Source organism: Trichosurus vulpecula, chromosome 6, assembly GCF_011100635.1.
Source record: "Trichosurus vulpecula isolate mTriVul1 chromosome 6, mTriVul1.pri, whole genome shotgun sequence".
Lineage (NCBI taxonomy): Eukaryota > Metazoa > Chordata > Mammalia > Diprotodontia > Phalangeridae > Trichosurus > Trichosurus vulpecula.
In genome coordinates, this window is record NC_050578.1 from 255,949,833 (window position 1) to 256,094,011 (window position 144,179).

At 45.1% G+C, this 144,179-nt stretch overlaps 1 protein-coding gene across 2 annotated transcripts; it reads left to right on the forward strand.

Annotated features, from left to right (window-relative positions):
* The first annotated feature begins 11,560 nt into the window (after window positions 1–11,560).
* CD82 (CD82 molecule) lies at window positions 11,561–93,730 on the forward strand. Of its 2 annotated transcripts, XM_036764315.1 has the most exons (10): window positions 11,592–11,799; window positions 55,897–56,041; window positions 57,723–57,804; window positions 67,064–67,136; window positions 76,698–76,819; window positions 77,266–77,340; window positions 86,395–86,502; window positions 90,085–90,288; window positions 90,465–90,548; window positions 92,342–93,730. In XM_036764315.1, exons 3-10 carry the CDS (start codon window positions 57,742–57,744, stop codon window positions 92,417–92,419), a joined length of 807 nt encoding a protein of 268 aa, XP_036620210.1. In that variant the 5' UTR covers window positions 11,592–11,799; window positions 55,897–56,041; window positions 57,723–57,741; the 3' UTR covers window positions 92,420–93,730. The 2 variants fall into 2 exon arrangements, with proteins under 2 accessions (XP_036620209.1, XP_036620210.1); XM_036764314.1 differs by lacking the exon at window positions 55,897–56,041 and having other exon boundaries at window positions 11,561–11,799.
* Window positions 93,731–144,179: the final 50,449 nt, after the last annotated feature.

Sequence of the window (144,179 nt, forward strand, 5' to 3'; positions counted from 1 at the left end):
AGTTTTTAATTGATGTGAGAAATACTGTGATCATTAAATGAACTCAGAAAACCTCACAAGAAATGTATTGGAATTGGTTGAAAGAATCTGATGCACCTCTGAGTTTATGTATATTAGTAAGCCTTCCCATCATTGGAGGTAGCAGTGTTCTCAGAGCAGTACTGGTGGATGGCCATTGCTGTATTGGGAGCACCAAGGACAAATTAGATATACTCAGTAAAGAAAGTTCCAGGGCTCTACAAGAGAATCAGCCCTCTGGTTCCACCTAAAAGCTAACCTAAGGGGAACTTCAAGAAGTCTCCAAAGAGAGAAAAGGACAAGTTGTCACTTTAGCACATTTGTGTTTTAAGTTTGATTCTACTTTTCCCATGGACCCTTTATGTAACTGTGGGAGAGTATATCCCAGAGGATTGTTTTTGCACTAACTATTCCTTTTATACCTGCTTAGAAAATACCCCTTTCTAAAGACCAAAATCATCCACTCCATCCTGGACCATCTCCAGGTGTTTTGATTTTTGTCTTGCCACTAGACTCCAATGACTCTGGAGGAGACAGTGAGGCTAACAACTCTGGGCAATTCTACTTTACTTAAATCCAGTTCACACACAAGTCAAGACATCAACCATGATATCATCGGTCCTCTTTGAAAAGGAAGGATGAACAACAACAACAGCCCCTTTCTAAAAGCTAATTAAATCTGACTGACAGATAATCAACAGGAAGCACATCCAATGGGGGCTTGTGAGTCACAGTATAAGAAACACCCCCACCCCACCCCAACTCTTCTGAACTACCCCTAAAACCCTGAGGGGAAAAGTAGTCAGCTGCCTTCAAGGGCTTCAACCTGACAGAGTTAGTGGGAGCTGGGGAAGAAGCTGTGGATAGATGCTACTCAACATCATTGACTCATACTCTGCCTATCAAAAAGGAGGACGTTTTGAATCATAACTGGGAGCAAAAACACCTGTGGAGTGAGAGGATGTAAATGCAGAAGGCAGTTTGCATGAGAGAAGAATAGTCCAAGCACAGCGGGAGAAGAGAGTTCAACCTTTGCTTCCAGAGGGATTGGGGGCAGAAGCGATCCCAAGAGAGAAATACACAGCCAGGGCATGCTGGGTGTGTCCTCCGGAGCCAATAACATCACAGGTAGTGAAAGTGTACAGAGGATTCTGAGCTAGGGTTAGCCACCATAGGAGGACCATAGTTTGGGGTTAAGCTTAATTCACCAGGAGGAAGAAGAGTATTCATTGGAAGAGTCATTTTCTTTCCCCAACCTGTATGACAATGCCCAAAGGAAAAGCCCCATTTTCCTCCAGCAAAAGCTCTGACAAAACATACAAAAGCCGGGGTAACATAAACAAGAAAATGAATTGATTTGTGAGGAAGATCTGGGAACAAAGGTTGTGGGGAGAGGGAAGCTGGAGTCGTGGTCTGCTTCATGGTGAGGATCCCAGATGAGACAAGGGATATCAAAACATAGTCTTGCATTTCCCTTGAACCACTTCCTACACTTCTCTATTTCACCACAAGAGGGCATAGAGTTCATTTTGGCTCGATTGCTTGGGAGAGAAGGCTAGATCCCATAGAATGGATTTAGCAACAGGAGAAGACACACCTTCCCTGCCTTTTGGACTTTTGGAAAGCGTTCTTGTACATTGTCCTTTGTTTCCTCCTCCTCCTACTTCTAGTAATGTACCAATGCTGGGGCAAGTTCTTTGAAGGACTCCAGTTTGGGGTTAGGATTCATCTACATTTAGAATGAGTTCAGAGATTAAAAATTAGGAGGAACCTGGGAGGTCATCTAATCCAACTCCCCCATTTTACAGATGGGGAAATTGAGGCACAAAGAGGTGATGTGACAGTCACACAGGTTAAAGAGTAGAAGAGGTGAGATTTTCCCCAGGTCCTTGGATGTAGGTTCAGTGCTCTCCCACTATATTACGCTGCCCAAAGGAGGGAAATACTCATGTAGTAAGTAGATAACTGAATTGAGATGGGAACCCAGGTATCTATCCCAGCTGGGGAAGATAACATGGAAAGAGCCCTGGCCCTGAAGTTAGAGGACCTAGATTCAAATCTCACCTCCAGACCACCCTTGAGGTGCCAGCTCCAAATCTAGGATTCTATGATGTAACGACTTAAAAATGCAGGATACTTTGTACCTGGCCTTGAGGACAACAGACACTGTGAGAGGTTCCTGGGAAGAAAGTAAAGGCTGTATGTCCTGCTGAGCCCCCTTCATCTGCAGGAATTCCTGTGCTTGAAAAAAAAGTTAATCAGGAAGACAGATGCCTGGATGCCTGGGGAGAGTTTAACGAACTAGCTCTTTGCCATATTGTAATGACAGGCCAAGAAAGTGACACACAGCCCCAGAGGATTGTAGATTGAGAGCTGGGTGGTCGTCTAGAGCAATCCTTTTATTGTATAGATAAAAAAAAAAAAAAACAAAGCAAAACAAAACTGAGTCTCAGAAAGAAAAGTGATTTGACCAGTGTCAGTAGCTGAGCTGGAATTTGAACCCAGCTCCTTTGACTCCAAAGTTCACTCTATCCACTGTCCTTTCTACACTGACTCTAAGGATTACCATCCAACATTTTTCTGGGCAGGGTTCAGAGCCTTGATTCTAGATGGGGGAGCTCTTAGGATGGAAACTCCTTTCACTGATCTCCATTAACAACCTGTCTGTAACAACTAACCTTAATGGGCAATGTGTCCGTGGGCAATGAGATTGTACCTTCTTAATAATAATAATTTAATTTTCATTTTACAGATGAGAAAATTGAAGCCCAGTTGAACAGCAGGTAATATCTGAACCCAGGTCCCCTCTCTACAGAGCAGACTTTTTTTTTCCTTTTACCATAATGCCACTCTTTCATTCATTCAATCCACTTTTTATTGGGCACCTACTTTGTAGAAGACCCTATGCTAGAGGCTGTGAGGCATAGAAAAAGAGAAAAGATACAGTCCTGCCCTGAAGTCATTCAAAAAGGGGAGATCAGATCAGACTTCAGGCAGAATAAAGGAAGGATGGGATATGGAGAGAGAGGCCTCTTTTTATTTTTTATATTTGTATTTCCAGTACCTGGCCTAGTGCCTGGCACAGGGTAGATGCTTAATAAATGTTTGTCAATAAACTTACTGATTAAAAAATTCCCACGGGAGAGTCAAATAAAGTTTTTGATTGGGTTGGGTTTGGTTTTTTTTGTTTGTTTGTTTGTTTTTTTGGCTGGAGGAGGGAGAGTTCATGCCCAAACTAGAGAGGGAGAAGAGAATGGGAGAAGATGAGGAGAAATTTCAAATGTGGCATCTGAGCTGGGGCTTGAATGGTAGATAGGATTTCATTAGGCAGAGAGGATTGGGGTGGGGGTGGGGAAGGGTCTAGGCAGAGACAATAGCCTCAGCAGAGGCTTTCAAGGCAGGAACAATGACAGGGTGCATATACAGGGAGGTAGCGTTAGATCAGGGTGAAAAAGTAGTTTGAGGCTAGACTGTTAAAGGTCTTGAAACCCAGGCTAAGAATTTCAGGTTTTAGCCTCTAGAAAATGGGAAGTCATTTTTCCTTTAAAGGGCACAAGGAAGAGAGCACTGGAAATCCTACCTCAGACACTAGCTATATGACCCTAGGTAAATCACCTAACTTAATCTGTAAAATGGGCATGATAATAACACTCCCCTTATAATGTTGTTCTGAGATAACGTATGCAAAGTGCTTTGTAAACCTTAAAGTGCTATATAATTGTGAGCTGTTTTTAGAAATGACAAGGTTTACCATGAGACATTGGGAGTGTAGCACGTATGGAGGAAAGAACACTGGTATGGAATTCTGGGGTTCAAATCCTGCCCTTTATGCTTAATATGGAAATGGTCTCAGGTTAAGTTACTCTCTGATACTCATTTTCAACCATAAAATGAAGGGGTTGGACTGGAATCCTGCCTCGGAGGTCCTTTCCAACTCTAGTTCTGTGATTAATTTCTACATCTGAAAAACAGGGACATTCTGAACTCCCCCTTCTCTTTCTGGTCTCGACGAAAAGAAACTAATTACCCCTTTTTGTTTACCAGGTATCTGAAAGGCAACAGTGTTTCTTGTATCTTTCCCTTTCCTTCCCTGCCCACTCCAAGACCTTGTTCAGGTCCGCATCATTCTGCCAGGTTAATGTAACAGACTTCGAGATGGTCTTGCTTCCAGTCTTCCTTTTATAACTTTTCCCAAACTAGCCTTTAGTCATGTGACCCCTCTGCTCAAAACCAAACCAAACCTTCAATGAATCCCCACTGCCTGCTGAACACAGTAGAAGTATTTAATCCTAGCTTTCAGGACCATTGCATTGACAAAGAACGCTTTTTAGAATAAAATTCAATGCTAGCTAGGCTGAGAAGAAACAGGCAAAGGCAGTGGGGTTGTGAATTGGTGTACTCTTTTAGGAAAGCAATATGTTGTTGTGGAAGAAGAGCTATGAAACTGTCTATACCCTTTGACTCAGTGACTCCACCACCAAGAATATACCCGAAGGATGCTGTTAAAAATGTACAAAAATGTTCATAACAATATTCATTAAAAAAAGCCAAAATATTCATAACCCCAAACTGGACTTTTTCACATGTCTAATCCACATGTCTAAGGATTGGGCAACAGCTGAACAAATTATGATATGCACATGTAACAGAATATTATTGCACCATAAGAAATGCGAAATGTGAAGAATCCAAATTCTTCAAACTGGGCTGCTTTCCATGCCCCCTTCTCGTCTTTCCCTCTTCCATCTCTGTGTCTCCTGTCCCATCCTTTGTTCTCTAATCTGCTTAGGTTGACATCCTTCAAGGTCCAATTCGGGAGCTCCCTTTTCCATAAAGTGTTCCCTGAAATCCATCCCCACTCCAACCACTCCCCACCTCCAAGTTAAAAACGAGCTCTTCTTCAATCGTCTCCTTTCTCCTCCTCCTTTAGCCTGGGTCTCCTCTTTGCACTCATTTTGACTATCGTGTTGTTGATAGAGCCCTGGGCTCAGAGTCAAGAAGACCAGAGTTAAAATCCTTCCTCAAACATGAACCATGTGATCTTGGAGAAGTCATCTAACTGCTCGACGCCTCAGTTTCCTCAACAGTAAAACGGAGGTGGTAATAATAGCACCCATCTCTTAGTGTTTCTGTGAAGATAAAATGATGTAATATTTGTAAAGTGCTTAGAATTGTACTCAGCACATAGTGACTAGTAAGCACTTTAATAAAAGCTAGTTTCCTTCCTTCCTTGGTTGTGACAGCTTGTCCAAGTGGATTGAACGCTGAGACTGGACTGAGAGTTAGAACGACATGGGTTCAAATCCAGCTTAAGATACCACTTACTAGCTGTGTGACTTCTGGTAAAACATTTATCCTTTCTGAATGTTAGTTCTTTTGCTGTAACACAGGGATGATAACAGCCCCTACCTAATCTGGTTACTACTGTGAAAATCAAATTAGCTAAGCACATGTGAAGTGCTTGGAAAACCCTAAAAAGCATTACAGAAACGTGAGTCATTATTGTGCCATCAGTGCGGAAGCTGCTCTGGTCTAATAGATAGAGAACTGCCCTCCATTTCTGGAAGATCTGGGTTCAAATCCTGTTTTTGTTGCCTGAGAACAAGTCCCTTAATCTCTTAGTGCCCCAGGAAACTTCCTAAGACTAAGAATGGCATAGCCGGGGCTGAGCTGTATTGATAATGAGCTATTTCCCTAACAGGGCGTTCCTTAGCCAATGAAACCACAGATGCAGCCTCTCTCCACTCCTCTCCCCCACTCTCTCCACCCAGCTATTTGTCTCTTAGTAAATTACTTGATAGCAAGAGTAGGCCATGGTTATCTTTTACTGCAGGACCTAAGTAAGGCAATTGGGATTAAATGACTTGCCCGGGGTCACACAGTTGTTATCTGGATTCAAACTCCTGACTCCATGTCCAGTGCTCTATCCACTGAACCACCAAGACCTTAGTTTAAAAAGGCCAAGGTCTCCCACCGCATCCCGGACCATTTCCAGTCATCCTGATCTATGTCTTGCCACTAGACCCAAATAGCTCCGGAGGAGAAAGTAAGGCTGGTGACTTTGCACAGCCCTGCCTCACTTAAATCCGGTTCACTCGCATGTCATGGCATTACCTTCCTGATGTCATGGTCCTCTTCAAGAACAAAGGTCAAACAGCAACAACAGTAATAATAGCCTAGCCCTGGACTAGCACACAGTAGGTGTCTTTGCTGAATAAGAGACTGAAAAAAAATGATTAGACTTTGGAAGGTGATTTCACTCATCCTGGTCCCCCTAGGGGAGAGTACATTGCTAACCAAATAATATGACAGGGGAGGCAGTCCAGAAAATAACCGCTCTGAGGTGGCCAAACCATCCCTAAAATGGACCTACCCAGGAAAGCTGACTTGTAACAAGAACAGTTAACACTCGAGTGATACTTGAAGGTTTAAACATTGGTTTACAAGTATCTCATTTGATCCTCACAACAACCTGGGAGGTGGGTGTTATGATTATCCCCATATTATAAATGAAGAAACTGAGGCAGATAACATTTAAGTGACTTGCCCAGTGCCACACAAAGTATCTGAGGCTGGATTTGAACTCATGTCTCTCTGACTTCAGATCTGCAGCTTTATCCAGTATGTCTAACTAACTGTGAGTTACTAGCTCACAACGGACTGAGGGAATGAATGCCCTTTCCCTTAGGAGTAGGATGGTGTTGGACAGAAGCCTGGCCAGCCGATGGGTCACATAACAAACACCTCCACCCCAGCTACGGGCAGAATGGAGAGGAGTGGGAAGTGAGGAATGTCTGGAGGCCTCTGTCTGCTGGAGAAGATTTCTATCCAATTCCACAAATTTCCATTTAAACACCTACTGTCTTCTGGGCACTGGGCCTGATTTCTAAAGCCCTACCTTCCAGATCTGGGGAAGTCCTGGGTCCTAGAGTGAGAAGCAATCCTTATAGACTACAGACCACATGGTCATAGGATCTTCTGGCCCTTTGTCTGACAGGAGAAGAAACTGAGAAGGCCCAGAAGAGGAAGATGATTTTGCCAAGGTGACAGAGCTAGTGAGCAGCAAAATGACATTTGGAGCTCAGGTCTTCTGACTCCAGAGTCACTGTTCATTCAATTCAATTCGATTTAGTTCAGTTTGATGTATTCGACATTTGTTGTTAGTCCTTCAATTCTGAAGAGAACCAGTGATACCACAGGGGATCTCTTGATTTGCCTTTGACTTGGATTTAAGTGAGGGGGAGTTGCACAAAGTCATCAGTCTCACTCTCTTTTACGGAGTCATTGAAGTCCAGTGGCAAGACAAAGTCAGCACAACAGGCAATGGCCCAAGATTCAGTGGATGACTTTGGTGCCTTCGATGTCTGATCAAACTCTAAGTGCTCCACACCACCTACTTCAGCTGCCTTCGTGGGCATTAGAACAAATTGCTTTCATCCACCCATTCTGCTAGATGAAGTCTTCACGTGCTTGGGGTAGACATCCCCCTTAATTCACCAATGGGTTTGTGGTCTGTCAGTTCTGCTCACCCCGGTTTAGCTCATCTGCTGAGATGGTTTCATGGGATATAGCCAATGATCATGCTATAGTCTTTTGGAGCTATGGGTGAGAGTTGGGTGACAGGTGGTCACCAATGAGCAGCCCTGTAAATGGCTCGGGCCAGCCCTCACACCAGAGGTGCAAATCCTCCCTGAACACCCCACACACTTCTATTAGACATTTATTAAGACCTTGGAGGAGGATATCATACAATCACAGATATGTAGAGTGAGACAAGTTGGACAAAGAACACTTTCATTTGGGGGAATCAGGAAGGTTTTTCAAAGAGGTGGCACGGGATTGGAGAGACTTGAGGGAAGAGAAGGATTCTGAGACCTGGGTTCTGGGCTTGGCCCTGGCTGTCTAACTGTGCCCAAATGGTCCAAAGTCCCCAGGGCCTTGGATTCCATGTTCTATGACAATATCTTGGTGCCTTGTGCCAGGAAGGTCCCTTCAAATAAACCATCTTTACATACCAAACGGTGACCCGGCCTATTCTCTAACAAAGGATTTTCAGAGAAGTTCAGTCCAATGAACTCAACTACTATGTGCAAGGTGGTGAGGAGCAGTGCCTTAACTATTCAGAGTCCTGGTAGCTGTCTAAGGCCAGCCTTCAATCAATTGGCAATCATTTATTAAGCACTTACAATGTACCAGGCATTGATACCAAAGGTGCTGGTCAGTGATTCTCTTCAATTAAATTAAATAAGAGGCTTTGCCCCACATCTTAGCCAAGTAAAAACATAACTCAGTCAATTGAAATTTTATACTAAGTGTGAAAAGTCCTAGGATGCCACTGGATAAGATAGAGTGAGACGAAGTTTGTTCCAAATGGTCATGTTCTGGATGGGGCTTGTACAAAACTAGGGAGAACCCAGGAGATTTGGAATAAGTGGTAAGCCAAGAGAACATTCCAGTCAAATGTCCTGATAAGGAATAGTTTAGTGAGAGAGGAGAATGACTTAGCTTCAACCTAGTGTTTCTCTCCCAACTTGGTTGGAAAATGTGGACATTTTCACTGGTGTCCTAGCAATATCGTAAGGACAGAAGTGCCTTGTGGTAAGTACTGTCTACATTGAGAGGTGATAACAAGGAAAAGTAGGTTCAAGGCTTTGCAAAGAGCCCAGGAGAAGAGCTACACCATACCTAAGAGGAAGATCTTGAGGATTCTAGGAAAAGGACTTCCAGGAGCTGTGTAAGCCCTTTGCTGTGTGTTCCCTTTCAGTTGGAGTCCACTTTCCCCTAGACTCTGTACATATTACTAAGAGAATGTGCCAAAGATTTAGGGGAACCTGTTTTGTACCAACTATGCCCCTATAGTAAATAGCCATTTCTTTTTTTTTTTTAAAGGTGTTTTATTTATTTTTAGTTTACCACACACGGTTCTACATAGTTTTGAGTTCCAGTTTTTCTCCCCTCCCTCCCCCCTCCCTCCCCAAGACGGCATGAAGTCTCATATAACTGTCATGTATAACTTCGCATTGAATTAATTTATGCTCTAGTCAAGTCGTGGAGAAGAATTTTGACCAATGGAGTGAATCACGAGAAAGAAGAAACAGAACCAAAAAAAAAAAAAAACAAAACAAACAAGAAAAAAAAAACCCCAAAAACAAAAACAAAAGAGAAGCAGAAAAGGCGAGCATGTAGTGTGCCTCAGTCTGTATTCAAACTTCTCAGTTCTTTCTCTGAATGAAGATAGCATTCTCCATCGTGAGTCCCCTGGAATTGTCCTTGCCCCTTTAGGTTGCTGAAAGAAATGCAGTATGTCAGGGTTGGTCCTCACGGAATCCACATATCTGTGGCTGTGCACAACGTTCTCCTGGCTCTGCTCCGCTCACTCAGCATTATGTCGTGTAGGTTTTTCCAGGTTGTTATGAAGTCTGCATCATCCCCATTTCTTATGGCACAATAGTATTCCATCACCTTCATATACCACAGCTTGTTCAGCCATTCCCCAATTGATGGGCATCCCTTTGCTTTCCAATTCTTGGCTACCACAAAGAGAGCTGCTATAAATATTCTTGTACATATGGGTCCTTTTCCCGCTTGCATGATTTCTTTGGGATACAACCCTAGAAGTGGTATTACTGGGTCAAAGGGTATGGCCAATGCAACAAGAATTAGGAGGGAAGCAGAAAATTGGGAGAAAATCTTTGCAACTAGTATCTCTGATAAAGGCCTCATCTCTAAAATATACAGGGAGATAAGCCAAATATATAGGAATACAAGCCATTCCCCAATTGAGAAATGGTCAAAGGATATGAACAGGCAGTTTACAGAGGAAGAAATTAAAGCTATCTACAGGCATATGAAAAAATGCTCTGGATCGCTGCTGATTAGAGAAATGCAAATCAAAACAACTCTTAGATACCACATCTCTCCTGTCAGATTGGCTAAAATAACAAATCAGGAGAATGATAAATGCTGGAAAGGATGTGGGGAAATTGGAACATTGTTGCATTGCTGGTGGAGTTGTGAGCTGATCCAGCCATTTTGGAGGGCGGTGTGGAACTATGCCCAAAGGGCTATAGAAATGTAAATAGCCATTTCTAAAGTCTATGTCTGTCTGACTAACTGATATCAACTGATAATCATGGGGAGAAGCACGCTGGTGGGGGCTCATGAGCTAAAACATTAGAAAGACATCCCTCCTCCCCCTTCAACCTCTTAGGAATAACCTTCTGAGGGAAGATGTAGCCATCAGATGTAGCCATCTAGAGACCTTACCTGCCAATGAGTACGGAGATTTGGGAAGTGACCCCAGAGCCTACATGCGCTAAATGCAGACAAAAGTGAAAAAAAGGGGAGGAGAAAGAAGGAGAAGAATTAATGAAAAACAATGAGGCTTAGTGGATATAGGTCTTCTTGACTTTTGAAGAATCCTCAGATGAATTGTCTTGGCTGAGGAAACTTAGCCACGGGGGTTTGAGCTTTCACTGACTGTTCCCCATGTTTGGAATCCCCCCCCCCCCACTCAGCCCCCTGGCTTCCCTGACTTCTTTCAAGACTCAGCTCAAGAGATCTGCTTCCTGCCCCCCTCCCCCATGAGTACCTTTCCTTGGCGATTACCGTATTTACACTACATCCCTCCATACTCATACATATGTATGCTTATCTTGTACGCACACGGTCGTTTTCACGTTGCCTCCCCCATCAAAATGTGAGCTCCTCTAAGGCACCAGGGACAGTGGTTTTTCATTTCTTTAATGCTCCCAGTACTTGGCAGCACCTGGCACATTAACAGCACTTAATAAAAGTTTGTTGATTGACTGACAGCCCCCCCAGGCAGACACAGTGGCCAGTGGTTCCAGGGATGATACCAGGAACCAATGGGAAGGAACATCGGAAGCTCCCCAACCTACCCAAGCTGCTGGACTCTGAATCCCTGGATGCTGCAATAACTTGGGTCCTGAACTGGTCTTCTATTTTAGAGAAGACCCGCAGGGCCTGGCTTAAAGTTCCTTCAGGCAATCCCAGCTTGCCCAAGGATTTTTCACATTTAATCATTATAAAGTCTCTGATTGGTTGAACGAACCTCGTTCTCACTCCATTAGGGTATCGGAGGACATCTTCATCACAATTTTAAGGTGGTGAGCTGAGGTGACTACATTGATTTATTTAACCAACTCCACCCTTACAAGTTCAAGGAGTTCACAAGCACCCTTTGAGGTAGCTAATACGGATATCATTATCCCCAGTTTACAGATGAGGAAACTGAGGCTCAAGGCGGCCAAAGCGATTTACTTGTTCGTCATCACGCAGTTAGAGCCAGAGTAGTGATTGTTGAACCCCTGTTTTCCTGACTCCAAAGCCAGCACGTCAAATCCACGTCGCTCCCCCTCCCCGCCCCCGAAATGGGGCTGAGGGTGGACCCAAAGATCTTTTACCACCCTGCCGGCTCTCTGACTGTCACCCCCTCCCCTCCGGACCTAGATTGAGAGGTTGGGCCTCTTCCTCCCAGCAGCCGAAGGGGGCGTGGCGTGGCTGCTGCAGTTGGAAGGCTGCTGGACAGCTTCTTCCCAGGGCGGCCGCAGGAGGGGGCTCTGGCCGATCGCAGCGCAGGGCACGGCAAAGCCAGGCAGAGGCGAGCAGAACCGAGCTGGGCAGAGGTTAGCAGAGGCAGACAGGGCAGGAGAAGGCTAGAACGGTGTCAGAAGGGACCGGACCGGACCATACCGGGCTCAGAGCGCAGGGAGCAGGGCGCACAGCCAGCAGCAGCAGCGGCCAGAGCCAAGCCCACAGGTAAGCGGCGGGGTACCTACGCAGCTGCCACTTCTGGAGCCCCGCTCCCAGCTGGGAGACCGCTGCGTTGGCACGGATCGACGGCGCCGGGGTGGCGGGGGTCGCCGAGGCAGGGAGTGAGGCAAGAAGGACGAAAAGTTGGCTCGACCACCAGGGGTGTTTGGGGCCAACTTGCCGGGGGAGCCAGAGCTGGTGGGCGCTGTGCCGGGGGTCGCAGGCGTCCGGGGCTGGCAGTCCTCCCAGCGCCCCTTCTCCTCATTGCCTCCTTCCGAGGGCGGAGTAAGGGGGCTGAGCTCGTGGGGGGGGGCGTATTGGGGGGAACCATGGCTTACCTAACCTCAGTTTCCCTCCCCCTCATGCCTCTGGACACTGTGCCAGCTGTACCAATGAGTGTGATGAGCTTTCCTGGCCCCGTGGGTTCACTTGTTTTGAGCATCCCCCCTTATTCCATGTGCAGTTTCACCCTCTGGTGTCCCCTCCGTGGAAGACCCTCTCTCCCAGTGCCTCTACATGCTCAGCCTCATACCCTCCCTATTCCACCAAAACCAAACGAATTTCCAAGGCTTAATAGATTTCCTTGTGAAGGGTTTTACTGTACAAGTGAGTCATTCTGGTGCAATGGGAAAAACCAAACCAAACCAAAAACAGTGGCTCTGGAGTCACAAGACCTGGGTTCAAATGCTGACTCTGTCATTAACCGTGTGACCTTGGACAGATCGTTGAACCTCTCTGGGACTAAGTTTCCAAAACTGTAAAAAAAAAGGGCGGGGGGGGGGGGGAGTTGGACTAGATAATATCTTAAGGTCTCTTCAAACTCTAGATCTATGATCCAGTTTCAATGGAAAGAAAGGTGGATTTGGAGTCTCTGGACCCAGGTTCAAACGTGTATAGTACCTTGGTTCTTTATTCTCTCATTTGGAAAATAAGGGGATGGGGGATGGGTCTCTTAAGGACTTTTCTTGAGTTTCAGGTGCCTGTTATACATTTGTATGTACATATTTATGTATGAATGTAGATGCATCTATAGAATAGAGAATACATTGAGGACTTCTGGGAGTACAATATACCTCTGTTAGGTATATTATCTTGGGAATTCCTTTGGCATGTAGGTCCCTTTCAACTCTTAAACTCTATGATGAGTTGAGAGATCTGAGTTTGAATCATGACCAAGTTGGAATGACCTTGGACCTCCCCTAGGCAAGCGCTTTACAAATACTCTTCCCATTTGAACCTCCCCTTCACTCTTGGAGGTAGGGGCTACTATTATCTCCATTCAACAGGTGAGGAAACTGAGGCAAGCAGAGTGACTTGCCCAGGGTCACATAGCTGAGAAGTGTTAGAGGTAGAATTTGAATCAGATCTTCTTGACTCCAGGCCCAGGACTCTATCCACTGGGCTACTTAGCTATCTTGGCTTCCTTTTCTTGTTCTACTGAGTAAACCTGAGTAAAGTACATTCTTAGCTTTCTCCCTTTGCCTGAGGCATGTTAAGTTTACAGCTCAGAAGCCCCAACTTATTTATTTCCTCCTCTTGGCAATGATGCCTTATAAATATATTCTTCCCAGCTTTCCACTCTGGGGAGCCTGGGAACAACAAAGATTCAGACATTGGTGTCTGGGCAGTATCCACTACCCAGGTTCCTTCTTCTCCTTTTGGCTGCTCTGGTAAGCTAAGGTTGGTCCCCATAGGTTTCTCCCTGGAAACTCTCCCCAGTGTTTCCTGACAACCCTCCCAGGCCCCAGGGACTTTTCTGGGGGAGCACAACCTGGAGGCCCCGGGCTAGAAAGCTAATGACTGCTTCTTATCAGATAGAAATGTGGATATACCAGTTCAGCATGGGACAAATGGAGAAAGCCTATGAAACTGTCTCAGCATGGGCTTTGGATTCAAAGTGAGGGCCATCTGGGGGCCTGCCCCATGGTGCTTGTACTCTGGGAAAGTTTCTGGGCATTGCACTGTGATAAGCCACCCTTGGATGTCTTTTTTCAAATTTGAAAAGTGGTGCTTTTTGTGTATTCTGGAACCTGCTTACAGAGTAGGGTCTAAAGAGCACTGACTAGTTTCTGTTTGGCCTGGCAGTTGGGGACTGTTGACAACTGACATTTGGAAGGAAGACTGGGAAGCAGGTCTCCTTCCTTGTCATCTGGAGAGGTTAGCTGGTGGCTGGTGGCAGAGCCCATGTTCAGAAGCCCTCCTTTGGTATATTCCCCCATGTGTAGAGTGGGTGGGTATTTCTGACTGTAAGAGATAGACCTCTATGTGCTCTGGGTTTCTTCAACCTTTTGTATTTCCCTTCCCCTTCTACATTTACAGAAGTGGGTGGGATTGTGGGTCATGTATAATGGAAAAGCTAGAGTCTTTGGAATAAAGTTTTCGGGGCTTTGGAGAGAAATAAGAGAAATGTAGAGTAGAGAAAAGAATATTCAATTCAGAATCATGGGACTTGGGTTAGAATCCTGCCTCAGCTACTTACTACTTGTGTGACCTTGGACAAGTCTCTTCCCCTTTGATGGGCTGGTTGCTTTAGATGTCAAATAAGATTAATTGCCTCAGTTGGACTAGATGAGCCCCAAGTCCCGATTCAGATCTAAAATCCCATCAACTTTTCACATCCCATTTTGTACTGGCTGCTGAAATCTAGCTGCAGTTACCAGAAATTAGGATAAAAACCAGGATCAGAAAAGATACTGTTTATAAAGTGCGTAGTGCAGGGCCCTGTCACACAGAAGGCATTATACAAATGCTTGCTATTATTAATTACATGAGTGTTCTTCCTTGTGGTGGATCTCTTGAAGGAGGAATAGCATAAGATGTGAATTCCTACCCTCAAAGCCTGTTCCTTCTTACGGAAGAAAACAATTATTAGCACAGTCTCTGGAAATAAATAGAAAAATTCACAGGACAGGTGGGATGGAATGCCACTGATATTTCTGGTGATTGGGAAGAAAGTTTTGGAGAAAGGAGAAATCATTTATTTTTAAATTAACTTATTTATTTTTAGTTTTCGTTTACAACATTCAGTTCCTCAAGTATTTGAGTTTCAAATTTTCTCCTCCTCCCCCCTCCCCACCCAAGATGGCATGCAATTTGATACAGGTTCTAAATATACCTTCACACTAAACATATTTTCACAATAGCCAGGTTGTAAAGAAGAACTATAGCCAATGGAATGAACCACGAGAAAGAAGAAACAAAACAGAAACAAAAACAAACAAAAAAAGAGAGCAAATGGTTTGCTTCAATCTGCACTCAGACTCCATAATTATTTCTCTGGATGTGAATTGCTTTTTCCATCATGAGTCTTTTGGAGTTGTCTTAGAACCTTGCATTGTTGAGAAGAGCCAAGTCTATCAAAGTTAGTCATCAGAGATACCATATGTCTGTGATTTTGTATAATGTTCTCCTGGTTCAGCTCCCCTCACTCAGCATCAGATCATATAAGTCTTTCCAGGTATTATGAAGTTCACCTGTTCTTCATTTCTTAGAGCATTACATTCATATATTACAGCTTGTTTAGCTGTACCTCAATTGATGGGCATCCCCTTGATTTTCAATTGTTTGCCACCACAAAAAGAGCTGCTATAAATATTTTCAAACATATGGGTCCTTTTCCCACTGGTATGATTTCTTTGGGATACAGCCCTAGAAGTGGTACTGCTGTGTCAAAGGGTATACACATTTTTATAGTCCTTTGGTCAAAGTTCCAAATTGTTCTCCATAAAGGTTAGATCAGTTCACAACTCTACCAATAATGCATTAGTTTTCCAACTTTCCCACATCCGCTCTACCATTTATGGTTTTCCTACTTTGTCATGTTAGCCAATCTGACAGGTGACATGTGATACCTAAGAGTGGTTTTGATTCGCATTTCTCTAATCAATAGTAATTTAGAGCATTTTCCATGACTATAGATACTTTGATTTCTTCCTCTGAAAACTACCTGTTCATATCCTTTGACCATTTATCAATTAGGGAATGACTTGTATTCTAATAAATTTGACTCAGTTCTCTGTATATTTTAGAAATGAGGCCTTTGTCAGAGACACTGATTGTAAAAATTCTTTCCCAGTTTTCTGCTTCCCTCCTCATCCTGGTTGCATTGACTTTGTTTGTATAAAAACTTTTCAATTTAATGTAATCAAAATTATCCATTTTGCACTTCATAATGTTATCTATCTCTTGTTTGGTCATAAATTCTTCCAAAAGGAGAAATCATTTAGCAGTGAAAGGGATGGCAGAGACCCAGAGAGTTAAGGTAACTTGCCCAGCTTTCCTGGGTGTAGCAATGTTCTGAGTCCTGGTTAAGCCTGGAGCTCCGTAAGAAGATGGGATTCCCTTCTACTACTGGGCCCTAGAAAGGTCCGGGGGAGGGCTTAGTAGGCATTATGAGTGAGCCTGGGGTGGGGAATAATAATGGTAAGTCACCTTTATAGCCATGATTTTGTTAAATCCTCAAAGCTATCCTGTGAGGTGGGTCTCAATGGCATTGGCATCCCTGTTTTACAGACCAGGAGAGAGGGGAAGGTGTTTGCCCATGGCCGTGTAGCTGATAAGTGTGATAGGACTTCCAGATCATCTCCCAACTCCAAGTCTCTGGCCTTCACCCCAAAGCCCTTCAGAAGCCTGTGCCAGCCAGCACATCCCTCCATGCCAGGAAGATCACCAACTTGGGCATTGGTATCCATTGGAAGGGGTCATTTTCTTCTTGATATTCCCCATTCTTGCCATGCTGCTAAACCTTGAAGAGGGATCCACTTCCATGCAGGAAAGGGACGAAGGTTTTTTTTTTTTTAAAGGATATGGTCTTAGAGAGCCAGCCCATGGCATTCCTCTGGCAAAGATACCCATGCCACCTGTCCTGACAGTGGCTTCAGCCTAGAGGGTGGGGCCAGCTCAAAAAGCTCTGTTCCTTCTGACTGCCAACAAAATCTAGTGTCTATTGGTCAACTTGCTAGGAGGATTTGAAGCTGGCAGGAACATCAGCCAGCCACTTGGCAGCAAGACCTTAAAAAAATTCCCTTTAAAAAATTATTCTGAACTCAACAAAAAATTAGTTATTTCCATATACAGGTAACAGAACAGAAAAGGAGGATTGCTACCAGAAATGACAGATGTCTATTAATTTCCTTCTTGGCTTCCAGCAGCTGGACCAAACAGGGCCTTGCCCATGTTTAGTAAATACTTGTTGAACCAAAAGCACATTCTAGATCCCAACTCCCTTTATTTTTACAGATGTAGAAATCGAGGCCCAGAAAAGAAAGGTGACTTCCCAAGCTCACACAGCCAGTTAAGCAGCAGAGCTAGGATCGGAACCCAGATCCCTCTGACTCAAATCCAATGTTCTTTGTTAGGTAACCAGGTTCTCTTTCTGCTGTTGGGACCTGGGTAGCTTGTAGAACTGCAGGAAGAATTCTCTATTCCCATCTTCCCATTCTACCTCCCAACCCTCCCCTGCCAGGTGGAAGGGGAAGTTTCATCAGTTTCCTCCCTTCCATAGGAAGTGGCTCCAAGGGAGGGTGGGTGGTTCTGATTTAATCTGGGAGGATCAAATGTCCTGAATTTGTTTCTGAGTTGGTCACTTTGGGACAAGAAAGGTCTCTGCCCACCTGCCTCTCCACAAGGCCAAGGAGATGTTTGTATGAGGTGGCCTGGGTTTAATCTTAATGACAGCAGCTTGGCCCTAGCTTCCCCTCCTGGCTGGTCTGGAGGGTCTGAGGAAGGAGAGACTGGAAATGAAATCATAAACACAGGAGAGAAGCTTCTTGTTTCTCTGCCTTCTCCCCTCAACACCCCCACCCTCCTGACACTGTTTAAAACAAAAAGTTCAGCTGACTGTCTTAGCTAATATCTTATGCTGGAAGTAGCTGGGTTATTGACTCAGTCCTCAGGCATATGACCTTTGGGTTATGTTTTTTTTTCTTCCTACTGTGGTCTCCCCACTGATCACTGACTCACTACCTATGCAATGGAGTGACCTGGTCTTGTGGAGTAAAAGGCAGGGCAATGTTGGGGGTGGGGTGGGAAGAAGCTTAAAATAATTGTCTGACAACTGATTCTGAGTCAAAGGATCAAAGGTTCCCTCCAGCTTTAAATCTATGATTCCAATGAAAGATATCTGGAGAAGAATCTGGAGAAACAAGCAGATGTCTCCCTGCTCTTCTCATTTCTGGGGACCAGCTCCAGCAAGGGATGTGGTGGTAGTGGTGGTGGTGATGATGATGGTGATAATAATGGTGGTGGTGGTGATGGTGATGATGATGGTGATGATAATGGTGGTAGTGATGATGATAATTGTGGTGGTGGTGATGGTAATGATTATGATGATGGTGGTGGTGATGGTGGTGATGGTGGTGGTGACAATGATGGTGGTGATGATGATGGTGGTGGTAATGTAGTTTGGGGTTGCTGGGAATCCCAAAATGCCAGGGTACAAGGCTGAGGCCATCTCGAGTGAATTCATGCACTCAAACCTTCTTCCTGTCAAGGAGCAGTTTATTGTAAGGCCAATGGAAGAGATTCCTAGAGAATCCTAACTTAATGGGAGTGAGACTGATTATATACAAAAAGCACAGTGAAAGAATATGGATGGGATTAAGGAGTATTAAGTAGTCTGGGGTGGGCCAAGAGGACCAAGTAAGGACTGTCAAATAAGCTAATTAGGTGATCTAGGTAGGCTGGAGTGGGCCAGTTGCCTTGGGCAGAGGTGCCAGTGATCTGGACTGCTGAAGTGTATGGGAAAATTCAGGGACTGGGTTGCTTTCAAAGATATGGCCTTTCCCTTTTAGGGGTCCAAGTCCCATCCCCCCACCAGTGGTGGTGGTGATAGTGTTAGATTCAACATGAGCCTTTTGATTTTGCTCATTCCTCATCTCTCCAGCTCCCCATCCCCATTCCAGTCTATCCTAATCCTGTTCCTCCCTCAAGATCCACCTTTTACACAAAGCATTCTCTGCTTTCTGCAGCCCCATGGAGATTTCTTCCTCCACTGAATGACTAAACAGAACACTTATCTATAACCCACAGTCTTGCAAGGTAGACTGTTTTCTCTAATTAACTGTTAGACAGCCAGTCCTGGGGAATGTAAGCCAACCCATCTCTGCCTGACCAGACTGTAAGGGCCTTGAGAGCAGGGACTGTGTTTTCTGTTTCTTCCACATCCGCACATTTTTTTGGTGGGTAAGCCAGAGGCTGTCATGCATGTGAGGCAATTCAACTTAACAGGCAATTGATTATTCACTACTAGGTCTAAGATCTTAGTCTTAGAACTAGAAGGAAGCTCAGAGTAGGAATTCTTTTTTTTAATAAGTTTATTTATTTTTGGTTTTCGACATTCACTTCCATAAGTTTTAAATTTTCTCCCCTTCCCTTCTTTCCCTTCTCTTCCCCAAGATGGCATGCAATCCTATATAGGCTCTACATTTACATTCCTATTAAACACATTTTCACATTAGTTGTGTTGTATAGAAGGATTGGAATGAATGGGAGGAACCATGAGAAAGAAAAACATGAAACAAAGCAAAACAAAAAAAGAAAATAGTCTGCTTCAATCTGCATTCAGACTTCATGCTTTTTTTTCTGGATATGGGTAGCATTTTCCATCATGAGTCTTTTGGAATTGTTTTAGGTCCTTGCATTGCTGAGAAGAGCTAAGTCTATCAAAGGCAGTCATCGCACACTGCGACTGTTACTGTATACAATGTTGTCCTGGTTCTGCTCACTTTATTCAAAATCAGTTCATATAAGTCTTTCTAGGTTTTTCTGAAATCCACTTGTTCATCATTTTTTATAGCACAATAGTCTTCCATTACACTTACATACCACAACTTGTTCAGCCATTGCATTAGTGATGGGCGTCCCCTCAATTTCCAGTTCTTGGCCACCACAAAAAGAGCTGCTATAAATATTTTTGTCCACGTGGGTCCTTTTCTCATTTTTATGATCTCTTTGAGATATAGCCCTAGAAGTGGTATTGCTGGGTCAAGGGGTATGCTCATTTTTATAGTCCATTGGGTATAGTTCCAGATTGCTCTCCAGAATGGTTGGATCAGTTCACAACTCCACCAACAATGAATTAGTGTTCCAATTTTCCTACATCTTCTCCAATATTTATCATTTTACTGTTTTGTTATGTTACCCAATCTGATAGTTGTGATGTGGTACCATGGAGATATTTTGGTTTGTATTTCTCTAATCAATAGTGATTTAGAGAATTTTTTAGCATGACTATAGATAGCTTTAATTTCTTCCTCTGAAAACTGCCTTTTCATATCCTTTGACATTTATCAATTGGGGAATGACTTGTATTTAGAATAGGGATTCTTGACCTTTCTTTGTGTCCTGGACCCTTTGGACAGTCTGGTGAAACCTATGGACCTTTACTCAGAATCATGTTTTTAAAGGCATAAAATAAAATGCCTAGGATTACAATGGAAACAAATTATTTTAAAATATAGTGTCTGTGTGTGTGTGTGTGTGTGTGTGTGTGTGTGTGTATGTGTGTTTGAAAATAAAGCCAAGCTCATGGATCTTAGGTTAAAAACCTCTCTGTCTTAGGTCTCTGCTAATCCTCTTACTTTATAGATGAGGAAACTGAGACCCAGAGAGATAATTTTTCCAAGATCATGGAGCTGTTAAGTGGCAGAACTGGGATGTGAACAAATCAGGTCCTCTGACTCCAAGTCCATTGATTTTCCACTGAACTAAACTCCCCTTACATTTTCTCCACCTCTTCTGTGCCAGGCACCTGCATCATGCTGGGAGTACATGGTTATAAGGTGAAATGGTCTCTTGTCTCAAGGAGCTTACATTCTACTGGAGATAAGGGGTGAAAACTAGTCAAGTCAAAAAGCATTTATTAAATGCCTACTCTGTTTGTTCCAGGCACTGTGCTAAGCACTGGGGACAAAAAGAAAGACAAAACTCACCCTGCCCTCAAGGAGCTGATATTCTAATGGGGGAAGCACTGTGTAACCAACTATGTACAAACAAAATACAGACAGGATAAACTGGAGATGATATCTGAAGGAAGGCAGTAGCATTCAGGGGAATCTGGAATAGCTTCTTACAGAGAAAAATATAGTATCTACATGTGAATATAAAATCTATGTATGTAGAACATGTGTATAAAATTTTCTGGGGGGAGGTATTCTACTCTGTGTTCTTGAGTGAGATGGATCTTGTGATCATTGTCCTTTATCCTCCTGAGGAGAGAACATTGGTACTTCCTCCAAACTAGAGGCCAGCAAAAGGCATTTTGGCTTTTGGTCAAAAAGATGACTCATATTCTGGAGGTCTAAGGAGCTAGGATTCAAACCAAGAATCACATACCCAGCAAAACTGAGTATAATACTTCAGGGCAAAATATGGATTTTCAATGAAATAGAGGACTTTCAAGCATTCTTGATGAAAAAACTGGAGTTGAATAGAAAATTTGACTTTCAAATACAAGAATCAAGAGAAACATGAAAAGGTAAACAGGAAAGAGAAATCATAAGGGACTTACTAAAGTTGAACTGTTTTGTTTACATTCCTACATGAGAAGATATTTGTAACTCATGAGACCTTTCTCAGTATTAAAGTAGTTGAAGGGAATATACATACATACATATGCACATACACATATATGTATACACATATATGTAGGTATATATACATACACACATACACACATATACACATATACATACATATACATAGACACACACACACACACACACACACACACATATATAGACAGAGGGCACAGGGTGAGTTAAATATGAAGGAACGATATGTAAAAAAATAAAATTAATGGGTGAGAGAGGAATATATTGGGAGGAGAAAGGGAGAGTAGAATGGGGTAAATTAGTTCACATAAAAGTGGAAAGAATAAGCTGTTATAATGGAGGGGAAGAGGGGGTAGGTGAAAGTGAATGAGTGAATCTTGCTCTCATCGGATTTGGCTTAAGTAGGGAATAACATACACAGTCAATTGGGTATCTTATCCTACAGGAAAGTAGGGGGGAAGGGGATAAGAGGGGGGGATGACAGAAGGGAGGGCAGATTGGGGAGGAAATAGTTAAAAGCAAACACTTTTGAAAAGGGACATGGTCAAAGGATAAACTTGAATAAAGGGGGACAGGATAGGATGGAGGGAAATATAGTTAGTCTTTCACAACATGACTATTATGGAAGTGTTTTGCATAACAATACATGTATAACCTATATTGAATCGCTTACCTTCTCAAAGAGCATGGTTGGGGAGGGAAAAAGGCAAAAAATTTGGAACTCAAAGTTCTAAAAACAAATGTTAAAAAATTATTTTCATATGCAACTGGGAAATCAAATATTCAGGCATATTCAGGTATAGAAATCTATCTTGCCCTACAAGAAAGTAAGGGGTAAAGGGATGGGCAGGGGGGAGGGAATGTAGTGATTTAAGGGAGGGCAGACTGGGGAAAGGGGCAATCAAAATACATGACATCTTGGGGTGGTGGGAGGGTAGAGATAGGGAGAAAGTTTGTAACCGAAAATCTTGTGGAAACAAATGTTGAAAACTAAAAATAAATTAACAAAATAACTAAAAAAAAACAACAAAAAATAAAAAATTCCTTGATGACAAAACAAAAAAGATGACCCAGCAGCCCAGCCCTGCCCAGATAGTGCCTCTTCCTGGGGGCTTCTGGCCTTTGCCTCATTGATCACTTTGGCTCATAGAGCTTTCTTTCCCAAACCATGCCCTCCCTACCTCCCAAGAGTTTGACTTTCTCAAGGTCACACAAAGCTGAGATTCTCATCCAGGACCTTGAACTCCTGATCCTTTGCTTTTTCCATTGTGCCAAGCAGACCTTTTATAAGATTTCTTGACTCCATTTGGGTTTTGCAGTCTAGTTTTGTACATTTTTAAGAGCCGGCCTTGGGGAGACCACTATCTCTGCTAGTCCCATTCTGTGCTGTCCCCTCACCTGAGGACTGGTCTGTCTGTAGTCTGAGGGATGGGTTGGCTTACATCCCCAGGCCTCATATGGCTCCTGTCCTTGTCAGGAACTATGGTCAAGAGACTCTAGAGCAAGTCCAAGTGGATTCCCACTTGTCCATTTGCAAGGACTCCTTGGGTTGGCAGCCAACTCAAATCCTCTCTTACTTGGAACTTAGAAGCACCTTGGTACTATGGGGCAGAGTGGTCAGATTTTGGGGTTACTTGGTCTATTTATATTCCCTTAATCTCATACATATTATTTTTGTCACAAACCACCCTCCTATCCCACTCCTATAGAGAGTGGAAGATTTGAGGAGTTGAAACCTAGGATTGTTGGGGGGGGATGGGTTATTTTTGTATTCTTAGTGTCAACTAAGTAATTAATTAACAATGCTACTGTGTGTAGCACTGTCCCAAGTGCTGGAGACACAAATACAAATAATTTAATGATAGACTCTTAATCAATGCTTGTTGAATGAATGGATAAATTATAGGATGTGGATCTGAATTCTGACTGCCACTTGCTACTGGTGTGATCACAGGCTAGCCAATCAATTAGTTTTCAAGAACCTACTATGCCTAGAACTGTGCTGGGCAATAACTACAGAGCAGACAGATATGAAAGAAATCCCTGCCCTCCAGGAGCTTACCTTCTTTCACATATATCAGTAGGTACAAAATATTTTGAAAAATAAACACCTAGGGAGGAGGAGGCACTGGCAGGGGGAGATGGTATCAGTTAAGGCTTCAGGATGTGGTGTCTGAGCTGAGCTTCAAAGACATTTAATCTCTCTGGGCCTCAGTTTTCTTATCTGTCAAATGGGAGGGGGGAGTCACCTCTGAAAATGTGTTCTTAGGAACTATTTTCTGTACTTGATTCTTTTGAAGAGGTGGCTGAAAATTGGCAGCAGGACTCGGACTGCAGCGAATGATTCCACAAAAAAATTTCCCAAAATCTGTCCTGGTGTCAGGATGTGCTCTGCATTCTCCCATGTCTACAGTCCTGGGTAATGAGAATTAATGATCAGAGAAGTGACCCTGAGGTCTAGAGAAGATACTCATTCATCAAAGACACTCTGTTGTGTTCTCTAGACCTGACTTGGAAAGTGAATGGATGTGTTTTTATGGCAGGATGTATCGGTCGAAAAGTCATAACACTGGATGCCCAGCACCATGTTAGGCACTGAGGGGGGATGACAAGAGACAAAAGAGACATTTAGCTAGCCTGCCATGGACCAGGGAATTTATATACAAAGTACTTAAGAGAATGGTGCAAGACAGTATATACTTAAGTGGAGAGAGGCATTGTGGGTTTATGACAAAAGAGTGGAGTCTTTCTGGAGTGAGGGAAGTGTTGAGTTCAAATAGCACCTTTGGCAAATCACTTCCATCATCATCACCATCATCATCATCGTCATCATCATTTTTGCTATCATTATTATCATCACCACCATCACCATCATCATTATTCTTGTTTTTGCTGTTATGGTCATCGACATCATCATCCAAAGATTTCCGCCCATGGAGTTCTTTGGAATTCTCCTTTGAGTCTGTCTGTAGGCACTGAATCAACACATATCTTGGCTTTAAACATCTCCAAGGGGCCTGATAGCTGTCCAAATTTCTTTTTTTTTTTGAACTTAGCAAACATCAAAGAAAATGCACGTTTCCATTTACATAGTAGAACAGGAAAAGAAGATTGTACATGAAACTGCAGGTCTGTTCTGTACCTGTTGCTTTTCTTTCTAAGCATACACTAAGTTTCCCATGTATCTTTTAAAGCTGTCCTGAGGAGCTGATACTTGAAAGCAGGTCTTTCCCAGAAACTTGTTGGGATCTGCCAGAAAGTTTAGCTTCTGTTTCAAGGTCCCAGTGTTCCACAGTATCAATTAGCAAAGAATGCAAGGATGGAAACAGACTCTGGCAGTACGGTGTATCTCCCTGTCTTGTCTTTCAATTATAGCCGACCTTTCACCCGTCTCTTCCCTACTTCCCCGTGGAAGCGACGGCACCATTAAAATTGCCGGCACCATTAAAATTGCCGCGGCTCCTGAGAGTTTAATAACACTCCTGGCCCCCCTCCCCAGTGCCTGCCAGGAAGACAGGTGAGTGGGAATAATACTTTCCCAAGGGTGAAGGAAGATAGGGCAGGGAGCAGTGGAGTTGAGAGGAAAGGGCAGGAGGTGATGGGCTTCAGTTCCATTCACTATCTGAACCATAGGAACACTAACCCGTACAATAAGTCTCAGGTAGGGCTTTAAGGGCCTGGGAGAAGAAATACTAGGAGCCCTGGTAGCTAAAGGTCATAAGCCCTGAGGGTAAAAGGTCCTGGAGAAGAGAAGACACAGGGAAGTAGGGGAAAGGGGGAGGATATAGCCGTCTTCATTCATTCAAAGAGCTGTCACACAGAACAGAATTCAACTCAATAAGCATTTAATGAGCTCCTACCATGGGGCAAGCACCTGCCACAAAGATGAGGGAGCCTACTTCTGCTTGGTTCTAGAACTAAGAATTATGGGTAGTAGTTAGGGAGGGCCAGATTTTGGCTTGATGTCAGAAAATGCTTCCTGTAACAATCGGAGCTGTCCCCTGATGGGGATGATGGGCTGCCTTGTGAGGGAGTGCGTCACCTATCACTTGAGATCTTCCATCAAACGTAGGATGACCCATGAAGCATTGGATATGTGCAGAGGGGAGTCTGCCTCAGACAAAAGCTGGACTCGATGGCCTCGGAGGGGTGATCCCATGAGTCTTGTCCCAGTGGCTAGAGAGCAAATAAAGAGCTCCAGGAGAGGATCACTGCTTGCCGGTGCTTGTGGAGTGTGTTGGTGATGGGAAATCTCCTCCTCTTCAAGTCTTCCTGCAACTGCTGTTTTTTTCCACTAACACAATTCAGGAACTGGAACGTCAAGGTTGAGATGTACACCAGCCAAGCCAATTATACAGATCTAGCTGTTGCCATAGGCAAATTAATGTCACGGTGGCCAGACCAGGGAGGAGAGTGTTTGGAAACGCCATATGCCAAAGGCTGAAGTAGTGTGAGACAAGAAATAATGCTCATGATCTAAATAATATAAAAATGATAATAACTCCTATTTCTGTAGCATTTTAAGGTTTTACGACCTCAAAGGAGCACAGAGATCACCTAGTCTAGTTCTTTACCACTAACTGCCCTGTCGGATAGGCAGTATCGTGTCATTAGCTCCATTTTATAGATGAGAAAATTGAAGGTAAGGTGTCTTGTACACCTCATAACTTTATTTACTACAGCCAGGATTTGAAGCTAAGCTCCCTGGCCTCAAGATTAGTAATTTCTTTATTATGTAGTGGATAGAGAGTGCTGGTCCCAGAGCCAGGAAGATCTGAGTTCAAATCCTTCTTCTTACACTTCTTAACTAGCTATGTGACCCTAGGCAAGTGATTTGACCGCTATCAGACTCAGTTTCTTCACTTATATAATGGGGATCATAAAAGCACCTGCCTCACAGGGTCATTGTAAGGATTAGATGCAACAATATAGGCAAAGCACTTTGAAAACCATAAAGTTCTATACAAATGTTACCTATTATTATTATTATTGTTGTGGTTGTTGTTGTTATCCTTGCCAGGCTTCTTCTCAGGCACCACCAAAGAGGGGGCCTGCACATTAAGATCATCGGATCATGGATTGAGAGCTTAGAGGTCATATAGTTCAACCTCCTCTCTCATTTTACAAAATTGGGAAACTGAGACCCCATAAAGTGACCTATCCAAGGTCACGCAGGTACCAAGTATTGAAGCTAGGATTCAAACCTATGTTCTCTGACTCCAAATCCAGCACTCTCTCCTCTGTGCCACTGGAGTTCTGGGGGATCCTTTAGGGTATTTTAGAAAGGGGCTCACAGGATTAGTGAATATCACTCCCCCCCATCATATTAGCTAACTCTCCTTAGATTAGTGAATATCACCCCCTGCTATGATACTAGCTAACTCCCCTTAGATTTGGGGAAGATACTTGTTTCTGCTCTTGGTCCTCACAACAAGCTGAGAGTATATTTTAACAGACAGTGGCCTCTGGTCGCCATATGAAAGGGTACAGTTAACACTAGACGGTGAACCAAGATACCTAGGCGCTAGGCTCAGTTTTGCAATTGAATTGTGTGATGTCAGGTAAATCCCTTCCCCCTCTTGGCTTTTGTCTCTTCATTTGCAGAGTTTTAGGGTTGACCTAAATCTTCCTTTATGGTTTTAATATTCCTATAACTAAATTGATATTAATGCCACTAAGTGCTGGAGCAGTGGTACCCAGTGGTGTGTTCCGACATTGACCCAGAAGGCATCTGAGTGTGGGGGGAGACCTGGCTCCCCAGCTGTGAGTCTGGCCCTATGCGAGTATCAGGTGGGGAGCTGGGCATGGCAGTTTGACCAGTTTTAGGCTGGCACTCTTCACTCTTTGACTTGGCAGACAAGGCTGCTGACACTGGGGAGCTGGGGTGGAGACTGCCTTCCTGTGAAATGCTTTGGGGAGTTAGAGCCATCCCAGGGAAATTTTACCTACTAGTATTAACTGTCTCTCATCTAGCACCATGCTGATTTTTCCCAGTGGGGTAGAGAAGGCAGGTTTGCTCAGGATTTAATAATAGAATAGGAAGCACAAGCTGGTGGGGATTTTAGAATTGTAGAATGTTAGAGCTGGACATCACCTTCAACATCAGCTAGGCCAGCCCCCATAGAGTGTCCTATATGGAGTTGGAAGATGATCTGGGTTCAAACGCCAGTTCAGTTATTTACTAGATGTGTGATCTTAAGTAAGTCATTTAACCACCATATTCCACATATGAAAAATGAGAGACTTGGACCAAATAATCTTTGAGATCACTTCTAGCTCTAAATCTGTGATCCTGGGAGCTCTCTTAGACTCAAGCTTTCCCACGGGTAAAATGAAGTCCTTCTCTCTAAGATCTTATACAACTCTAAAATTTATAATCTTGTGAAGCCAGTTTACCTCTCTGAGACTTGGTTTCTTCATCTGTAAAATGAGAAGGTTGAACTAGGTGACCTCCAAGGTACCTTTTGGTTCTAAGGAAACTGAGTCATAGAGAAAAAAACTGGCTTCATAGACTCATCTATTTTTAAAATTAATTTTCATTTTAAAATGAATAATCATTTATTTTTTTTTCTTTTCCCTCCTCTTACCCACTGGAAAAAAAAGGAAAAGAGAAAAACAAAACCCTTGAAGTCAGGCAAAACCAATTCCCACATTGGTCACGTCCATAAATGTCTGCCTCATTCTGCATCTTGAATCTATCATATCTTTGTCAGGAGGTGGGGAGCAGAAGGCTTTATCGTCTGTGTTCTGAAACAGTCACTGGTCATTATATTGATGAGAGTTTTAAAGATTTTATTCAAAGTTACTTGTCATTACAATGTTTTGTTAGCATGTAAATTGTTCTCTTGGTTCTGCTCACTTTGCTCTGCATCAATTCATACAAATATTTCCAGGCTTCTCTGACTCTTCCCTTCATCGCTTCTCAGAGCGCAATAGTATCCTTCACTCTCATATATCATGATGAGTTTAGCCTCAGTTGATGAGCACCACCCTTTTAGTTTTCATTTTTGCTCCCACAAAAGGAGCTGCTACAAATATTTTAGAACATGTGGGTCTTGTACAATTTCCTCTTTTCTTAAAAAAAAAAAATCTCCTTGGGGTATCATTGGGTCAAAGGGTATGCACAGTTTAGTGACTTTTTGGAGCATAGTTCCACATTGCTTTCCTGAACAGCTGGACCAATTCACACTTCCACCAACAGGGCATCAATGTGCCCGGTTTCCCAACAGCCCTTCCAACACTGGTCATTATCCCTTAATTCTCAACTTTGCCAACCAGATGAATATGAGGTGAAATCTCAGAGCTGGGGTTTGGTTTTGTTCTGTTTTTAGTAAAAGGCAAAAGATTTGTTCTGTATGAAGAAAAACTAGAGCATTCTCAGGGTTCTTTAAATTTACATTTCTCTAATAGTGACTTGGAGCATTTTTTATGAGGCTATTGATAGCAGGAATTTCTTCCTTTGAGAATGCCAAAAGCTCATATAGGATCTTAGAGGTCATGGAGTCCAACCCTTGCATTTTGCTGAGAAGGGAACTGAGGTTCAGAATGGAGGGAGTGAGTGGCCAGAGGTTGCAGTGGTTGTAAGCGGATGGGCTGTGATGCAAACCCAGGTCCCAGACTCCAAATCTAGTAGTCTTTCCATTAGACTAGGAGATGATATTGCACAAAGTGACCAAGCCTAGGCTAGATTCCAGCTCTCCAGTCCGGTGTGCCTCCATTTACCTCCATAACTCAGTAAGCATTTATTCAGCATTGTGTGCCCAACACTGTGCTGTGTGGGAATATGAAGATGCCTTCAAAGAGCTTATGTTCTAATTAGAATCATCACCAGGCCATGTTCAGGGAAATCTCCTTCCCTGTAAGTCTGCCTTGGTTCTGGCTCACTTGGGTCCAGTCCCTGGAACTTTTGAATAGGACATTCCTTTGATTTAAGACTAAGGAATCTCTCCTCTAGGGTAGGGGCAGGGGTCTCTCAGCTGTGTCCAGAGCAGAGTCAAGGAAACTTGATTCCCCTGGGCAAGAGATGACAGAGGATAAAGGCTAATCCTAGGCCAAGATGGGCTGTTTCAGGGCCCAGGAAGCCACGTGAAGTGCTCTCCCTTTGCTTGGTAATTTGAGCTCAGGTGAGTGGGTGGGAGAATCCGTGGGATTTCATCTGTCACCTCCAGGCAGTGCCTTGGAAGCCTTGGGTTGGGCCCTGATCAAGCTGGCTGCTTACATAACTGTTTTCCTCTCCAAAGAACAAACTACCCAGATACTCTACTCAGGTTGCTTCTCAGTGCTTATCCATTTCCCCGATGGTTCACTGGTTGAGGCAATACAGAAGACAGCTGGGATTCTAATTTAAATAAACTCCTCAGCTTACTGTGTGACGCTGAGGAAATCACTTCCCTTCTCTGTGTCCCATTTTTCTTGTGGGAAAAGAAGTAAAAACAAATCCAAGAAAGTAAGCCCAGTGTGTGGAATCTAGCCTTGAGTGGGAAGAGCCACTGGACTAGGTAGGAGTCAAAAGGCCTGACAACAAATGTCAACCATTACTATTATTACTGTAACTCTCTGTGGCCCAGAAAAGTCACTTAATCTCTGTCAGCCTCAGTTTCCTCAGCTGAAGAATGAAGATAATAATGGCCTCTGCCTCTCAGAGTTATTTCAAGTATCAGATGAAATCATATTTGTGAAGTGCTTACTTAGCGCAGTGGCTGGTACATAGTCGGAACTTAATAAATGCTTGTTTCCTTCTTTCCTATGAAGTTAGGTCTTTGGACTAGATGATCTCTTACATTATGTGTTCTAAGGTGCCTTCCAGATGTGATACTCTATGTTCCAAGCTCCTTCCCAGCTCTGACATTCTAGGTTCTTGGTGCTAAGGCCCCTTCTAACTCTTACATTCTATGTTCTCAGGGCCTTTCTGGTCTGACATTAAATGTTCTAAGTTCCCTCCCAACTCTGACATTCTAGGTTTTCAGTTCTAAGGTCCCTTCTAACTCTGACATTCTATGTTATAAGCTGCCTTCCAAGTCTGACATTCATTGTTCTAAGATCTCTTCTAACTCTGACATTCTAAGTTCTAAGAAAATTTTATGTTCTAAGGTGCCTCCCAGCTCTGACATTCTAGGTTCTGTGATCATTTCCAGCTCTACCATTTTATGTTCCAAGGTACCTCCCATGTCTGACATTCTAAGTTCTAAGAACCTTTGATATTGTTAGGTCATTTCCATCTCTGACAGTCTGTGTTCTGTAATCATTTCCAGCTCTAGTATTTTATGTTATAAGGTCCCTCTCAGCTCTGACATCTTCCATTCTAGGGTCCCTCCCTGCACTGACATTCTGTATCCTGTGAATACGTGAATGCTTAGTGGTACAATTATATCCAGGATTGGTGAAATTTGTTATTTATGAATCATTTCCCTTACTGGACTACCTTTCCTCACCTAATTCTCAGATTGATTTATTCAGTTATCCAACAAACTTCTCTTAAGTGCCAAGAGTGTTCACAAAGTTTATGTTAAATGCTGTATTTGAGTAAAGGCTGGGGGCAGCGGGAGGGGACAGAGAAGCAAGGTTTAGGTCATTTTCCCTCACCTTATGGAACTTAACTGCCAAGTCAGAAGATAAAGCACAGACACAGCTCAGGGTGAGGTGCAGATTCTTCTGGATAAGCAATGACTTTGATATGTTTTCATTTTGTGACAGCCGTGGTCATGCATGTGCGCTCCCACTGACATTCAGCTGACTCAGAACATCCGATTTTGATCAGAGGCAACTGGGTTGAGCTGGTTTCCTTACCTTTGGTTACTCTTTCATTCTGTGTGTGTGCTGGATTTCATGCCACGCACTTCTGTTTCATCACTCTGTTTTATTGTGTATTTAAGGATGGATATAACTCCAAAAAAACGTGGGAAAGTTCTAGCTTTTAAAGAGCACATCTCAAATATCACTAGAGACACTGAAGCAGCTGTTGGTGTGGGGAACTTTGAGGATCATTCAAGTCCACAATGAAAATGGATCAGTCACAGCAAAGCACAAAGGAAGGTACAGTTGAAAACACACAAACAAAACCCAGCAAGAATCGACAAACTATTGTTTGAAACAGCCGGATCTTTCAAAACCAGAAGACCTTCAGAGACACATGGCATCTGGAGAGCTTATTATTGGTTCCTCTACAGTGTGGATGGGGTAGGCTTCTTGGAATCAGAAAAAGAGTGAGGAAACCAATAATATAAACAGCTGCTAACCATAGCTATGAAGAAAAAATACTTCTCATGGGCAAGACAATACAAAGACCCAAATACTGCAGATTGGGAAAAGGTAAATTTGCTGATGAAAGTCACTCTTCCATTCAAGGCTATATCAAAACTATTAGCCAGATGAAGTCTAAATGAAGTTGAAAGATCTGGGCATCTTCATCTGACTGTAATATATCTATCCCCCAAGATACTTTGAATATTCTTAACTTCCAATGACCCTAGATATCTGGTTGCCATGGAGGGAATGATGAATTCTGAAATATCTCTCTTTCTACCTCTGTTTCTGTCTATCTCTATCTCCATTTCTATCTTTATCTATATCACATATACTGTCTGTCAATAGATAGATGATAGATGGAAAGATAGATGATGACAGAGAGACAGATAGATGATGGATAGATGGATAGATAGGTGGATGGCTATATAGACAGACAAACAGAAGATAGGCAAATAGATGGACAGATGAAAGATGGGTAGATAGGTAGTAGGTAGGTAGATGAATGGACTAAGAAGTAGAAGTATTTGGGATTATAGAAATTCTCAGAAATGGAAATAGAATACTACAATGCAACTTTACACTGTGCCATATGCCACATATAGGTAAGAAATATATCCAAGAGATGAAGGTAAACATGCTTCAGTGGCCTGGGAACTCATCTTAGTTAAAGACCATTAGAATACCCATAGCCTATAATTAAAGCTAGACTTGGAGAAATGGACTGTTCACCAAAGGTATCCTTCATTCCTAATGGGATAAAAAGGTGTTTTCATAGGATCATAAATCTAGAGCCAGAAAGGACATCCAAAGTCATCTGTTCCAACCACCTTGGTTTAAATCTGAGGAAAACAAGACCCAGGGAAGTGAAATAATTAAGTGGTGAGGATAGGATTTGAACCCAGATCCCCTGAATCCAGGACTAGGGCACTCTCTACTGTACCACATGAAGAATTAAAGAACATGGGTCAAAATCTTGTGAACGAAGTGCTAAATTTTGTAAAACATCTGATTACAAGAAAAGGAGGACATACTGCATTTAAAAGCTTTTTTTAAAAAAGCATGTAAAAAGTTGCAAAGTTAATTGTATGTCATTAAATTGAATGACTTGACCTTAGCCCAGTTAATTTGCCCACCATTATACCTTGCCTTCACCTGACTCTGAGGTTCATTTATTTATTGAACAATCATTTATTAAGTGCCTAGTGTATATAGGAATAACATTTTGTGACATGCTAATGTGTATAGGGGTTAGTGGGAACTTAAGAGCCAGGTTTAGGTAAGATATATATTTCCTGACCTCATGGAGGTTTTGACTAGGTGAGAAGAGAAAACCTCAACCCTGCTAACTGCACTGGGCCACATTAGTTTATAAGTGCACTAAAGTGGTGCCTAGGCGACAGTCTAGAGAGGTCTGAGTGGGAAGGTGAGAGACCAGAGGAGCCGTCTGGTCCTGCAGGTAGCTTTCCATCAGGGCCCAGTTCGATGACTCATTCTCAGACCTTCTTCTTCCCAGCCACTTTCCATCCTCAGGATCCTCTGTCCTGTTCTCCTGATTGGGTGACTGCCTAGACTGGATCAACATTGCAGGAAAGGTCTCAACATTATGCCTTCAGTTCTCTAGCTCCCGTGCCCATGTTCTCTTCCCCAATTAGAATGTAAGCTCTTTGAGGGTAGGAACCGCTTGGTTTTCTTATACTTATATGCTCAGCATAGTACAGTGCCTGGCATAGAGTAAGCACTTAATAAATACTCCTTCTGTTTGTCTATCTCTGTGTCACCCTTAACAGGAAGGCTGACCAGTTGCTATGGTCATTGGGCCTGCTGAGAAGCATTAGCACTTTGAAGTGACAAGAGACTGAGGACTTGGGTTCAAATCCTTCCTCAGACTTTTGCTACATGTGTGACCCTGGACAGTTAACCCAATTGCTCTATGTCATTTCCCTCACTAAAATGTGAGTGTTGGATTATTGAGCCTTTAAAGTGACCCTGGGCAAGTCACTTCACCCTGTTTGCCTCAGTTTCCTCATCTGTAAAGTGAGCTAGAGAAGTACCCTTGCCAAGAAAACCCCAAATGGGGTCACAGAGAGTCAGACACAACTGAAATGAGCAAACACTACAACAACGGTCCCTTCTAGAACATGGTATCCACCTTAAGATACAGAGCTGATGGACTTGGTATACAAATGGCAGCCTCTCTTCTTTTTTTGACATGGCTAATGCAGAAAATGTATTTTACATGATTATACATATTTAGAATAGGTTTTGATTTTTGTTTTTGTTTTTGCCTTTCTATTTGGTGGGGGAGGAAGAGAATTTGAAACTAAAAAACAAAGGAATTAAAAAGTCTCTGTGCTTTAAAAAAATAATAAAGTCCCTTCTAACTCTATGATCTTGTAATTCAAGCTCCTTTTCCTTTGGGTCCCATGCTATATGCTCCTAGTTCTAATGATAACCCTCATCGCCCTAGTACTTTACAGTTTACAACCTGTGAGACAGGTGATGATTGTAATAATGTCTTATTTTTATTGTAGTGCTTTAAGGATTGCAAAGCACTTTATATGCATGTTTTATTCAATCCCTCAAACTAACCTTTTGAGAGAGATCCTCTTATTATCCCCATTTTTCAGATGAGATAACTGAGGGAAGGTTAATTTACTTTTCCCGGGTCACATAGCTAGGAAGCTGGTAACTGAGGTAGAAACCCAAGTCATCATGATTCCAAGTCTAGCTTTCTATCCACTGAACTATGTTTTTTATCTTAGACAAATTGAATGACTGTCCTGAAATAACCAGGCTAGCAAATAGCAGTCAAAGTTTAAATCCAGGTCTTCAGACTCGCCGGTAAAATGCTATTTGCACCGTATTCAATTCACCATAAATTAGGAAGGTGGGGAAGGAAATAACTGTAGGAATCAGAATAGGAGCTAGACCTTTGATTTCATTGGTTACGGGAAGTCCTGGATGAGTAAACTCCCCCTAACTAACACAGATATCTGCCATTTATGGTCTTTGGGATTTACCTGGGTGCATTGAGAAGTTGTGTCTTTCCCAGGGAAACATGGCAGGATTTGAACCCAGGTATTTTTTATTTGAAGGCAGGCTTTCTGCTACCCTAACTGTAAGGATCTAGGGGTACTTAGGGAGCTAACTTTGGGTGGAGAGTGGAGTTAGCCTGGGTTAGATTAAAAAGTCTAGCCAGAATCTTGGGCAGTACAGGGATAATGGGTCTACCTGGTGATGAGACAGGCTATTTCTTGGGGGAAGTTTTGTGATGGGACCCCTCTGCAATGGGATAGGGCTGGGCCCATATCAAGGCTGCTTCTCATCTTGAATTCCTGATGAACCGATCCTCATACTATCCATTATCCCCATTATGTGGGGATAAGGGTGGGGACCTAGTAGTTGGTGACATCCCCAGGCATGTCCCCTTCTAGCTGGAAGTGCTTTCCCCATCCCAGAAGTAACTCAAGCCCCTGGCTTTCCAGAGTTCTGCACTTCTCACGATGAGCAGAGAGACTTTGCAAAATAGGGCTAGGGATTTCCCAGGCCTTTCCTGTCTGGTTATATGTCCTCCCTGTGCCCTGTCTTGGCAGGGGCATCTGGCCCAGGCCAAGCAGCAGATGTTTTGAGTTTCTTGAACTAGATGTGCCTCTTTTCCAAGAGAATAATAAAACTCTCTGCCCAATCTCCCATTTGGGACTTGGAGCTAGGAAGGGAGCTCTGTCTTGGAATGTTCTGGTACTTAAAACTGGAAGGGACCTAGGAGATCATCTGGTCCAGCATCCTTGATTTACTGATGACAAAACTGAAGCAAGTCACAGAGAACCAAGAATAGAGCCTGTTGGTCAGCCAACAAGCATTTATTAAATGCTTACTGTGTGTCAGGCACTGTGCTAAGCACTGGGGATCCAAAGAACGGCAAATAAAAAAAAATGATTGCCACCCTCAAAGAGCTTACATACTAATGGTGGAGACAATATGCAAATAACTATGCACATTCAAGATATATGCAGTATAAATGGAAAGGAGTCTCCAAGGGAAGGCTTTTTTTTTTTGAAAGGGGGTGGACTGGGAATGACCTGCAGCAGAAGGTGAGATTTGAACTCAGCTTTAAAGGAAGCCAAAGATTATCCAGGAGATGATGGCAAGTAGTATTCCAGATGTAGGAAACGAACCAGTGCAAAAGCACAGTCAGGATGTTGTGTTAGAAGAACTGGACTGTACAGAAGTCAGTGTCCCTGGACTCCAAGGGGAGTGAAGTCTGGGAAGACTGAAAAGGTCAGAAGTGGTCAGGTTGGGAATGGCCTTAAGTGCCAAACAGAGCTTTTAATATTTGCTCTCAGGGACAATAGGGAATCACTGAGTTCACTGAGTAGGGGGTAGCATGGTCAACCCTATGCTTTAGGGAGATCTCTTTGACAGCTGAGACAAATATGATTTGGAGTATGGAGAGAATTGAGGTAGGGAGATGATTTAAAAGGTGATCACAATAATCCAGGTAACAGATGATTAGGGTTCTTACTAGGGCTGTGGATGTGAGAGTGGAGTGGAAAGAACATCTACAAGTAACATGACATTCAGCTTTCAAGCTTAAGTGACAAGAAGTATAGTGGTATTCCTAATAGTAATAGGAAGGTTAGAACGAAAAGAGGGTTTGGGGAGAAAGATAATGAGCTGTGTTTGGGACTGGAGAAGCTTATAGGACATCCAATTAGAGATGTCCAAAGATGGTGATTTTGAGACTGGCATTCCGGAGAGTGACTAGGCCTGGATATGAAAATCTAAAATTGTCTATATCAAGATGATAATTGGACCCACAAGAGCTGGGAAGCTCTCCAAGTAAGTTGGTGTAGATGGGGAAGAGAAGAGAGCATAGGACAGAGGTCATTGGGAGACACCCATGGTTAAGTGGTTATAATTTAGATGAAGATCTGGCAAAGTAGATTTCAGAGTGGTGGTCAGATTGGTAGGAGGGGAGCCAGGAGAGAGCAGTGTCATAAAAATTTAGAGAGGAGAGATTATTTCAGAGGAGAAAGCAATCTATTGAATCAAAAGGTTTCTGACATCAAAGGGGAGCATGGCAGAATAGGGGATGCCTTGGTTTTTTCCCCTTCTCCTCCTTTGTCTTCCTTGGAATCGTTTTCCCCATACTGGCTGGTTTTGTCTTCTCTTGCTGGGACCCAAAGGCAAATAAGATGGTGGGAGTTTTGTACTTCAAATAAGGCAAGAGAGTATGGTAGAAAGAACCCAGGATTGGCACTGAAGATCTGAGTTCAAATTCAGATTCCTCAGCTTGCTGCCTGACCATGGGCAAATTGCTTAGCCTCTCTTGTCCTCATCTATATAGTGGGAATAATCAAGCCCATTGCCCTCATTCACCCTGTAGGGATTTTTGTTAGGATCAAATGAGATAATAAATAGGAAGCAAACCATATCTAAATGTTATTGATGATGAAGAAGAAGATGGAGGGATGATTAGCTGAAAGACAGATCTGATTCACTGGGCCAGTGAAAGGCCCAGAAAACTCTGCCTGGACCTTAGAGGCCATTCAGCCCAATGCCCTCATTCTACCAGAGAAGGGGTGGAGATCAGCCCAGAGTGGCCAGCTTTGAGCCTGGGAGCTGTGTATGAATCTGAGGGAGGGGCCTGTGCTAGAGGGAAGAGAATGAATGCTGGGGGACATCAATTATTTCCTGGGGTTTGGGAGGGATCAGAGAGAGCAGTTGTGTAGCATATGGGCGAGGACAAAAGGGCAGGGGCTCCAGTCTTGAGCTCTGAAAGCAGCCCTCAGCTTGTCTCCTTCTCCCCAGCCCACAGCAGTGACAGGAGCTTGGCTGGGCAGAAGAGTGGAGATGCTGAGACCATTCCCCACTCCCCCAACCCCTCTCAGCACCTTTGTTCTATGGGGTGGGGGTGGGGAGGAAACCAGAAAACAAGATCAGCTGGGGAGGAAGGATTTGTTGTTCATCCGTTCTCGAAGAGGACCAAAGACATTGAAGCTCAGGATTTGAAGTAGCTTTAGGGGAACCTAGCCCAGCTCCCCTATTTTACACAAAGATGGGGAATCTGAGGTCCAGAGGTCAGGCAGCCAATGAGTGACAGCCAGCATTGGAACAGAAGACCAACCCTGCTTTGTTTTTTAAACCACCAAGATGATCTTGGATGAGTCATTTGCCTTCTTAGTGTCATGGTTTGTTCATCTGTATAATAAGGCCAGACTAAATGATTCACTGAATTTGGGTTCAGAAATTCAAATTCCTTTTCTGATGTTCAAGACCTCTGTGACTTTAGGCAAGTCACTTCTACTTTCTGGGCCTCAGTTTCACCATTTGTAAAATGCAGGGATTGGGCTCATGGCATGGAAGATTCCTCCCAGCTCTAAATTCACATTTTATCATTGCCAAAGCTTCGCAATCCTCCAGATGGTCTAGTTTGTGACGGGTGCTGAGGGTCAGACTGTTGTTATCCAGATGAGATGTTGAGGTTGGGGGTGGAAGGCAAGGGAAGAAGACTCACTTTCTTTTCCTCCAGAGTATACATTCCTTCCATGGAAGAATTTTTCTTCTTCGCTCAGTATTGCTTTAATCTGAGGCTGTTCCTACCTGGTTGCTCTGCTCATAGCTGAATACCCTCACATTCTATCATGTGACTCTGAGTGAGAGCCTTGAATCCAGTCTCCTGAATTTCCCCTCTGCCCACCCCCCTCCCCCAGCCCTTCAGAATAGTCCTCAGATGTCTTCTCTCTCTTTTTCTGCCTTTTCCCCCAAAGACTTCCCAAGCCAGAGCATTCTTTCCTAGGTCCAGGGAGGCCCTGAGGTTTTGGTTGGGGAATGAGCGCTATTCACCAGGCCCCAGACTTCTCAGCTCTTCTGGAGGAAATTCTGATGAGTGAAAAGGAAAGAAAGGAAACTTTGGGGAGCTTCTATTGTCTAGTGGACTGAACCTTGGCCACATTCCTCCCATGTGGGAAACCGACAGGCTCTTCCTCATTCAAGCAGGCTTGTTAAATCTGGGCTGTCGGCCTGGGAACCAAGGAGTTAAGTGTTACCCAGTCATTGGGTTCTGTTCAAGGCTGTAATCCCAGGCCTCTGTCTGCTCCAGGCGGTTTATTATGGAAATAAAACCTCTCCTTCACTACCCTGGGATGAAAGTACAATGCCATTAACCCCTTCCCACCTTGCTTGGGAGAGAAGAGCTTTAGTCACTTTAAAACAGAAAACAGACTTGGGGATTTTTTTTTTCCTCCCACTCTCACAAAAGAGTTAGGAATAAACTACACACAGCTGCAGCCCTACTGGGCAGTGAGATGCCTGGCACATAGTAAGGACAATATAAATAATTATTCCGTGACTTTCCCCTTCCTTTCAGACTCAGTTTCCTCATCTGAGTATTTCTGACCCATAGAATCAGAGGGAGGAGTAGTTGGGGGAATTATTTTGTCTTTCCTATGAGCAGAAAGATTCTGTCTTGGGCATGAAGTTTCCCCCTTTAGAAGAAAGTTTCCCTATCTAGCCCTATGGGTATGGAGAAAGGGGATTTTTTTCCCCATCCCTGTATAAAATAGGGAATCTTTCCATTCTAAGCTTTAATATTTTGAGTTCTTTTTAAGAAAGGCAGCTGGGTAAGGTAGACAGAGCCTTGCATCTGGAATCTGCAGACTTAGATTCAAACTCAGCTCTTAGACTTACTTTTGATGGGAAACAAGAGAAAATCTCACTGACTCTGGACTCATAGAACCTGTGTTCAAATACTGCCTCTGATGCTTACCTTGGGTACCTTAACCTCTGTGGGTCTCAGTTTCTTCATCTGTGTCATAAGGAGATTGGACCCAATGGACTCAGAGGTCCCTTCCGGCTATAGGTCCATGATCCTCCTTGCTCTGACACTCAAGGTTCTATCCATCTCATTTGTGTCTCCCCAACTGGATCATGAGTTCTTTGAGAACCAGAGCTGTATTTTAGGATTCTTCTTGTCTCCCACTAGGTTGGGCCTATTGTCAATGCTCATGTTTTATAATTGATCAGGACCTCTTTAAAGGGTTTGTCTCCAAAGAACAAGGGCCCTGGGTTGGATAAGATTGGCAATTCAAGGAGAAAATACTAGGCCTCCCAAGGCAGAGAGCAGAAGACCCTTTCTTCTACCAGAGAGGCTGGTGGGAGAGTGTCTATTTTTAGGAGTCATTGAGAGCTCCCAGGCTTAAAAGGACCCCTGGCATATGACCTGATTAGCCTCTCTGGCCACTTCCTCAGAGCCAGATTCCCATCATGAACTCTGGTGACCCTAATTCCCATGTCGAAATTATCTTCATGTTCCTCTTTCTCTCTTCCTAGTCATACTTGACACTTAATTCAAAATCAGAAAGTATTTATTATGGACAAGCACAGTGGGGAATATAAAAACCAAAATTAAATAGCCCCTGCCTTTAAGGAGCTGAGATTCTACTTGGAGGTGAGAGGAGGGAAGGGATAAGGATAGCCAACATATCAGAGGTGGCCCCTGAGCAGAACCCTGGAGGAAGCTAGGAATTCGAAGGCAGAGGAGGGTTAGGGGACAATCTGGGCAAAGTCATGGGAGATGGAATGTCTGTCATCTATACACATTTATCAAGCACCTACTATGTGCCAGGCACTGTGCTAAACATCGTGGATAGGAAGAAAGACAAAAGACAGTCCCTGCTCTCAAGAAGCTCACAATCTAGTGGGGGAAGCAACATGCAAACAACCATGTACAAAGATATGTATTACATACCATGTATAAGATATATACAGGATACATGGGAAATCAATCAGCAATGGAGGGAAGGGTCTAGAATTAAGAGGGACTGGGATAGGCTTCCTCTAGAAGGTGGGATTTTATCTAGGACTTGAAGGAAGCCAGGGAAGCTCTTCATGTACTGGTAACCCCAAGTAGGCCAAGATGGAGTTTGGAGAGTATGAGGAGAAGAATGTGTCATTGGCCTGGAGAGAGAGGCTAGAACCTGGCTGTGAAATCCCTGAACTTGATTTTTACCCATGTTAGGAAAGTGAAGGGCATAGGCAGGTAGAATCAACAATTTTGCCAATGCTCAGAAGTTGGTAAGGGAGAGTAAAGAAGTGGGAATGGTTTCTTGCTTGCAGGCCTGGGTAAATGAAAGGATGATAGTGCCATCAAGAGAAATAGACCAAGTTAGGAGGATCAAATGGAGGGGGAAAGATAATGTATTCAGTTTAGGATGTATTGAGTTTGAGATGTCTCTGGCCAGGTAGCTGTGATGTGGGTTAGGAGCTCAGGAGGAAGATTGGGGTTGGATATATAGATCTGGGAGTTATCTACATAGAGATGATCACTGAACCCATGGGAGCTGATGAGCTCACCATCGAGAGTATAGAGAAAGAAGAGGACCAAGGAGAGAGTTGCAGGGGATATCTATTTGTGGAACATCATGGCCTGAGAGGTAGGAGGAGAACCGGGACTGGGCAGTGTCATGAAAGCCCAGAGAAGAGAGTACACAGGTGGCTAAGAGGGTCAGAAGCCCAGTAGAGAAGGATGCGGATGAAAAAAAAAATCAGTTGGATTGAGCCATGAAAGATCTTTGTTAACCTGGGAGAGAGCAGTCTCAGTTGAGGCTGGTTTGGAAACAAGGTTTAGAAGGAGTTGAGAAATAAGTGGGAGTCTCAGAGGAAACAGCAGGAGTGAAGAAAGATAGCCATTTCTGTGGGTTTGACTGGGAGAGGCAGGACAGGAGGGATAGCAGGGTCAAGGGAAGGTTTTTTTAAGCAAACAGGGAATGCCCCCACTCCTTTGCAGAGGTCGGTGGGTGGTGTCCACAGAATGTTGCCTGCAATGGCAGGCTTTTCTGTTACGTTGATTGGTTGAATTTAATTAAATTGGTTGGTTTAACTGAATTAAACCAATTGAATTAATTCATTTAATTGAATTTGTTTTCTCTTATTCCTCTTTCTTTAAATCCTTGTTATAAGGGATGGCTCTCTGGGAGGAAGGAGGGGGAGTGATATAGGAGGAAGTTTAGGTAATATAAAACAAAAGATATCAATAAAAATCTATTTTTTTAATAGAGGGAATCTGGGAATGCTAGGCAGCAGGGAAGGAAGCAGTGGATGAAGAGAGATTAAAGATGGGGGTGAGGGAAGAGAGTAGATCAAGGAACAAGTAAAGAGGTTTCCCTTGGTCAGGAAAAAGGCCACCTCTTCCTCTGAGACTTGGTAAAAGGAAGAGAGAATTGAGGTTGATTTTGTAGGAATTTGAGGCATAGAACCATGGAAAAGACATGATTTCTCTCAATTTTTTAATAAAGTGGGAGGTGAGACTGCTGAGAGGCAATGGAGATGGATTGTTGCAGGTGACTGGAGAAGAGAAGGTTTGGAACAATTGCTGTGGGTGGTTTTATAGAGAGTCAGGGAATACCAGTAGCTTTGCCAGTCAGCAATGCTGGGGTAGGGGTAGAGGGTTGAGATTAGATGACACAAATTTGTAGAGGACCCAGAAAGCCCAGTCTGGTGACTTCCAGCACAGCACGGAAGTAGGAATAGGGAAGGTAGATGGAGGGGGCGACCAATGTTGGAACTTGGCAAGGCACAACCGCTTGAAGGACAAGGGGCAAGGACATCAATGGCCGAGGACAGTGGAATGTTGAGCTGTTTCAGTTTAAGGGCAGGATTTTGAAAGGAGCAAAGTGGGAGCACAGCAGGGAACATCATTCAGAGCTAGAAGGAATCTTGGGAGCCTTTGACTTGAACCTCCTCATTTTACAGATGGGGAAATGTAGAGATATAAGAAGTTACTCACTTGCCAAAAGCTTACCGAACAAGGAAATGTTGGAAGAAGGATTTGAGCCCCAGCTTCCTGGCTCTGATTCCAAGACCCTGTTCCTTAGATAACAGGGAATTTGTAGGCTGCTTATCATAGGGGCGATGGACTGGGAGAGCAATACAGAATGGAGTGATCGGGGGTCAACATTTGGGGGAAAAAAGGTTTCTCGGGAGTGAGGAAGATGGAGATGTGGAAAGATAAGAATTTTGTTGTCAAAGAGAGATGAATATTAGTTTTGGATTTTAGAGGTCTAACAGTTACAGGTAATGATTAAATCAAGGGTGTGGCTCTCTTTGGGTTAGGCCTGGGTGGAGAAGAACTCTTGGGAGTTGAGGAGGTTGAAGAACTGGGAGACCAGAATGCTTGAGGGCATATCAACCAGTAGAGAGGAGAGGTTGGGTTGGAAAAGAAGACTGTGAGTCAGAAGCTGACCACCTTGAAAAAAGAGGGAGAGTAAATGACCTCAGAGCAAATGCAGGATTTAGACAGGGTGATCTGGATGGAAAGTGTGAGTGGTGGTGACTGAGGGAAGGTCTGGAAGTAGCTACAAAGAGCAGAGGAGTAAGGAGAAGGTCTCTGACTTCTGGACTAGCTTATATCAGGGTAAGGGATGAGATGAGGTATGTCCACTACAGGAGAGAGTAGTCTAGGATTATGTATATTCTGGGGAGGGGAAGAGGCTGGTCAGGACTCAAGGACATGGAGATTTAAGAAGGGAAATCTGTTTAAGATAGCACCAGCCTCAGTTATCCAGGCCCTAGTTTGGAGGGCCAAACCATTATCTATTGTCACCTCTTCACCAGGGCCCACCTGGGCTGTCTAAAACATGTTATCTCTGAGGCTATATTACCTCATCAGAATAATGAAGGGGTTGAGGAGAGGTAGGGACAACGGAAAGGGTTTCTCTGGGTGTTTTAGGGGATACCCCAGGTGCTTTCTTAGAGTAGCCCAGTAGGGTCATAGATTTAGAGCTTCAAGAGACCTTGGGGCACATGATGAAACAAGTTTAAAGTCACATAGTTTCTAAGTGGTAGAACTGAGATTTGCACCCACACCCTTAGACTCCCAATTGAGTGCTCTTCCCACTGGGCCATGCATAGTCAGAGGCCATCTAACCTACCCCATAGCCAAAAGGGAGTCTTCTTTATAACATTCCTAACAAGTAATCACCCCGCTCTTTGCTTGAAGTGCTTCAATGGAGGGGAGCCCACCATTTGACTTTTGGGTACCTTGAAACGTTGGGAAGTGTTTCCTTAAATTGAGTGGAAATCTGCACCTCTCAATTGCCACCCAGTTCTCCTTGTTCTACCTCATGGGGCCAAGCAGAGTCTAATTCCTCTTGCTAGGACAGCTCTGCAAGATCACTGTCTTGTGCTTGCCTGAGTCTAAGCACAGGATCACAGAATCATCACATTGTGAGAACAGGAAGAAACTGGGGGTGGGTGGGTGGGCGTGTAGTGCAACTACCACCATAAATCGACCCCTGCTTCAAGGTACCTGCCAAATGGCCATCCAGCCTCTGTCTGGAGCTTTCCAAGGAGGGAGAACCCATTACCTCTTCGAGTCCCCTAATTCCACTTCTGGACAGCTCCCGACACCAAGCCTAAATATATGCCTTTTTGCCACTTCGTCTATTACTTCTAGTTCTGCCTTTCGGGGTCAGATAGACCAAGTATACTCCTTCTTCCAATGCCTGAATATGGCTATCATATTCCACTCTGAGCCTTCTCTCTTTGTGCTAAATATTCCAGGCTTATATTATTTAAAATTATTATTTTATTATAAACAGTATTTAAATACCAATTATTTTATATTAAATATTATTTAAAATAATTTCTAAAATACATTACCTTTTTATAAAAATGAAAGGCTTGGCAGACTAGATGATCTTTGAGCTTCCTTGGAGCTCTAGCTCTCAATGACCCTGTAAGATAATCCTTGCCCTATTTACTTCCAAAGGTTATTGTGCAGATCCAATCTATTATGCATGTATATTGCTTTTGCAAACCCCTGAGTCTCTGTACATTGTGGGCTACCTTAATGTTGTTGTCCCATGACAATAGAGGCCATTCAGTTCTGTTCCCAGAGAGAAAAGAGCTGGGCTTTAATGTGCCTTCCCACTGACTCTTGACTGGGGACAGAGATCTTTCTGGGTAGGACATTAACTACCTGGAAGAATGTTCTTATCTCCATAGTGATAAGAAACGGGAGACACAGAAGACATAGCCCTTAGTCCCCTGGATCTATCTAGATCTGAAGGTGTGCCGCCTTAGAGTCATTTATCGTGCAGGCATGGAATTTATTGTCAGAAAGAACTTCAAAAATCCTCTCAGTTTATAATTGAGGAAACTGTGGTTGAGAAGGGATCCAGTGGGGCCAGCTGGGTGGTGCAGTGAATAGAGCAGGGCCCTGGAGTCAGAAAGTCGTGAGTTCAAATCTGGCCTCAGACACTTACTATCTGTGTGACCCTGGGCAAGTCACTTAATTCCATTGCAAGAAGAAGAGACACAGTGCTTTGCCCAAGGTCACACAGATACTACAGACCTGAGATTCGAATCTAATCTTTCTAACTCCAAATCCAAGTGTTCTGTTTAGTATTGTAATAGGCTGCCTCTTCTAATTTTTTTTAATCCTATAGTGACTCTTCTTTGCCCTATGCCCCCCCCCCACCCCAGCAAGATACGGATGTGGTAGGAGGCTTCTGTTGGTCCTAGGTCAGAATGCCTCTGTGGGGCTGAGCCACATACGTGGGCTGGCAGATAAAGCGGAAAGTTATGTCTTGTCATTAGTCATCGATGAGGTGAATGCACCAGGTTCCACTCCCTAGACACTTGCTTCAATAAGACACTTGCTTGGAGCCTGGGCTCCCTGGAGCAGATTTCTATTAGGTGGAGGTTATACAAGGTCACATGGGGGTTTAAGACCGTGGGGGGGGGGGCATCCCTGCCACATACTCTTCTTTCACTTTTTGTCCTGAAACTTGCCTGGGACCTCCAGCAGGAAGGAAATGGAGCATGGTTCAGTGATAAAAAGACGGTTGAACCTGGAGTTGAGGGGTTTTTAAATTATCATTCAGTTGTTTTCAGTTGTGTCTGACTCTTTGTGACCTCATTTGGGGTTTTCTTGGCAAGGATCCTGCAGTGGTTTGTCGTTTCCCTCTCCAGCTCATTTTACAGATGAGGAAACTGAGGCAAACAGGGTTAAGTGACTTGCCCAGGGCCAAATTCCAAGGCCAAATTCTAGCTCTGCCATATCTTACCCAAGAGACTTTGGCCCAGTCATTTTACTCTCTGGATCTTCATCTCCTTCTCTGTGAAATGGAGGGATCAGGCTGGACAATCTCCTCAGTTCTTTCCTCTTGCTTTTCCTCTGAGCCCGGCCTCCAGAGGTTGACTCCAAAGTGGACATTGACCTTAGAGAGTGTTAACTCGAGCTCTCTTGTTTTACGAAGGGAGAAACTGAGACCCAGAGAAGACCTGTGGCCACACAAGCAACAAGCAGCAGAGTTGGATTTTGAAGCCAGGCTCTTTGCCCCACCCCTCCACTATCTCCCCCAATCCAGTCCTTCTCTTTAATGCAGCAAGCCCAGGGAGGGGCGGGGGAGCAGCTTGGCAGTGGACTCTGACCCAGTCTGGTCACGTGGATATTTGTTTGTGTGGGCCTCTTGACAGGTGATAGACTTCCTGCTGATTCTAAAGCCCTTCCCCTCCCTCGCCCCTCCCAGCCAGTCCCCTTGGACTTCTCCTCTGCCTCATTTTCAACCAGTCCTTCCTGGTGGTTGTTTTGTTTTGGTTTGGTTTGGTTAATCTATATTCACTTCCGGGATCCGAGGCAGTCTCAAGCTTCAATTTAATCCAACCCGAGTTTATTAAGCACCTACTCCTCTAGGGTATAAACCAGGTTCTAGTGATAGCCAAAAGCCAAAGACAAACACAAATCAGGACCTGCCCTCAGGGGGCTTTCCTTCTAGTTCCTGTTTTTTAACTGGACCAGTGCTTTCACCCCAGGGGCAGTTCCTTACCTCGGTGCCTCAGTTCAGTGACTTGCCCAGGGTCTCGGCTAATCCAAGTCAGAGGAGGAATTTGAACCTCTGTCTTCCTGACTCTGAGGTCAGCTCTCCATTCGCTATGTCTCCATCCAACCCTTTGCCTCTCTACGAGGGATGCTAAAACATGGTGTAGTAGAGAAGGTACTGACTTGGAGTCAGGAAGTTCAGCTGTTCAGTCATATCTGACTCTTTGCACCCCTTTGTGGAGTTTTCTGGGCAGAAACACTGGAATGGTTTGCCATTTCCTTCTCCAGCTCATTTTACAAATGGGGGAATGGAGGCAATCAGGGTTAAGTGACTTACCCAGGGTGTCATAGCTCGTAAGTGTCTGAGGTCTGATTTGAACTCAGGTTTTCCTAACTCCAGGCTAAGTGCTCTATCTGCTCACTGCGCCACCTCGCTGCCCTTAGAGTCAGGAAGAGCTAGGTTCAAATTCCACCTCAGCAGCAGCCTGGTTAATGTAAGCAGCCCCAGAGCAAGTCACTTTAACCTCTCTTTGCCTCAGTTTGCTTATCTGTAAAATAAAAAGTATTGGATTCTGGCCTCCAAGATCTCTTGAATTGAAATCTATGATGTTGTGATTCCATGATATAAATAAATGCAATATAATTTGACCCTGGGCAGATCACTTAATCCTGTTTGCCTCAGTTTCCTCATCTCTAAAATGAACTAGAGAAGGAAATGGTAAAAGGCAAAAAAATCTCAAAAGAAGTCACAGAGAGTAGGACATGACTGAAAAGGAATAAAAACAACAATTTGAGGAGGAGGAGCAGCCTAATTCAAGGGGTGGAAAGCTAGCTTGGCCTTTGAGACAAGAGGACCAGAGTTCAAGTTCAGCCGGGTTGTAGAACACCAGTCAAGTTGCTTAACCCCTCCATGCCTGAGGCGGCTCCCCAAGGCTCTAAGTTGTGGGAGCAAATGCTGAGTTGTACTGGGAGAAGAAGGTCCCCTACACTGGTAAGACCACACCTCACTCCCCTGATGGAAAGAGAGAGAGAGAGAGAGAGAGAGAGAACTCCACACCTTGGCAAAGACTTTCCATAGAAGGTGGTGCTTGAGTTGAGCTTTGAAGGAACCTGGATTTTAAAAGGCTGAGCTAAGGAGGGAGTAGATTCCAGGAACAGAGGATAACCCATGCCAGGCCACAGAGAAGGGAGATAGAAGACAGAGTTCAGAGAATGGCATATCCACTAGCCTGGGTGGAAAAGAAAGGGATGATGAGAACTTGAGAACTGACAAAGCACTCTCCCCAAAACAACCTGTCTTCTCATCTGTAAAATGAAGGGGTCAGCCTAGATGGCTTTGTACCTATGATCCTATGAACCTGTGAGGGAAGTAATGAAAGTACTATGACCTTTATTTTACAGAAAAGGAAACTTTAGGCTGAGAGGAGACTGGCCCTTCTGCAGTCACATGCCTTTATGGGTTAGGGGCAAGACTCAGGGCCAGTGTTCACTGGACTCCATCTGCCACATTGCCTTGGCCAAATGGTGTTAAGTACCACTGATCTTTGTAAGAATCGCAGAACAAAGAAGGCTATGACATGAATGGCCTTTGCAGCTGTTTGGAAGGAAGGAGGAAGAACTGAGTAAGGGGAAATGTTTTTTCCAGGGACAGACTTTGGGGACATGAGTACGTCTTTGTACCAGATGCCTATCTTTGGTGACATTCCGAACAATCTTGAAAATCTGAACACAGAAGTGGGTTGAAATCCTTACCCTGACGCCTACCACCTGCCTGACTTTGGACAAGTTCCTCTCCTGGGCTTTGCTTTCCTCACCTATAAAATAAGATGTTGGACTAGGGACTGAGCCTGGCCTTCATTATGTGGAACAGACCTACATGTAAACTCAGAATACCAGGTTTCAGATTCCAGTTTTGACAGGTCAAAAAGTCACTTCGTCTTCTGAGGGTCAGGCTCAATTTCCTCGTCAATAAAATGGGGATAATCCTACCTTACAGAGTTATTGGAGAAAAAGGATGTTGTAATCTTAAAGCATTTTAGAAATGAGGCTTTAAAAAAAATTATCTCTGCCTTAACTTTGGACTGGCCTGTTGATATACAGGGACCTTCCCTTGGCTCTGTTACTATCAAACGGAGTCACCCTGCCCATATGACCTCTAAATCTCCAGTCTCCCAGCCTTCACGACAGTTTGGCTAAGGGTGGGACAGTCTTAAAGAGGTGTAACTCGGCCCTTCCACCTTGCTGGATGGGGGGAGGCCAAGGTGTTAGTGGCAAGAAAGTTCTATGTCTCTATACTTCCCTCTTGCCCTCTACCCTTTCCCCTAGGAATAAATGGACTCCTTCCATCATAGCTGACAAATCTTTATCTGTCTGTCTACTCTCATTTCTTCCTCCCCAGTAACTGTCTCTCTGTGGTTTCTCCCTTAATCAGAAAGCCAGCTGCTGCCGCCTTGGCCAACCCTGTGAGCATCAGTTTGGTTTATCAAGAAAGTCTGAGGGGCACACCACATAGCCCTATCGAGTTCGTGCCTGTTTAGGAATGAAACTGCCATTCACACTGAGATCCTATGGCCAGCTGGGCTCACTATGAATGTTAGCTAAGCCAGGGGAAAGAGGAGTGAGCCAGGGGAAACTAGAGCTTCATTTCTCGTGCCCTGAGTAGTTTGTGCCTGCCTCTCAAAATAACCCTGTATTTGGTATTTCATTACTGGTTTACAGAGTTGTAATTGCTCTCCACATTATTAGCATTCTCTTCCTCTTGAAGTTAATTCGCATCTATTTTGCATTCACTTACTTAGGTTTACATTGTGTCTCTCCCACCTCCAGTAAGCTCCTTGAGGAGGGCAGGCAGCATTTATTTCTGTTTGTGCAGTGCTAGCACCTAGCACAGAATCTGTCAAAGAGCAGGTGCTTATCATATCCCTAGCTTTGTTCAAAGCTCGGCTCGGGTGCATTGTGAGTCCTTTCCTGAGCTCCCTCCCTCCCGTCCCAATCCCATCTCCCAAGTTATCATCCTCAACCTCATGAAATTATTTTCTACATACTTTGTATTACTTTATATCCAGTTCGAATTTACTCACACATATGTTATTTCCCATAACATCCCTTTTCCAATAGGATATAAGCTTTCTGAGGGCAAGGACTGTTTTGGATTTTGTTTTTATGTTTCTGAAACCTACCATAGTGACTGGAGCATACGAGGTGCTATATAAATTGCTTATTTCCCTCCCTTCCCTGACTAGGTATCTGATAAATATTTGCTAAATGGACTTGGGTACTGACAGCCCCAGTGGAGATGTGAAAAATCATAGGGTCTAGCACTAGAAAAAGGATCTTGGACATCATATTGTTGACCCAGTTTATTTGACACAGGGGTACTCTGGCCCTCTCCTTTTCCTTTTTTCTTTTCTCCCCCCCCCCCCCCCGCCTTTGCTTTTGGGGGGAGGGAGGCACTTATTTATTTTTTTGATACATTTTGTTTTCACTCATCATACAACCCCTCTCCCCCCATCTCATGTTCTCCACACAAAGTACAAGCTGAAAGGCAGAAGAGTGATGGCAAAATAGTTAACCTAGTCTTAGATTTTGGTACTTTTCCATTTGTTCAAAGGAAGGATGGCCAGGAGCTTTATCTTTATTAAGTTAAAACCAACACTGTCCATTGTTTTTTATTGGTTGACTTTCTATTGCCCTATATCATTTATTTTCATCCAGGATGTTGTCTTCGGCACTGTTTGATCGATCAATCCAAGTGAGAAGGGAAAGTCACAAAGGAGCACAAAGTAAAGAGTGACAGATACACTGTTGTGAAATTTTGCCTTCAAGGAAATCAGGCCAAGTGGGAAAGTGACGACTAAGGTCCTCACTTATATCATGGAACAAGGGTTCATAACTTTTTTTTTTTTTTGGCGTCATTGTATCCTTTGGCCATCCAATGAAGTTTATGGACCCTTTCTTTGATTCGTGTTGTTAAATATTTTAAATACATAGAATTATAAAGAAAATAGATTATATTGAAATAGTAGGTGCTTAGGTTTTTTTTTTTTTAATGGAACACACTGAGCCACCAGTTAGGATAGTATAGGGTAGAAAAATATTTGACTTAGAGTGAGGAGAGGCTTGGGTTCAAATTCTGGTTCTAACACTTCCTACGTGTATGGCCTTGAACAAGCCATTTAAGTTCTAGTCCTCAATTCTGCCATGTGTAAAAGTGGTGATAATTGCAATCCTGCCTTCTGAAGTTTTGCTAAGACATGGTACCATCTATGGCTCCATGGTACCATAGAAAAGATGCTGGGTGTGGGAGTCATATTGGAACCCTGGTTCTTCCTCTTACAACCTTTGTGATGTTCAGCAGGTGACTTGGCCTCTCCGAGTATTAGTTTCTACAACTGTCAAATGATGGATCCTAATTCATCGGCTTTGGAGGTTCCTTCCAACTCTATGACCTTCTGAAAAGTGCTTTGTAAACCCAACAGCCCTGTAGATTTCATAGGGTCACAGAAGAAAGCTCAGAGGATCTTTGGGGCCACCAATCCATTTGATGGAAGAAGAAACTGAAGCAGAAATAGATGGAATAATTTGCCCAAGCAAATGGCAAAGTCAGGAGTTGAACTTGGTCATCTGACTCCAAATCTCCCACTTTCCCCACTGTATCTGGTCATCATGTCTGTGACCACTCTGATAGACTTATCTTCGTGGCCAGCAATTGTTAGAAAATCAGCATTTGAGTGACCTTCTACTATAATTAAATTCCCACAGTGGAGACATTCTCATTCACTTAGTTCTGCTGACCTAGAATGCCTCTCCCTTCCTCTCCAGAATAGGCAAGGCTTCTACCTTGCGGGTTCCCTAGCCCCAGCATGAGAGCCCATGTTAACATTCTTTGTGATTCAGGCAGGCTTGTCTTCCTGGCATGGAGCCTGGCCCGTTGGGGAGGAGCCCAGGTTCCTTTCACTGCCTTGCCTTGGGGAGTTCACTGCCCTCCTTGGTTGCCCATTCTCCACTACCCACCCCAAGCATGGAGAATGATACTTGGCTTACTGGTGGTGTAAGATAGAAATGTCTGAACTTGTTGAGGGAAATGCATTAGACAAATATGAATCATCTGGAACTCTTTTCTGGCCCAGCCAGCATAGGGGAAGGTCCTTGCTTTGGGGCTGCCCCATGTCCCGCCCTGGTGATGAGACCTATCCGAGGCTCTAGTTTCCATGGAGGTGGGGAGGCATGATGGAGAGAACATTAGTTATCAAGAGACATGGTTCTGTCATTAACTATGTGACTTTGGGAAAGTGGTGCCCAACCTATAAAGGGAGGGAGTCGTACTTAGCTAGTCTAGCCATAACTTTCTAGGGAAATCTGTGGCTTTTCCCTTGGACCTACACCTCCATCCAGGCACCTCTTACTGGCTTATCATGGAATTTACTGCTAGGAGAGATCTTAGAGATAATCCATCTCAAAAATGTGCCCCTCCCCGCTTTTGATAGAGGAGAAACTGAGGCCCAGAGAGGATAAAGGACTAGGTAGAAATAGAAAGGGGGAAAAACTGGGATTTAAGGCCAGTTATCAGATTCTAAATCTTCCTTCCTTATATATATACGGCTCTATGAGGCTGGTGAGAGGGAAGTCCAACCTTTGTTTCCACCCCAGGAATTAACCCAGATACTGAGGCAGAGGGGGTGGGCTCGGGGAATACACTGACGCATTAGGTTGGTTCTGCGGTTAGTGTGGTGGAGAGGTGGAAGACCTGCTTCTCCTCCCTTTGTTTTCACTCTCTTAGGCCAAATGCTTTGGGTTCTCCAGGACTGACTCTTCATAATTAGTCATCATGAAACTAACCCTGGGCAAAACCCAGGCTTCCTGAGTACAGCAAAATCTATTTTAACCAAGGCCTGAGGGTATCATGAGGGCACTGAGGACTGAATTTGTGGTGGGTGTGGAAGGGGCAAGGTGGTGTGTAGAAAGACTTTGCACTCTGAGGACCTAGGTTCAAATTCTGTCTGTTTGACAGTGACAATTCAGTGACAATAAATCACTGAACCTCCACAGACCTCAGTTTTTTCACCTGTAAAATGGGTGGGTCTAGATGTCCTCAAAGGCAGTGGTGTCAAATTCAAATAAAAACAGATTCCTCCAGGTCACATATTGACTTGTTGTTCAGTCAAATCAGTCTCTTTGTGACCTCACGGACCAACAGCATGCCAATACTGTCCATGGAGTTTTCTTGGTATGAATACTGGAGTGGTTTGTCATTTCCTTCTCCAGCTTATTTTACCAATGAGGAAACTGAGGCAAGCAAGGTTAAGTGACTTGCCCAGGATCATACAGCTAGTGTCTGAGGCCTGATTTGAATCTGGGTTTTCCTGATTCCAGGAACAGTGTCCTATCTACTGTGCCATCTTGGGACATATTGACTTAGAAAACCACAAATTAACATTATCTATGTAGTATTGTATTTTTATTTATTTTGTTAAACATTTCTCATTTTTTAAGCTGGCTCAGATGTCCTAGGGAGTTGGGCTTTGAGTTTGACCCTTCTGCTCTAAGGTCCCTTCCTGTCTCTGCTAGTCAATGTCAATCTGAAATAAAGAATATTTCCAAAAGGGCAAAAACTAGGATCTTTCGTAGAGGCAAGGGAATTGCAGCTGGGGCCACCACGTTGTACCAAAGTACCAGAGTGCCTAAGATGGGGAGCAGGGTTGAATACACTTCTGGGAGGGAGTTCTGAGGGAAGCCTAGAGCAGCTGCTGCATGAGTTGTTTTGCGTAACAACTAAAAGTCCTCTGAAAAGACTGGAGGAGGCTTCAGAGTGGGACCATCTGGTCAGAAAGAGGGCTCTTTTCTTTTTTTAGCTGGTTTCCAGAGTTCTTTTAACTGGTTTTGATTGCCCTCAGGCAGTTTGAAGCTCTGGGATCAGGCAAGGTCTGTTCATAGTCAGCTGCATTCAGCTGTTACTACCTGGGTGACTTTCAGCAGTCTTTCCCTCTCTGGGCCTCAGTTCCTCACCGGTAAAATGAAGGGATGGGACTAGAGCATTAATCAAGCACTTAGGAATCATGCACTGTGCTAAGCAAGGCAAGAAAAGCAAATGCTGTCCCTGCCCTCAAGGAGCTCACATTCTGATGGGAAGAGACAACGTAAATAACTCACACGCTTGTGAGATGCTTGCAGGATGAATGGGAGGCAATCTCAGACTGCCTCTGAGGCTCTATGATTCACCTACTGGAGACAAACTTGATTTAGGGGGGATGGGTCAGGCTGGATGTCCTGCACATCAAGCCTACATGCTCTGGCCTAGAGGGCTGCTAAAGAAGTTAGCGTTAGAGTCAGCCTCTGTTCTGGAACCAGTTGAGTGACCTTCCTTGGTCCACCCAATCGATCTATCCCCTGGTCCTTTTCTGGTCCAAATGGAGCACCTCGCTGACTTCCCTTGTTCCTCCCAAGCTTGACCTCTTCTTGGTGGCCAACATCTCCTGACCTTCAGTAGCCTTTCTCCTTCCCAGGGAGGCAGAGTTGGGAACAATGAGGGGAAGTTTCAAAAAAGGCAAATTTCCACTGAAGGACATATTTCCTCCTTGTAATTATTTATCCAGAGTGTGCTGGTAAATGTTTAACAACTGGCTCTCAGGAAAAACAAACAAACAAACGAATGTCCTCAGACCAGCTTTTAAAGTTTAATCTGAATAATTACATCTTATCCTTCACTTTCTTAAATCTAGACAATTGACAAAACCATCATTCAAGCCCTGATTTGTAGCATTTGCTGATTTCCTGAGGTGTAAAAGCTCACATTGAACATTTAAAGGGAGACTCCAGTACATCCCCGGGATGATCCGGAGGTGGAATGAGCAGCCTTGGAGGAGGAAATAGGTTCTGCCTCACTTGACATCCTCAGTGGGGTTGGAGGATCATCTGAAGGACAATTAAGTATTGATTAGGCACCTACTATGACTGTGCGCCCTGAACCATCCTAGGGGCCGAATTTACAAAAACCATATTGAACTGAATACCGTCAAGGAGTTCCCATTATAATATATATATTTGGGGGGAAATTTTATACATAATGGGGAAAACCAACACGTATGTACAATATACAAGTGCATAGATGCATACACACAAACACATGTGCCCACATTTACATATATATCACACATCCATACACATAAACAAACACACGTGCAAATACATGTGTATGCGTATAAATAAATATGCATGTACATTCATACATATATGTATGCAATATACACATACATGAACCTATACATATATTTATATGCATATATTCATGCATGTACATATACATAGATAAACACAATGCATATATAAATATGCATACACAAACATAATATATACCCATATACATATATTAATCTAGTTATATATATATATATATATATGAACTTGCAATAGACATAAATATAAATATAAATAAATTCATAGCAGTTAAATACAAGGGAACTTGGGAGCACCAGCTGGGGAAGGGATCAGAGAGGCCACAGGTAGATGCTGATGCTTGAGCTGTATCTTGACAGAATAGACTGTCTCAGTGAGCCTGAGGTGAGGATGGAGCTCATTCCAGACATAATGGGATGGCCGATGGAGAAGGCCAGTTAGGTTGGACCAAAGCATGCTGGAGGGGGCATGACATATGATAAGAGACCTAAAAGATAGATGGGAATCAGGTTGTTAATGGCTTTTTATTTTATTTTTATTTTGTCCTGGAGGCAGTAGGGAGCCACTGAAGTTGATTAAAGAGGGCAGTGAGATGGTCATCAACATGCTTAAAGAAAATCACTTTTTGACTGCAGCGTGGAAGATGGGCAAGAGTGGGGACAGACTGGAAGCAGGCAAGGAGAGCAATGAGGAAGTTATTGCCATGGTCCAAGTGCCTGTGTGACCTTGGGCAAGTCACTTAACCTCTGAGTATCTCCAGGAAACTCTCCAAGACCCCACCTTGCAGAGCTGGGGCTGGTCTGCGTTGGCAGAGGAAGGTTCCACTTTGGGAGTACCCCACACTGATAACATTCCATCATAGGAAAAATAAACTTATTTGTTTGTTGTGAACTATACACAGTCATTAACATAAATGCATCTTCAGTCTCTCTCAGGCTGGCTCCAGAGGGAGCTTAGGGTTGGGCGAAGGTTAGGAAAGCTGGATTCTAGTCCTGACCCTGCCACTTGGTGACCTTGGAAAAAGCCTCAGACTTTCTAGGTTTCGATGTCTGTGTGATAAAGGGTTTGAACTAGGTGATGTAGTGGATAGAGCACAGGGCCTGGAGTCAGGAAGGCCCAAGTTCAAATGAAGCCTCAGACATTTCCTAGCAGTGTAACCCTGGGCAAGTCACCTAACCTGTGTGTCTCTCAGTTTCTTCAGCTGTAAAATGGGGATCATGATGGCCCCCATCGCTCGAGGTGGTTGTGAGGATCAAACAGTGCTGGCACACAGTAAGTGCTTAATAAATACTCATTTCCTTCCCTTCTAAGGCCACTTTCAGCTTTCATTCCTATGAACCTCCATGTTTTATGAATGAGAAAGTTACATGGCTTGGAGCATTTAACAGAAAGGGCTGGATTTGGAGCTGAAGGACCTGGGTCCAATCTTACCTCTGCTTTACCTGTGTGACCTTGGGTAAGTGATTTCCCTTGGTGGACCTCACTTTCCCCATCTATAAAATGAGGGGGTTGGCTTGGATGATCTCTATGGCCCCTTCTAGACTGTGAGAATACCCTTCACCCGCCCCTCCTCCCCTGCAGCATATACAATGACCTGGTTCTTTTGCCAAGATCACAGGGTCCCTTTTTGTTTGATGGAAAGGAAAGTAACAGCAGCCCAAGGGGGAAACCACCCATTTCCTGCAGGAGATGGAGATTAAGAGACTGAGACTATTGGTAAATGGAGCCCTGTCATTGGGGCTGGAAGCTGCTTGGGGAGCTGGGGGAGGGGGTGAAAGGGAGACTAGAAGGAAAACCTCTGGGTCACTGAGTCTTCAGAGTTGGAGGGTGGGGTGGGAGACAGCTCTGCATGGGGCTCCCTCTGTTTGCTGAGTCACCAGCCCTGGGATTCCCAAGCTGACCTCAGCACCTCACGTGCCTGGGCATGATAAGAGAGGATTCCAAGCATTTCAGTGAGGAGCAAAGTGGGTGGGGAAAGGGGTCCCCTGGGGACCACAGGAGGGACACATTCCCCAGGGCTCTTTCTCTTTTCTCTCTATTCCTGCCAAGAAAGGAGAAGATAAACACCAAGATGGGCTGCTTATTCTGATGCACAAGCCTTGACAAGGGTCTGGGGGTGTAGGCTGGAGTCTGGGTGATTCTTCTCTCTCACAACGAGCAGGCAGGTGTTTGGAAAGGGAATTGATTCTGGTGCCCAGGCCACGGGCCAGGGCCCTCATTCCCCTGTCCCTTTGTCTCCTCTCCCTCGCAGCTGTTCCATGGGGCCGGGCCAGTTGTTCCGTGTTGGGGAGACCAACTGTTGGCTGCCGCTATCCCTCCTTGAGACCGTCTAGTTGTCCACACATCCTAGCTCTTGTGGTTTGGATGGCCTGCAGTCCTTGGGAGGTAGTGAGGTGGTATTGAGAAAGCCCTGCCTGTGGCTCTTCTCTGGGTTTCCTAACTTCACGTGACCTTAGGCAAGTCATTTGGTCTATTCAGCCTTCAATCCTTACCTCACAGGGCTGCCAGAGGGCAAATGCTTTGTCAACTTTAAAGTTCATCGGATAATAGGTTTAGGGACCTTACAGATCATTGAATCCCAACTTCCTCATTTTATAGATGAAGACCCCAGGGCCTGGAGAGGTTCAGTCACTTGTTCAAGGTCCTACAGCTAGTAAGTGTCTGAGCCAGGAATCAGCCCTGGTTTTCCTGGCTCCAAAGCCTGGTTTGCTAAGGGCCTTTCCTCCTATTAATCTTGTGAGATAGGTAGTAATCTCTTAATTATCCTCATTTTTACGGATGAAGAAACTGAGGCTCGGAGGGGTTACAGTGACTTGGCCATGGTCACACAACTATAAGTGAGTCTGGGGTGAGATTTGAATTCGTGTCCTGAGTCCAAGCCCGGCACTCTTTCTGCCTTCTGCTTTGCCACATGGCTGCCACCATGTACGGGGTGAGTTTGTCTGAGTGCTGGTGCTGTCTGTAACTGTCCTTCGGTCCATCCCGGGTGGAACAGACATTGTTGGCCCCAAGGGCCAGAGTCCCTGATGGACCGGATTTTCCAGTAGCCCTGTAAAAATAGAGGGAAGGAGCCGACATCCTGAGCCAGATACCCCCGAGAGCAGCGCACTCACCTTTGCCTTCTCTCCTCTCCCTAGGGCGTGTCAGTGAGGAAGGATGGGGTCCGGCTGCATCAAAGTCACCAAGTACTTTCTCTTCCTCTTCAACCTGCTTTTCTTTGTAAGTACGTCGAGCAACCCTCCATTTCCCTCCCATGGGGCACCCACTCCCGTCCTTGGAGGTAGAACTTTCAAGAACTGGGGATTTCTTTTCTAGAAATGCCCCAGGTTTGGGACCAAAGAAAGCTTCATGCCAAGGATTGTTGAAAGTGGTACCAGGGGGGTGTTAAAGAGCAGGAGACAGTGTGAGTAGTATGGGGCGGGGGTGGGGGGGAGAAGAACACTGAGGTTGGGGTTGAAGGACCTGGGTTCGAACCCCACCTCTGAATCCTGCTTCCCATTCGGCATTGAGCAAGCCCCTTCTCCCTTCTGACGTCCTTTTCCTGACTTGCTTCCTTTTAGATCTTTTACCCTACTCTTTTCGCCTCAAACTTTCATGTTTCATTTTCAGTTCCTTTCTGCAATGGGGAAAGTTCTAGCTCATGCCTGGGGACCTCTGAGTCATTGCCATAGTGGGCCCAAGGCTCAAGTGGGAGGGCTCTGTTTTCATGGCTAGCCAAAACCCCTGTGCCCATTACGGCAATGGAGCTCAGACACCCTCCAGGGAGTGGGAAGGGGGTAGGGGCCTCACCCAAGGGAGGACCTCACTCAGGAGCCCAGCTGGCATCTTTGTTGGGGGAAACTGTGCTTAGGGCCAGGAGTTCTCCTTCATTCTCACCCCCTTGTTGTGTGCCTTGGCCTTCACTGTGCCCCTGGAGGCCAGAGGGCCGGTCTGCTGGAGCAGAAGTCCAGATGTTGGCCCTGTGGCACATCTGGATCTTGTTTTCCTGGGCTTGGGTTTTCTCCCCCTTCTCCAGGCAGACGGTGAATACCCCTGAAGCTACCAGAATTCCATTGTGTACTAGTCATAGGGTGGCTTTTGACATCCCTGGGATAAAGTTTTAACTACCATCTCTGCTCTGTGTGTGTGTGTGTGTGTGTGTGTGTGTGTGTGTATGTGTGTGTATGTGTGTGTATAGAGAAGAGTCGCCCTCCCCTACATACACACTCCATTTCTTTATGTATGTATGGTATACAGTAGGTACATAATAAATGCTTATTACTTGATTGACCGGGGATACAAATATATAAGTGAAATAGACCTTACCCACAAGGAATTTCCATTCTATTGGTGTGACCATTCAACATGTTAACATATAAGTAAATGCAAAATCTATACAAAATCCAAACCTATCTGTGTGTGTGTGTGTGTGTGTCCATGTCTGTGTCTGTGTCTGTGTCTGTGTGTGTGTGACAAACAGCTGGGGAGTCAGGAAAGGCCTCTGGAAGGAGGCTGCACCCTTGACAAGACCTGTGAATAGGAGCCAATCCTTGTGTGACTGCTACATATGCCCTGTAGAGATGAGAGAGGTGTTGGTATCATGAGAAGAAAGGTAGGCCTGTCATGTGGTGCTGGGTTTGGCATCAGGGAACTTGGGTTTAAATATCCATTCTGACGTTTTCTACATGTATAACCTTGGATAAGTCACTTGTCCTCTGGGCCTTAGGCTCCTTATTTGTCAAAATGAGAGGGTTGGACTGGATGGTCCTCAACGTCCCTCCCAGCTCTTAATCTATTATCCTATGAACCTTCATTGTTCATACATGCCTGGGCCTCTCCCAGTTCTCAAAGATTACTAATTATGCTGATTTCATGGTTGTTCCAGGGACAGGGAGAGGGAGTGTTTGGTGGGAGTAGAGCAAGGGGAAAGGGAAAGGAGGGGGACCCAGGCAATCTGGGAGATCATACCTAGTAGCTCTGGCTTGGCCAATGGCCTGTACTGAGCCCCAGGCAGAGGCAGGGAAGGCTATGTTTGTCTCCCACACAATCACACAATGGGTTTGTCGGTGCCCTGCCCTGTAGTAACCCAGCTCAGGCTCCCTCCCCAGGGCTAAGCTCTGGGCACTGTGCCCTCCCACCCGCCCTGGGACCAGCCTTCTGGGCCCACAAAGAGTTGGCCTGGAGCTGCTAGGATGGGGAGGGAGAGGACGGAATGCCTCCAGCTCCTGAGTCAAAGTATTTTCCCACATTTTGTATGGAGGAGAGAGGAGGAGGAAGAGAGAGAAGGGAAAAAAGCCCCGCTCCCACCCCATACTCCCCCAGGTTGCTGAAGGAGGCAGAGAAGGGGGCCTAGAACTGCCGGCCTCAGTACTGTACAGCTGGCCTTACCCTGCCAAGACTGAGATGGGGGCCTCTCCTGGCCCGGCTCAGTGGGTGACGTGAAGCAGCTGGGCTCTGGGCAGCAAGCTTCCTGGCTCCCTGCTCTGGCTGAGTTGGCTGCCTTAAAGGGCCAGCAGGTGGGCACTGAGCCCTTGACCTAGGCTTGGGGGTTCTGAGTCAGGGAGGGGCCCTGCCCTTTTGGGACAGCAACAGCTTTTGGACCCCAAGAGCGTTGGGTGAGAGGACCCATGGTAACTGATGTGGACGGTAAGGATAATGATCATTTCTAGCATTCAGGTGGTACTTTTTAAAGTTTGCAAAACTCCCTTCTTTTTCTTACCTTGTTTTATTTATATCATGGATCCTTGCCCCTTGGCAGACTCCTTCTCAGAAGGATGTTTTTAAATGCATAATTCAAAAGGTGGCGAAGGAAACCAATTCTATTAAAATGCAGTTATCAACAGATATTATTTTAAAAGTTCACAGAGCCCACGTTAAGATTCCATGTTCTGCAGTACATGGCCAAGGTAGCTCTCGAACAAAAAATAGGGGTCTTTTTCTTCGTATTTTGACATTTTGATGGATGCGAGGCATACTTCAGAGCTGTTTTATTTGCATTTTTTTATAGCTGAATATTCTTTCAAGTGCTTATTTAGAAATTTGGTCCTTACAACAACTTTGCTTTTTTATTTTTGGAGGAGGGAGGGCAGGGCCATTGGGGTTATGTGACTTGCTCAAGGTCACACAGCTAGTAAGTATGGCTAGTGTCTGAGGCTGTATTTGAACTCAGTTCCTCCTGACTCCAGGGCTGGTGCCACCTAGCTGCCCCAACAGCTCTGTAAGGTAGGTATTTTGATGATCCCTGTTTTATAGATGGGGAAATAGAGGCTGTATGAGATAAAGTGACTAGTCCAGAGTTACACAGATTATAAATGTCTGAAACAGGAGTCAAACTCTGAGAGCTGCTACCTGGCACAGTGGATAGAGCACTGGTCCTGGAGTTAAGAATACATATTGCTGAGTTCAAATCTGGCCTCAGACACTTACCGGCTGTGTGACCCTGGGCAAGTCACTTATCCAGTTTGCCTTAGTTTCCTCATCTGTCAAATGAGCTGGAGAAGAAAATGGCAAACCACTCCAGTATCTTTGCCAAGGGAACCCCAAACGGGGTCATAGAGAGTCAGACATGACTGAAATGATTGGACAAGATTCGAACTCAAGTCTTTCTGATTGGCCCCAGTCCAGTATTCCATGTACAGTGCTATGGTTTTGACAGCCGATTATGGAATACTAGACCTGGAGTTGGAAGTGACCTTTGCAGCATAGGATCATAGATTTAGTGCTGGCAGAGACCTCAGGGGTTGTTGAGGCTCCCTTCCCCCTTTTTTATAGAATGAGACATTGGGGCCCAGAGAGGAGCAATATCTTGGCCCAGCATGCACGGGGAGCAAGTAGTGGAGCTGGGATTTGAACCCAGGTCCTCTAACTCAGGGCCAGCGTGCTTTGCCACAGTGCCACCCTATTGGGACGGTCCTGGCCTTTGATAGAGTGGGTGGTCAGACATCCTTCTTGTCATCTCTCCTGCAAAAGTGAGGGATCCCCTGGGCTTTGCCAAGGGTATTTGTTAAAGAGGGGGCACAGATTATAAATGAGCACTTGGAAAAAAAAAGGTTCAGACTTCAAGAAATGCAAATTGGAATGACTCCGATGTGGCCGCTCACATCCATCAAAATGTCAGAATGGGGGAAAATGATCCGGTTCTAGGGAACTACCTGGCAGTGCGCTCTAAGAGGGAAGAAAATAATCATGGTCTTATTAAAAGAATCCCATTACTGAAACAGAAAAGAAGGTAGTGCAGGAAGTAGAGTCAAGTCAACACTCATTTATTGAGAGATTACTATGTGCCAGACCCTGTGCTAAGGCCCCAGAGTACAAGCATGAGCAGAAAAGCAGTCCCTGCCCTTCAGGAGCTTATATTCTAATGGGAGGAGCTTTGAGGGTCACAGGATGATAAGGTGATTCTCCTGAGAGTGTTTTCTAAGGGAGGGAGTAACATAGAAACAACTCTGTGCCTCATTTTCCTCATCTGTAAGATGGGGGGCTCAGATGAGATGAACTCTGAGATCTCAATCCCTGTCAGTCCTCTTGGGGCACAAGGGAAAGGGGGAAGGTATCTTTGGCGCTGGCCACTCAGGGAGAAGCTTTGTTGCTTGAAATATTAGAAACACCAAAGACCAGAGTGGACTTACAGTCCTTTTCTCTCCTGTAGGCCTACATGGGTCTTGATGATTCTTCTGCTTGGGTTCTCCATTCTCTCTCTCTCTCTCTCTCTCTCTCTCTCTCTCTCTCTCTCTCTCTCTCTCTCTCTCTCTCCCGTCCCTCTCTCTGTCTCTCTGTCTCTCTCTCTGTCTCTGCCTCTCTCTGTCTCTACCTGTCTCTCTCTCTCTCTCTCTCTCTCTCTCTCTCTCTGTCTGTCTCTTGGTCTCTGTTTCACTGCTAATTTTGTCTGTGAGATCCCCTGGGAGAAATGATCTAGTGTTCGGTGTGTATGGGAAGAATGGAGGCCCCTGCAGGAAGATTGCCTAGGGAAGGAGAGAGGAAAAGGGGAGAGGTGCTGAGCTGGTTGGCAAGTTCTCACCTCATCCTATCTGATACTTAGACTCTCAAGCCCAGCTGCCTCCTGCCTCTGGTCATGATGGAGAGTCAGGTGGCAACGGGTGCTCATACATGCCTGGGGGAGGGAGGTCAAGGAGATTGTGTCTTCTGGGGCATGCCCAGCGAGTGTTGGTCTCCTGGACTATGGCCCTATCTCTTGTTCATTATCTGACCAGGGTGCCAGCCCAGACTGAAGGCAGAATCTGGAATGGGATTGACACAGAGCCGTTGCCAGCCTCATCTGACAGAGACTAGCCTCCTCCTCCATTTTTCTCTCCCCACCCCTCATCTCATTCGGTGTTTGAATCCTCAATTTATCCCCATAGTAGACTACAAACTTCTCTGTTTGCCACTCAGGGCTCTGTACAACCTGGCTCTGGTCTACCTTATCACGCATTACCACCCTCCATATGCTCTCAGGGCCAGCCCAATCAGTCAACGCTCCATCTCCCATCTCCTTCCAGCACCTTGCACGGTCTGTCTCCCACTCCTGGAAGCTCTCCTTCCTCCAAGACTTAGCTCCAACATCACCTTCTGCAGAAGGCCTTGTCTTGTTCTACGTGTTACTAGTACTTTCTCAACCCCTCCAAGCCTATCTTGTATCTTCCTTGTATGTATTCTCTCTCTCTCTCTCTCTCTCTCTCTCCCTCTATGTTTCTTTGTCTCTGTCTGTCTGTCCGTCTCTCCCTCTCCCTCCTTTCCTCCCTCCCTCCCTCTCTCTCTCTCCATCTTTCCCTCTCTCTCTTTCTCTTTCTCCTCTCTCTCTCTCCCTCCCTTTCTCCTCTCTCTGTCTTTCTCTTTTCTCTCTCTCCCTTTCTCTGTCTCTTTCTCTCTCTGTCTCTCTCTCCCTCTCTCTCCCTGTCTTTCTCTGTCTCTCTATCTCTGTGTCTTTCTTTCTCTTTCTCTCCATGCATGTGCATACATGTGTGTTTATGTGCATATGTGTGTATACATATGTGTGTTATTACCACATATGTGTATATGTAGTAACTAAACTTTATACCTCTCCTAATGCTTTGTATACAGCAAGTGGAAAGTAAGTATGATGTGATCGTTATTAGTCTACTAATGCCCAGGAGCAGGGCTGTCCCCCTGGGCCTTGTTCCCACTGCTGACTCTGGGGGAGGGTCTCAAATTAGGAGCAGGTGGGACCTCAGAGAAGTCTGAGCCTGAACCTTGAGACACAGAAGGACTTGTCCTCTCCCAATTTCCCCAGGCCTTCTAATTTGGCTCCTAGCTCACTGACTTGACCTGGACTCCAGCCTGGACCCAGCCCTGGCTGGCCTTGGGTTGGGGGGTGGTTGTCGGGCCTGGACATGCCTTTCCTGAGCAAGGCTGCTACCACATAAGAGGAGCTGCCTGGGAAGGTTGGGAGTGGGGGAGATTTCCTTTCTCTGGCTCCCAATAGCCCCAGCCAAGGAGTCTGGAGAGTATGGGCTCAGATTTTTAATGGTTATTCTTCTTGTTCTGCCCCCTGCTCCCACCCCTTTTTGTGTTTGTGTATTTTTTGAGGGAAGGGGGTGTTATCCTTCCTTGTTGTCTGTAGGAGCCAGGGTGCCCGTTTCCCTTTCATAATCTACCAAGTTCCTGCTAGAGACAATGGCCTGGAAAGCTTGGGGGCTGTGTCTGACCCAGAGCTCATCTGGCTCCCAGAATCAGCATCTAGAGGTATTGCTCGCTGGGCCTATGGTCTGTCCTCAGATGGGATCTCTTCTCCACAAAGAAGTCAAGTTTGTTAGGTAACCCTGGGCCCTTTTAAATCCTCCCATGTGCTTCCTACCCATTTTGTTCCAGAGACACCGGTGACACCCCTGTTTCCTACTCCAGCTGCCTCATCTCACACCCCCAACACCCCTTCTACTTCCCCTCTTGAACTCCCTACCTGGAGCCCTACATGTACTGCCCCAAGCTGGCATTGACCAGAACTCCCCTGACAACAGGCGGCATAGATGAGTCCAAAAAGGCCTCCATGGATGGAGGGTCTGAGAACCAGAGCTAGGATCCCAGAACAGACACTTCCGGTGGCTCCCCCTTCTGATGAGTCTGTGACTCGGACCTGGGTCCTCATCCTCAGCTACAGAGCTGATGGCAGCAGTGACCTTGGACAAGTCAATTCCCTTTGATAAGCTTCAGATCTTTCACCTGTGAAACGCTGGTAAAACCTGCCTCAGCCACCTCTCACAGAGTTACTGTGAAGAGCAAACAGGTTAATAGGAAGTCATAGTAATCACCGGGCACTTCTTAAACCCTTAAGAGTTTGCAAAGCACTCATCTGAGCCTTACAGCAACCCTGGGAGGCAGGTGTTATTGCTATTCCCATTCCCAATAGACCAGGAAACTGAGACTTAGCTGGGTGGCACGGTGGATAGACCCGTCAGGAAGCCCTGAGTTCAAATCCAGCCTCAGGTGCTTACCTGTGTGACCTTGAGCAAGTTGACCTCCGTTGGTCTTAGTGTTCTTAACTCAGCTGAGTCCACCATCCTGCTCCCCCTCAGCTCTACATCTGCGATCCTATTTAATTCTTAATTCTGAGCCAGGGGGAGAAGATAACCACCCAATCTACTCCTTTCCCTTAGCCCTCTCGAGACCATCAGAGACCCGCTGTTGGGTGGGTCCTAATGTAGATCGGTTTGACTCTCAAGGAATCAGTGTGAATTAGTGGCAGGAAGACTGACTCCTACCTTAGACCTGTAATAGATTGTTGACCTTGGGCAAATCACATGACATTTCTTATCCTCAGTTTCCTCACCTGGAAAATGCGAGTATTAACAGCATCTATTTCACAAGCTGGTTTTGAATGAGATGATGTATGTAAAGGATTTCTTAAGCCTGAAGAGGACTTGAGTTCAAATCCAGGCTTTGCCACTTCCCGTGTGGGAGAGTCACTGAGACACTCTGGACTTTGGTTTCCTCATCTATAGAAAAGAAAGGATTCAGTTAGATGGCTCCAAAGGTGGCTTCCCAGCTCCAAAGTTCTATGAGCCTGGTAAATCACTAAATAAATATGATCCTGGAACAGACCTCAGAGACCAACAAGGTCAACCCTCTCATTTTACAAGGGGAGGAAACTGTCTTTCTTCTCACTGTAGCCCATATTATCTGGAAGAATGGATTCAGGGCTGGCCTCCAAGTCCTGGGTTCAAATCCCAACTCAGACATCTTGTAGCCTCTCATCGCCCCAGGCAACTATGTGGAATCATATATCATCCAGCAGTTGTTAATCTGCCATGGTGGAAGTCATTTCCTCACTGGGAGTTCTCTGCCCTGAAGGCACAAGTCTGGGACTCCCCCCACCCCTCACCAAAAAAAAGTGTGTGTGTGTGTGTGTATGCCATTAGTGATGTATAATATTATGTATATATACATGTATACATACACACACATATATACACACAGGTAAAATGTATATATAATTTTGGTGTTTAATTTTTATATACATTCATACATGTGTATACATATACATAGAGATATGTAGACAAGCACACCTCAGAGATATTGTGAGTTTGGTTCCAGACCACCACAATAAAACAAATATTGCAATAAAACAAGTCACAAACGTTTCTGTTTCATAGTGCATATAAAAGTTATGTTTACACTATACTGAAGTCTGTTATGTGTGTGATAATATTATATCTTTAAAAAATGTAGGGACCTTAGGTAAAAATATTTTATTGTTAAAAATTCCAACCATCATCTGAGCCTTCAGGGAGTTGTATTCTTTTTGCTGGTGGAGGGTCTTGCCATGATGCTGATGGCTGCTGACTGATCAGGGCAGGGGCTGCTGAAGGTTGAGAGGCTGTGGAAATTTCTTAAAATAAGACAACAATGAAGTCTGTCCCATCAATTGGCTTTTCCTCTCATTTGAACACTTAGAGGCCATTGTAGGGTTATCAACTGGCCTAATTTTAATATTCTTGTGTCTCAGGGAATAGGGAGGCTCTTGGAGAGGGATAGAGCCTGGGACTGGCTGGCCAGTGGAGCAGTCAGAACATACACAACATTAATCAATTAAGTTCGCCATCTTACATGGGCCTGGTACATGACACCCCAAAACAATCAATAGGATCACTGATCACCATGACCAATATAATGATGACAAATGGAATATTGGGAGAATTACTGGAATGTGATGCAGAGACATGATGTGAGCACGTGATGTTAGAAAAATGGTGCCAATAGACTTGTTCAACGCAGGGTTACCACAACCTTCAATTTGTGAAAATCACAATATCTGCAGAATGCAAATAAAGCAAAGCACAATAAAACAAGCTATGCCTGTATATGTGTGTGTGTGTGTGTGTGTGTGTGTGTGTGTGTGTGTGTGTATATACATACACATATGTATATAAGTATATATCATGGGTCCAGTTTCTAGTCATATATTAATCCAGAGAAAGTGCATGCTCCCACTGTTCCAGGAGTCTGGCTCCCCTCACATCCTAACTCAGCATCAATTTTGTTCTAGATCTTGGGAGCCTTGATTCTCGGGTTTGGAATATGGATTCTGACTGACAGAAACAGCTTCATCTCTGTTCTACGTGAGTTTCCCACTTGGCTTGTCCTGCTGTGGTTGGCTGGGTTAAGGGGGGAGACCTTGAGATTGAGGGAGATGCCTGAGGCCCCTTCTCATCACAGGCCAGTCTCCTTACTCTCTGTTGCTACCCCAGGGAGGAAAGGGTGGGGGTTGGAGGCTAGGTTGGTCCACATCCTGTCCTCTACCTCTTGGGTCCAAGGTGTTTGATGTGTATGAAGTCTATTATTATGAATGCTTTGATTCCTCATGGACCCCTGGAGGCATAGCAAGCACTGGACGTGTGGCTAAGACATGGGTCTTGAGTGTTTGTTTCTTCTCGATAGAGTCAGTGCAGCCATGTGGATACAGTGCTCAGATTGGGCTGAGAGGGGCTTGGTTGAAAGAGCCCTGAATGTAAAGTCGGATCCTACCTCTGACACTGAATACCCTAGACAAATCACTTAGCCTACTTGGGCCTCATTTTCTCCATCTGTAAAATGACAAATCGGGCAAGGTGACCTCTTAGTTCCCTTCCAGAGCTAAACCTAGGGGACCTATGAGTTAGAAAGACTGGAGTTTCAAATCCTGCCTTTGATAATTGTAGCTAGAGTACATTTGCCAAGACATTCAACCCCTCTCTTGTCTCAAGCAAATCTCAAGGATTTATCTGCTAGATCATAGATGGATTTCAGAAGAGTTCCCATAAGAAAAAAATCACAGATCCTTCTCATTTTTGAGTGATGGTATAGCCTAGTGCTTAAAACACTGGAATAAGAGTGAGAAAACCTTGGTTCCAAGCCCAGCTTGACTGTGGGATCTTAGGAAAATCATTTCAGCTTTCTGTGCCTCAGTTTCTCTCCTTCGCAAAAGGAGATGCTTTCTACTCTTTCCATGTTCAAGCAATATTCGTTGTCTATTGTGTGCCCACTATGATGAATCTGGGCCATAGTTCATGGGTAGGGTTATAGTAGTTTTTTTTTTTATTTTTTAGTGTAGATCTGATTTCATTCCCAGTGTAGAAACTCTCTTCATTGTTGAAGATTGGAAACTCATCCGTAATCAATCAATCAATGGAGGCCTGTTTAGGGCACTGTCCCTGGTACTGACACTGAGACTTCAAAAGTTAAGTGATGCGCACATGGCCACAGAAATAAAACTTGAACCCTGGTCTTCCTGCCTCCAAAGCCTGCCCTCTCTCTGCTATATTAGGATACCTCCTAATGTAAGCCTGACAAGTATCTGTAAGTCTGAATTCTTTTTTAAACAATAGATTTTTATTGGTATCTTTTGTCTTCCAATTTCTTAGGTTTCCTCCCTGGATTCCTTCTCTTCTCGCCTCCCAGAGAGCCATCTCTTAGCACAAAGAACCTCTGAGTTCTTAAGGTCATTGAGCCCAGGGTGTTTTTAACATATAATTATTTGAAAGAGCAGGGTGGCTTTTTCAGAGGAGAAGCACTGAACTGGAAGACTGAATCCTGCCTCTGACACTAATGTAGTGCATGGCCTTGGGGCAAGTCTTGTCACCATTCTGGGCCTCAGTTTCTTATCTATAAAAATGAACAATTTAGATGAAAACCTTTCAATTTCCTACCACCTGCTGGCCATCTGCACTTGGAAGTTTCCAGGCGCAACCTCTACCCAATGTGTCCAAAATTAAATTCCATCCCTTCCTCCACTCTTCCTTCCCAACCTCCCTATTCCCATTGATGGGGCCGCCATCTTCTCTGTCACCAAGATTTGAGACACTGGAGGCATCTTTGGCTCTTCCCTCTCCCTCACTGTCTATGCCTGATCCATTCCCAATCCCGTCAATTTCCCCCTCTCAAATCCATCTTTTTTCCACTTACACAATTATTGGTCTCATTCGAGCTCTCACCTTATCTACATGGGTATCCTAAATGTCCTCCCTGCTCCTGGTCCACTCTTCTCTAATTCATCCTGCACACAGCTACCTATTCAAAAACCTTCAAAGGCTCCCAATCTCTATAGGCTAAAATCTGGAATCCTCAGTTTGGGCACAATCTGTCCCCAATCTCTATTTCCAATCTCATTCCACATTCCACATTCCCCTCAATGTCTTCTATATTACAGACAAATTGAACCGTTGGTTGTTCATAATCTTGTCTGGTGCGCTTGTGAAGGTGGTCCACCACCCCTTTCATACTGAATGCAGGTTCCTCTGCTTGAAAGCATCCAATGAGGGGCAACCCACTGCCTCTCAAGTCTGCTCATCCCACTTTTGGCCATCTCTCATAATGAGCACGTTTTTCCTGACATTAAGCCCAAATTTGCCTCTGCTTCATCTCCCTCTTGCCTCTAATTCTGTCCTCTGGGGCTAAAGAGGACAAGTTTCAATGCTGTTCAATAGGTTTATTATTCAAGTATTTGAATACTGCCACTGTGACCTCCTCTCCTCTTATCCAGGCTGAACATTCTGAGTTCCTTCAGCTGTTCCTAATTTCACAGGGATCGTTGATCAGAGGATAATGGCTAGGGCTGGAAGGGACCTTGGAAGGCAACTTTCCAATCCTCTCATTTTACAATGGAGGAAAATAAGGCCCAGGAAAGTTAAATGACTTTCCAAGGTCAAAAGGGTATTCTGTGTCAGGCAAGATTTGAACTCGGGTCCCCTGGCTCTAGAACCAGTGCCTTTCCCAAGGAACCATGGCCTTCAGGCCCATTTCCCCCTGGAGAGAGGCAGGGCTCATGTACCTGGATGCAGACTCCATTCTTGGTCCCAGGCCTTTGCTCTCCAGCCCACCCCCTCTCCCAGGTCTCAGAGAGTTGTGGTTCTTACTTCTCTCCCTCCTCCCCAAACAGCTGCAGGACAGATTCAGGCCAGGGAAGAGCTGACAGCTGTTGCATTTGCATAAAGTGGAAGCTCCACTGAACCTGGGGTGGGGAGTAGCCCACACCTGTTGCTGCATTTCCTCGTAAGAGATGGGGCTAAGAAGCAGGGCCGTCCTGTGCCAGCTGCCTCTGATTCTCCCCTGGGAGGAGGCTTGCCCCATTCTGGTCAGGCCCAAGCTTCTCAAGGCTTAGCTTTCTCCTTCCTTCCGGGGGGATGGGGAGGGGTGGAGATTTCCTGGTTCAACCTAGGATTCCTCTCACCCAGTTGCGTTCACCTTATCTCCTCCCACCCCTCTGGTAACCTGAGCACCTTTGCAAGGGACGCTCCTGCTTGGGGCCTGCTATGGTGAAAGGGGGCAGGGGAGGAAGAAGAATACAGAACTCCCTGGTCTTGGCCCCCAGCCTGTGCTTCCCGGGCATCCATCCAGCAGAGCAAGGTCCAACGAGCCCTCCCATGTTCCTGTCTTGGTGCTCACGTTCCAATGGGCTGTAGAGCTGAGCTGACTCGCCCTGGGAATGGGATACCTCTCACTGCCTTTCTAGCCCCCTCCTGCCTTTCCAGTCTTCTTACACCTCACTCCCTGACACTTCCACTTTGATCCAGTGACCCTGGCCTCTGGCTGTTCCAGGAATAGGACCCTCCATCTCTCTGCTCTGGCTGTCCCCCATGCCTGGAATGCTCTCCCTCCTCCACTCTGACTGTTGACCTCCCTGGCTTTCTTTAAATCCCTTCTTCTATAGGAAACCTCCTCTAACCCCCTTCGTCCCAATGTTTTCTTTTCCCTCTTTTATTTCCTATTTATCCTTTACATATATTTGTATTTTTTTGCATCTTGTCTCTCCCATAAGACTAAGCTCCTTGAAGGCAGGGACCCTCTTCTGCCTCTTTTTGTATCCCCAGTGCTTAACACAGTGCCTGGCACATAGTAGGCACTTTGTGCTTTTTTGATGAGAGTGTTAAGGGCTGACTTCTGACTCAGAGGACTAAAGTTCCAATTCCAAGCTCATCTGATTACTAGCTCTATGACCATGAGCAACTCTTAGAACCTTAGACTATCAGATTTGGAAGATGACTTTGAGGATATCTGATAATGATACGAACTAACATTTATAGTACTTACATTACAGCTGAAGTTTTAAGGTTTGTAAAGCACTGGACACATGCTTTTCATGTGATCCTCCCAACAATCTTGGGAGAAAGGTGCTATTTTGTCCACATTTTATAGATGAGGAAACTGAAGCAAACAGGGTCAAGTGACTTACCCAGGGTCACACAGCTACTCAGTACCTGAGGTCACATTGAACGCAGGTCTTCCTAATTCTGGATGTACTCCTCTATCCACCGAGTCAGCTAGCTGTCCCTGCTTAAGCTTGCCCCTGAATGAGGATCCTCATATAGTATGTCCTCACAAGTGGGCTTTGACTTGCTATGACAGAAGACTTGTTACCTTTAAAGCAGCCTGACCCATTTTGGGAAAGCTTTCATGTTTATTGGAATTTTTTTCCCAAGGGTTGGTGCTCAGGCATCCCCCATCCTCTGGCTGCAGAGTGGACATGGCTATTCACACCCATTGCCATCTGTACCTCCCCTGCCCCCTTCAAAGACCTCCAGGGCCTTGCTGTCTTCCCCGCTGCTGCCTTCTCTTAGAAGCGACCCATCTCTCAATTAAAAGCATGAGCTGTGTGAAAGCAGGAATTGTCTCATGTTTTGCTTCGTATCCCCTAAACTAAACACTGTTCTTGGCCTACAGTGAGGGCTTAAAAGCATTTAGCTGTTTTTACATTAAATCAAAATCTTCCTCTATGAAACACCCACTCCATTGCTCCTTCTTCTGCCTTGTGGGGCTGAGCAGAAAAGTCTCTTCCTCTTTAGGGCAGACCCTCAGAGACCTGAAAACTGCTAGTGTGTGTGTATGTGTGTGTGTGTGTGTGTTCAGAATCATGTCCTCTAGGCTAAAGTGGTCCAATTGCTTTAACTGAGGCTCTTATGGCACAATCTCTTCATAGGCTCCAGCTTCTTTAAGCACTAACTCTGTGCAAAGCACCAGGGGGTACAAAGAGGAAACTCAAATAGCCCCAAGCCCCCAAGGAATTTTCTTTCTCCGGGAAGGATGGGCACAGTCGCAGCTTGAGAGCTGGTCAGCTTCTGAGTGAGTGTTCATCCCGATGGTTTGGAGAGATGGGTGAAGTCACTTGCAGACAGTAGTCAGCGGCAGAAGTAGGATCTGAACCCAAGGCTTCTGGCTTCAAATCTGGTACTTTTTCAAGGCAGCAAGCATTTATTAAGCACTTCCTGTGGGGTCACGCTGAACATCAGAAATCAGAGAAATATGAAAAGACAGGCCCTGTCCTCAAGGACTGTGCATTGGAATGAAGCAGACGGCGTGTAAGCAATTCAGTGGATACAAGATAGATGCAGAATATATGAAAAGAAGTCCGAGAGGGTAAGACATCCGTGGCTAGGAGACCAGGAGGGGCCTCTAGGAGCGGGGCTGAATCTTGAAGGAAGGCAGAGAAACTAGGAAAAGGAGAAGTCTAAGTATTATGTCAGCCTGTGCAAGCAGGGGAGGAATAAGCATCTATTTTGTCCGTACTATGTGCCGGGCAATGTGCTCAGTGCTTTGTAAATAATATCTCACTGTTCTTCACAATAACCCTTGGAGATAGAAGCTATTATTATCCCCATTTTGAAGTCGAGGAAACTGAGACAGGTTAGGGGACTTATCCAGGGTCAACAACTTTGGATGGAGATGCTATTATTATCCCTTACCTCATGCAGTTGAGGAAACTGAGGCAGAGATTAAGTGACTTGCCTAGGTGTCACACAGCTAGTGTCTGAGGCCAGAATTGAATTTGGGCTCTTCCTGACTCTAGGCCCAGGGCTGTGCCATGTAGTCGCCTCTAATGCAAAGGCGGGAGATGGAGTGTCAAGTCTGGGGAAAGGCAAGCAAGCCAGTGTTGCTGTGTAGAGGAGAATAAACCATAAGGAGACTGGAAAGGGGGGACAGGACCTAGTCACAAAGGGCTCTCAATGCCAGACAGTCCTGGAGTTAATAGGGAGTCCCTGGAATTGTGGGCAGGTAGGGGAGGGAAGGGGCTATGGTCCCCTCTTCACTTTAGGAAAATCCTGGTTCTGCCGCTGACTGTCTAGTGCAAGTGACTTCACCCATCAGAGTGAAGGTTCTTCCCAGCCATTGGGATGGAGGGAGGGACAGGAGAAAGGAGAGACCTGAGGACAGGAGACCAAGCAGAGGCCAGTGCCACAGTCCAGGTGTGACTCGATGAGCTGCTTCTGAACGGCCCTAGGTCCCAGCCTAGGCCTTTCCCCTGGGGATTCTTGGGAATTATTCTTTGGTCCCACAGGAGTCTGAGCATGTCTGTAGAGAACAAGGAGATCGCTGGTTTCTTGCCATGAGTCTTCCACAGCCAGTAAGCCCTGACTCACTCCAGAATATAGTAGCTGCGTCTTTTTCTTTTCTTTTAAAAAAATGTTTTTTTTTAAAATAGATTTTATTGGTGTTTATTATTTTTGCATCATTTAGATTTCCCCCCTACCTCACTCTCCTTCCCCCTTCCAGAGATCCATTCCTTAAAACAATATGGCGTTTTCAAGGAGAAATAACTGAGTCTGACAACAACCCATCTGCTGAAAGGTGGAGGCGACCAGTTTGTGTCTCCTTTGTGCAGACGGATTTCCTCTTCTGGCTTGCCTCCCTCCTTCCTGAGCTGCCCACTTGGGCTGCGGAAGCCTGTCATAATCATTAATGATGTCACTAAGGCCTTTCATCTGATCTTTGTACCTGCTAATTAACCCTTCACCTGGGGCAAAAAATTTAAAGCTTTGAAAGACTCTTCTATAATCTACAGATAGGGAAACTGAGGCACAACTCCTGTCTCCTCACAGTCTCTCCAGCCTCTTTCATTTGATGAGTCCTGCATCTCCATCAAGTACTTACCTCATGAATCTTCCCTGGGAGCTGGGTGGGTGGCAGACAGGCAGCTTGTCATCCCCACGACACAAACTAGCCTGGGGCCGAGTTGATGAGTGAATATAGAGTAGCATCTTCATTGTGGGGTGGGAAGCCTGGAACTACCCTTTGTGGGCCACCAATGGGGATTGGCCCCATTCTGGATTGGGGGAGCTTAGTGATGGTGTCATTTCCCCCAAGGGTGTCCTGTGCCTACACCAGAGGAGCTCTCTCCCTTACCTCCCTCATCATCAGTTGTTTGCTGATTCCATCTCTAAACCAGCTCTCAAACTTACCCCCTCCTCTCCATTCCCACCGGACCCATCCAAGCACAAGCCCACGACTAATTACAAATGCATTCTTTCACCCTCCTCCCCCTCTTTCTTAGAAGCAATTAGGTTTCACAGTACGTAGAGCACTGGACCTGGAGTAGGGAAGACCTGAGTTCAAATCTGTCCTCAGACATTTACTAGCTGTATGACCCTGGACAAGTCACTTCACCTTGGTCTGACACAGTTTCCTTATCTGTAAAGTGGGAATTATAATAATGCCTACCTCCCAGGGTTGTTGTGAGCAACAAATGGATAACATTTGTAAAGCATTTCACAAACTTTAAAGTGCTGTATAGATGCTAGCAATTATTATGATCATTACATGTAGATTTAATACTCAAAATCTTCAGTGGTTCCCTACTGCCTTCAGAATAAAGTTCAGACTTCTCTACCTGATATTCAAAACCCTCAACAACCTGATGTGCTGCCCTATCTTTCCAGTCTTAATTCACATCATTCTCCTCTCTGGTCCAGCTAAATTGGTCAACTCACTGCCTGTGGAACATATACTCCCTTCTCCATCCTTGATGTCTTGGCTCATGCTGTTCCCTTTGTCCTCTCTTCTTTCTTTCCTACCCCAGCCCATTGAGTTTCTACGCATCTTATAGATTCCACTTATATGTCACCTGCTACAGAAAACCTCCTCTGACTCCACCCAACCCCCCAAATCCAGGAATGGCCTGCCCTTCTGACCTCACACAGTTCTTGGTCTTGAATTTTCCGAAGCTTTTAGTCATGTAATAAAGCATTGGTGTTTTATTTTCCTGAGTGGAAAGAGTCCTATATTCAGAGTCAGAAGTCCTAGGTTCAAATCCTGTCTTTATCATTTACTAGCTTTGTGACATTGGTTGCTACTTAACCTCTCTAGACTTCAGTTTCTTCATCTACAAAATGAGGGAAGTTGGACTTGGTAACTTCTTGGGTTCCTTCCAGCTCCAAATCTATGATCCTTATGGTCCTATGGTCCTGGCAACAACCAGGACTTCTCCTCTAGTGCCCAGCACAATGCTCCGCACATAGTAGGTGCCTAATACACATGCTTTATTGTTGTTCCATCAAGAAACGAATCAACAAACATTTATTATGTGCTTACTGTGTACCTGGAAGTTATGGAGAAACCTGGAGGTTAGGAAGGCAAAAACCAATCCCTGTCCTCAGGGAGCTTACAGTCTAATGGGAGAAACCACATGTGGATAAATCAGTACATATAAGCTACATGCAGAATAGGTGGAAGTTCCCCTTAGAAGGGAAGGCATAAGCATCTGGAGATGGGTGAGGGGCATGGGGAAAGGCCTCTTGAAAAAGATGGAATTTGAGCTGAGTCTTCAAGGATGCCAGGAAACTTGAGAGGTGGAGGTGGAGGTGGAGGTGGAGGTGGAGGAGAAGGAGAGACAGCATTCTAGGCAGAGGGGACTGCCATTGATGCTGGATGGGCAGCAGATAAAAATTCCTAGATGTAAAACCCATAGAATAGCCAGAGAATGCCTCTTCCCCAAGTAATTAATTAAAGCTACTGACTGTGGCAGGAAATGCTTCAGAGCCATCTTTTAAAGAAATAAATGAAGCATAAATACTGTCCAATGGTGGAATGTGCTTCCCCAAGTGGTGGGTTCTTCTTCTCTGGAAGTCTTCAATCAGAGCCTGGATCACCACTTATTTGGAATGCTGTAGATGAAATCCTTGGTCATGAATGAGTTGGCTTAGGTGCTATAAGGACATCCTGTTTAGCTGACTCCCCAACACAGGTGCGGGTTCCCTATACAGCTGTCCATTTAAATTATTTAACCTGTGACTTCATTGGGCTAGGAAATTCCCCAGTGAGGAAGCTCTCCATACCCATGCAGACAGACAGCTATTTTGTAGCTCAGTGTCTTAGTTGCCTAGGCCACTGGAAAGGGAAAGGACTTGGCTGGTGTCATACAGTCAGGATGGATTGGAAGCGAGATTTGAACTCAGGTCTTCCTGACTTTGAAGCCTGCTCTCTATCCGCTAGTCCAGCTTGCCTTTTATTGTTTTGGTAGGACCATGGAATCTCAGAATTTTATGGGTCCTGACCTCCCTATGAAGTTGGGAGACCTAGATTCAACTACCATCTTTGTCATTGTACTCGTGGGCAAATCTCTTTGACTGATGGATTCATTCACTTTATAATCCTCTATTAAGTACCTACTATGTTCCAGATACTTCATCCCAGTCTCAATTTCCTCCCCTGGGGACTGGGATAATAATCCTTGCCTTGCAGGGTTGTGAAGACCAAATGTGATAACATCCACATAGGATAGGGGCCATGTTGGCCATGGAGAGTACTCACTCTACAAGTGAAAGCATATGATTTCTCATGTGGGTCTCTCCTCTGGTCCCCATTTCTTGACTCTGGAATGACTTGAGTTTAGGGGAAAACTGGTGAATGATCATACCCTCTTCTTCTTTCCCTAGAGACCTCAAGCATCCTGAAGACTGGGGCATACATCTTCATCGGGGTTGGGGCTGTGACCATGATTATAGGCCTCCTGGGTTGTGTTGGTGCAGTCAATGAGATTCGATGCCTCTTGGGGCTGGTGAGTGGTAACCCTGATGGGGACTCTTCCCCTGTAAGCCAAGACATGGATCTTGTCTTCCTCCTTTGTCTTCTACCACATCCCAATATGGAGGGCCTGGATGCTGATATTAGCAGGACAAGCCCTTGTCTATTGTCTTGTGTTCACCCCTATGAGAGGGATTCCTTTTGAATTTAGGTTGATTTGTCTCATGAGACCACACAGTGATCACATCAATGGCATGGCTATTTTGAACCTAACTTTGAACCTAACCTGCCATTTTGAACCTAACTTCCTTGGTCTCAGTATCCTCACCTGTAAAGTGAAGAGGACCAATTAGGTGGGTTTTCAGATTCCTTCTAGCCCTAGATCTTCATGGATGCTATGTACTATGACTTTGACGTGTGCTAATTGGTTTATCCTCTGTTCATCCCTGACTCATTATATTTATTGCTTTTCCTTTCCAGTACTTTGCTGCCCTCCTTCTTATCATTGTGGCCCAGATAACAGCTGGAGTCCTTGTCTATGTCCATTCAGATAAGGTAAGTGCTCTTCTGCTGCCTAGAATTATGGACCCTCCTGAGGGTGAGCAGGTATAGCCAGTGACCGAACCGACATTGGGGGAAGGACCTTCAGTTGTCTGTGCCAATCTAGACAAACTTTTTGGTCTCAGGATCCCTTTAACCTTTTTAAATTATTGAGAGCCCTGTCTTCCTCCCTCCTCCACCAAGATCTTTTATTTATATGGGTTATATCTAACAATAGTTACCATAGTAAAACTTAAAATGTCTTAGTATTATAAAAATTGTTTTGACATCATGGACCCTTAAAAGCGTCTTGGAGATTCCCATGACTCCTTGGAGCACACTTTGAGAACTCCTGGTCTAGGTCATGCCTGTGAGATAACCAGAGAAAGATTCTACCCTCAGCCAAATTACAGAATCATAGAATGTTGGAGCTGGAGAGGACCTTGCTCTGGTATTGGAGAGAGCACAGCAAATTTTGAATGAGAACACCTGGATTTGAAACTGTCTATAATCTTGAGGAATGGATCTCAGTTTCCCTTTTGTAGAATGAGGGTGTTGGATTAAATGTGACTGATGCTCCTTCTAGCCCTAGATCTAGTCTTTTAACTACACCATTGTAGGCTGCTGCTTGGTCCTAGGTTCAACTCTGGTTCCTGGAAACCATCACTGTTCTTTATCTGCATTCCTGTCCAGAGATAAGTTAGAGAGTGGTAGTTCTACCACCAGCTTCCTACCATGGTGATGAAAGCATCTATCCAAGCAGGAATATCAGGTGGCCAGAAGACCAATATCTTGTTCTTCCCTGTGGAAGAACAAACACATCTGTCACTCTCTTTGTGAGTGTCCAGGCACTGAGAATGTAAAGAAAGAGCATAGTGTTGGGTGTTAAGAGCCCAAGTTTGTCCATAAGCACTGCTACCAACTAGCTGTGCACCTCCGGACAAGTTACAACCTCTCTGGTTTCAGTTCCTCAGCTGAGCTGTAAAATGAAGGGATTGGGCTAGGTGAACTTTAAGGTCTCTCCCAACTCTGCCATTGCACATTCCAAGGTTTCTCCTAACCCTGGAATTCTCTGATCTAGTCCCTCCCCATTCTGACATTCTGAGTTTTCAGAACTCTTCCCACTCTGACAATCTATGTCCTAAGGCCTCTTTTAGCTCTGATATAGTCAGAGTCCCTTCCAACATTAAATTCTCTTAAGGCTTTAAGGTCCCTCCAGGCTCTGACATTCAATGTTTCAAGTATCTTCCCAATTCTGACATTCTATGTTCCAAAATTCCTTCTAATTCTAACATTCCAGGTTCCATGTTCTTTTTTTCAGGTTCTATGTTCTAAGATTGCATCCAGCTCTGACTTCCAATTCTGACATTCTATGTCCTAAGATCCCTTCCTACTCTGATATTCTGCCTTCTAAGGGCCCTTTCATTACTATCATTCTGTGTTACAAATTCCCTTGTATCTTTCATATTTTAGGAGTCTGTTATTCCAATATAAGTGGGGGTAGTAGTTGACCTAGAACCTAAGTCTCTAGACTCATGAACCAGCATGGCTTCGACTAGCCTGAACTGCCTCACCTAGGCCATCCTATTTCATAGAATAACAGAATTTTGGAGCTGGAAGGGACCTCCAACCCACACCTGAAGAAGAGTCTCCTTTCCACTTGGCCCGGAAATGATCATCCAACTTCTGATTGAAGATGTCCAATGAGGAAGAAGCCCTTGGTACCAAGGTAGCCTGATTTGCTAAGGGATCACAGTGTTAGTTAGGACGGTCTACCTGTGCCACCATTGCTTCTAGTTCTGCCCTCTGCGCCAACCAGACTAGTCGAATTCCTCCTTCAAATATTTGAAGACGCCTGTCATAGACTTCTCTAATGAAGAAAAGATTGGGGCACCAATCCATCCTCCAAGATTTCTCTCCCTTACTCTCACTCTCCTCAACCTCTCCTCACATGGTGTGATCTCATGGCTCTTCTTCATCCTAGCCACCTGCCAACTTATCTATGTCCTTCCTAAAGTGTGGGGCCCAGAAGTGTCTACAAGGTGTGATTCTTCCCGTGCCCTGGTCAGCTCTTTAGCCAATGGTTTGATTTTCCCTTCTTCACATCTTAGAGGACAGAAAGAAACCAAGATTCCCCTTCCTTCCCCTGCTATTGATGCCATGGGTTTCTGGTGATATTGCTTCACCTAAGAAGAAACAATTTAATTTTCTTTTTCCTCCAACCCATTCTAATTTCCCCATGGAAGAAAAAACATGTCTGTCACTCTCTTTGTCCCAATGGTCAGCTTGATTCAAGAGATGGGACAAATTCGAGGCTGGTTCCTTGAATTTCCTTTCTGAAAGAAAGACAAAGGTGACTTTTCCAGGTCCTCCCTGCTCCTCTCCTACCCTCTTTGATCCAGGACAGCCACCTAGGTGGCATACATGACTTCTCATGTTCTGTCCTTCATCCTATGTATCATAATCTATTGGCCTGGTTTTGTGGTTTCCACATTCATGACATATTTAAATTGACTTTTCTTTACTCCTACAGCCATACCCCTAGTCCAGACTTTCATCGCCTCTGTCTTGGACAGTTGCAGTAGCCTTTAGGTTAGTCTCTCCGTACCCCAATCCACTTTCTACTCAGCTTCCCAAGTGATCTTCCTGAAACTCAGGTCTGACCATGTCAGCCCTCCCCCATTCAATAAACTCCAGTGGCTCTGTATTCCCTCTAGGATAAAATATAAAATCTTCTTTTGTAGCATTCATAAACCTTGCCTCTTCCTATCTTTCCGGGCTACTTGCACCTTACTCACCCCTGCATACTGTGATCCAGTGACAACAGCCTCCTCACACACAAAACTTTACCTCCAGTCTCCATATATTTTCCCTGGCTGTCCCTCATAACTGGAATTCTGCCCCTCCTCATCCTCATGTCTTAACTCCACTGGCTTCCTTCAACTCAGCTCAAATCCCCCCAAAAAACCTTTCCTGACCCCCCCTTAATGCAAATACTTCCCTCAGAGATTGCCTCCCATTTGTCCTGAATATATCTTATATGTGATTGTTTTTTTGTTCCCCATTAGAGTGTGAGTTCCTTGAAGGCAGGGGCTGGTTTTTTTTTTGGTATCCTTAGTACTTGGCACAATGACTGGTTGATGTTCTTTGGGAATGAGTCCCTGCCTGCCAGTTCCCATGCTACCTTCTGGAACAGTCAGATTTGGATACAGGAGGAAACAAGTTCATTGGTGTCTTGCTTCCCCAACTGTTCCCAATTGTCTTTGTTGGAGTGGTCCAGTCACCCTAGGAAGAGGGCCGAGCATGGGAACTGAGTCCCTTCCAGGAGGGGAGGGTGCATGGGATGTTGGCTGACTCCAGGTCACCCAGGCTCCAGCTTAGACTGGGCTCTGGTCCAGCCTCTAAATCCCCTAAACACTTTTTCCATTCCTCTTTCATACATTCATCTCTTTTCCTCCATGCAGTGGAAAATAGGAGGAGTCTCTGGGAATGGGGTCAGGAAATTTGGTGGTCGGAAAGAATCTCAGTTGAAGCAAAGCCCGGTAAAGAGCAGGGTAGGAAGATGCTCTCAGCCTGGCCTCTGCCAACCTGTGCCAGGGCTCAGGCCCACAGCTGCTGGAGGGTAAAGAGCTCCAGAGCTGGGAGAGTGGTTGAGATCAGGGGAAGGGTAGGTAGAGAGAGAAATAGTGGGCCTTCTTTCCCTAATTCTGTGCTTTCTCATTGGAGCCACTTTCTCTGACTTTCCAGGCAGGAAGAGAAGAAAAAGAAGCATTGTACCATTAAAAAACAAAAACAAAAAAACCCTGCAAAAGTCAGGGGACCTAGGCCTGTATCTGTCCTTGGCCACCTACTCCCTTCCTCCTTGGCCCTCAGTTTCCTCATCTGTAAACTGGGTAGGGTGGACTAGCTGGCCTCTGACGTCCTTTCCTGCTCTAACTGTATGATCCTACGACCCTGGAAAAGTTGGTTTAATCCCTTTGGGCCTCAGTTTCCCCATCTGTAATATGAGAGGCTTGGATTCATTCCCTACATGACACAGAGCAAGTAATTTCATCTCCCCTAGGACTCAGTTTCCCCATCTGTGAAATGCAGGCATTGGTCTCTAGATGGCCTCGGAGACCTTTTCCAGCTCTAAATCTCTGATCTTCGAGCCTAAAACATTGCTCTGGCTCCTGGAATTACTCTGCACTGGAGCATGCGTGCTCGAGTACGGCGCGCGCACACACACACCCCCCTCATAATACCACAGGTGGTGAAACGGGTTTTCTCTCACACAAAGCAACCCTCTGTGAGTCGCCTTCTTCACACCCGATAGGAGTCTCAGTGGAAAGTTGGTCACCTCTGCCCCCACCCCCGCCCCCAGCTCAGGTTTCTGCATCAGCACTGCCGCAGGGGAGGAGGTTGGCGAGAGACAGTGAGAGTGAGCAAAAGGAAGAAGTGGGGTCTTTTCTGTTCCCCTTTAGGGCAGGAGAAGGAAACTGCGGGTTGAGACCCGAGAATAATAATAGCTCCTGTTTTGGTAGCAGGGCTGGGAGGCTGCTGCCTGGGTCTTATTCATCGGCTCCGAACTGAGGCTCAGGGAAGCTGCTCGGCTTCCCATTGTCTCAGAGCTATTAGGTGTCGTCGACAAGATTTGAACTTGGGTCCCTTGATCCAAACCAAAGCGCTTTCCTTTATACTGCCAGTATTGACAGCTGGATAGAATTGATCAGCGTGTGCGTGTGTGTGCGTGTGCATGTGTGTGTAGGGACAGGTGTCAACAGGGAAAGGAGAGTCCTGTTCTTAATCCTTTGAATAGGACAGAGTCTTTGCCCTCAGTCAGGCATGTAGTAGTAGGCACCTACAGTGCCAGGCACTAGGTAATGGAATGCAAAGAAAGTGAACCATTCCCTGACCTCGAGGATTTCTTTTGGGGAAACAGCATCTCCCCTATAAGAAATGTAAACTCTTGAGCTCAGGGAAATAAGCAAACAAACAAATATACACACATACAAACATACATATACATACATATGCATGTACGTATACATGTGCATATATGTACAGAATGTACAGTCAGTCAACAACAAGCATTTGTTAAGCAGTTACTGTGTGCCAGGCACTATGCCAAATGCTGTAGATACAAAGAAAGGCAAAAACCTGGTTCTTGACTTCAAGGAGCTCACAGTCTAATGGGTAGGGGTGGGGTGGGAAGGAAGACGATGTGAGGATGATGATTCACATATGAGACACATAACGGTACCCATGGAAGGTGATCTCAGACCAAAGGCATTCCCAATGGGGAGGGGCTGGGAAAAGCTTCTTCCAAAAGGAGGGATTTGATGAGAGTCTTGAAGAAAGCCTGGAAAGCTTAGGGTGAGAGGGCACCAGAGGCAGGGGAGATCAGGAAATGCCTCCTCCAGAGGGTGAGCAGAGAAGGAGACCAAGGATTCTGAGAGGTGGAGATGGGGAACAGACATGGGGATGGCCAATGCAGACACAGAGACGGCGGACAGAGAGTCAGGGGGCTGGATGGTAGAGCACGTGGAGGGAGCGAGACCATCAAAGGGAAAAGGTTACAGTCTTCTTTGTGTGCTAAGCTATATTCCTAAATTAACCAGTGCTGTAGTAGAATGGTACACTGGAATAAGCCCTAGTTCAAGAGTTGGGGAGACCTAGGTTCAAATCCTGGCTCTGTTACTTAAAAGCTATTTGACTTTATGCAACTCCTGAACTCTGGTTTCCTCAGCTGTAAAATGGAAACAACCACATTTACACTAGCTCCTTCACAGGATTGTTAAACCTCAAATTACTATAGGAATGTGGAGCAGGAAGATGAAGGAAGATGAGGAATGGGAGTATGAAGAGGAGGAGGAGGAGAAGGAGGAAGAAGAGGAGGAGGAGGAAGAGGAGGAGGCGGAGAAGGAGGAAGAAGAGGAGGAGGAAGAAGAAGAGGAGGAGGAGGAGGAAATTTTTTTAATAGAGCCAGCTGGACTTGGGATAAGGAAGATATGAGTTCAAATCCAGACTCAGATACTTACCAGCTGTGTGGCCCTTGGCAAGGCACTTAACCCCGCTGTACCTCAGTTTCCTCATCTATAACATGGAGAGAATAGCATGTATCACCAAGGGTTTTTGTGAGGATAAAATATAATATTTGTAAAGTGCTTTGCACACCTTAAAGCGCCATGTAAATGACAGTCTACCACTACAGCTACCATGTGCTATGAGAGGGCAGAGGAGGAAGGGGTCTCCATGAGTTAGGCTGGGACACTCAGCCATGGCCATGGCAAGGTGGAGGCAGCATTTGAGCCCTGGGTGACACCACCTCTCATGGACAGAGCCAGGGATCCCTTCAGTGGGTTGGTGGGCTTTCTCAGCACCTTCATATTGCAGATTCCCAGCTATGTATGGTCCCCTTGTTCCTTAATGCCTGGGTTCCTGGGGACCCTGAGGGGCCCAAAGTGGCCAGGGTGGTGGCAGAGAGGCTTCACCCCTCCCCTCCTGTAGCCCAAGGCTGCTCCACTACAACCCCCCTGTGGTTTCAGGGTCCCCGGGGACATGAAATGAGGAAGTTGAGGCTCATTCTGCACCTACACCTGGGGTATAAATAGAAAATTTAATTTAGAACATCAGAGCCAAAGGCCTGAAGGGTATCTAGACCATGGGAGGGAAGGGTGAGCCCAGGTATGGCAAATGGAAAAAGTAGGAAGATCTCTCTAAGGGGGAGTACTGTAGAGGCCCCCACACTTATTGCTGGGGAGGGGTACCTTACTATGTTCCTGGCAGAAGGGATAAAGAGCAGGCCCAGAATCAGGAGGATCTGGGTTCCTGTCCTGCCTCTGTCAACTACTGACTGGGTGAACTTGGGCAAGTCGTTCATTCTCTCCATGACCCCAGGCCTCTCTAAAACTGAGTTGGAGAGCAGGTGTTGATGCCCATTGTCAGGGGAATTTCCTCATTAGAGGAGATCCTTATATCAGTGAGTGAGGTACTGTGCTAAATGCCAGGGATAGAAAGACAAAATGAAATGATCTTGTCCTCAAGGAGCTTACATTTTACCAGGATGAGGAGCTTAAATAGAGATAAGGGAATACAAATTCATTTCAGTGCAACAGGGCAGTAACAACTGGGGGAAGTGGGAGAGACCCCTTTAATGTAGGAAGGTTCATGGAATGGTCTGGAAGGAGTGGGGAGTTTGAGAGTCCGGGGGCAGGTGAAGGCCGAGGGAGCTGTCCACACTTGTTGGGAGCCCAGGAATGAGAGGCTGACCTGAACTGACCCACTCTCTCTGTGGCTACTTCCTCTTGGGTTTAAACAAGTGGGAGTAGGCTGAGCCTGGTTAGGGGCCCGATCCATTGGGCTCCACTTTAACAGTGTTTAATATGGGCATAAAAAGGAAAAGCAGAAATCTTCATTTCAACACCCTGGCCCAGAACCAGAAAGTGTACTCACTTTTTCTGTGCAGGGCCCTGAAATCCCCCAGCCAGGAGCCTCAGCTTCTCCTCTTGCCCCTTGTGTTTCTCAAGAAGCAATGGGATCTATGGGGGGGGGGTGGGGGGGCGGGAAGGGCATCCCCAGCCCCCAGAGTCTCAGGCCAGGCAGGTTCTGCAACATGCTCAAGGGGCCAGTTTACACTACAAACAAGGTGGCCAGGCACTCAGAGGCCTCAGACAGGAGGGGCACCAAAAACACCCTGGGCACCTGCTTTCTTGCAAAGCTGTGGTTCTGGAGATGCTGACCTCCCTCCCTCTCTCCCTGCAGCTTGCCCCACAATGACACCCATTTGCATACAGGTCAGATGCCCTTTATGCAGAAATGTTCCTGAAAAGCTGCATATGAGTCACGTCCTACTTTAAATTTGGAGAACCTCCTGAGTTGAATTCTTTTGTGAGGAAAATATTCACCCTCTGATTTATCATTTTAAAAAATTACTATTTTCATTAATCAGATTTGCTTAAAAAAAGGTGTTGGGGTAGTGCTGAGGAAATTAGCCAGGTCTTCTATACATGGCTTACTGTTTTTCATCCAGGTCTGTGATTTCCTTGATATGGGAAACTCCTAGTGTGTAAACTCCCTCCATGGCATCAAATTGGAAACTCATCAAATGTCCTAGAGAGTTTTCTGGAACATTGAAAAGTTAAATGAATTGCCCGTGATGATCCAGCCTCTACTTGGGTCAAACCCCCAGTGCATCATGAAGCCGTAGGGGGCAGGATGGGGAGGAGGAAGTGTTACAGCCACAATTCCTGTATGAAGATAAGTTAAAGGCATTGGAGATGTTAAGCCTGAGGAAGAGAAAATGTAGAAAGGAAATGATAACCATGTTCAAAAAGTCCTGTTGTGTGAAAGAGGGCTTAGCTTTGTTCTGCTTGGACCCCAAGGGCAGAACCAAGAGCAGTGGGTAGCAGGTAGAGGGAGGCAGGAAACCCTTGTTAACAATTAGAGAAGAAATGGGCTCTCCTGGAAAGTGGCAGCTTTTCCTTCCCTGGATCTCTTCAAAGAAAGGCTGGATGACTGCCTTTCAGGTACATTAAGAGAAAGAGCTCTGGGATCTCTATATGGGTCAGACTAGAAGGCTTCTGTGGTTCCTTCAAACACTAGTTACCCTTCAGGCCTTTAACTCTGATGTTCTAGATTAAATTCTCTATTTATATACTAGATGTGGGCACAGAGGGGGCCCCTAACCCTAATTCCATGATTCTCAAATTCCATTTGGGTGACTTGTCCCCCACTGAAGGAAGGACTCATGTCAATACTATCGTAGGTCCTTTCATGTAGATTTGAGAGCTTTGGGGCAGCACTGTATGATGCCCAAGGGGGAAGGCGATTTCAAGTGGGAGTCTGAGGGAAGATTTCCTGGCAGAGGAAGTAATTCCCATCTGACCTGGTGATGGTTTGTCAGTGTCCATATGGAAAGGAAGGGGCCACTTCTTTGTAACATTGACATTTCTTCCATCTGTATCTGAAAGTCTCTTGTGATGTTTGCTATAGTATGTACCTTGAGCATTTAGGGAGGAGGAGATTTTTGGAGCAACACCTGGATTTCAGCTGATCTGACTCTCATGTTCCCTTTCCCCATCTCTCTAGCTGAAGGAGGAGATAAGCACTACAGTGCTCGATCTGATTTCAGACTACGACCCTGACAACCTCGAACAGAAAGCTGCTCAGGATGCCTGGGATTACGTACAATCACAGGTACACTGTTAGGGGAGAGGGAAATGGGACTGGGGCATCTGAACTTCATGTACCATCTGGGCCTTTTCAATATGGAGACCTTGATCATGGATGACCACTGCTCTGAGGCTGGGGACATGGGGGCATGGCAGGAGATTGCCCTGGCTTCAGCAAGGGTGTCCTGTCCCTCATCTTCAGTCAGCCTGGGTTGAGAAATTACAAGTGACAGGGCAAGTCTTATGGAAATTCATGAAACGCCTTCTTGGGTCTTGGTGGGCACTGTTGGGACCCTGTGTGCTTCCCTCTACATCGCAATGGTCTACAGGCAAGTCTGTGTGCCAACATGGGAACGTAAGGACACATGGCCCTCTCCCTTTAAAAAGGAGGCAAAGACTGAAAAGAAGAGAATCATGAAGGTGAGATGAGGTCAGGTCCAACTGCAGAATGAAATATATGGTGTAAGAGTTGGCACAATAAAAAGCTTCCTAGAGTAGAAGTTGGGTTTGGCGTCAGGGTGGTGAAAATCCAACTCAGATGCTGTGTGACCCTGGGCAAGTCACTTCACCTCTCTGCCTCAGTTTCCTCTGTTGAAAAATGGGAATAATGATAGCAGCTGCCTCACAGAGTTGTTACAAGAATCAAATGAGATAATATTTGTAAAGCACTTTGCAAACCTTAAGGTTTTCTAGAAATGCCAACTCCTACCAGCTATTATCTTGGTCCTGTTACCGATAATTATCTGTGTGACCTTGGACATCTCCTTCCTCTCTATTAAAATAATGGGATTAGGCTATAGGAACTCCAACGTTGAGCTTTAAATGTCTGATTCTAGAATTATGTCAGATTGGGAGGGAAAACTCTCAGGTTAGAGTTTGGTGCTGCAGAGAATATCGGAGTCAGATGATCTGGATCTGAATTCTGTCCCTCCTCTCTGTGTCACCTTCATCATAGAACCGTAGATTCCTTCCATGGCTTTGGGGGAGCCCAGGCGCCTGGACCACATTAAACAACCTTAGGGCACCCCCTGCTGGCTCCAGGAGTTAATGCATGCTCCTCAGATGGGCTGATCCAGAGAATTCCGTAGCCGGCTGATCTTGGGGACCTTGTAGTCCAGTCCCTTTATTTTTACAGATGATAAAACTGATGCCCAGACGAGGAAGTGAGTTTGTCCAAGGTCACCCAGTGAATTAGTGGCAGACCAGTTCATAAGGAGTCACTTAAACCTGACTTAGAAACCCAGATTTGTAAGGGGCCAGGGAATCCATCCCTTACAGGAAGCACAAATACCCTCTTCTACATACAGCATCCTTGAGAAGCAGTTATCTAGCTTTTGTCTGAAATCTTCAAATGATGGGGAGCTCACTACCACCTGAAGCAGACCATTCTCCTCCTGGACTGTTAGAAATGTTTAGGAAGCAGCACAGGATTTGAGAACTGTACAGTTTGTTCCTGAAGTGATATTTGAGTTTGCAAAGTGCTCATTTGACCCTCACAGTGATCCTATGTGTGAGGTCAGTGCTACAGGGATCAATATCCCCATTTTAGAGATAAAGAAACCGAGGCTCAGAGAAATACATTGACTTGTACATGTTAATAAAGACCAAGTCTAGTTAACTCCAAGTCCAGCCTACAATCTCTTACCCTTGACTTCCCAAAAAGCTGTGTGTAAATAGAATAAATCAACACTATCATTGCTGACATGGGCATCTTCATTAATTATCCTTTTGCTCCAATCACCATGCCCTTTGATTTCCTTCTCCAAAACATTCTTCCCTGGTCAGCACTCTCCTATATGCATTTTCTTCCCATGTAAAAATGGTGAGAGCAAGGACTCATATCCTCAGTACTTGGCACATATTAAGTACTTAAATGATTTTCATTAATTCATCCATTCCTTCACTCATTTGTTTAATTCATTCATTCACTCATTTCTTTCATTTGCTCATTCATTCCCCTACTTATTCACTCATTCAAATGTATTAGAGAACCTTGATATATAAGGGATTTCTATGGTAAAATCCTGTCAAAGCAATAATCACATGTTAATTTCTATTTTTAAGAATCACCTTGGTTGTTCAGATATCAGGTTTGCTTTAAATCTAGGTGTGCCAATTCTATAAAATTTCTTTAAAAGAAAAGTTAAGGACAAAGAAGTAATAATAACTTGTTATTCTTTCATGCCTTAAATAACTTTTTTTCCCAACTGTTTTAATGGCAAATATAAAACATCTCTAAGTATTATGATAAATGAGTGAATGAGAAAACATTGATGAGAAAATGAGAATGAGAAAATGAGTGAATTAGAAAACATTGCTGTAGACCAGGCATCATGCCCATTTCACATTTGAACAGCTGAGGCAGTTAGCCCTGTCGGCCTCTCTAAAGTGTCAGAGTTTAGGCAAAGGTCTCTTGGCTTAGTTCCTTGTTTATAAGGCCTGTGCCTTCTCCATCACCAGGGGTTCTTTCCAGTGTGGGAAAATCCACCCTCCTAGGGAAGCTGGCTCTAGTTCTTAGCCTGGTGAAAGAAGGGAGAGAGGGTAAGGGGTGCTGGGTGCTTGCTCTTTGATCCAAGGCAAACCTCAGAATATCAGGGTTAGAGCCTTAGGGGTCATCTAGTGAGGCAGTGTTACATGGTAAAGAGAGAACTGGAATTAGGGTCAAGAAACTGGCCTTAAATCATGACTCTGTTACTACTTCTATTTTCTGGGCCTCTGTTTCCTTACCTGTAAATTGAAAGGGCTAGACTAGATCATGTCTAGGCTCCCTTCCAACTCTAGATTTTATTAATTATCTGACTACCCCTGAGTTGCAAAGGTACTTGGTCTCCATGGAGTCCTCAAGGCTTGGTATTCCTCGGGTTGCTGAGGGTGCTCTGAGCACCCTGCTGCTCACAGCTCTCAATAGTCATGGAACCAACCTCTGAAATGAAATGAGCCAGCATAGCATCAGTTCCTGGGGGCTGTGTTTCCCTCTAGCCAGGGAGAAGTCCATAGCTCCTCACTGAAGTGTGAGCGGGGTGTTGCTCCTAGCCCAGGCAGGAAACTCCTCCTTTTCCCTGGGAGAGGAACCCCTGAGGAAGCAGCTGACATGGTCCTGGCTCTGCCTTTGATGTTTGACATCATACTCACAGAAACATAGAATGGTGGAACTGGAAGGAAGGGCCTGTAGAGGGGAGAATGTCCAAGCTGGAACAGGGAATGTCAGAGCTGAGAGGGATCTTAGGACAGAGAATGTTGCAACTAGAAAGGGCTTGAGAACATGTCAGATATAGATGGAATCTTAGAATAGAGTATCATAGCTGAGAGGAACCTTAAAACATAGAATTTTAGAACTGGGAAAAGTCTACCAGAACTAGAAGGGATATTAGAATTAGAGCAGAGAGGGACAGGGGAATATTGAATGTCAGAGTTTGGAGGGACAGGGGAGCATAACATCAGAGCTGAGAAGGATCTTAGAACAGAGAATGTCAGAACCAAAAAGGAGATTGTGGACCAGAGCGGGTAAGTACCTGGCCCAAGGTCGCATGCCGGGTATGTTGCAGAGCTAACTTCAAATACAGATCTGGCCTCACCATATTCCTTCTTTGTGTTGTGTTGGTGACAGGTGAGATGCTGTGGCTGGAGCAGCTACTTTAACTGGACAACTAACATCGACCTCATGAACAGGACGACGATCACCTATCCTTGTTCCTGTAGCAATGCTTCATTACCTGATGTGAAGGAGGAGGACTTGTTCAGGAATGGCTTCTGCACGGTCTCCAACAATACCCAGACCAATGATCCTGAGAAATGGCCTGTTTACTCCGAGGTGGGTAAAGGGTTTGGCTGAGAATGCAGCCCTGGTGGCCTCTTCTCTTCCAACACTAGCTGCCCAACCTCGTTCCCCAAAGCTTGGGAAGGATTGAACTTCTCTAAGGTGACAGGTCTTCCCCTCCCCTTCCTCTTCCTCATCCTCTGTGATGCAGCTGTATTTTCACCATGCAGGGCTGCATGGAGAAAGTTGAGAAGTGGCTACGGGACAATCTTGGCATCATTCTCGGAGCCTGTGTTGGAGTGGCTGTCATTGAGGTTGGTTTCTCTTTTCCCACCCTCCTGTAGGGATACCCACTTGAGATAGTGTGGTGGGTGGTAGAAGGAGGAGGTGGGGGTGGGATAAAATTGCCCTTCTCTGGTGTGACCTCCACCAAGACCCTTCCTTTCTCCGTGGGAGTTGGATGAATGACCTCTATGGCCTCTTTGCCACTTTGAGACTCTGACCCTAAAATCTTCTCTTTTGCCATTGTGGTCTGTGAGCGCCACAGCTCTTCTTGGCATCCTTGGCCATTCTGTCTATCTCTGTCCAATTCCTGGGATTCCTGACTCGTTCTCATGTTCCTGCTTGGCAGAGATTCTGGAGCTCACTCCTCCAGGAAAAGCATGTGGGAGCAATAGGAAAAAGAATTTTGGGGTCAGAGGATCTGGGTTCAGATTCTGGATCTCCTGTTGATTAGATTTGTGACCTTGGGCAAATCCCTACCCCTCTCTGGGCGCCATTTTCTCCTCTGTAAAATAAGTCGAGGGCAGACTAAAGCTCCTCCTAGCTTGAAATCTTATGCTGTCCCCACTCCCCATTACATATAGGCCCTTAATCATCCCATCCATTACAGTTGGTCTCAATTCATCTTGAGATAAGGCCCTGATAGATATCTCTGCTGGGGAAGCACAGTGTGGCCTCATGGGAAGAGCTCCCGAGTGGTCATCAGAAGACCTGAAGTCACATCCAGCTTTGTCACTAAGGAATCTAATAACCTTGGGAAAGTCTTTGAGCCTCAGTATTCTCATCTGTAAATTTGGGGATAATAAGCCCAGCCCTGCCCCTTCTCACTTGGTTGCTCTGAGGAACAAATGAGGTAACTAAGTAGAAGATGCTTTGTGAATAGTTAAGTATTTAATGAGCTAGTGGGCTGGTGTTGAAGGTAAGAAGTCAGGCAGAGGGAGTATGGGGGATAGGATGCAACCAGGAATTTGAACCAAATTGAACCAAATTCTGATCTCCATGCCCAAACCGACTTGGCTAATTGGCTAACACAAACACATTAAAAACAAAACCTAACTAAAATGTCGTTCCTTCTCCTCACAAAGCAACCACTTTCCCAAGTTCAGTTGGTTTTCCCTGACAGTTATTCTCCACTGCTCACCAAGCCAGGGAGATGCCCCCTGGGCTCTCCAGGGCTGCCCCAGAGGAAAGTAGGCTCTGACAAGTCCCAGCCAGCCAGGGAAGCTTCAGGGATTGGGCTGGGTGGTAATGGCGAGGACCAGCCCAACACCATTCCAGAAACTCTCACCAGGCTGCCCACAGGGGGAAGATTTTAAATTCTGAATTCCTGGAGGGCAGAGCCTATTTTTAGTCTTTCTTTGTATCCCAAATACTTAGCACACAGTAGGCACTTGTTCACTGATAAAATTTTTGAAACCTAGAAACTCCTAATGCAATTCAAAGTATCATGGTATCTTAAATTGGAGCTGGAGGAGACTTTTGAGGTCATTGAATCCAAGCCCCTTACTTTATGGATGACATGGCTTGCTTAAGGTCATACACGTTGGTAGAAAGTGTCACGAGTCGGATTTAAAACCAGGTCCTTTGACTCCAGATCTTCTTGCCAGACACCTTTAAACAGAGCACATACACCGTGCTCCCCAAAAGAAAAGTTAAGCTGTCAGGGGGTCATAGTCTGTGTGGGTGAAGATCGCAGATCCTTGCAGTTTTAAGGATGGGTCGAACTGGAGCCACAGCCTCCTGAGCCGATATTTGGATGGATTGGAGTCCCCGGAGGCGCTGGGACCTCCCCACATCGTCTGACCCTGTGCTTCTGTTCCTGCAGCTCCTGGGGATGACGCTGTCCATCTGCCTGTGCCGGCACGTCCACTCGGAAGACTACAGCAAGGTCCCCAAGTATTGAGATGGCCCTGACTGCCTCCCGTCCCACCCTCCTGCCATGCAGGGCTCTGGACGTTCTTGCTTTCTTGGGAGCCCCCGCAGCTCCCAGCAAATTATATCCCCCCCCTCCCTCATTTGTGGCCTTCCCCCAAATCTGGAGGCTTCAGACCCCAGGCTTCTTCTGTGGGCCTTTGTCTGAGGAGGCTCCCCTTGCTTCCACCGGCCTGATCCCTTCCTGCCTGGTCTGTTTTCAGAACTCTCAGACAACGGCTTGGAAAGGTTTTGTCTTCCTGTTCTGGTTGGAGATGGAGAGTCTACTGTCATCTTTTATTTCTCTGGCCCCCCTTGACCCTCGGCTCTGTCCTTTCCCATGTCCCCTTTCTTCCTTACTGCCTTTCAGAGCTTTCTTATTGATACAAAGAAATTGATTTCCTTCACACTCCTAACCAGCCACAGTTTGGCATGGGCTATTCAGAAGAATGGACAGCCGCTTTTCCTTCCCACAGGCTAGACTGGAATCCCATTGCCTTCTTCCTCCTCCCTGGGGGCACCACAAAATAGGGCTTGTGGACAGGGGCTGCCAAAGGGCCATCCACAGCTATCTCAGGGGTTACTCTTGCAAGGATGGGCTGACTTTTCTCCAATGTGACCCTACTGTTGAGTTCCTATCTTGTCATTTAAGGCCCCCTGCTCAGGGCCTGGAGGCCCAGGTTACCACCTGACACCACCCGAGCATCACCATTGTGCTAACTCAGCTGGAAGATGTGCCATTGGCCAAGACCTGGTACAAACCCAATGGGGGTCACAGCTGTGTGATCAGAGATAGGCCTTGGCAGTCAAAAAAAGGTTTACTCCCTTGGTGCTGCTGAATAACAGGTCTCACCAACCTAGCACCCCAACCACAAGAATAGGAGAAAGAGGGTCCTGGCTTCAGGGAGAAATCTGCCTTCCTTACATGGTCTACAAATATGACTATTTAGGGGGCACCTGGGAAGACAGCAGTGGCTGGCTATGAGTGTGTACATATGTGTATGTGTGTATGGGGAGAGGGATGATGGGAGGGAGGGAGGGGTAGACCCTGGGTCCCAAAAGTAGCACGGGAACAAAATTAGCCTGAAGTTTCTATAAGTAGTAGCTTCCTGGGGAAGCAGGAAATAAATTGGCTTACTTCTCTAAGAAGCTAGGTCCCCTTTTCAGGCAGCAGCTTCCCAGAGAGAAGGCCCAATGCCTTGGGGTGGAGGTAGGAATGGGGAAGTCCCACCTGTACAGACCTGAGAAACTCAGAACTAGACAAAAGGTAGAGAGCTCAGAAATAAAGTGGATTTGTAACAAATCTGATCTCAGTGACGATGTTGTGGTATGCTCGGGAGCTTGGCCTGTTGCTATGGGTGATCCTTGATGGCCATTGGGATCAGTTGGAATGGAGTAGCTGGCTTCCTTGGGTTATGGGATTTGAAGCTAGAAGATCTCCTGGAAATCATGTGATTCAACCATAACACTCCAACTTCTACCTGGGAAACGTGGAGCATGACAGAGGACCCATGTGGCATAATTCCTAGGATTCCTTCTGGCTCAGACCCAGCAGCAGTCAGGGCTGTAAGATCAGGGCCTTGGCAGGTAAGATGGGAGGCAGATCCGGAGAGCCACTTGGCAAGATCCCTGTAGCTTGACACAAAGGACTAGAGAGAGTCTAGAGGCCCATGTTCTAATTCCCACTCCAGAGACTCACTATTTTTGTCATTGGATAACTCACTCACCACTGCACCCCACAACGGGCTGTTTTCTTCTAAGCTACAGAAGGATGTGGGCCTAATCTCTCTCTTCTAGCTCAAACACTCTATGATTCTGGTACAGGCAGAAGATAGTCTTGGTGGTGAGAAAAGGGGCTGGATTTAAAATGGAAAAGCTAACACCAGTGGTAAGGGCCTGGCCTCTCAGTCATCATATTGGAGCTGAACTAGCATTAGGCTCCCTGGGATTACTGGCCTTTGTCAGAGTTGTAGAGGTGCCTCTATGTTGCTTATGGAGCATCAGGCAATTGCTTCTGGACCTCTCCTGAAATGTGACACTTCTGTCTCATAAATAGGTCAGAGAATTTAATGACTATTCAGAACATTGGAAACCAGAATTCAACCAGAACTCCCCTGCCCAGAAAAGCTGAAAAGATTCCACCAACTGTCAGGGTTCCACTGGGCAGCAAATGGGAGTCCTTAGGATTCCTAGATAGGAAGGTGCCTCAGGCAACATGTGGTCCAGCCTACCAGAACAAGGATTTCCCTTGGCAATAGGCTAAGGCAGTTGTACAGTGAAAAGGGGGACAGACTCGAAGTCTGATACCTGACACTGCCACTTATTACTTGTGTGACTTTGGAGGCAGCTAGGTGGTGCACCGGACCTGGAGTCAAGCAGACTAGAGTTCAAATCCAGCCTTAGACACTAGCTGTGTGACCCTAGGCCAGTCACTGTCTTCCTTAGTTTCCTTGGCTCTAAAATGGGGATAATAATAGCCCCCATCTCCCAGGGTTGAGGATAGAATGAGACAATATTTGTAAAGTGGTTGTGAGCCTTAAAGCGCTATATATATTCTAGTGGTTATTATTATTAACAATGATTTATTATTATTATCTTGTTATCTTTTGGCTTTAGTTTCTTCCTCTGTAAAATAAGAGGCTTGGACTTAATGACCACCAAGGTCCCTTCTAGCTCCGGATCCTATGGCCCCCAACAACCAGAGGGAATTCTTGCTCCAGAACGGCTATACTAGATGTATTCGGGTGTCCCTCCCACCCTTGGTTTTCTCATTCATAAAATGGAGACAATAATCTCTGTGCTGCCTATCTCACAAATGTTCTGAAAAAAGAATTTGTAAAATTTAGAACACTACAGTAACAGGTTCTCTCTTGTGTCATTGGGACAACTCAACTTGTTCTCAGAGAAGGGATGAGAAAACTCATCGCCCTATCTCCCTTGTAGAGGTGGGGAGATGGATGGGCAAACATTGCATATCCTATAAAGCTCAGCTGATCTGTTGGTTGTCTAGCTGACTTACTTGCCCCTTTTCATTTCAAAGATAATTGAATTTGTTTTCCCTTATTCCTCTTTTTTTTAAATCCTTTGTTATAAGGGATGGCTCTCTGGGAGGAAGGAGGGGGAGTGATATAGGAGGAAGTTTAGGTAATATAAGACAAAAGATATCAATAAAAATCTATTTTTTTAAATAGAGGGAATCTGGGAATGCTAGGCAGCAGGGAAGGAAGCAGTGGATGAAGACAGATTAAAGATGGGGGGTGAGGGAAGAGATTAGATCGAGGAACAAGTAAAGAGGTTTCCCTTGGTCAGGAAAAAGGCCACCTCTTCCTCTGAGACTTGGTAAAAGGAGGAGAGAATTGAGGTTGATGCTGTAGGAGTCTGAGGCATAGAACCATGGAAGAGACATATGATTTCTCTTAATTTTTTAATAAAGTGGGAGGTGAGACTGCTGAGAGGCAATGGAGATGGATTGTTGCAGGTGGCTGGGATTATGCCTCTCTCTCTTATCATGCCCAGGCAACTCTCTAGGTAGGGAAGGATGAGGGACACACAGGGTGCCCTAAAAGTCTTAGTGCATTTTTATGCTATTAGAAAAACCTCTATCTGGAAAAGAAGGTCATATAAGAACAAAAGATAAAAATATTTTTTCCCCTCAAGAAATGTGATCCTATGATAGTATTGAAATAGCAACAACTCTCTTCTGCTCGGCTTAGCCATGAAAAGACTGGGTTCCTAGTAGAGTTGGAGCTAGCAGTGGAAAAGTGGAGTGGGCTTGGGGACTGAACAAGAGGTTGACAAAGAGAAGGATGGTGGTTGTGGGGTTGTGGGGGAGAAACTGATTTTCATCCAGACAAGCAGATTTATTTGGCAATGCATATGGTTGCAAAACAAACTGGAACCAAGGCTCTCGGTAGCCAAGGACCCAGAGGCTTGGTTTCTCACAGTTAATATACAGTTTGGAGGGATTGAAAAACAGGAAATACAGGCTTACAGGGATTGAGACATCTGGTCTCTCATTGGAGGGGGTGGGGGAGGTTGGGAGACCTTGAAGTTAGAGGGAGAGGGGTTAATTTTGTGACATTCTGTAAGTCGGGTGACTTTTGGAGGGGACAGTAATCTTGTAACTTAAGATCAGGTGACTCATAGGCCACTGAAACTTAGCTTCACAAAATGGTGGATAAAAGCAAAATAGAGTTACTTAAATTGATTTTGAATGTGACATGACAGGGAGCAGCAAGCAGGTCAGGAGAGAAGAGTATGAAGCTGGACATGAGATTGCACCCGCTCCTTCTGTCTGATATAATGGAAAAAGCACTCAATTCGGCATTCAGGGAAGCCTGGGTTCTAGCTCTAGCTATGTGTGACCTTAGTCAAGTCTCTTCCTCTCTCTGGGCATCATCTGTAAGATGAGAGAGTCAGCTAGATGATCTAGGATACTATTCTCATCTTAAGAGGATGGAGATATTCTAGTTTGATGGCATTCTAACAGCCCCCCGGACCTGTTTGAACCTAGAGACGAATGGAATTGGATAAGTTGGGTTCTTAGATATTCCTAGCCCTAGTTTGTGCCTGGACCAAATTCTGTGCCTCACTTTCTCCAGCCAACCAGGGAAAAACCCAACAACGCTAACCTGTGACTTCATTTAACAAATAGATTTAGACACGAAGTGGGATCTATCTTGCCTGGGTCCATCACTCACCATTTGGGGGTCTCTAGATGCTGAAGGGGAGTGAAGTGGGGCAAGGTTCTCTCTGCTTCGTAGACTGATCTCATGCCTTGGACCTCTGCCTGTGACTAGCCTGGCTGGACTGGAGAGGAACAGGGCCAGGAAATAGAAAACCCTCCCCCTGCCCCAGGAAGATTTCCAACAAACGTATTTTCTTCACAGCCAGAGAGGAGTGTGTGCTGGCTTCCAGAGAATATCCTCTGAATTATTCAGGGTCTGTGTCTACCTCAGACTCCCTTCACAACAGGAACGAACATTCTTCCTTGGTCCTAAGGAGATGCTGTTTTTGGGGGGTTGGGGTGAGGGTACAGGAGGAACCTTCATTTGCCACTTTATGTCCACACTTGCTCAACTCAGACATAGCCAAGCCCACTCCTCTATATTCTTGAGGTCTGGAAGAGGCAGCAGAGTACAGTCTTGTACAGCACGTAAAAGACCTAGCTTTGAATTTTAGTTCTGCTGGTTACTAGCTATGTGGCCTTACAAACGGCAGCAAGGGGGCCAAGTGTATAGAGCCCTGGGCCTGGAGTCAGGAAGACTCATCTCCTGAGTTCAAATCCACCCTCAGACACTTATTAGTTGTGTGACCCTAGGCAAGCCATTTAACCCTGTTTGCCTCAGTTTCCTCTTCTGTAAGATAAGCTGGAGAAGAAAATGATAAACCAGTATCTGTGCCAAGAAAACCCCAAATGGGGTCATGGAGAGTCAGATATAACTGAAAAATGATTGAACAACTGACCTTACAAAAAGCTATTTCCTTGCTGGGCCTTTTAGCTTTCTCATCTGGAAAATGGGAGTAAGAATGCTTTCACTGCCTCCCTCACAGGGTTGGAAGGCATGTGCTTTGTAAAACATGAGTAAATGATCTAACAGTATTTGCCACTGCAAGACCTGAGAGCTGGAACACTCTACCCACTCCCTTTCCTCTGAGGGGCCCATTTGTTCTGGATTCTCTCTCTGTCTTTCTCTCTCTTCTCCCTCCCTCTCTCTCTCTCTCTCTCTCTCTCTCTCTCTCTCTCTCTCTCCCTCCCTCTCTCTCTCTCTCTCTCTCTCTCTCTCTCTCTCTCCCTCCCTCCCTCCCTCTCTCTCTATCTCTCCCTCCCTCTCTCTCTCTCTCTCTCTCTCTCTCTCCCTCCCTCTCAGCCTGGGTTTAGTTCTGGGGAAGCTCAGCTTCTAATAAGAATCATATCTCCCCTTTTTTCAAATTCTGGCTTATTATGTCCACACCCTGATGTCCCAGGATGATTTACTCAAAGTTCAGATACTGGCTCATGTCTAGGGTTTCTTCAAAAGGGGAGGTACTTAGTGCACAATGTGAATCAGATATGGGACAGGTATTTATTTCCTACATACAAAACACAGAACAAACCAACTTAAACCAGATGAAAAACAAACCCAAGCAAATGGCAGCAATAGCTTCCATTACACGCTCCCAAGATGTCACCATTTCAACCTTATCTAAATAGAAAAGATTTTTAAGGGCTGTCTTATCAGGCATTTTACATTTCGTCTCTGCTCTGCACTGTCCCCCTCACAGCAGATGTCTTCTCTCAAGCTCTGCTAGGGTATGACTTCATCCCCTTGGTAGTGGACATATACTCCAAGATTGCTGAAGTAGGAAGTTGCTGATCAAACTGCCCAGAATCATGAAACAAGTGGAATGCACAAGTGGCCTCCAGACATGGACGTGTTCATTTGAGGTTGGATGCTCATTTACTTAAGATCAGGAAGGAACCAAGACAGAAGAGAGTCCCAAACTCGGATTCTGCTTTCCAGCTGCTGATAACGATGGTTATTATCTGAGTAGTTTGGCAGTTAGGGCCTAGGCTAGTGAAGCCCACGTCAGAATTTGATTACTGTCATTTGCATCTCCTTCTCTTCTTTTCCCACACACATTTTTCAAAGAAGCCAGATCACCTGGACAAGAAGATACGAATCTATGTCATCAGATAAACAGAAGGAACTGGGGATGCTTTGCTAAAACAGAAGATTGGTGGGGGGCATCATAGCTGTCTTCTAGTATTTGAAGGGATGTCAAGGAAAGAGAAATTAGATTTGTTCTACCTGGGTCCAAAGGGAGGAACCGTCAGCAATGGCTGGAAACTTAAGAAAGTCAGATTTAGCCTCAGAGGCCCCCAATCTAAAATTGATTGTTGATCTGGGAGGTAATGGGTGATCTGTAGAGTTCTTGGGAGGGGGGGGGCAATAGCCAAACATTTATTAAGACATACTATGTGCCAAACACTGTGATAAGCTATGGGGATACAAAAAGAAGCAAAGGACAGTCCTGCCCTTGAGGAGCTTACAATCTAATGAGGGAGACAAGAAGCAAACAAAAATGTACAAACAAGCTATACAAGGTAGATTAAAATTAATTAAGAGAGGGAAAAAATAAAAAGAAAGTGCTGTGCTGGAAAAAAAAGAGAGGGAAGGCACTATTAAAAGAGATTGGGAAAATCTTCCCATAGAGGATGGGATTTTAATTGGGAAACTTAAAAGAAACCAGGGAATCCAGTAGGTAGAGGTAAGGAGGGAGAGCATTCCAAACATAGAAGACAACCTGAGAAAATGTCTGGAGTCAAGAGACGGCGTGTTTTGTTTGTGGGAGCAGCAAGGATGGTATTTTCACTGGATCAAAGAGTATATGATGTAAATAAGTAAGGTGAGAAGAATGGAAAGGTAGGAAGGAGCCAGATTATGAAGGGCTTTGAATGCCAAGCAGAGGGACTTGTATTTGATGCAGAGTGATAGGGAGCCATTGGAGTTTGTTGAGTGGGGGGCAGTGACATGGTCAAATTTATGTGTGTACAGTGGGAAGAGGCTTGAGCTGGTAGACCCTCCCAGCAGCTGGTTGCAATAGTCCTGGGGCAAAGGGAATGAGGCCCTGCACTAGGGTGGGGTCAGGTCAGAGAAGAGAGAGGGGTGTATTCAGGATGCTGCAAAGATGAAATCAACAGGCCTTGGCCATGGCTTAGATAGGGGAGTGAGAGATAGTGAGGAATCCAGGAGGACTCCTAGGCTTTGTGCCTGAGGGACTGGAAGGATGATGTCATAGGGCAGGTAGGATTTGGTGGAAAGATAATGAGTTCTGTTTTGGCCATAATGAGTTTAAGCTGTCTACTGGACATACAATTCAAGATGTCTGAAAGGCGGTTAGAGATGTGAGATTGAAGGTCAACAAACATTAGAGTGGAATAGGTAGATCTGAGAAACATCAGCATAGAGATAATAATTAAATCCATGGGAGCTGATGAGATCACTAAGTGAAATAGTATGACACCCATTTCTTTTACATTTTGAGTTCCAAATTCTCTCCCACCCTCTAGCCCCTCCCCCACATTGAGAAGATAAGCAATGTGATATCGATTATACATGTGAAGTCATGAAAAACAGATTTCCATGTTAACTATGTTGCAAAAAAAGCAAGAAAAATAAAGTGGGAAAAGCATGCTTCAATCTGCCCTCATAGTTCATCAGTTTGCTCTCTGGAGGTAGATAGCATTTTTCATCATGGGTCCTTTGGAATTTTCTTGGATTTTGGAGTTCTTGAACATAAAGGTGGTGCATTTGTGGGTAACAGCAAGACCATTGTGGGTATAATCATCTTTGCATGTGGCTGAGGAAGGATGGAGAAGCAAGACAAGGGAAGGGAGGAGGTTGAAGGACTGAGTGGTTAGAGAATTTTTAAGGAGAGAATATGTCTATCAAAGTCTCCTGGTATGAGGGCAGGAGTTGAGGAGGAAAGATTGTGAGCCACGTACCAAACTATGAGGAAGAAATGGGAGTGGCCAGGAAGTATATAGCTACCAGGATATTGATTGGATGGTAGAGATGAACAGTGTGAACCTCAAGGTGCCTATTAGGATTGTTGTAGAGGAGATTCCTACTCAGGCACAAATTGAACCAGATGGTTTCTGAGGTCCCTTCCATTCCTAAGATTCTAGGACTTGTTCTATGGCCACAAAGCCACACACTATTGATCCTGGCCAGTCAGGCACATCTTGACTTTTTCCTGTTGGTTATAAGAGATTGATTGTGAGGAAGTATAGATGAATCCATAAAAACCTCTCTTTTCCTGGAAAAGCCCAACATGGAGCCCAATTAGAGAGGCAATGTGGTGCAATATGAAGAATGTGGGCATGGGTTTCTATCCTGCCTTCTATCCTTATTAGACACATGGGTGTGGGAAAGACACTTTATATCTCTGACCTTAGTTTCTTTCTATGTAAAATGAGGATAATAATACAAACCTCTTGGCATTGTTCTGAGCATCAAATAAGACCCCAAGGACTGTGAAATATTCATTGAAGGATCATGGGATTTAGAGTTGAAAGTGACCAAAGAATTGATCTCTTCCAACCTCAGGAATTCATTTTAGTGATGCTGAAACTAAGGTCAAGAGAAGAAATCATTTGCCTGAACTTTCATATTTAGAAAGTGAATGAGCTCAGATGTGCATCTTGGTCTTTGGATTCTAAGTTCTCCGTTCATTCCCCTGTAATAGAATCACAGAATTTCAGAGTTGGAAAGAACTTCAAATGGCCCTCTAGCTCATTCTGATTAAGGAGTGGTCATTCATGTTTGTTGAAAGGTCCAATGAGGGGGAGCCCTCCAAACCCCAAAGCTACCCATTCTACTTTTGGGGACCTCTTATTCTTGGGGAACTCTTCATTACATCAAGCTAGAACCTGTCCCTTTGCAATTCCTACCCGTTACTCCTAATTCTGCTTTCTGGATCCAAATGGAACAAATTTAATCCCTCTCCAAGGTTTTGGTATTTGAAGACAACTATTATGCTTTCTTCCTTTCTCCCACAACCCCTAAGTCTTCTCCAGGATCAACATCCCTAGTCTCTTTATCTTCAAATAGCTTCGTATGAACTAAAGACCCTTCTCCTACCTGACCTTCCTCCTCTGGATACTCCCCAGCTTGTCAGGGTTCAGTGCCTTAAGCATCCAGAATTGAACACTGTGTGCCACATAGATTCTGACTAGGTCAGAGTGCAGAGGTCCTACCACTACCTTATTTTTTGGATGCTATATTACTTTTAATGTAGCCAGCCTTTAATTAGGCTTTACTAATTTTAATTGTGGGCAGCAGAGTAGTAATATGATTCAGACAGGGACTGACCCATCCTATGCTTTCCAACAGAAGGCAGGGGGATGAACTAGATAAACTTTGAACTTTTATCCAGTCTTAGGATTCTAGAATTGTATGATTCTGTCATAAAGGCTTGGACATCTCCAAGAGGACACAACTTGGGCTACTTAATACCCAAGTGGCTGAAAGAAATACTAATCCTAGAGTGGTGGGGAAAGCACTGGATTTGAAGTTGGAAGACCCGAGCTTGAACTATACATACATGCATACATATATATGTACGACCCTCAATTGGCTCCTCTGCAAAATGGGGGTGATAATACTTGCATTATCTACTGAGGATCCAGGATCTACAGCTGGAAGGAACTTTGGAGGCCAAACTGAGATCCAAAGAGATTAAATAAATTACCCAGTGCCGAACAAGTAGTAAAGAACAATACCAGGGTTTGAACCAAAGTCCTTAGGTTCTAGAGGAAACGTTCTTCACACTGCACCATTTGTCATGAAAATGTCTTGAAAAAAGCACTTTGTAAACGTTTAGGTGCTAGAGACATGAACTACTATGGATAGTTAAGTGGCATGGTGATTGGAGTACTGGACCTGAAGTAGAGGAGAGCGGAGTTCAAATGTGGCCTCAGATATTTACTAGGGGTATAGAAATATAGATAATAGTAGCACCTCCCTCCCAGGATTTATTTGAGTGTTAAATGACATAAATATTGTCAAATGCTTAGCACAGCACATGGCACACAGTAAGCACTGTATAAATGTTACTCAAAATAATGATTCTTGTTAGCGAAATAATAATATTGTATGGTGTTCACACTCCAGGTCAGTAAATATTATAAAATGCTTAGCCCTGTTCCTGGCACACAGTAAGCGCTGTATAAATGTTACTTATGATAATTATTCTTATTATCGAAATAATAATATTATTATACGGTGTTCATATGCCAGGTCAGTAAATGTACAGGAGGGCTAGGACAAGGGGAGAAGATAGAATTGGGCTTAGGCCACACTGTCTTTTCTCAGTTAAATCCAGGCCTGGCCCTTGATTCTTTCAGACTTTTCCTAGAGTCCAGCTGTAGCCCTGGGGTCCAGTTCCGTATGTGCCTCGTGTGTCTCATTACGGGCTCCCCACCCTGAGGCCAGCAGCTGGGGTCACATACCCTATTGGCCCCCTCTTCTCTGCCCCGCCAGGAGAGGGCAAGTATGTCACTTGATCCCAGATAGCTATGGACCACCCGGCCAAGTCTGTCCTCCATTGAAATTCCTCATCCCCAGAGCCAGGGGGGACAGGTCAGGTTGGTTCTCAGAAGGCTGAGCCACAGGTGGAAGGGGTTCAGAAATGATATCAGCCACACTTCCTCTCTTCTCCAGGATGAACGGCAGGCAGGTAGCTAGTTCCCAGGCAACCACTGGGAGAGACTCTGATGGGGAGGAGGAAACAAATGTCAGGATCAAGAGAGCAGAGGGAGGGGCTGCCACTGGCTTCCTTCCCCAGGGCAGCCCTGGTCAGAAACCGGCTCCCTCCTGGCCCAGCTCCCCTCCCATCCAGCCCCACACACCGTCCCTGCTCCTGTCTCACACCCAGACAACTACTTGAGCATCCACAAGATTGCAGGACTTAGATCAAATACAAACAGCCGAGATTAACCCAATAGGAACTTTCTTAACCAGCATTAAAGAGGCATCGTCATCTGCTTTGCTGCTATAACCTAAAGACCACAAAACTTTTTCATCTGACTTGCAGCTGAGTGTGTTGCCCTCCCCCCCATTAGAATGTGAGCTCCTTGAGAACAGGGATTATCTCGCTTTTCTATTCATAACCTCAATGCTCAGCACAGTGCTTGGCACATAGTAAGCCCTTAATAAAAGCTTCATTCATTTATTCATTCGAATGTCTGCCCAGTCTAAGTAGAAATACCCCCCTCCCCACACCCCACCCCCCAGAATCACAGACCTGGAATACATACAAAGACAGAAGTCATTCTATGACTCTGACCAAACAACTGAATGGCTTGTCCTATTTCCCAGCCCAGCCAAGTCATGAGCACATGGCTGTTAAAGCACATGTTCTTCCTGGACCAGCTTGAGCCTGGGTTTGGGGCTTCTTCCTCTGCATTCCTTCTTTCCTAATCTTAGATGAATGAGTTTCTCTCTTGAGATAAACACGTTCAGGTCTGGAGGAGACCACCTGGTGAGTTAGGGAGGTCTGGAAGGCCTGGCTCCTTTTCCTTAGAGCTGACCTGCCCTAAAAGGAGGCATTCCTGCTAAATACACCAGCACTCTTAGAGAAGATGGAAAGAGTTTGAACAGTGCCCAGAGGATGGGCACAAAATTGGCCCATTTTGCTGGAAGATGTGGAATAGGAGCTGTTTGGAACCATGAAGAACCAAAATGAAATGTAGCAATGCCTGTTTTGAGTCTCTTTATTAAAGCACACTGTGATTAAGATGTTTTATCATTTCTTTTGTGTGTAGGAAATAAATAACTGTCCCATACCTGATTTACCTTGTATATTAAGCACCCTTTATTCCCTATCTTTGAGAGACCTAGACATGAACTCTTAAACTCTAAACATTATGTACCTGGGATACCTAGGTGAGAGACCTAATGAACAGAAGAGTATTAATAAAATAAAGTTTAATCTCCCTCCAATTATAAATCTGACTCATCCAGGACTGTGCCCAGTCTAGAGCAGAAAGGTCACTTATTAGAGAAGGGAGTGGACACAGTGTCTCAGCCCCCTGGGCCCATCGATGGTTCTTAATGTTAGATAAGTAAATACAAACTAAGATAAACATAATGTAATTAAGGGTTGGGGAAGGCAGTAGTTACTGAGGAGATCAGGAAAGTTCCCATATAAGTGGAAGAGCTTGAACTTAGCTCTGGAGGAAGGTAGGAATTCTAAAAGACAAGTGGACCATCAAGTCCATGCAGGGGAGGGACTTGCCATAAGTCTGGAAAGGCAGTTTGGTAGATTGTGAAAAGCCTTAAATGCCAGTTGGAAAAGTTTGTATTTGGTTCTAGAGGCAATAAGGAGCCACTGATGGTTCTTGAGTAACATAGTGACATGGTAAGACCAATACTTTGGGAATATTACTCTGACAGTTGAATAGAGTGTGGATTAAAGAGGTTCTTCTCTGAGCTTCATTTTCCTCATATGTAAAATAAAGAGTATTGTCTAAGTGATTTCTATGCCTTCTTTTGATTCTACGAGTCTCTAGACTCACTTTTCCTCCACTTGAAACCAGGTTACCAGGTACATATTGACCCTACTCCCTGCCAAATTCTTCTTTTCTTCTGGAAATGCCCAGTGCCCACAGCTACAGAGTTCTAATCTAGGTCCTGGGAAAGCCCTGGGGCAAGATGGATGTTTCCTCCAATCCTTTGGTTGCCCCAGCCCTTGTCTGAGGACCTCTGAGATCCATCTTATGGCCCCATCTGGTGCATGTTCCTTTGTACTGCTCTCCCATTTCTGTCTCCCCACCTAGGACCCTGTCACAGAATAGGACCTTGAAGAAGAAGACAACATTACTTCTCCCATTCCACTCTTAATTGTAGGTATTATCTTCTCGGTATCCCCATGTCTTGCCCCCCAAATCCCATAACATATGAATTGAGGCCCCACTGACCTACTGTGGTTCCTGGAACTGGAATCTCTTCTTTGGATAAAGATACTGATTATCTCCAGAACCCCTCCCAGGAGGGGTGATAGATGATGGAATCGTAGAAGGGTGTAGGATAGAAATCCCTGAAGACCATCTAATCCACCCCGCTCCCCCATTTTATGGACAGGTAATCTGAAGGCCAGAGAAAGAAAATGACTCACAGTCTCAAAGATCATAAGTTCAGTGGATCACAAATGTAGACAAGGAAGGGAACTTGGAAGCTATCTGGTCCGAGCTTCTCATTTCACAGATGAGGCACTGAGGAGGGAAGAAGACTTCTGACTCTGACTCCAGTACTCTTTCCACTAGGCCAAGCTTCTTCCCATGCCATTAGAGTTACATGAGATCAGGGGGAAAGAGGACAACTGGCAACCACGGAGATGCCAGCTCTGCCCTGGGGCAAGCCACTTCACTCTGAGTCTTAGTTTCTCCTTTTGTAAAATTAAGGGGTTGGATTGGATAATCTCTAAACCCTAACCCTATCATCTAAAAAGCCCCTTCTAGTTTAATAGTCTACGAATGTTCTTTTTGGAGGAAGTCTAGAGAGACTTCTAGAGAAGTTTCTAGAGTCCTTTCTAGAGGAAGGATGGCCTTTACCCTCACTGGAAGCAGCTTCCCTGCACAGGTACATGCCCCTTTTACTGGCCCCTCCTAAATACCATCTAGTCATTATTGGATTGGAAGGTCCTTTCTTCTAGTCTTCAATTCCAGACTTGCCTGCCTCCTTCCAAACCATGATGACTGTGAGTGAGCGTGTGGCAGAAGGGCCCCATTTGCAGTTAGCTGCGGCCTTATCTTTCAAGTCTTAGGCCCCAGGCTGTTGGACAGAGCAGTTGGCCTTCTTCTCACCCAAGATGCTTCTTGAAGAAGCTCAGAGTCTGATCCGTGCTTATGCCTGCATCCTGTATGCAGATCCATCCATACCCAACAGACACTCAGCTCAGTTCATTCTGGTCCAAAAATGGCAACTCTGAGAAGAACCTGTGTTATATGCTGAGCTAAGCCACACAATGGACCCTTAGCCCAAGCAGAGTCCACACTTAACACCTTTACTTCCACCCAATGAGTCTGATGACGTGGCCCAGCTCTGCCTCACTTAAATCCAAATCATGTACAAGTCAAGACATCACCTGCGTGTGATGTCATTGGTCCTCTGAGAATGAAGGAAAATCAACCAACCAGCCAACCTAACAAACATTCAGCTGGATTTCCTGATAGCTCTGCCCAACCAGAGTTGAGGTACCTGGTTAGGAAGGAGTGGGACCTTTTAAAAATCACTCAGTGTCAGAGCTGGAAGGACCTTAGAACATAGAATGTCAGAGCTGGAAGGGACTGATTGGGACTGGATGGGACTGGATGGAGCCTTTGAGCACAGAACTACAGTGCTGGAGCTGAAAAGTACCTTAGAACAATGGTGTCAATGGGAGCCACCAAACCATACATAAGGTCCGCATTGACTTAGAAAACCACACTCTAACATTATCTGTGTTCTATTGTATTTCATGTAGTTATTTATTTTTAATGTTTCCTAATTACATCTTGATCTGTTCTTGCCACACTGGGAATGCTGTATACTTCTCATTGGACATTTCTGCCTTAGAACACAGAATATAGAATGTCAGAGCCAGTAGGGACCCTAGGACACAGAACATAGAATGCTAATCAGGGAGAGGCCTTAGAACATAAAATACAGAACACAAAGGCTGGAAAGGACCTTAGAACTCATAATGACAGGCTGAGTAGGATCCAAGAATATAGAATATTAGAGCAGAAAGACCACCTAATCCACTCATCTTCATTTTACCTGATGAACCTGAGGCTCAGGTGAGAGAACCAACTTACCTAAGGTCTCCCAGTGGTTGGGGCAGAGTCAGGCCATTGTTCTTCCCATTACGGCCATGTGCCTCCCTGAAGTGGCCATGGCCTCAGCCCTTAATGAGGATAGACCTGGGACACTGGACTGGCCTTCTTCAGGCTCCTTCATGAGGGCATACTCAGGAAAGTCTGATGAGATAGAAGGGGTTTGCTTATGGATATTAGAATGACCTTGAGTAAATCCCTGGGTCTCTCTGGACCATCTTTCTCTTCTGTTAAAGAAGGGGAGCTGAACTTTATGGTGTCTAAAGACTAGATCTAAGGGGCTAGCCTTAGAGTCAGGAAGAGGTGAGTTCTAGCTAATCAAAGATCCAGTTCAGGCAGCTGGAGGGCACAAAGGCTAGAACGCTGGGCTGGAAGCCCTGAGTTCAAATCAAGTTTTAGGCCTCAATTTCCTCATCTGTATAATAGGGATAATTATAGCACCTACCTCCCAGGGTTATTGTAAGAATAGAATGAGATAATATTTAAAAGTACTTTATGAGCCCTAAGTGCTATGCGAAAGCTATAATATTATAATTGTTATAATAATATGATAATCGCTATAATGTAATGTTAGAATGTTATAATAGTGTTAAAATATTATAATTGTTATAATATTAATAAAAAGCAATAATTATTAAAGTCTTGCTCCACACTAATTGACTGTGTGACCCAAGGCAAGCTAGCCTCAGTTTCCTCCTCCAAAAACGAGGAAATGGCACGAGATTGAACCTGAGATCCATTCCGTGTCTACACTGATGACCCCACAACCAGCGTTCTGGGATCCCTTTCTGAAGAGGAACCCAAAGTGCAGCATCACAGAGATTCTCAGCCCAACTTTTTAGTCTGCGGCAGCTCCATGTCAGGTCTTGTTTTAAGCTGCAAAAAGCACAAATAAGAATGGACACAAGGCAGAATGGGAGGAGCACCTGACCCACTCATCACCAGGTGGGGCAAGAATACTGCTGACAGCTGTCGCTTTACTCTCAGACAGAGGTTTAACTAGGGTAGGCGATCGGCATTTGTCCCAGGGCATCAGATTCAAAGGGTACTGATAACACTTGTAGTCCTTCGGCAATACAGAAACAATAAACTAGTGACTAGCTTGCAAGAATAATTAGCTAAAATACAACACTACCAGGAGTCAGTGTGGGGTGAGCTCTTACCTGTGCCCCACTGTGCTACAGCCTCGCCACCTAATGATGCTCCTCCCTCCCTCAAGTGAGGATGTGCTCCCAACTGCTTCCTCTGGGTGCTACCTTGAACACAAAAATTCCTAGTTACAGTCCCACTTCCTGTGTGGCCTCCATGGAGGGAAATAGGCTCAGAAGGAATGAAGCCTAGGGTGCCAGACCCTTTGTCCTCGCCTGTGAGGCTCTCTGCATTACTGCTGCCTCCCCCGTAAGCACTGCCTGGCTGAATGCCTTGAGCTGATGGGCAAAGAAAGAGACTGTCAGGAGTTCTGGGGCAGGGGAAAGAAAAACCATGCCTGGCAACAGCTTTATTCAGTGGAATAATTCTTCCATGAGTTTGCTGAAGAATTCTTTCTGGTTTTCTGCAGCTTAGCAGCTTTATCTGGGGGACCATGGGCTGAGCTTCAGTTTCTTCCTCGTAAAGTGGGGTTGATGATGCTTGAACTACCCACCTCAGAGAGTTGTTTCAAAGAAAGTGCTTTGTAAGCCTTAATATGCTCTCTCTCTCTCTCTCTCTCTCTCTCTCTCTCTCTGTCTCTGTCTCCATATGTATAGATATAGATATAAATAAAGATACAGATACAGATATTTCAATTCCTGTAGAAAGTCACCCCAGCCTATGGCCCAAGCAAAGATGACCAAAGCAGGGGCAGCTAGGTGGCACAGTGAGTAGAGCACCAGCCCTGGAGTCAGGAGGACCTGAGTTCAAATCTGGCCTCAGACCCTTGACACATGTATTAGCTGTGTGATCTTGGGCAAGTCACTTAACCCCAATTGCCCTGCCAAAAAGCAAAAAAAAAAAAAGATGACCAAAGCACATATTCATACAGAAGTACACATACTAGGCATAGACTGAGAGATGCTCCAAGTTTCCTGGCCTGTCCCCTCTGCTGTCCCATATCCTGGGGAAGGAAACATTAGAGGAAAACACGGGAAATGGGACAAATAGGAAAAGAATTAGAATAACTCATCACTCATGCCCTCTTTCCCTCCCACATTGACCCAGACCTCTTATCTCTCAAAATGGGGTCTCATCTCTGGCTTGCAGCGATCGCTGCCCCAGTCCATCACCAATCATGACTCAAAGCAAATCAACACATTTTTGCCCTATATTAAGCAGCATATGTGGGGTGAAGAAGGGGGAAGGGCAGACTACACACCAAAAAGAAGATATAGTCCCTCTCCTCAAGTAACTGTCATCTTTTGGAACCATGATGCACACACATGAAATGTTTAATAACATTAAAAGACTAGCTAACAAAAGACTTGTCCAAGTTCTGTCCTAACTAGCCCTGTAGTCTTGGAAAAGTCCCTCCCCTTCTGGACTTCAGTTTCATGAAACAAGTTGGATTAAATGTCTCTCTAAGGTTCTTTCCATCTCCAACATGCTATGGTCTCAGGTCTCTCTCAGCTCTGATATTCTATGTTCTAAATTCCAAGGTCCCTTCTGGCTCTGACATTCTATGTTCCATGTTCTAAGGTCCCTTCTGGCTCTGATATTCTATGTTCCATGTTCTGAGGTTTCTTCTGGTTTTGATGTTCTGTGTGCTATGTTCTAAGGTCCCTTCTGTCTCTGACATTCTATGTTCCATGTTCTAAGGTCCCTTCTGGCTCTGACATTCTACGTTCCATGTTCTAAGGTTTCTTCTGGTTTTGATGTTCTGTGTGCTATGTTCTAAGGTCCCTTATGGCTCTGACATTCTATGTTCTAAGGCTCCTCCCAGTTCTGGTGGTCTTCATTTATATGAAATGTGTCTTTGCCAAAGAAGCTTCATGTGCTCCTCTAGTTTTGGTCATTTCTACAGTACTCTCCTCCCTCTCTTCCCCTCTCACTTCCTTGTCTTCAAGCTGCTCTCCAGACCCAGCTGCCCTTGGGTGTCCGTGAGAGTTGGCCTGCAGCAGACCATAAGACAACAGGTTGCCTCATTGATTAGAACCTGTAGCTAGTCACTAATAAGAAGGATTTGGAGCACACTGTTCTGAGCTGTGGTCCCATTGATCTGATGGAGATACTTAATATAGGTCTGGAAGGAAAAGACAGGGGCTTGAGTCAATGGAAGGCTTCAGACCCAGGAGCAGCTGCAGTTACTGAACCCCGTCCTTAGCTCTTGGAGTACAGGGAGGCTTCCTCTTGACTCCAAAATGCAATGGAATTGGGCAGAGATAGGGCTTGAAAGTTCTGATCGCAGATTAAGCATTAACTTTACCTTGCTTTGTGACACAGACCCCTATGGCTGTCAGTCTGGCGAAGCCTGGGGACCCTCTCTCAGAACCATGTTTTTTAATACATAAAATAACATACGGTGGATTACTGAGGAAATCAATTATATTGAAATGAAAATATATTCTTTTCTTATTCAAGTTCCCAGACTCCCTGAAATCTGTCCATCGACCCCAGGTTAAGAATCCCTGCTTTAGACAGAGGGAACCAATGACCAAGAAAACGAAAGTTAGGCAGGAATCTAGGATAACTCCATAGGAGCTTATACTTAATCACCTTGTTGATTTCAACATATATTAACCATGAATTCATGACATAGCTATCACCTTACCCCATTTCACAGATAAGGAAATTGAGTCTCAAAGTGGGTGACTGCAGGATCACAAAGCTTCAGAGGAGGACGGGACTTCAGTAGTATCTAGTCCAATTCCAAACTGAACAAGAAATCCCTCTGTAACATATCCAATGACTGATCCAATGAGGGAGAATCTCCAGTGTTCTGAAGAATCGATCAATCCATCATCATTCATTCACCATTTACTAGGTAATAGGCAGCTAGGTGGCACAGTAGATAGAGTGCCTGGCCTGGAGTCAGGAAGACCTGAGTTCAAATCTGGCCTCAGATACTCACTAACTGTGTGACCCTGGGCAAGTCACTTAACCCTGTTTGCCTCAGTTTCCTCATATGTAAAATGAGCTGGAGAAGGAAATGGCAAAGCACTCCAGTAACTCTGCCAAGAAAACCCGAAATGGGGTCATGAAGGGTCAGACATGACTAAAAAACAATGTGTACCAGGCATTGAGTCCCTGACCTCAAGGATGAGAACCCCTGATTTAGAAGTCGTGATTCACTTTTTGAATAGTTCTAATTGTTAGCAAGTTTTCCTTAAATGGAGAGGCCGAATAATCCCAGGATAGAAGTGTCCTCAGAAGCCACTCAGTCCAGCCCCCTCATTTTACAGGTGTGGAAACTGAGGCCTGGAGAGATTGAGAGATGGAGTCAGAATTTGAACTCCACCTCCGACTTAAGACCAATGCTTATTTCATTACACCGGGCTGTTTTCTTTGGGGGCTCTGAAGGTTCCTCCTTGTTGCATCACTGAGGAAAAAACTTTGATTAAACCAAGAGATAGACAGAGGAAGAGAGAGAGAGAGAGAGAGAGAGAGAGAGAGAGAGAGAGAGAGAGAGAGAGAGAGAGAGAGAGAGAGAGAGAGGGAATGAGAGTGTGTATGTGTGCTTGCTCTCATGGGCATGCACAGCAGGGTGTGTGTGAGGGGGAGGGGGAAGGAAAGGGAAGGGAAAGGACTCCAGTCCAGGTGAATGAAGTTTGCTTCCAGCTCTGGGAGGGAAGACAGTAGAGGAAGCAGTGTTTGAGGCCGGATGACCAGGCTGGGGAAAGGCATCCCTTTTACAGCCCCTGCCCCTTGCTTCCTGAGGTCATATCCCCAGCACCTGCCTCCTGAGCCAGAAAAGTGTGAATGAACAAGCCAAACCTCTGGCTCTGACTCAGATGCCTCTAATGGGGGACCCCGGGGAAGGCCGTTTCCTCCCTGACTGCAGGAGGCTGGACCGGGCAGGCAGCAACAGCTGGAGGGAGAGAGGGAGCTTGGGGACCTGGAAATTGATGGACAGAAACTCGTTGCCAAGAGAGGCCCCATGCTTTGGGGAAAGGGGTGTTAAAGATTGGCCATCCTGCCTTTCCAGCTTCCATAAGAGGGGGTGGGGGTGATGAGCAGCTCAGGGGCTTAATTCAAGAAGGAAAACCCAGGCCAGGCTATATAAGGCTGGAGCTGACCACAGGAGGAGAGACTGGAGGGAAGAAAGAAGAACAAACATTTATAAGTGCCTACTACTTGCCATGATGCATTATGCTAAGCCCTTTGCAACTATTATCTCATCTCATTTGGTCCTCACAACAATCCAGGGAGGTAGGTGAGGTTATAATTCCCATTTTACAGGTGAGGAGAGGTTCAGTGGCTGGCCTAGGGTCACACAGCAATGAGTGTCCGAAGGAGGATTAGAACTCAGGTCTCTCTGACTCAAGGCCCAGAGCTCTAGTCACGGCACCACCCAGCTGGCTGGGTGTCACTTAAGAGTGTGTATGATTGGTCTTTGGGCCCTGCATGCCCACCAGTGCCATAATTAGGATTTTCTCACATGGATAAAAGTAGTTGAGGGTATGAGGTGGCCCCACAGTTTCCATTCCATTCAGGTCAATTCAACAAGCATTTGTTGAGTGACTATGGGGCTCTAGGCGCCATATTAGGGGTCAGAAATACAGAGATAAAAAATGAAATTGTCCCTGCCTTCAAAGTGTTTACATTCTACCCGATTGGACAATGGTGCTCAGGAGGGCAGGAGAGAGGTAGTCTGGCCCTTGTCTCCTAGGGGGGGTTATGAGGAGAAAGTGGGTCCAAGAAAAGAGCACCATGGCCCCAGGATGCTGGGGAGATGGCCCCAGGAACAGCCAGTGGGGATTATGAGGACACCCCAGAGAGTGGTTGTAAAGGAGGAGGGGAAGCATGCTGACATGGGGGAAGCGATCCTCTCCTCTACCCTAAAAGGAAGCTTGGCAGTCTTGGCGAAAAGCCCCATGGGCCCTGCACCAGCCATAGCTCTGGTCTACACCCTGGCATGTACAGCGCTATATGCCGCAGACTGCCCTGCAGTAGCCATCCCTGAATGTTCCCTAAAAGTCACCCTCTCTTCATCCTGGTTCCAAAGGGTCTGCAGGCTGGTCCCAGCTTCTGGACAAAGCTCCCAGTGAGCTTTGTCAAAGCAGACAATTCCTGCAGACTGTCAGGGCAAAGGCAGAGTAGCCCATATGTTGCTCCCTGGGTGCTCTCCATTTTAATTCCTTTCCTCTGCTCAGTCTACCAGGTGGCAGGCACCATGGGGATACACATATAAAATATAATGCTCAGCTCCTCAAGAAGCTTGCATTCTAATAGGGTGAGACAACATACATAGGGCAAGGGTAGCCAGAGAGGGGCTTTTTGGACTAGAAAGTCACACTCAGATAGAGAAGGGGGTCGTGAAACCACACAGAAGGATCTCTGCAGCCACATATTGACTTAGAAAACCACATATGCTTATCTATATTCTACTGAATTCATTAAATATTTCCCAATTATATTTTGATCTGATTTGGGCATACTCCAAAGTGCTGAAATGGTTTGATACTTCTGCTCTGAGGGTGATGGAATGAGAACCAGCCTCACTTTACAGCTGGGGAGTCAGGTACTCCGAGTAGAGATGTGGCTTGTTCAAGAGGGTGCTGGGAGTCAGTGACAAGAGCCCTTGGTCTTCAGCCCCTGAGTCCAATGCTCTTTGCTCCATGCCCCACCACTAAGAGTTCAGAGGTGTGGGAGCTCATCTTCTCCATGGAGATGGAGGCTTTCATTCACCATCATTACACACTTCATCATTGTGTCACTTCTAAATGGCTGGAGCAGCAGTTTTTAGCAAGAGCTGAGAGAGAACATTTCTCTTCTTCCAAGGTGTAAGACAGATCATGTCTCCAGAATGAGGGAGGTCATAGCCTCACTGTCCTTGGTCCTGGTCAGTCTGGAGGATTGCACTTAACTCTGCCCTTTAGCAAGAGTCTGGATGAACATGAGAGCACCTAAGGAAGGTGAGGGGGAAGCAGGCTGGCAAAGGGCCCCTGCAGCCGTGCCCAGGAAGATCAGGTGAATGAGCTGAGGATGTTTAGCCAAGACAAAATAAGGATTCCAGAGCTGTCTTCAAGTATTTGAAAGACTGTCAGAAAAGAAGGATTAGATGTGTCCTGCCCCAGAGGGCAGAATTAGGTAGAAGCTGTGGAGAGCCAGACTGCAGCTAGATACAAGAAAAGCTTCCACCTTTGGGGGGGTTGGAGTGGGGGGGGTGGAGAATGTGCAAACCCCTGATTTCATCCATATGGGGAACTCCCAGAATGAGAATGTCCTCCACCAATAGATGGGCAGCCTGTTTTTAACTCACAGTCTTAGAGAGTTGCCTGCAAGAATCGAGGTTGTCAGTCAGTAAACATTTATTAAGTTCCTACTGTATGTAAACACTGTGGCAAGCTCTGGGAATATGAAGAAAGGTAAAAAGATGGTCCCTGTTCTCAAAGTTCACAATTTAATGGGGGAGACTTGTAAACAACTATGTACAAATGAATTATAGACAGGATGACATCAGAAGGCACGCACTAGAATTAAGGCTGGGTAGGGAAAGCTGCCTTCAGAGGGGCAGATTTTATCTGGAGACTTGAAGGGAAGAAGAGAAGAGAACAGGCATTTATCACTCACTTATTATGTGAATGTTTTCCAAATATTATTTCGTTTGATCCTTGTAACAACCATGGAAGGAGGTACTATTGTTATCCCCTTCTTATGTTTGGGGAAACAGAGTCAGGCAGAGGTTAAAGATTTGCCTAGAGTCACACAGCTAACATATATCTGAGTCATATATCCAGGACTTCTTGCCCTTAATCCAATCTGCCAGCCCTCTATTCATTCCTCATTTTCGCCCATTAAACGCGTATCTAAGAGTAGGATGTGATGTCTCTGGGTATGGGGAACTCCCTCCCACTAGAACCTTTCAGAAAAAGGGTGTCATCCCGAGATGCTGTAAAGAGGACTCTTGTTTAGCTGGGAAAGGGCAGACTCCATAGATGGCCTCTCGCATCCATCCCTCATTCTGGGTTCTGGATTCTGCAGTTGAGAACCTGGCTGCAGGACAAGTGTAAGGAGTGTCTTTTGCCACTAGATGGAGCTGTCAGCCGGGCTCATACATTCTCTTCAAAGGCAAATGGGTTCAAACAATTTTCATTATTTAAGGGTAAATTGTTATCTTGGGTTCCAGCCCTTGGTTCACACTGCACTGTTGGCTCTGGAAAGAGTTTTGGCCAGATTTCCAAATGCATAAAGATTTAAAATGGGCCCCCTGGCCACCCAGCCTGGGATGGAGAGCCAGGGTCTGGCTCATTCTGCATCACTGGCTATGGGGCAGCGCTGGAGTGGTGAGAAAGGAAGCAGCATTGTGCCCCACCTCCGCTAATGGTCTGCTTTACTATGTGACCTTAGGAAAGTTCCTGTACCTTACTGGGTCTCAGTTTCCCCAAGGATAAAGTGAAAATGGCCATATCTCTCCAAAAAGTGTCCAAACAAGTAATGTTAAGAAAAGCCCTTTGAAAATTGTAAGGTACCAGGGCAGCTAGGTGGCACAGTGGATAGAGTGCAGGCCCTGGAGTCAGGAGGACCTGAGTTCAAATCAGCCATTCACTAGCTGTGAGGCCCTAGGTAAGTCACTTAATCCCAATTGCCTCCAAAAATTAAAGAAAATATTCTAAGATGCCTTATAGATTTTCTGCCCATCAAGGAATGTTAGAACTGAAATCACATGGCAAAGTACATGGGAGCTGGGGTTGGAGTCAGAGGACCTGGGTTCAAATCCTGCTTTTGATACCTACTACCTGTGCGGTTTGTAGTAGGCTGGACCTCTAGGACACAGACTGATGATTAACACTCATGTTCACACTGTCTTTTGTGCCTCCCCAAATATTTTTGTCATCAATAAGAGGCAAAAAAAATTCCTAGTGATGACTCTGCTCAACTGCTCCCCCCCACCCCACCCAGCAGGGGCCATTGACACAAGCTTTTGGAAACCTCCCCTGAGTGTCTAAGTATGTTTGTGGGGACCAGGGAAACTGAGTGCATTGGGAGAGAAGGAAGCAGTCTGGGAGAACCTCTACCCATCTGCAGACCCTCCCAGGCCCGTTCCTGCGACACGGAACTACTGGGCAGAGCTTTCCAAGGCAGTGAGCCAAGGAGGGAACAGAGAGTGACTCAGGGCTTGTGATGTATTTAAATACTAGGGAGTCTAAAGCATGACCCTCTGCTCCATTGTGAGAGGGGCTCTCCAACAAAGCAGTCTCCCCGCCCCTCCACTTAGCTGCTGGGAAGATGCCACCCAGGATGACCAGAAGGCCCTTCCCTCCTCAGCCCCAGCAGCCCCAGGGCCGCAGTCTGTCCCCGGCCATTAATAAATGGGGAGCCCTGTACTTGTGGTCTCCTCCTCCCCTCAATCCTGGGTCGAGTCTATATGCAGCAGAGCTGCCTGTTGCTAAATCTCCGGGGAAGGGAAGATGTGGTCCTGTCTTCCTGCCAGCGGCTGCTTACCGTTATTTGCTTTGAATAACCTCAGGCGTTGGTCCAGAGGACAAATGGTGGGAGTGACGGCAAGTGCCATTGACCCAGATAGGGCCGGCAAGGGCCAGAGGAGTCAGGATCGCCCAGCAAGAAGGATTCTGAAGCTGAAAGCGCTCTGAGCCTTCCCTTCCTGGTCCAGAACATGGGGGAGGCATAGTACATGCATTCCAAGGACCTTTCCAGTTATTTCTGCTCCGATAAAAATGGCTAGACCTTGGACCATACAATGACAAAGTTGAGAGCAGCTTTCAAACATACAGTGTCAGAGCTCGAAGGGACCTTAGAATGGACAATGTGAAAGCTCCAAGCAGCCATAGAATGTCAAATGTCAGATGGGTGGGGGACTTAGAAAATGGAAAATAGAAACATGGGGCAAAAGGGAATTTTGGAGCTCATCGGGTCCCAGCTCCCTCATTTTACAGACGAGAGCGCTGAAGCGTCTAGAAGATTTTCTAAACATGTCATATGACTATGTCCACCACCTTGTTTGACCTCCACAACAATCTTGTGGGGAGACTGAGGCTTCAAACATTTAGCCATGCTCACAGAGCTAATATCCCAGAGGTGAGATTCAAACCCACATCAGTCAGGCCAGCAATCTTTGAAGGCCCCCATATACACACATGTGCATGCATGTATACATGGATATGTGTACATGTGCATATATGTATACACACATACATACACATACATACACATGTATATAATTCAAGCATAGACTGAGAAATAAATTAGCCTGTGGACTAGCTGGTCTTTTCCTAACCTGACTCTTCTGTGTTGAAAGGGAGACTGGAAGCTGTTGTTTCTGATCTCCCTACATTGAGCTCATCCCTGTGTGTGCAGGGAGGGCATTGGAGGGGATGCATCTCTTTGGGGGGAGGGGCCTTTGGGGAGCTTTTCTGCCTTCTCCTCCTCCTCTCATCCACCCCTCCTCCCTTTACCTTTGTATTTTATGAGACGATTGGCTCGAATCTCTTTCTCTTCTCCCCTGATAAATCACAGTTTTTGATACTTTCAGAATCCACTCCTCTTGCATGAGTTTATAATCACAAAGTATAAGATGACTTCTGTTTACAGACCCCACCCCCAATAAAGCAGGGAGGTACAGGAGTTGGCCCGATTGTACGTGTAGAGCAGAGAAGGAATGTGGGGCTATTTTTCACCAATCTGATCTAATTTCTGCATGACCTTGAACAAATCATTTCCCTTTTCTGTACCTCAGTTCCTTCATCTGTGATATGAGATCCTTTCCAGAAAGCTTTCTCTGCTCTAAGGTCATATCCAGTATTGAGATTCTATGCTTTAAGTTTCCTCCAAGCTCTCACATTACATGTTCTAAGGACCTCCCAGCTCTGACATTCTGTATTCTATGTTCCATGGGACCTTCTAGTTTGACATTCTATGCTGCAAGGTCCAGTTCTGGCACTTTATGTTCTGTGCTCTAAGGGCCCTTCAGCTTTACTATGTTCAGTCTATTTTCAGTTGACCCAGCACATCTATAGAAATATTTCATACCTTTCCCAGGATGCCTCATCCTCTCATATGAAAACAGCAAGGTTATTCTCTCCTCAGCTCTACACGGCTTCACTTCTGACTCTCAGGGCTTTCCCATCCTGCCTTACACAGGGATCATTCCCCACTTCTTCACCAGCTTTTATGTGTTGTCCTTTTACATAAGAGTGGAAGCCCCTTTTTTCTTTCATTGGTATGGCTAGCACTTAGCACAGTGCCTGGTATACTGTAAGCACTTAATAAATGTTTGTTGATGTGACTTGATTCCCTCTGTATATGAGTCGTAGGTATCATTACTGCTCCCTCACATACACAGATGGAAACATGAAGGTCCACATGCCCGCGTTCATTCAAATAGATCAGAAAGTCGATTGTCGAACCTGATACTCCCTCCCTGGAGCCTGGAGATCCTTGGGGAGAGAGAGGAAGGTGAAGAACAAACAATATGTTAACCATATAAGCCCATGAGTTAGGTTAGGATGCAATAGAAAGGCTGTTTGGAGGATATCCAAAGGTAGTGGCAGGAGGGCCACAACTGGGCTCAGAAGACCCGAGTTCAAATCCTGTCTCTGGGATTTACTGCCCAGGTGGTCTTGTACAAGTGTCTCCTCTTGAGGATCCTCAGTTTCACGTCAAAAGGGAGAAGCTGGCTAAATAATCTCCATGATATAGTCCAGCTCCATAGCCTAGCTTGAAGGTCTACACTGCAGCTTCCATAAGCCTAGGGATGATCAACAAATTTGTAGGAAGTCAATGAAGCCCTTTTCATGGTGCCAGCAGACATGGGGTTCTTGAAGACCAATCTTCCAAACTGTGCTCTGTGGGAAGAGGTCACCCTGCCCCCACACAACCATTCCTGCAGAGAACTCCTGACTCCCTCCATCGTTCCAGTCCATCCACCCAGTAGACACAGCCTAGCTGCTTCCTCTTTTCCCATCTGTCCCACTTTGGTACAGGTAGCATAGGGCACTAGACTTGGGGTCAGGAAGTCAGTCAATTCCCTCCTCAGACACTTGCCAGCTGTGTGACCCTGGGTAAGCCATTTAACTCTGTGACTCAAATTTCCTTATCTGTGCAATGGAAGGGTTGGACTGGATGGCCTCTCAGGTCGCTTTCAGCTCTAAACCTACGATCTTTTGACATCATTTAACCTCCCTGGGCTTCGGTATCTTCCTTGGTTGGCCTAATGAATGCTCATGGTCCTTTCTAGCTCAAGATGTAGGAGTAGGATGCCCTCACCGTGCCCCCCGAGCCAGATTCTACTTTATTTTTACTCTTTTTTGCAAACACTTATCTGTGTATAAGTGATACCCTTTCTATCCACCCCAAGTATAAGCTCCCTGAGGGCAGGGATTCTATTTTTTTCATGTGTTTATATCACTGGGAACACTGCCTGACCCACAGTAATTGTTTAATAATACTTGTTTAAATCTAACAGAACTGAATTAAACTGGGTAGAGTGAGCTTCCTCTTATCAGAACACTGCACCGATCAGAGGGCACCTCTCTAGGGGGCAGAATTGGGCCTAATTTCTCATTGATTCCAACAATGTCCCTTTATTCTGTAACCAGTATTTCTAACCAAACACTGAATGATTAACTAAGTGCCCAGCTGCCAAGGGGAGCAGGCTGGATGCTAGGGAGGTTGGCAGGGCCAGGGTTGGGAACCCAACAGAAGCCAAGGAGAGATCCCAGCTCAGCTTCTCGTCTCTTCCCAAGGACCAGAAATAGAAGAGGAATGGTTTCCATCTTAGACAGGGCGAGTGGCTGCAGCCACTGAGGATGGCCAAGAGCAGGGCTGGCTGGTCATGCTGGAGCGTAATGTAAACTCGGCAGTTCCTCAGTAACGGTGCTGATTGAGCATCCATTTGGGTTGGTATGACGGCCCAGGGGGGCATTCTCTCTGCCCAGAAGTGCTAGCTGGAGAAAGCTGTTGTCTGCAGAAATGGGCATTCCCTGAAAAGAGTAAGGAATGGCCAAGCTGGGAAGCCTCCGGAGCCAGCTCTGTCTTTGGAATTTCTTCCCGCCCCACAACGACAAGAAGATTCTGTGTAATGTGGGGAGCTAGGGAGGAGGATGGGGGAAGGGACTTCATATTACAAATGAGGAAACTGAGGGAAGAAAGACGGATTGGACAGATTGGAATCATGGGACTTTAGAGGCGGATATGATCTTAGAAAGTATACCATAAGCCCTCTGAGGTCAAAAGAGCCTGCTTTTTTTTTTTTTTTTTTTTTTTACTCTTCATATCCCTCAGTGCCTACCCAGCACAGCATCTGGGCCTCGCTCAAATATCAATGCCAAAGATGGTGATTTCATTGGTGAAGCAACTCCCTTCACCAAAGATTAGCTATAACTAGCACAGAGGGCAAAGGGCTTTGTCCCAGGGAACCAGCATTGTAACAGGTTCCCTACACTTTACTTTTCAGTCCTCTGGGGGCACGTGAGCCAGTCCCCCAGGCCCAAACTTAGGGTCCTGCTACCTCTCCCTGGCTCTTCCTCCCTGCCCCCAACCCCAAACAGCGATAACAGTTGAACTTTCTGCAGACAAATAGTCCCCTAGGCCACTGTCCCTGCCTTCCAGCCCCACAACATTCAACTGAATTTGCCTTAAGAGCCTTTGAAGCCGGTTATGACTTTACTGAGGACACACATGGAGACCCATGTCTGACTGATAGAGTTAACAGGTTGCCTATGGCTCAGCCGGTCTGTGTCAGAAGCAAGACCTGAACCCAGGTCATCATGACTCCCAATCTAGTATTTTTATGCTTTCTCTCACCCTGTACATTAGGGCTTTAATAAGATTTTCACTGCTTAATTGTATTTTTTCCCAATTACATATAAAGATAGTTTTCACTTATATAAGATTCCAAATTTTTTTCTCCCTCCCTCTCTCCTCTCCCTTTTCCCCAAGATGGAAAGGAATCTGATATAGGCTCCACTCAGACAATTATGGTTTAATAAATTTTTGTTCTATTGAATTGAAAATAAGAGCTAGGAGGGGACTTAGAACAGAGAATGTCATTGCTGGGAGGGTCCTAAAAACAGGGATTTCCAAGCTGGAATATATTTTTGAGCATGCAGTGTTGATAGTCGGAAGGGACCTTGGAACAAGGAATGTTAGAGGTGGAGGAGACATTAGAGATTATTTAGTTCAATCCTCTTTATTTTGGAGAAAACTGAGGCCTAGAAATAAGAGGTCTAGAGATGGAAAGGGACTTGTCACTGGAGTCTGTAGAAAAGTGACTCTGGATTCGTCATAGGCTCCGAGGGTTTTAGACTGGAAGGGACTTTAGAGTTCATCTGGTCCAAGCTTTGCATTTTGCAGATTAGCCAACTGAGAGTCTGAGGAGTTGTTACTTGCCCAAAGTCTGTTTGTCTTGTCTGTCTGTCTGTCTGTCTGTCTGTCTGTCTGTCTGTCTGTCTGTCTGTCTCCATCTCTCTCCATCTCTCTCCGTCTCACTCCATCTCTCTCTATGTCTCTCTGTCTCTCTGTCTCTATCTCTGTCTCTGTCTCTGTCTCTGTCTCTCTCTCTCTCTCTCTCTCTCTCTCTCTCTCTCTCTCTCACACACACACACACACACACACACACACACACACAGAGCAATTAACTGGACAAGTTGGAGAATTGAACCCAGGTCCCTCAATTCCAAATCCCATACCATTTCCACTATACCACAATCAAATGATTCACCTCTTTGGACCCCAGTCTTTTCATCTGTAAGGTGAGGGAGTTTGGGTTAGGTGATCTCTAAGTCCCCTTCCAACTTGAAGAGTCTCCAGTTCCATGCTTCCAAGCCCCAGATGTGTACTACAGTACAAGGTCAGGACGGCAGGTTTCCCATTCCACTCCCTCTGCCCTGGTCAGGAGTTGGTCTGTGCCAGCACCAGATTCCCTGCGAGCCCCTTGAAGCTCTCAGCACAGCCTCCCTCCCTGGGCCTCGGCCTTTTCTTGTGCCCAGGAGCAAGACTCCTCTCCCCATATTTACAGCAATTTTATCTGATCTGCTGCCTCATAATTCTTTTCCTCTCCTTCCTCTCCCCTCCTAAAGTGGGATCGGCAAGACTTGCCAAAACATTACTTCAGAGCAGAGCGGTATGATGTCATCATCGCTGGGGCTGTAAGGTCACCCTCAGCTGGAACGTCTTGGGAAGCCCCTCCCCCCAGGTCCCCAGCCTTTCCCTAAGTGTCTGGCATTCGCCCTTCACCTTTGGCCACTCCCAAGAATGTGATGTGGTCAGAGTGGGACAGTGGCAGAAGGGACTAGATAGCCGAGCTGCGATTGGGACTCTGGGCTTCCGACTCTCCATCTGGAGCTCTTTTCACCCTACCGTATCATGCTTTTCTGGTCCCTTCTGCCTACTGACCAGGAATACTTCTTCCTTGGAGAATGGGTCACTCAGCTCCCTGAAGTCAGATTTTCAGAGAGGATCATTTGAGCATCTGAGGCAAAGTACATCTCATCTGTCAAAGCTGCTGGGACAGCCCAAGATCGTCCAAGATCCAGAGACTCTGAGAAAGACAAGGAGAGATCAGTGCCAAAAGTAGCATCCACATTCTTCCCTAATGACTGCGGCATTCCTTGGCTTTCTGGGACAAAGAGTCTTTCCGACCTTCAAGGCTCCACTCAATTCCTTCCTTGTCTATGAAGCCTTTCCATTCCTTGTGGATCACCCCAGGCCACAGGGATCTTTTCTGCCACTAAAAGAAAAAGATTGCCCTAATCATGGCCTACCTTGGATTATTCCCATCATCACCATCACTATCGGTTAGCTATAAGAGAGAGGGGTTCCCTACATCAATGAAATCACAGGTGTTTAAAAAAATGGAATTATACTTTGGGGAACTTCATGGTGAAAGTTGGAGGATGAGGAAATGATATTTCTGATGGGGGTGCTTCTGAGTGTGGTTGGATTTGAATTCAGGTCTTCCTGACTCCAGGTCTGATGCACCACCTAGAAGTTTGGCAGAAGGTATCAGAAGAAGCAGAGAAATCAAAGGCACAAATAGCCAGTCATAAGAAGCCTAGGTACAGAGTCATAGAAAAAAAAGCATGCCTTGGCCCTCCATCATGGATAGAATGCCCTCCCTCCTCATTTTCACCTTGCAGAATCCCTGCTTTTCCTCAGCGTTCAGCTCAATGAAAACACCCCATTCCAGATGCCACCTTTTCTGATCTTCCCTAATACCAGTGTCTTTCTCAAGATGCTACCTTACTTTTAAATATATGTTGATACATTTAAATGTTATCTCTCCCATATCAGGTGTTAACGTTTTTGTAGGTCATGAGTCTCTTTGGCTGTCCCTTTTTTCAGAATAACATTTGAAAATGCTTAAAATAAAATATATACCATTACAAAGAAAACCCATGATACTGAAATATTTATTAAAGATAGTAGTTATCAGTTATCTTATTAATCAAATTTTATCTAATAGCCAAGTTTATTGGTTATTAAATTTATTACTTATCAATTTGCTTTTTTAAAAGAAGTAAAGTTTATGGAGTCCAGGTTAACAACCTTTGCCTTATAGAATGTAAGCTCCTTGAGCTCAGGGTAATTTCTCTTTTTGTCTTTGTATTCTAATACCTAGCAAAGTGCCTGGTATGTAGGAGGTGTTTAATAAATGCTTGACTAGTTGACTGGTAGAAACACAGTTGGAAGGGACCTCAGAGATCACTACTTCCAACTTATTCACTTCTAAAACATCACTGTCCAATGGCCATCAAGGTCTTCCCGTGACAGAGGGTCCCCTCTCTTCTGAGGCAGTCAGTATTCTCCATTTCGGGACAGACCGCAAGGTTAACAGGTTTTCCCTTTTTTTGTTGTTTGGTTGTTTCTGTCATGGTGGACCCTTTTTGACCCCATTTAGGGTTTTCTTGGCAAAGATACTGGAGTGGTTTGCCATTTCCTTCTCCAGCTCATTTTACAGATGAGGAAACTGAGGCAAGCAGGGTGAAGTGACTTGCCCAGGGTCACCCAGCTAGTGTCTAAGGCTGGATTTAACTCAGGTCTTCCTGACTCCAGGCCCCAGGCTCTAAATTGGCTTCTCTCTACCTCACACTCATTGCTCCTAGTTCTACTCTCTTGGTCCAAGCAAAATTAGTTCCTAATTCCCTTTCCATATAATAATTAATAATAATAATTAACATTTATGTCGTGCTTGCTATGTGCCAGGCACTGTGCTAAGCCCTTAAACAATTATTTTTTCTGATACAACAACCCTGGGAGTCTATTATTATCCACATTTTACATATGAGGGAAACTGAGGCAGGCAATGATTAAACTGACTTGCCCAGGGTCACACAACTAGTACATTTCTGAGGCCGGATTTGAGGTCAGGTCTTCCTGACTCCAGGCCCAGAGCTCTATCCTCTGTGCCATCTTGTTATAACAATGATCCAGATTGTCCCCTTGCCTGGAAAAGAACCTTCACCAGGACTGATCCCTGAAGAATAAATGGGATATCTTATAATCCCCTCCCTCTTATAGCCAGGGTATTACCCCCCTCACCCTGGAATAATGTAGTTCCAATGTCCCCCTTCCCCATCATGTCTGTCTGCCTGTGTCTCTGTGTCTGAATATCTCCATGTCTGCAGACACAAAACCTCTCCCAGAAGTCCCCATCGGCGGGCTGTCAACCCAGTTTTTCCTTTCTTCCTTCTCCAGCGGTGCTTCTTGTACTACTGAGGCTCAATACCTCTTTGCAACCTTAAAAATGATTGAAGGCTCCAGAGAATTTTGGCTTATTAGGGTTATGTCTATCAATAGTTATTATAGAAATTATAATTTATTATTATATTATAATATATTATGGAAATATATTTATTTTATTCATCATATGTATATATTTCTTTTTATATAAATTTATATATATTTATATAATATATATTATAGAAATATTAAAATATTATAGAAATTTCTATATGAAATTAAAATGTTCTAGTATTATTATGAAAAGTTTTGACTTTATAGATTTCCCCCAAAAGGGAAGGCAAGGGGTGGGGGAAGGAAGATACATTTTTATAGAACCTGTTATGTGCAAGGCACTGTGCTCAGCACTTTACAGATATTCCCTCACTTGACACCACCCCCCCAGGGTCCCCAGACCTCACTTTGAGAAGCACTGCTCCAGAGTAACCCACTTTCCAGGGCTTACACAGGCCTATTCTCCTCAGGGCCACGACATTAGGAGGATACTGTGAAATGAATGGCCCCCAGAACAGTAGATATTTTCCTCCAGATTAAATTCTCCTCTATCTGTCCCTGATATTAGGAAGTCCTCCTAGGTACTTCTGAGCCCCTTTGAAAATCTGATCCACCCTCCCCTTTCTTTCCCCCACATGATTTTGGGCTGACATGAATTTTGATCTTGGGGGATTGATCCTAATAGCATTAAAAGTTACTTTTCATGCTGAGTTACTAGCATGGAACTAAGTTACTTCAGGAAAATTTCTTATTGTATTTCCACTGTAACTTTTGTCAAGGTTTCTCCCAAATATGGGTTTGAGGAGGAACCCAGTAGTAAATAAATGTCAGCTACTGAATAGCCTTTATTTATGCCGCAAAAAAATCAGACTACCAAAAGACTATTCATAAACAGATGTAGGAGCACATAATATACTCAGATAACCCTCCAGCTCCCCATCCTACAAAAGGAAATTGTCTTTGAGACTGCTATTCTCATTAGAATGCAGCTAGATGGCTCACTGGATAGAGTGTTCAAATCTAGCCTCAGACACTTTTTGTCTGTGTGACCTTGGGCAAGTCACTTAACCTTTGCTTGCCTAGGAAGTTGCTAGGTGGCTCAGTGGATAGAGTACTGGTCCTGGAGTCAGGAAGACCTGAGTTCCAGTCTGGTTTCAGACACTTACTAGCTGTGTGACCCTGGGTAAGTCACTTAACCTCTCTTTACCTTAACCCACTGGAGAAGGACAAGGCAAACCACTCTAGTATCTTTTCCAAAAAAACCCCACGGACAGTATTGGTGGGCCGTAGTCCACAGAGTTATGGAGAGTTAGACACAACTGATGAACAATAATAACTGGGACTATCCTCTGAGTCCCTCTTTCCCACAGAGTCCTACACAGTCCAGACTCACTCTGGGAAGTCAGCACTCTCTGGGGCACTATTGGGGGGGAAATCCACTTTTTATTGGACTTACACTGTGTAAGTTGCCCATTGACTTTGTCATGCCTCAAGAGCACTGCATCCAGAATTTCCTTTCTTTTTAGAAGCTCTGATCCCTGAACTCTCAAACTTGGGTACTTGGGAAATAGACAGTTTTTAAGCTTGGGCTGAGTAAGCACACACATGTCTGCCTCTGTCATGTACTTTTCCAAGAACTCTATTTTTGCTCCATCTGTTGCCTTATCTTGGGCCAGGGAAAGGCCACTTACTTTTCTGCCAAGCTAAATGAATACAAGCACATGCCAGCCTCTGCCATGTGCTTCTGCAGCAGGTCTCCATCATTCACTCCTGGAGGAAGGAAACTGTGCATGGGAACAGATTCTATCCCACCTTCCAGAATCAAGGTCTTCTCTTTGCTTACTAGTCTGAGAGCAAGAGAGAGAGAGGGAGTAAGAGAGATAGAGAGATAGGGACAGAAAGACAGATACAGAGACAGAAAGACAGACAGACAGAGAGAGAGAGAGAGAGAGAGAGAGAGAGAGGGAGAGAGACAGAGAAAGAGACAGAGAGACAGAGAGAGACAGAGACAGACAGACAGAGACAGAGACAGACAGACAGACAGAGACAGAGGTGGGGCAGAAAGATAGACAGACACAGAGAGATGGAGAAAGAGAGATGAGGAGGGAGAGAGAGAGATGGAGAGAGAGAAATAGGGAGAGGAGAGAGAGAGAGAGAGAGAGAGAGAGAGAGAGAGAGAGAGAGAGAGATACAGGAAGACAGGCAGACAGAGACAGAAAGACAGAGAATTGTAGAGAGAGGTATGAGGAGGGAGAGACAGAGAGAGAGATGGAGAGAGAGAAATAGGGAGAGAGGTGAGGGGAGAGAGAGAGAGAGACAGAGAGAGAGAGAGAGAGAGAGAGAGAGAGAGAGAGAGAGAGAGAGAGAGAGAGGAGGAGGGAGAAAGACAGAGACAGAATGCTGATCTCACAACTCATTTTTATAGCCCATGAAGGTCATTCCCCTGTCTCAATCAGCCATTCATCTTAAAAGGTAGCCTCAAGGGATGAGGAACAGTCTGTGTTCCTACAATGATATCTTGGGCTTTACTAACAGATAAAGAAGGCCCTGCTTCCAACCTTTGACAGTGAAGGGGCTATAACCAGCCTGTACCTCAAAATCTTAGAGTCCTATGAGGCTTAGAAGGCTCAATGACTAGCCTACGGTGATGCAGTTAGTAATTGTCAGAGGTAGCATTTATAGCCTGGACTTCCTGGTTCTGTTTGTCTCTATCCATTATTCATTGTTGCTTGATACTGTCCAGCAAGGACCTATACAGAGTGTTTGTTGAACTGAGCCAATTTGGAAAGGAAGTCCGGTGTCATAGTGGAAAGCCCACTGGATTTAGAGTCAGGTCCTGGGTTCAAATGCTGACTCCTACCATCTGTGTGACCTTGACTGGAGCTGCTTCAGCTTTCCTGGCCTCATACTTTAAGTCATATGTAAAATCAGAGAATTTAAACTGGTGATCTCTGAGAACCCTTCCAGATCTAAAGCCTGAGCCACGAAGCTGAACAGCTTGGTGACCAACCCCACCTGGCTCCAAGGCTGCTGCAGTTATTAAACCCCAAGGACTCAGTCGGAAGGGAAACCCTCAGGCTTCTGGGTAGGGACGCTCCACAGAGCCATTTACCACAGATATTAAGGGCGGTGGGTGAGGCACTGAGCCAGTTGGGGATGTGTTGAGTGCAGGTCTGGGAAGGAAAAGAGGAGGGGAAGTGGGACTGGCTGTTTGAACAGCTGTGATGAATCAGCAACTACCTTTCCCCCTCCTCCAACCCCCATCCCAAACCCCTCACTTCTCTTTTCACCTCCCCACTCTCAGCCCTGCTTCATGGAGGTGCCCTGGGCTAAGGGAGAGTGAGAACGGTCAGTCCTTTTCTTGCCGTGTGATTGTGGACACATGGACAAAGGCAGGGGTCCTTAACCTGGGACCCACAGACCTCCTTCCTCCCTTCAAGTGATCTGTGGAGAGATTTCAGGGTACCTGTGAACTTATCAGAGGAAAACTTATATCTTTATTTTGACATAATTTCTTTCCTTTGTAATCTTATATATTTTATTTTATTCATTGAAAAAACATTGTGAAGTGGGATCCATAGACTTCAGCTGACTGCCAAAGAGGTCCATGGCACTGAAAAGATGATGATCCCCTGGTCTCAGTGACTGGTGGTTAGTATATAAATTATAGAACATTAGAGCTAGGTGGGACAGAGTGGTAGACCTAAAGGGTGGAAGGCACCCGAGAGGTCACCTGGTCTGACCTCCTCCCTTTACAAAGAAAGATGAAGTGGCTTATCTGAGAATTACAAGAGTCCAACATAAGTTCAAGAAGCAGAAAACAAACTGCCCGATGCCTCCAAGTTCAGTACTTTTTCAGCACCTTAGGGGCAGCTGAGTGTTGGGCTTGGAAAGTCCTGAGTTCAAAATACAGCTCAGACACTTACTAGCTATCTGACCTTGGGCAAGCTACTTAACCTCTGTTTGCCCTGTTTATACAATGGGCGTGATAGCACCTACTTCACAGAGCTTTTGTGGGGATGCAGTGAGATATTCGTAAAGTGCTTTCCAAGCCTTAAAGTGCTGGTTGTTACTACTACTACTGCTAATACTACTACTACAACAACAACTACTACTACTACTTACTACTACTACTACAACTGCTACTACTGCTGCTACTACTAGAACATGAGGTGTTGGAACAGGAAGGGATATTAGAATCTAGTTCATGGAATATTAGAATAGGATGAGATTTTGGAAAGAACCCACCAAATCTTAGAAGGGCCCTTAGAAAACAATCACTTGGTCAATAAACATTTTAAAATGTTTATTATGTACTATTATGCTAAGGCTAATGGAATTCTAGAGGTAGGTGGGCTCTATGATATTAGAACAAGATCTCTGAACATGATGAAATGAATGTCATTTTCCCGGAGGCCTTTACTTTTTAAGAGGCTCACAAGGAGGGAGGGGAAGCCAAAGCCCAAAGGAATAAATTCTAATGGCAGAATTTTCAGGCAGCAGTGGACAGGTTAATGGGGAAGCTAATTTTTTTAATCTTGGAGCGATGGGAATGAGGGGCTTTATCTACATTCTTGAAATCACACCACAGATTCCACCGACAGATAAGGAGGAGTTTAGATGCTTGGAGCTAAACCATGACTCTGGAGGTTGGAAGGACCTTAGAACATGGAATGTCAGAGATGGAAGGGACCTTAAGTTATAGGACAAGGAATACTCAGTTGGGAGGTACCTTCTAATTCAACCCCACCTCATTTTACAGGTAAGGCTAGTAGTGACAGAAGGCTTGTTCAAGGTCACATTAACTTACTGTGGCTGGTCCAGGAGAAGAATCTGGGTCTTGTGACTCCTGGACCATTTATCTTTATTTAGACTATGTGTACGTGGTCAGTTTTCCAAAAATCAGAAAATCACAAAATAAATGCATCTTGGGCTATGCCAGAATGCAACAATCTTATATTGATGGTTCAGAAAAGACTGCACAAAGTAAGACCCAAAGCAAAACCTCTCCTGCACCCCTATTTTCATCCCCATCTCTCCAGACACAAGGAGCCATCTGGAGCCTTTGGCCACAAAGCTGACCACCACCAGCTGCTAGCCTCCAGACCAGGAAGCCTCTTAGGCAGTGGTGGGCTGTGGAAGAGGGTCACTGTGAAGGACTAGTTAAGTATTCACCATCCCTGCCTTACAGGGAACCCAAGATTATGGGCAATGGTGCCATGTTGCCATGCTTCAAGGAGGGTCATTGTTATGGCATCATTCTCAGTATAATTTTTTAAAAAATAATTATGAACTCAACAACCCCATCACGTGTATATTCTCAAGGAAGCAAGGGTGAGGGGAGCGGGAGCTGAAGAAGAGGGGGAGGTTTTGCTGAGTATGCAGTTTCTCAGAATCCAAAACAGCTGAATCAAAGTGGGGGAAGATTCCAAAGGAAAAGAAGAGATGTTCAAGGAAAGCCTGTGGTCACAGGAACAAAGGGAAGGGGGAGATCGTCCAACCCAGCCCCCTCTTATAACAGCTAAGAGCCCTTACTCCCCTGCCCGACTTGTTCACCTAACAACAATATTGATAGCGCTTGTTTGTAAGAGCCTTTACTACTGCAAAGATCTGAAGTGACTGAACAAAAATTCTCATTGTCCCATGAGACCGGGTGAGCCTCTCCAGGTTCTACTAAAGAAGCCAGAAGACAGCTTAAATGTAGAGTGGGACTAAAAAGGGTGACCAGAGAGCCAGGCATCGGATAAAGCATCGTCTTTGGGGTCAGGAAGTCCAACTCTTCTGTGGCCCCATTTGGGAATGGTTTGCCATTTCCTTCTCCAGCTTATTTTACAGATGAGGAAACTGAGGCAAACTGGGTTAAGTGACTTGCCCAGGGTCACACAGCTAGTAAGTGTCTGAGGCCAGATTTAAACTCAGCAAGATGAGTCTTCCTGACTTCAGGCTGGGTGCTCTATCCACGGCCCCACAATAACAATTAGCACCACATAGATGGCCACTCTCAGATTCAAACCCAGGTCTTCTGATTGGTAAATATCATATTCTCTTTCCCCCTACATTTACCCTCTGCAGACAGTAACCTCCTTGGCCCTATAGTAGAAAGCCTATCTCCATGAAACAAGGGGAGGTGATAGAGGGGGACCTAGCCTGGGGCTCCCAGTTCTCCCCCTGGTAAAGAAAAGCTGGATTTCTCCCAGTCTCTGTCTCAACTCAGGCTTCTCCTTTGTTCTGTCCTTCTAATGGGGCTTCCATCAGGTTACAATCAGGATGGAAGAAATAGATGCCCCGGGGGATCCCCAGAATCAACGACCATAGAGTGTTACAACTGGAAGGAGTCTTAGGGAATTATACATCTAGGCCTTACCTTATAATGGTGAAACTGAGGCCCTGGGCCTTGAGAGGCATCATGGTACAGGGAAAAGAACTCAGGATTTAGAATCAGAAGGCCTGGGTTCAAATGCTGGCTGGCTCTGCCACTCACTGTCTGTGGGACCTTGGAGAAGTCACAATTTCTCTGTGCCTCAGTTTCCTCATCTGTAAATTTAACTAGAGATAGCTTCTAAGGTCTCTTCCAGCTCTAAGTATGATGATGATTATGATAATAATAAGTGGCATTTATATAGCACTTTAAGATTTGCAAAATGCTTCACATAAGCTAGCTCTTTGGCTCCTCGCCTGTGCGGCAGGGGCTATTACTGTCCCTATTTTACAGAAAAAGAGGTTAAATGACTCTCCCACAGTCATAAAGATAGAAAGGGTCTGAGGAAGGATTTGAACTCAGGTCTTCCTCACTCCACATCCAGTGCGCTGTCCACTACTCAACCTAGCTGCCTCGATGTACTTTATATAAGGTGGCACACGAAATTAGTGATTGGGTTTTCCCCACTACACTTTTCTTTTTAGGACATAGAAGGTCACTGATGGAGGGACATGGTACCTGGGGGTAGAGAGAGCACTGGATTGGGAATCAGACTGCCTGGGTCGGATCCACACTCAACTGCTCACTAGTCACTTTCTCTCCCGGGCCACAGATGCCTCATCTCAATCCTCGAGGTCCCTCCCAGCACTACATTCTCTGAGAGAGCCCAGCCTTGAAGCTGTAGGATCGGGGGCCAGCTATGAGGGAAGCTCTGGGAATTTGGGATGCAGAGGAGGAGTCCACTCCCCTTTTTTGAATTATGTATAAGGTTGCCATAAACTTTCCAGCCTTTCCTCTTAAGGGAGTCAGAGGAGGAGGAGGGAGACTGTACCAGATCCCTCCCCCTGCCTGCTTTCATCACCTCCTGTGGAAGGCAGAGAGGCTGAGGCCTCCAAGACGGTCCTTTCTTGTGGGTCATGGGAATAGGGGCAGGGCCAATGTATGAACTTGACAGCTCGGCCTCTTGAGAGAGCCCAGGACAAGACCCTCCCTAAAGCCTCCAGGCTTGTCAGATGGAACCATACCAGGACCGCTTCTCAGCTTCCAACATGGAGTGTACTTAGGGGCCCTGGGGAAAAAGTAGAAGAATCTGAGCAAAAGTCAAGCCCTCTCCCTTCTCCCCACTTTGTGTCTTTTGGCTCTGGAGACAGACGTTGGTTTAAATGGGGATGGATGCACATAGGCATCCTGGGGAGGCTTAGACAACTCTACCACTCACTATCTGCGTGACTCAAGATGAACTGCTTTCTCTCTCCAGGGCCATCAAGCCCTCTCCTTTAAAAGTATCGTCCCCTCACAGGCTGTTCCTGAAGATATCAAACTGACAGTGGAGATCCGGCCAGCAAGATCAGCTGAGAGTGGTCAAGATTGTTCTGTTAATGCTTTTTAAGGTACCCCTAGTATTGGTTGTACAGTCAGTCATAGAGGCTTCCACTCATCACATTGTTAACAGACCAGAACCAGTTACAGAATGTCTACACATGCTCCAAAGTCTCTCTTGAGACCCTTCCATTACATGCTGTCAAGATTCTCCTGAAAGCGACTTCCCGGTCTTTTCTCAGTGGGAATAGTATTCCGTGAATGAGCTAGTCCACTGTTGATGTTCAATCGTTCAGTCCTGTCTGACTCTTCGTGCCCAATTATGAGGTTTTCTTGGCAAAAATACTAGAGTGATTTTCCATTTCCCTCTCCAGTGGGTTAAGGCAAACAGGTAAAGTGACTTGCCTAGGGTCACACATCTAGCAAGTGTCTGAATCTGGATTTAATTCAGATCTTCCTCACCCTAGGCTCAGAGCTCTATCCACTGAGCCACCCAGCTGCTAGTCCCCTGTTACATGTGTATATATTATCTCCCCCAATAGACCATAAGCTTACTGGAGTGAGACACTGTTTCATTTTGGTCTTTATATTCCTAGCATCTAGCAGTGTCATGGAGAACCTGAACAATAAAATTACAGAGCCTCAAGATGATGAAGAATTATAGAGGGCAGAGAAGTATTCGTCATGGTCCAGCATGGACTGCCTTAAAGATTTTCCTTCAGTATGGGAGTTTCCCATGGCTAGATCAAGATGACCCAAGTTTCTCTGAAAGATAGAGAAATATAGAGATAAAGCTGCCCTCACCACACATAGTACATATCAATCAATCAAGCAGTTGTTTCAGTTCTCTCTGACTCTTTGTGCCCCATTTTGGGGTCTTCTTGACAAGATGCTGGAGTGATTTTCCGTTTTCTTCTCCAGCTCATTTTTTATAGATGAGGAAACTGAGGCAAACAAGGTTAAGTGACTTGGCCAGGGTCACACAGTTAGGGAGTGTCTGAAGCTGGATTTGAACTCAGGTCTCCTTGACTCCAGGGGACCTCTATCCACTGTGCCACCTAGCTGCCCAGGGATCCATCAACAAACATTTATTAAGCAACTACTATGAGTTAGACCCTGTGCTAAGTGCCAAGGACACAAAAAGAGGTAAAAGACAGTCCCTCCCTTCAAGGAACTTACAATCTACGTGGGATATTAGTGAATTAAGACAAGTAGCAATGACCTATTTTAATAAAGTGTCTCCTTGTCAAGGCTGGACTCCTTTTGGACTATAACCAGTCACAGAACAGACACACAGAGCTAGAAGGACCTTCTAGATTACCTAGCCCAGCATGTATGGAAACATTGGGCTTGAAATAAAGGGGACTGGCATTCAACTGGGGCCAATTCTGTTCTCTTCCAAAGTCACTTAGGGAAGAGTCCAAGGCTGGTGAAACGTGAATTGCCCATTGTGAGCAGAGGCTGAGATATCTGTAAGGCCTAGCCCTGCCCAGAAACCACATGCAAATAGGAAGGAGCCAGAAAGTGAGACATCAGGGAACATAAAGAAAAAAAGACTGAAATGACCCAAAGTATGTTAATGACCTTGTGATCAAGCAGATTAAGGCAATTGGGAAGACATCAAAAGATGTGAAAAGCAGAAGGGAAGATGACCTCCAGATCACCTAAACAATTCCAAACATCTATACATAAATATTGCAAGACAAAGGAAAATGAACCAATACCTGAAGAGGCAGGGGACCCTGTGGCTAACTGAAGAGCAAGGAACCCTATCAGGATATTCTTGACTAGTTAAAGAGAAAAATAAGTTCTGTAAAATCAGAAACTATGGCCTACACATCAGAAATAGCTGGCAAAATAGAAAAACTTGAATCCAAAATCTCACCAAAGAAACAAAAAAGAGAACCATGGATTGAGAATGAAAAAAATATATCTATGAAGAACAATCTGGAAAAGGATAAGCATAAATCAGTAACCTTAAAGGAAAATATGATCTTTATACAAGTAAAACATTGATCTTGAAGATAGGTGTAAAGCCAATACAAGAATTATAGGTCTTCGAGAAGAAGATGACAAATCAAAAAACCTAAATATCACAATGTAGGAAATAATACAAATAAAAGGCCCACAATTTCTGAAAACAGAATTGTAAAAAGTGCCAATCAAAAGAATTCACAAATTGCCTCCAGTCTGTCAGTCAGTAAACATTTATTAAGTGCCTTCTATGTGTCCTGGGGATACAAAGGATGATAAAAGACATTCTTTGTTCCCAAAGAGCTCACAATCTAACAGGGGAGACAACGTGCTAATAATTACATACAAACAAGCTAGCTACAGGATAAATTGAAAATAATCAACAGAGAGAAGGCCCTAGAATTAAGAGGGGTTGGGGAGGGTTTCCTGTAGGAGATGGAATTATAGTTGGGACTTGAAAGAAGTGCGTAAAAAAGCCAGGAGGTGGAGGAGATGAGGAAGGAAAGCATTCCATGAATGTGAAAATGCCTGGAATAGGGAGATGGAGTGTCTTTGTTGTAAGAATAGCAAAGAGGCTGGAGTTAATGTATCGAAAAAACATGGTGGGATATAGGATGTAAGGAGATAGTAAAGATAGGAGAAGGCTAGGTAATGAAGGACTTTGGACACAGAGTAGAAGGGTTTATATTTGACCCTGCAGGATCCAGAAGCCACTGGAGCTTATTAAATTATGGGGGGTGAATGGTCAGTCCTGGACTTCAGGAAAATCATTTTGACAGTTTAGCAGAGAATGGACTAGAGTGGGGAGAGACTTGGAGCAGGCAGACTTAGCAGCAGGCTATTGTAATAGCCCAAGTGTGAGGTGATGACTACAAGGCACATGGTGGTTACATTTAATCATTTCAATGACAAACAATAAATTGTATAGGTCGCTAGAAGAAATATATAAAGGAAAAGGAATTCAAATAACAACAGACTATTCTACACCCAGCAGAAACTGCAAGAAGGTTTGGAATAATGTATTCTAAAGAGAATAGGAACTCAAAGTGTGGCCCGGGGTGACCCACTCTCTAAACCTGAGCTTAACCATTAATGAAAAAAGATGGATCTTCAATAAAAAAGAGATATATGAAGCACTCCTACAAAGGAAGCCAGACCTGAACACATTATTTGTTTTGCACTCATCCCAGACAACAGAAACATATAAGAAAGGTAAACAAATACAGCAATCAAGGAAGCCACAGGTATTGAAATAAATTATTGCAGAAAAAAATTAAAAGTAAAAAGAGGAAGATTCCTATGAGGTTATAAACAACACAAGAATGACAGTAACAACAAGGAGACTGTTAAGAGATTTCTTTTTGAAAGTATGCATGGAGACAAGGGAGAAAGCAGAACATTATGGAATAAACCACATATCAACTGCCTACAGGTGAATCCATTTTTTGTAGGACTACCAGAATGAGAGGGCACATAAAATGGGAGAAGAGAGAAAGAAGATGGAGGGGAATGTGTGAATCAGGTAAATAGTTAACAAGGAAGGGAAAATAACTCATCAAAGTATCTCAGACAGAGATGGGAAAATGGTTAAAGGACATAAACAGGGGAAAGGAAAGGGAGAAAATCTCATTTCATTGGTGGGAGGGAGTCCCACTGAAGAAAGATCCTAATCGGGGAGAGAAAGATTCTGTAATCAAAGATGGGCACCTCACAATGAGTACAATCAGCAAGGATTTTGTTCTTAGGTCACTCATCCTGCCTCAGGAGAAGATCCTAGGGGCAAGTGGTACCCAGGAGAGTGGGAGGGCACGAGCCTAGGAATGGTGGGAAAAACATTATCATGGGAAAGCAAAGGGTAGTAAAGAACTGTTTAATCAAGGACACAGGAAAACTCCAAAGGTGGTATAACACCTCTATCCTCTCTATCACCAGGAAGCAATATCTATAAGGTAATAACATAAAAACCATTTAAAAGGGGCAATTCAAAGTAGGTATTTTAAAAGCTTTAATTGCACAAAGAATGCAAAGACTAAAGAAGGACTAAATTAGTCTAAGAGTCATGAATCAAAGATAAACAGACTAAAAAGGAAGAGAAATAATAAGAATGAGGGAAAGAAATCCTTTTTAGGAAATGATGGAGGAAATGAAATTAAAAACACTACCAAACCACACAAGTTGAAGGGGTATTTTATTTGATTATTTAACTGAGAGGAAGAAAGAAAAAAGAATTAACAAGTAAAGCAAAACTCCAAAATTAGAAAAAGGTATAAGAAAAAAGGAGAGAGGGCTTGAGGATAAGGAGAAGAGAAGCAACTGGGAATGAATCTTCCTTAAAGTAAATTAAGCTAATATAACTGATGAAATAAAATACTATGTTTACAGAGGAAGAGAAAAAAATCCCAATTTGTAAAAAAAAAATAAAAAACAAATAGAAGGAAATATAAACATAACTCATAATATTAAGTGTAAATGGATTAAATAGTCCAATACGATGAAAAAGAGTGACAGATTAGATGAAAAAAGGCATACTGGGAAATAAAAGTGAGAACAAAGTATATTCAACCCATGGAGGATGGCAAATGCAAAGAGTTGGAGGTGGGGAAAAATTGTTGTGTGTGAAGATCAGCAAGGAGGTCAATTGGCTAAACCATAGAGTTCAGGAAAGGAAGAAATATCTAATAAGGCTTGAAAGGTAGTTTAGTGCCAGGTTGTGAAGGGCTTTAAAAACTAAAAGGGGGCAGCTAGATAGCACGTTGGATAAAGCAATGGACCTGGAGTCAGGAGGACCTGAGTTCAAACCCTGCCTCAGACATTTGAAACTAGCTGTGTGACCCTAGGCAAGTCACATAACCCTGATTACCTCACCAAAAAAAAAAAATAAAGCCTGAAAGAAGAGTTACATTTGATCATAGAAGCAATAGGAAGCCATTGTCAGTCAATAAACATTTATTAAGCATTTTACTAATGTGCTGTGTTAAGCTCTGGGGATACAGAAGTTAATGAGCCTCTGCTTTCAAGGAGCTTACAACTTAATGGGGGAAGATAAGACAAAAGACGAAGATGGGAGGGGGTGGGAGAAGGGAAAGTATCTGTCGAGGATGGGGGGGGGGAGGTGCATTTGAAGAAGTTTAAAGGCATGCACCTAAGTGGGAAAGAAGGGATAGCTAACTTGGGCACCTTCCTTAAATGAAAGTCCTAGGGAGAACTCTTCACTCCACCTTCCACCTTCCTCAAGGGCAGAGGGTACTGTTGAGGTATGAGTTGCAAGGATTATGTGATCTCATAGGAAAAAAAAAATGTTCCTGATTGGGGTACACTAGAGAAGTCTGGAGTGTAGCCAGGTGGGAAATGGAGATTAGTGGATAGGCATAGCATTTTAAATGGCAGGTGTTGGAGTCAGGAAGACCTAGGTTCAAGTCCTGTTTGAATTAGCTGGGTGACAGTAGCATCACGTAGCATTTCAGGCAATTCTCTAAGGCTCTAAGTTAGATAAGTTACTGGTCTGAATCAATGGAGGAAGGTTTTATATGGGACTTTCCCATCCAAAGCATTTATGGATCCAAAGCAATTATAATAAATTCATTTATAATATATTAAACTGTAATTTTATCATTATTATAATAATCACGTTTATAATGATCATCATTATAATAATGTTATTATTGTAAGGAAAAGAAGAAAAGATAAAGCAGGAAGAACACGCCAGGAGAAGAACTTGTGTCTTGTGGCATATGGGGAATCCGCAATCCCCTTTTTCTCCCTATGACTTTGGAACATCACACTAAGGAGATTTGGAATCTGAATGTCTCATCGTCTCCCACAGAGCTGGCAGCTTGAAGCGATGAAGGCATTTGTGAGGAGGAGGGAGGGGGAAGGAGAGAGAGAGAGGAGGGAGCAAATGCCAGAGGCCAAGATCAATCTGGAGTCAGGCACCAAATGAGTGATAAGGAGAAGACCAGGAGTGAAGACCTCCATTCTCTCCAGATATCCTTGTGAACATGCTTTCGAACCTCCACAAAGGTCAAGTGGGGAGAGCCAAGGCAGGCCCTGTGGGACATCCACCCCAGATTTAGTCTGAGGAGGGAGGGGCCCTCTTTGGCTTGGAGCAAGCCTGGCATTTAGTGCTCTCCCTAAGGAAACTTGGTCCCCGTTAGTTTATATAGCCTTATTCCTCCTAGTCTTGGATGTTTTCCACTGTAATCCAGAAAGCTGTGATTCACACACACACGCCCAGTAATCCAGTTATCAGATGCAGGAGGCAAGCATAAAAAAAATACCCCAAACAAACAAACAAAAAAAGAACTTTGGATGGGCCAAATGTAGGGTAATTATCCAGCTCTGTAAGCTGAGAAAGCATCTGGACGGAATGAAATCCAAAACGAGAAAGAAAAAAGAAAGAAAAAAATCAAAGCCACTCAATTGTGCTGGATGTGTATAACTTTGCAGAAGGGATGATTGAGTATCTATGGGCCTGAACTTAACTCTCCCTTCAGCCTCAAAAGATGCATGTGACTATTTGCCTCCTTCTCCAGGGCTGCTATGGGAAGAGGAGAGAAGGATTTGCAGATGGTCTCCTTGTCAATATTCAGCTTTCCCAGTCACTAGGAATGGGCATTCTTCCCCCCTCCTCTCCACTTTTTCGGGAGCAGGGTTAATCTAGGAGAAGGAAAAGAGTCTTTGGGTCCAGACTCATCTCACTGAATCTCCAGTCCTGGGGGGCCCATCTGCTCCGGAGCTGAAGACTCCCTCCCCATCCACCCCCTCCTCCCTGTCCCTCTTGCCTCCTCCTCACGTCTGAGTGCCTTCCCTCCAAGTCTCAGATGCTTGCAAAAAAAATGCAAGCTCAGCAATTTCCCCACTTTCCTCCCTGCCCCGCCATCCATGTGTTCATCTTCCCGCTCTGCTGTCTGTAGACAACTTGTAATAACTGGGAATTGTACTGAGTAAAAGTTATAATCATAGAACGTTAGTGCTGAAAGGGACCCAAAGGGCTACTTCAGTACAATGCCCTCATTTTGGAGCTAAGGAAACTGAGTCCTGGAAATGGAAGATTGCTCAAGTTTTTATAGCTAATAAGTGCCAGAGGCCAGACTTTGGCTTGGGTTTTCTGACTCCCAAGTCCACTCCTCCTCCCACCGTGTTGTACTGTCTCTGAGTCAGGCCCTTGAGCCCTGGAGTTTCCTGGATGCTGACTTGCTGTATGCTAAGCCAGTGTCCCCTTGGAGAGATTGGGGTCTGGCCTTTCTGTCAGGATGTCCCATGTCCTTGGTTCTAAGTCGCCCTGGTAAGGGGGAAGATGGCAAGTTGTTCATAGTCTCAGGAGCTAATGCCGAGTAAATTAAACAAAGCCCCCAGCCTCTCTTCTCAACATCTAACCTGGAACACTTATAAAGAGGAATCTCAAAGGAGGGATGGGATTTGGGGTTAGGGAATCATTCATGGGTGGGACCAGAGAGAGATACATGGTAGTGAGGTACCAGCAGTTACCCAGGGGCAAATACAGCAAAAGGCTCACTCTGGGAGCCCAGCACCCCCTGGTCCACAGTGTGAGAGAATCCCAGTGGTGCCAAGAACTGTGGACATTAATCTAACATCCTTCCATTGATATATTATTGAGAGATAATATGGTATAGATAGGGCAGCTAGGTGGCACAGTGGATAGAGCCAGACAGCTTCATGAGTTCAAACCCAGCCTCAGATACTCAGTAGCTGCGTGACTGCACAAATCGCTTAACCCAGTTTGCCTCAGTTTCCTCGTCTGTAAAATGAGTTGGAGAAGGAAATGGGAAACCACTCCAGTATCTTTGACAAGAAAACCCCAAAATGGGGTTCTAGATTTGGCATCAGAAGACTTGAGTTCAAATCCTAGTTCTGCCTCCCAGTGTGACCTTGAGCAAAGTCACTTCACCCGGAGGAGCCTCAGATCTTCATAGCTGGGACGAAGGCTGGATGGCCTCAGAGGTATCTTACGGCTTTAATTCTATAATCTTAATTATAACCCACAACCTCTTGAAATTCCACTTCCAGTTGGGCCAGTGTGAACACAACTTCACCAGCAGGGGTCAGTGAGTGGCTGTGCTGGGGAAACATTCCCAGACCCATGGCTTATCTGAGGGGAAAGGGACCTTAGTGGGTGTCTAACCAGTCTTTTCATTGTAAGCCTGAGGGAATTGAAGGCCAGAGAGTTGACTTCCACAAAGTCCCACAGCTGTGAAATATCCAAGATCAGAACCCAACAAGCCCAGAGGTCTTTTTAATGTCCTGCATTAACCTGTCTCCCAGCAGCTGGGGTTTGAATCCTCAGACTAGGCTCCCAATCATCGATCCCTCAATGGTCATTTATTAAGCACCTATTCAGTGCTAGGCTGGACAAGGAGACTGAAACACCAAAAGGAAACCTCCTTGCCCTCAAAGAGCTTATAGTCCATGAAGAATGGCCTTTCTGGACTTGGCTCCTTCACCATCACTTGCTCCTAGCAGCCCCTGTCTGGCAACAGGGCAGGAAACAAAGGGTACTGCTGATTGTCACATGGGGGCCCAGGCCTTGGCAGAGCAGAAGGAAGGGCCATTGGCAGGAGAGGGGAGAGATGGAGAATGAGGCAAGGCCAGAGAAAGAGGCTGGGGCAGCAGAAAACTTCAGCATAAACCAAAGGCAATGCTTTCCGGCGCTTTTGTGACAGATAGGGTCTCAGCTTCCACAGCTAACTGCTACTCGATCTTTCTTCCCGGCTGGTAATTCAGCATCTTGCCCATTAAGATACTTAATGGGCAGGCTCCCCGAGTCTCACAATGGCCCATCTGTGAGCCCAGACTAGGCAGCTCCCCTTCCCCCACTCTCCCCGCCCATAGCCCCCAGCCTCACAGCCCAGGCCCAGCCCCAGCTCTTCTACTTCCATTAAAACAAACATTCATTTAGTGAGATTTCCTCCAGGCCTGGCCCCAGCCCCCTGGCCCTCCCTCGTAAACTGCCTTCCCCTCCTCTGGATTTCCTCTTCATTGTCCCAATCCTTTTATTTGGGGTGGGGAGGAGGGGAGGAAAGGAGAGGGAAAACCAGCTGGGCTGTTCCAGCTGTTTCCCTGTGTGAGCAGCTTTGGAAATGAGGTGACAACCTGGGTTCTCCCCAAGCCTGACATGGGGGGATTATGTTTACAGGCTGACAAGTGGCTGAGGTTAGGCACCCAAACCTACAGGGCCCCCACCCCCTCCCTCCCACAGCTTGGGGGATTTTCCCAATGTCTAGTAATGCTTGTGTCAGATACCGGGGCCTCCAGTGTTTCCTGTCTTTGCTTTCGTCTGCTTTTGTCCTTCGAAAGCCTCTCTCTCTCTCTCTCTCTCTCTCTCTCTCTCTCTCTCTCTGTGTTGGGGTGGGGGGGGTGGGAAGGAGAATGGTGCTCTGGGATCCTGGCTTCAGAAGTTCTAGAAGAGAATTCAGAGAAGGTAGGGAAGTAGAACAGACTTGGACCAAGGAAGATCTGAGTTCAAATCCTGCCTCAGACATTTGCCAGCTGGGTCGCTCTGGGCAATACACTTATCAGCCAATTAGTAAGCACTGGTAAACACTATGTGCCAAACACTGTGCCAAGTACTTGAGATACAAAGAAAGGCAAAAAGAGTCCTGGCTGTTCAGGAGTGTTGTATGCCTCAGTTCTACATCTGTAAAAGGAAGGATTTGCACTTGATACCTCTAATGAATGTCTGTTCTATCTCTAAATCTATGATCTGGCCACAAGATCATAGGCTGAGGGTTAGTATGGGTCTTAGATTTCAGATCCTCCAGTCCAGAGGCGTCCAACGTGCAGCCAGCCAGCCAACATACCTGCAACACTCCCAAGTAAGACCTGGACCAGATTAAAATGCAATTGGGAAATACTTAACAAAATAAACAAAAATGCAATAGAACACAGATAATGTTACTACTTGGTTTTCTAAGTCAACACGCTTCCTCGGATCTTTACGAATGTTTAGTGGCCCCTTTTCTATTTGAGTTGGACACCATTTCTTTTACAGATGTGAAAGTGAGGCCTAGAAAAGTAGTTAGACCAAGGTCACCCAGGAGGAGATCAGGTAGAGCTGAGGTTGGAACCCAGGACCTCTGGACAATAAAATTCAGGGCTGTTCCATTGTTTTCTCCAAACCCTTCACTTTACAGAGGCCAGAGAAAAGGTAGAAGGGAGGGAGATGATAAGCATTTATAGAGCATCTACTATGTGCCAAGCACTGTGCCAAGCATTTTCTAATATTATCTCAATTTATCCCCCTAACAACCATTTGAGGTAGGTGTTATTCCCCATTTTACAGTTGAGGAAATGAAGGCAAACACAAGTTCAGTGACTTGCCCAGGGTCACCTGGCCACCGCTGAGTCACCTAGCTGCCTCTAGAAGAAGGAAGGAAGAAAACATCCCAATGAAACTTACCCAGAGGCAGAATTCAAACCCAAGCTCTATGGCGTGGAGATGACCCTAAGTAGCAGAATCTGAGACTCTTTGAGCCGGATGGAACCTTAGAGACTATCTAGTTCAACCCATTCCTGAAAGGAACCCACACTAGGAGATCCCTGGTTGTCTGTCATCTGCTCCTAGAGCACTAAGGACGGGGAAACCTGCACTCCTCAGGGCAGTCCGTTTCACTTTGTTTTGGCAGTAATGGTCAAGACATTTTTCTTGCCATCTAGTCTAAATGTGCCTTTTTATGCTTGTTGTCCTGGTCCTAGAACACTATTCCTTTGGAGCACAAACAGGTCCAAACAGCAGGCATAGGATGGACTGTGAGCATGTCACCCACCTGTTCAGCACAGACACGTCTGGGGAGTCTCTATACCAGGCTGGTCATGGGGTGAAGAATTTCTCCACAT

Bases quoted from the DNA above. Each gene is read 5' to 3' on its own strand.
- CD82 (XM_036764314.1), top strand. From the start codon at position 57,742: ATGGGGTCCGGCTGCATCAAAGTCACCAAGTACTTTCTCTTCCTCTTC. The intron at 57,805-67,063 runs GTAAGTACGTCG...ATTTTGTTCTAG, and splicing joins TCTTCAACCTGCTTTTCTTT to ATCTTGGGAGCCTTGATTCT. The intron at 67,137-76,697 runs GTGAGTTTCCCA...TTCTTTCCCTAG, and splicing joins CAGCTTCATCTCTGTTCTAC to AGACCTCAAGCATCCTGAAG.